This window comes from Oncorhynchus mykiss, chromosome 8 (genome assembly GCF_057628025.1).
Source record: "Oncorhynchus mykiss isolate SJ-2025 chromosome 8, ASM5762802v1, whole genome shotgun sequence".
NCBI classification, from domain to species: domain Eukaryota; kingdom Metazoa; phylum Chordata; class Actinopteri; order Salmoniformes; family Salmonidae; genus Oncorhynchus; species Oncorhynchus mykiss.
The window spans coordinates 57,403,615-57,547,500 of record NC_143029.1 but is presented as its reverse complement, the minus strand read 5'-3'; the positions used below and the strand labels follow the sequence as shown (position 1 = coordinate 57,547,500).

General features: G+C 43.2%; 6 protein-coding genes and 1 non-coding gene across 24 annotated transcripts in view; 5 read left to right on the top strand and 2 right to left on the bottom strand.

The window, feature by feature from the left end:
* Nucleotides 1–22,805: 22,805 nt before the first annotated feature.
* On the top strand, nt 22,806–48,209 carry LOC110530178 (palmdelphin). 8 transcript variants are annotated; one of them, XM_021613046.3, is made up of 9 exons: nt 22,806–23,012; nt 28,018–28,069; nt 28,176–28,256; nt 28,533–28,651; nt 29,627–29,741; nt 29,908–29,932; nt 43,149–43,253; nt 43,394–44,704; nt 47,677–48,209. In XM_021613046.3, the coding sequence occupies exons 2-9, from the start codon at nt 28,025–28,027 to the stop codon at nt 47,715–47,717; spliced, it is 1,842 nt and encodes a 613-aa protein (XP_021468721.3). In that variant the 5' UTR covers nt 22,806–23,012; nt 28,018–28,024; the 3' UTR covers nt 47,718–48,209. The 8 variants fall into 8 exon arrangements, 7 of the variants coding, with proteins under 7 accessions (XP_021468721.3, XP_090038190.1, XP_090038187.1 ...); XM_090182064.1 differs by lacking the exon at nt 22,806–23,012 and adding an exon at nt 23,793–24,119; XM_090182061.1 differs by lacking the exon at nt 22,806–23,012 and adding an exon at nt 24,725–24,854.
* A 317-nt stretch (nt 48,210–48,526) lies between these two features.
* On the top strand, nt 48,527–62,800 carry LOC110530176 (uncharacterized). Of its 4 annotated transcripts, none has more exons than XM_036985739.2 (4): nt 48,527–48,866; nt 59,086–61,084; nt 61,569–61,654; nt 62,000–62,800. In XM_036985739.2, the coding sequence occupies exons 2-4, from the start codon at nt 59,203–59,205 to the stop codon at nt 62,090–62,092; spliced, it is 2,061 nt and encodes a 686-aa protein (XP_036841634.2). In that variant the 5' UTR covers nt 48,527–48,866; nt 59,086–59,202; the 3' UTR covers nt 62,093–62,800. The 4 variants fall into 4 exon arrangements, with proteins under 4 accessions (XP_036841634.2, XP_090038185.1, XP_021468716.2 ...); XM_090182059.1 differs by having other exon boundaries at nt 61,973–62,800; XM_021613041.3 differs by lacking the exon at nt 48,527–48,866 and adding an exon at nt 50,183–50,720.
* Nucleotides 62,801–62,907: 107 nt separating this feature from the next.
* frrs1a (ferric chelate reductase 1a) lies at nt 62,908–76,967 on the bottom strand. The gene is made up of 16 exons (XM_090182066.1): nt 76,779–76,967; nt 75,604–75,802; nt 75,133–75,272; nt 74,889–74,983; nt 74,603–74,750; nt 72,806–72,988; nt 72,613–72,711; nt 71,663–71,810; nt 70,283–70,396; nt 69,936–70,051; nt 69,768–69,854; nt 69,165–69,262; nt 68,763–68,821; nt 67,965–68,108; nt 65,028–65,107; nt 62,908–64,629 (listed from the first exon to the last, which is right to left on the bottom strand). The coding sequence occupies exons 1-16, from the start codon at nt 76,785–76,787 to the stop codon at nt 64,537–64,539; spliced, it is 1,812 nt and encodes a 603-aa protein (XP_090038192.1). The 5' UTR covers nt 76,788–76,967; the 3' UTR covers nt 62,908–64,536.
* A 7,393-nt stretch (nt 76,968–84,360) lies between these two features.
* LOC110530175 (uncharacterized) lies at nt 84,361–87,753 on the top strand. Its single transcript, XR_016482482.1, has 7 exons — nt 84,361–85,011; nt 85,349–85,493; nt 85,775–85,870; nt 86,300–86,444; nt 86,812–86,966; nt 87,165–87,304; nt 87,430–87,753. It is a non-coding gene; the product is annotated as an uncharacterized LOC110530175 (transcript).
* Nucleotides 87,754–88,836: 1,083 nt separating this feature from the next.
* On the top strand, nt 88,837–90,574 carry LOC149982035 (uncharacterized). The gene has a single exon (XM_090183057.1). The coding sequence runs from the start codon at nt 88,837–88,839 to the stop codon at nt 89,821–89,823; it is 987 nt and encodes a 328-aa protein (XP_090039183.1). The 3' UTR covers nt 89,824–90,574.
* A 3,620-nt stretch (nt 90,575–94,194) lies between these two features.
* Nucleotides 94,195–128,046, top strand: LOC110530174 (glycogen debranching enzyme). 2 transcript variants are annotated; one of them, XM_021613037.3, is made up of 34 exons: nt 94,195–94,446; nt 97,204–97,362; nt 103,578–103,788; nt 103,912–104,081; nt 104,687–104,890; nt 106,721–106,902; nt 107,193–107,304; nt 107,877–108,003; nt 108,570–108,672; nt 108,972–109,069; nt 109,495–109,634; nt 110,375–110,562; nt 111,657–111,780; nt 112,063–112,226; nt 112,648–112,749; nt 114,942–115,097; nt 116,487–116,637; nt 116,894–117,018; nt 118,036–118,148; nt 118,577–118,711; nt 119,307–119,437; nt 119,798–119,934; nt 120,224–120,357; nt 120,595–120,770; nt 121,119–121,221; nt 121,321–121,546; nt 122,245–122,365; nt 122,577–122,712; nt 122,899–123,011; nt 123,150–123,361; nt 126,494–126,591; nt 126,760–126,847; nt 126,989–127,122; nt 127,201–128,046. In XM_021613037.3, the coding sequence occupies exons 2-34, from the start codon at nt 97,278–97,280 to the stop codon at nt 127,316–127,318; spliced, it is 4,617 nt and encodes a 1,538-aa protein (XP_021468712.3). In that variant the 5' UTR covers nt 94,195–94,446; nt 97,204–97,277; the 3' UTR covers nt 127,319–128,046. The 2 variants fall into 2 exon arrangements, with proteins under 2 accessions (XP_021468712.3, XP_021468711.3); XM_021613036.3 differs by lacking the exon at nt 111,657–111,780 and adding an exon at nt 110,772–110,895.
* A 5,790-nt stretch (nt 128,047–133,836) lies between these two features.
* Nucleotides 133,837–143,886, bottom strand: part of si:ch211-267e7.3 (ADAMTS-like protein 2) — a 14,551-nt gene continuing 4,501 nt past the window's right edge. For 2 of the 7 annotated variants that reach the window (XM_090182058.1, XM_036985735.2), the window contains exons 3-18: nt 143,195–143,270; nt 142,454–142,556; nt 141,640–141,785; nt 141,214–141,337; nt 140,966–141,046; nt 140,519–140,694; nt 139,925–140,390; nt 139,298–139,655; nt 138,912–139,018; nt 138,465–138,591; nt 137,924–138,137; nt 136,882–137,037; nt 136,312–136,482; nt 135,699–135,875; nt 135,262–135,406; nt 133,837–135,178 (exon numbers count right to left, since the gene is read on the bottom strand). In XM_090182058.1, coding sequence (XP_090038184.1) covers nt 135,057–135,178; nt 135,262–135,406; nt 135,699–135,875; nt 136,312–136,482; nt 136,882–137,037; nt 137,924–138,137; nt 138,465–138,591; nt 138,912–139,018; nt 139,298–139,655; nt 139,925–140,390; nt 140,519–140,521 — 2,046 coding nt within the window. In that variant the 5' untranslated portion in view covers nt 140,522–140,694; nt 140,966–141,046; nt 141,214–141,337; ... (1 more) ...; nt 142,454–142,556; nt 143,195–143,270 and the 3' untranslated portion in view covers nt 133,837–135,056. The remainder of the gene's footprint in view (nt 135,179–135,261; nt 135,407–135,698; nt 135,876–136,311; nt 136,483–136,881; nt 137,038–137,923; nt 138,138–138,464; nt 138,592–138,911; nt 139,019–139,297; nt 139,656–139,924; nt 140,391–140,518; nt 140,695–140,965; nt 141,047–141,213; nt 141,338–141,639; nt 141,786–142,453; nt 142,557–143,194; nt 143,271–143,886) is intronic. The other 5 variants (XR_016482478.1, XR_016482480.1, XR_016482481.1 and 2 more) reach the window with 5 other exon arrangements.

Here is a 143,886-nt window from a genome sequence, read left to right as displayed (position 1 = left end):
GCCTCCCGAGTACTGCATCGCAGTGCTATACTGCCCTACAAAGCAAAAAGGCAGTAATTCTTCATTTGGTAAAATGTCATTTTTTGCTACATTAAATACATGCTTAATCATGTGGACAAGTATCCTTCCTCTGTTGTATTGTGTTTTGGAGAAAATGAGGGTCATGTTAGCAGTAACTGCATAAAGTTACTGTGAAACCAAGGTAAATTAAAGTACTTTTTCTCAGTTCCACGCTATGTTACCCATGTGTCGTCCGGGTTAGGGGAGGTTTTGGCCGGCCAGGATGTCCTTGTCCCATCGCGCTCGGGACGGTCCGGGCACATGCACGCTGACACGGTCGCCAGTTGTTTCTTCAGACGCATTGCTGCGGCTGGCATCCGGGTTAAGCGAGCAGTGTGTTAAGAAGCAGTGCGACTTGGCAGGGCCGTGTTTCGGAGGACGCATTGCTCTCAACCTTCGCCTCTCTCGAGTCTGCACAGGAGTTGCAGCGTTGGACAAGGCTGTAACTACCAATTGGGGAGAAAAGGGGTAAAAAAAAAAATTATATAAAAAAAAAAAAAACATTTAACTAAAAGTGACATTCTGTACTGTGACCTCATGTTTATTTATTTGTATTTATTTGATTTAACCTTTATTATATCAGGGAGTCATACTGAGACCAAGGTCTCCTTTACAGATTACATACATTACCAGTCAAAAGTTTGGACACATCTACTCATTCAAGGGTTTTTCTTTATTTTTACTATTTTCTACATTATAGATCCGGCTCTCATGAGGACCGCTACTGGAAAGGATGGCCCAGAGTTACCTCTGCTGCAGAGGATAAGTTAATTGGAGTTACCAAATACAAATGAGTTCAAGCAACAGACACATTTCAACATCAACTGTTCAGAGGAGACTGCGTGAATCAGGCCTTCATGGTCAAATTGCTGCAAAGAAACCACTACTAAAGGACACCAATAATAAGAAGAGACTTGCTTGGGTCAAGAAACATGAGCAACGGACATAAGACCGGTGGACATCTGTAATTTGGTCTGATGACTCCAAATTTGAGATTTTTGGTTCCAATCGCCGTGTCTTTGTGAGACGCAGAGTAGGTGAATGGATGATCTCCGCATGTGTGGTTCCCACTGTGAAGCATGGAGGAGGTGTGATGGCATGGTGCTGCTTTGCTGGTGACACTGTCTGTGATTTATTTAGAATTCAAGGCACACTTAACCAACATGGCTACCACAGCATTCTTCAGCGATACGCCATCCCATCTGGTTTGCCCTTAGTGGGACTATCATAGGTTTTTCAACAGGACAATGACCCAACACATTTCCAGGCTGTGTTAGGGCTATTTGACCAAGAAGGAGAGTGATGGAGTGCTGCATCAGATGACCTGGCCTCCACAATCACCCGACCTCAAACAATTGAGATGGTTTGGGATGACTTGGACCGCAGAGTGAAGTAAAAGAAACCAACAAGTGTTCATCATATGTGGGAACTCCTTCAAGACTGTTGGAAAAGCATTCCAGGTGAAGCTGGTTGAGAGAATGCATTGAGTGTGCAAAGCTGTCATCAAGGCAAAGGGTGGCTACTTTGAAGAATCTAAAACATAAAATCTATTTTGATTTGTTTAACACTTTTTTTGTTACTCCATGATTCCATATGTGTTTTTTCATAGTTTTGATGTCTTCACTATTATTCTACAATGAAGAAAATAGTAAAAAATAAAGATAAACCGTTGAATGATGTAGGTGTGTCCAAACATTTGACTGGTACTGTAAATTACAGAAGATACACGCAGCAATAAAATTCAAAATCCAAGCCTTCTGAACTGCTCTAGAGGCACCAAAACATAACATTTAAGAACATTTTGAAGATTCTTGCGCCTTATTTGTGAAACAAAGGTAAATCCTGCGTTTAGTTAACGCAGTAGAGACCAAAGGAATTTCCAGAGTTAACCATCCCTGAGACCAAGTGTGGTAACTCAAATGTCTAAAGTTTTGTAAAGATGTTCGATTCAGTGGGACTTTTTACAAAAGGGCTTTATAAATGAAAACATTTTAAAAATATATCTATATATTTCACCTTTATTTAATCAGGTAAGCTAGTTGAGAACAAGTTCTCATTTACAACTGCGACCTGGCCAAGATAAAGCAAAGCAGTGCGACACAAACAACAACACAGAGTTACACATGGAATAAACAAGGGTACAGTCAATAACACAATGGGAAATAAAAAAAAGTCTATATACAATGTGTGCAAATGGCGTGAGGAGATGAGGCACATCACCATCTGCTCATCTATCACTCCAGTGTTAATTTGCTAAATTGTAATTACTTCACTACTATGGCCTATAATAATATAATAATATAATAAATAGGCCATAGTAGCGAAGTAATTACAATTTAGCAAATTAACACTGGAGTGATAGATGAGTAGATAGATGGTGATGTGCCAGTAGAAATACTGGTGTGCAAAAGAGCATAAAAGTAAATTAAAACAATATGGGGATGAGGTAGGTAGATTGGGTGGGCTATTTACAGATGGATTATGTACAGCTGCAGCGATCAGATAGCTGATGTTTGAAGTTAGTGAGGGAATTATTAATCTTCAACTTCAGCGACTTTTGCAATTCGTTTCAGTCATTGGCAGCAGAGAACTGGAAGGAAAAGTTGCCGAATGAGGTGTTGGCTTTGGGTATGACCAGTGAGATATACCTGCTGGAGAGCGTGCAGTCAGTCAGGTGGGTGTTGTTATCGTGACCAGTGAGCTGAGATAAGGCGGAGCTTTACCTAGCATAGATTTACAGATAACCTGGAGCCAGTGGGTCTGGCGACGAATATGTAGCGTGGGCCAGCCGACTAAAGCATACAGTTTGCAGTGGTGGGTTGTATAAGGGTTTTGGTGACAAAACGGATGGCACTGTGATAGACTCCATCCAGTTTGCTGATAAGAGTATTGGAAGCTATTTTGTAAATGACATCGCTGAAGTCGAGGATCGGTAGGATAGTCCGTTTTACGAGGGTATGTTTGGCGGTGTGAGTGAAGAAGGCTTTGTTGTGAAATAGGAAGCCGATTCTAGATGTAATTTTGGATTGGAGATGTTTAATATGAGTCTGAATATGGAAGGAAAGTTTACAGTCTAGCCAGACACCTAGCTATTTGTAGTTGTCCACATATTCTACGTCAGAACCGTCCAGAGTAGTGATGCTAGTCGGGCAGGCAGGTGTGGGCAGCAAACGGTTGAAAAGCATGCATTTGGTTTTACTAGCATTTAAGAGCAATTGGAGGCCACGGAAGGAGTGTTGCATGGCATTGAAGCTCGTAGCAATACATCAACCTGTACATGACATCAAAGAGGGAAAACCAACTTTCTGGTAGAGAATGGAGTGATGAGTAACTAAAACTGTTGCCTGTAATAAAGCGCAGTGCGCTACGACAATCTGCATCTAACGGCTTTAATGAAGTGGCTGCTGTGTTCATGATGACGTCGCCATAGTCTAGGACCAATAGGAACGTCGACTGAATAATATGCATTCTAGTTTTTAGCCGAGAGGCAGGAGCTATTTCTATAGATGAAGCCCATTTTTATTCTCAGCTTCTTACCCAACTCCTCTTTATTATTTTCAAAGGACAGCTTTTCATCTATCCAGATGCCCAGATATTTGTAAGCAGTGACCAGATCAATATGGACACCATCCAAAGTACATATGCTTATTAAATCATCAGTTATTTTTATGCACTCTAGAGAACAACATACTCTATACTTAGTTTTACCTGCATCCAAAACGAATTTCTGGTCAATAAAGTTTTTTTCTGTAGTACAATGAAGGCAGACTGTAGTTCCGATAGAGCCTTATCAATCGTGGGGGCAGTAGCATATACAACAGGATCATCGGCATACAAGTACAGGTGCATTTATTTTACAGACAAGTCAATATTTCTAATGTAAACAGTAAAAAGTGCAGGACATTTAATAATATCCAGGAAACCTGGATTTAACACCAACCTGGATTTAACACATTGCGTTCTATGTATCAAGTCATTTTTAAACCAGTTACATGCAGCCTGGTCTTGGCCAATAGAGGAAAGCCGCTGAATTAGCAGTGAGTGATCAACAGTGTCAAAAGCCTTTGACAGGTCAATGAAGACAGCAGCACAATGTTGCCTTTGATCCATACAGTTACCCACATCATTTATAACCTAGGGATGCAGCAGGGTTAGTGCTATGACCTGGTCTAAAACCCGACTGATGTACAAGAATACATTTCGAAGATAAGAAAGATCTTAGCTGATAATTATTCAAGGATTCTAATATATATATATAAAAAAAATGTATTTAAAAAAAAAAAAAATGTACCCCTTTTTCTCCCCAATTTCGTAGTATCCAATTGTTGTAGTAGCTACTATCTTGTCTCATCGCTACAACTCCCGTACGGGCTCGGGAGAGACGAAGGTTGAAAGTCATGCACCACAGTTTGATTCATGTGATTATAAATGTTGGCTGTTGGTGTTTTCCCCTTGACCTCTGTGATAGCCCTGTGGAATTTTCACCATGTTGGTCAAACAAGTCACACCTATGAAATCATTTGAGATCACAAGTGCCGATGGGGCTAGAGGTTGTTTCTTGGCTCGGCTGATATAGCATCAGTGTGGCAGCGAACCCTAGTCAAAGTGCAATGTGCCGAATTCCATGACTTTGCTCAATCATTAACTACCACACACTATAGTCCTTTGCTTGTGCAGTATTACACCGACGTTGGAAATGGTGGAGTTTCCACTCTTATTAAAACCCCAGCGTGCAAACTCTGTAACTGTCAATGAAGTATGCAGTGCTTGAAGTGAAATAGGTGCAGTGCCAGCACTTATTTTGGGTGCCAGTAGTCTTTATATTTATGTGCCGCAAATTGCAATATTTTCATGCCAATATTCTATAACAGGTGCTGGAACTCAAGCAGTGAGTGTTCAGGAACGGCCTAATGTCAACTATTTGTTTCATTCATACCACCAGAGAGTTTCGACGATGGACCTTGGTGATGGACCAAATTATTTCTCTGAGTCTTAACAAAAAGGAGAAACACACACGTTTCCTTTTGGCCCCCATTCCCAACAAGAAACAAGAAGGAGCCAGCATTTACCTTTATGAGGGAGGATTAAAAAATGATGAACATTTCAATATTCCACCTAAACCTGAGAAGTCCACAGCATGTGACAGAACTGACAACAGTGATTGTGGGGAAGCTGGAATCAGCAAGTGGAAAAGACGTGGTTGTCACTCACCCAAAGACCAAACGATTGGCTGAAGTTGTAAAAGAGTGAACTGAAGCACTCTGGGGCTCCATCAGTTTATGAGATGCCCATGGAAACAATAGAGCTGGTGAAGAAAGTAGCCAGCCACAGGTTTGGAGAGCAGATCTCGAAGCCCAAGCAGACGATCCTTCTAGCGGGTGACGAAGAAGAGGTGATGCCCGTCATCAGCACCATGATCAACTACTTCCTGGGAGGATGACTTCTGTTTCAAGCTGCCCCTAAAATGACACGGCTGTTGTTCTATAGGAAATCAGTTACCACGAGGGATTTCAGATCCCCTTCTCTTTCAAGGTACCTGCCAAGAGTTAGAGCTATGGGCGCGGTGTGTGAAGCATCTATGTCAACGGATCTAATCTTTAAAGGGAGTAAGAGAGGATCTGAGGATCTTCCGGTATATTTCAAATCCAATCTATCAGCATTGTTTAGAGACAATGCAGCAGCTACTGTCGGAAGTAGTCATGATGATAATCACCAGTTTCAGAAGTTCTGGGATGCAGATTTGTATGAAGGTGTTTTTCCAGACCTTTGTTCAAAATGGAGAGTTTAACTCTGTTCAAAGAAGGATGAAAGTTGTCTTAAAATAAGTTTGATGACTGATTTTGGAAGGGAATATTGAGATATGTAAATAAAGTCAGTTAGTCACCCTTTAGGCCCCTGCCATTGCTTTGTTTAAGAATTATATTTAAGTGTGCTTGCTGAAAGCAAGAGCAACTTTAGAAATCCAACATACTTCTTGTTATTCTCTTTCCACTGCCACCTGTAGCGCCCAAAATGTAAAAGCTACCTACAACAAAACAACTTTCAAATGTGCAGGCAGACTGTCTTCAGGTTGCTTATCAAAACATGTTTGATGCTACAGGTGGCAGTGGAAAGAGAATAATAAGAAGTATGTCGGATTTCTAAAGTTGCTCTTGCTTTCACACTCCCACCATACTTGCATGATTCCCAATCCCATTTCAATGGCCATAGCTAAACATAGTAAAAGTTTGGACCGTAACTAGTCTTCAACTGTTTATGTCTCACCCTGATCTGTTTCACCTGTCTTTGTGCTTGTCTCCACCCCCCTCCAGGTGTCGCCCATCTTCCCCATTATCCCCTGTGTGTTTATACCTGTGTTATCTGTTTGTCTGTTGCCAGTTCGTTTTGTTTGTGAAACCTACCAGTGTTTGTTCCCCTGCTCCTACCGGTTTCTTGCACCTGTTTTCTAGTCCTTTCCGGTTTTGACCGTTCTGCTGCCCTGAACATGACCCTGAACCTGAGCCTGACCCTGCCTGCCGTTCTGTACCTTGCCCCACCTAACTGGATTATTGACCCCTGCCTGTCCTGACCCTGAGACTGCCTGCTGTTCTGGACTCTTTGCACCCTCTCTAGATTATTTACCCCTGCCTGCCTTTGACCTGTCGTTTGCCTGCCCCTGTATGAGAAATAAACTTTTGTTTCTTCAACACTGTCTGCATCTGGGTCATACCTGGAATGTGATAGTTTAAGCTTGAAAAGCCATTCATACTTCAAAATATGCAGATCAATCTGGAATAGTGTGCTTTTATACAGCTTTTTGATACCATTATACTGTTTAACTATAACACTTTTAAATATGCATAAACACTTCATAGGTTATAATGGGAGATTTGGGGATTTGCCACAACTCTTGAGTAGAGGTTGACCGATTATGATTTTTCAACGCCGATACCGATACCGATTATTGGAGGACAAAAAAAGCTGATACCGATTAATCGGCCGATTTTTTAAAATGTATTTGTAATAATGACAATTACAACAATACTGAATGAACACTTATTGTAACTTAATATAATACATCAATAAAATCAATTTAATCTCAAATAAATAATGAAACATGTTCAATTTAGTTTAAATAATGCAAAAACAAAGTGTTGGAGAAGAAAGTAAAAGTGTAATATGTTTGAATGAATGCTTATGAGTCTGCTGGTGCCTACCATCGCTCAGTCAGACTGCTCTATCAAATCATAGACTTAATTATGACATAATAACACACAGAAATGCGAGCCTTAGCTCATTAATATGGTCGAATCCGGAAACTATCATCTCGAAAACAAGATGTTTATTCTTTCACTAAAGTACGGAACCGTTCCATATTTTATCTAACGGGTGGCATCCATCAGTCTAAATATTCCTGTTACATTGCACAACCTTCAATGTTATGTCATAATTACGTAACATTCTGGCAAATTAGTTTGAAATGAGCCAGGCGGCCCAAACTGTTGCATATACCCTGACTCTGCGTGCAATGAACGCAAGAGAAGTGACACAATTTCACCTGGTTAATATTGCCTGCTAACCTGGATTTCTTTTAGCTAAATATGCAGGTTTAAAAATATATACTTCTGTGTATTGATTTTAAGAAAGGCATTGGTGTTTATGGTTTGGTACACGTTGGAGCAACGACAGTCCTTTTTCGCGAATGCGCACTGCATCGATTATATGAAACGCAGGACACGCTAGATAAACTAGTATTATCAACCATGTGTAGTTATAACTAGTGATTATGATTGATTAAGTTTAATGCTAGCTAGCAACTTACCTTGGCTTCTTACTGCATTCGCGTAACAGGCGGGCTCCTCGTGAGGCAGGTGGTTAGAGCGTTGGACTAGTTAACCGTAAGGTTGCAAGATTGAATCCCTGAGCTGACAAGGTAAAAATCTGTCATTATGCCCCTGAACAAGACAGTTAAGGCCGTCATTGAAAATAAGAATGTGTTCTTAACTGACTTGCCTAGTGAAATAAAGATTTTTAAAAATATATTTAAAAAATGTACAATTTCCGATTGTTATGAAAACTTGAAATCGGCCCGAATTAATCGGCCATTCCGATTAATCGGTTGACCTCTACTCTTGAGAGCTATCATCACCAAACCAAAGTTGTACAGACTGACTCAACTTAAATTGAGTGTCAACAGATTGTTTATACTACTTGTACTTTTTAAACTATTATCATTTTACATATGCATAAATGCTCAATAAACTTCAATGTTAAAATTGGATCCGCCACTGCCCTTGAAACGTACTACAAACACCAACCCAATGTTGAAATGTGCAGACTGATTCAACATACAGTAGATTGCTTGAACACATGCTTTTGCTACCAATCATACTTTATAAACTACAGATGTTGGATCTTAATTTGATCAATCTTTTCTTGCTGAGAATTTTCCTGCAAAGCATGAAATTAAAACGTATAGTATATTTGTGTTTAAAAAGGCTTCTAAAGTTTGTAATTTTAACCCCTACAAAAATGTATATTAATGGCCTCCCGTGTCACAGCGGTCTAAGGCACTGCATCGCAGTGCTAGAGGCGTTACTACAGACCCAGGTTCATTCCCGGGCTGTGCCACAACTGGCATTGGCCAGGAGTCCCATAAGACGGTGCACAATTGTCCGGGTTAGGGGAGGGTTTGGCCGGGGGGATTTACTTGGCTGGTTGGCTCGTTGCGCTCTAGCGACTCCTTGTGGTAGGCCGGGTGCCTGCAGGCTGACCCAGGTCATCAGTTGAATAGTGTTTCCTCCGACACATTGGTGTGGCTGGCTTCTCAATTTTGCTGGCGAGTGTCAAGGAGCGCGGTTAGGAGGGTCATGTTTCGGAGGACGTATGACTCCACCTTTGCCTCTCCTGAGCCCATTGGGGAGTTGCAACCATGAGACAAGATTGAAAAAGGGGGTTACATTTTTTGGGATTAATTATAGTCCACATTTCTTGTTGCGGCAGGATTATTTTCCTGTTTTAGCAAATTTGCACCAATTAAGATCTGACATCTGTATAAACTTGTTGTATCCCTATTAATTTAAACTCAGGCTTCAACATTAAAAACTGAAATCACTTCACAGAATGTTCAAACGTAAACATTTTGAGAGCTTAAAACACATTACATGGTTTATAATGCTATAGTACTGCCTTTAGCCTACTATACTAGCCCATAATAACACACTATAATAACTCCTCACTTACAAACCACTGCAAAATCAAATCAAATCAAATGTATTTATACATTTGTATTTAGTTGCACCCCTAAAAACGAAAAACATTTCTCATAAGAAACTAGCTCCCTGGTACATTGAAAATACCCGAGCTCTGAAGCAAGCTTCCAGAAAATTGGAATGGAAATGGCGCCACCCCAAACTGGAAGTTTTCCGACTAGCTTGGAAAGACAGTGCCGTGCAGTACCGAAGAGCCCTTACTGCTGCTCGATCATCCTATTTTTCTAACTTAATTGAGGAAAATAAGAACAATCCGAAATTCCTTTTTGATACTGTCGCAAAGCTAACTAAAAAGCAGCATTCCCCAAGAGAGGATGGCTTTCACTTCAGCAGTGATAAATTCATGAACTTCTTTGAGGAAAAGATCATGATTAATAGAAAGTAAATTACGGACTCCTCTTTAAATCTGCGTATTCCTTCAAAGCTCAGTTGTCCTGAGTCTGCACAACTCTGCCAGGAACTAGGATCAAGAGAGACGCTCAAGTGTTTTAGTACTATATCTCTTGACACAATGATGAAAATAATCATGGCCTCTAAACCTTCAAGCTGCATACTGGACCCTACTCCAACTAAACTACTGAAAGAGCTGCTTCCTGTGCTTGGCCCTCCTATGTTAAACATAATAAACGGCTCTCTATCCACCGGATGTGTACCAAACTCACTAAAAGTGGCAGTAATAAAGCCTCTCTTGAAAAAGCCAAACCTTGACCCAGAAAATATAAAAAACGAATCGGCCTATATCGAATCTTCCATTCCTCTCAAAAATTTTAGAAAAGGCTGTTGCGCAACAACTCACTGCCTTCCTAAAGACAAACAATGTATACAAAATGCTTCAGTCTGGTTTTAGACCCCATCATAGCACTGAGACTGCACTTGTGAAGGTGGTAAATTACCTTTTAATGGCATCGGACCGAGGCTCTGCATCTGTCCTCGTGCTCCTAGACCTTAGTGCTGCTTTTGATACCATCAATTACCAAATTATTTTGGAGAGATTGGAAACCCAAAGTGGTCTACACGGATAAGTTCTGGCCTGCCTTATCTGTCGGAAAGATATCAGTGTGTATCTGTGAATGGTTTGTCCTCTGACAAATCAACTGTAAATTTCGGTGTTCCTCAAGGTTCCGTTTTAGGACCACTATTGTTTTCACTATATATTTTACCTCTTGGGGATGTCATTCGAAAACATAATGTTAACTTTCACTGCTATGCGGATGACACACAGCTGTACATTTCAATGAAACATGGTGAAGCCCCAAAATTGCCCTCGCTAGAAGCATGTGTTTCAGACATAAGGAAGTGGATGGCTGAAAACTTTCTACTTTTAAACTCGGACAAAACAGAGTTGCTTGTTCTAGGTCCCAAGAAACAAAGAGATCTTCTGTTGAAACTGACAATTAATCTTAATGGTTGTACAGTCGTCTCAAATAAAACTGTGAAGGACCTCGGCTTTAATCTGGACCCTGATCTCTCTTTTGAAGAACATATCAAGACCATTTCAAGGACAGCTTTTTTCCATCTACGTAACATTCCAAAAATCTGAAACTTTCGGTCCAAAAATGATGCAGAAAAATTAATCCATGCTTTTGTCACTTCTAGGTTAGACTACTGCAATGCTCTACTTTCCGGCTACCCGATAAAGCACTAAATAAACTTCAGTTAGTGCTAAATACGGCTGCTAGAATCCTGACTAGAACCAAAAAAATGGATTATATTACTCCAGTGCTAGCCTCCCTATACTGGCTTCCTGTCAAGGCAAGGGCTGATTTCAAGGTTTTACTGCTAACCTACAAAGCATTACATGGGCTTGCTCCTACCTATCTCTCTGATTTGGTCCTGCCGTACATACCTACACGTCACAAGACGCAGGCCTCCTAATTGTCCCTAGAATGTCTAAGCAAACAAATGGAGGCAGGGCTTTCTCCTATAGAGCTCCATTTTTATGGAATGGTCTGCCTACCCATGTAAGAGACACAAACTCGGTCTCAACCTTTAAGTCTTTACTGAAGACTCATCTCTTCAGTGGGTCATATGATTGAGTGTTGTCTGGCCCAGGAGTGGGAAGGTGAACGGAAAGGCTCTGGAGCAACGAACCGCCCTTGCCGTCTCTGCCTGGCCGGTTCCCCTCTTTCCACTGGGATTCTCTGCCTCTAACCCTATTACAGGGGCTGAGTCACTGGCTTACTGGGGCTCTTTCATACCGTCTCTAGGAGGGGTGCGTCACTTGAGTGGGTTGAGTCACTGATGAGTCACCCCTTGGGTTGTGCCGTGGCGGAGATCTTTGTGGGCTATACTCGGCCTTGTCTCAGGATGGTAAGTTGGTGGTTGAAGATATCCCTCTAGTGGTGTGGGGGCTGTGCTTTGGCAAAGTGGGTTGGGTTATATCCTTCCTGTTTGGCCCTGTCCGGGGGTGTCCTCGGATGGGGCCACAGTGTCTCCTGACCCCTCCTGTCTCAGCCTCCAGTATTTATGCTGCAGTAGTTTATGTGTCGGGGGGCTAGGAGATATCAGCTGATGTACGAAGGGCTATATAAATTGATTTGACTTATATAGCCCTTCGTACATCAGCTGATATCTCAAAGTGCTGTACAGAAACCCAGCCTTAAAACCCCAAACAGCAAGCAATGCAGGTGTAGAAGCACGGTGGCTAGGAAAAACTCCCTAGAAAGGCCAAAACCTAGGAAGAAACCTAGTGAGGAACCAGGCTATGAGGGGTGGCCAGTCCTCTTCTGGCTGTGCCGGGTGGAGATTATAACAGAACATGGCCAAGATGTTCAAATGTTCATAAATGACCAGCATGGTCAAATAATAATCAACTGTTGGTAATGATAAAATTATACAGGCGACATTATGGACATGTCCAGACTTGTAAACTAATATATGTCAGCGTAGGCGACACAAACAACAATGGTTTAATGTCACTATTTGGACATATTGTAACATGTTGGTGTCCAACGAGTCAGAAAGCTGACAATCAGGCTGTGGTGTCACAGTTGGATGTTTCTAATAACACTGCATCTGTAGGGAAGAGGCTGACTGCTGTTTTTTTAACATTTTTAATAAAGGCCTCTCCTGATTTTCTCTTCCTGTGGGTCTCTCCACAGTAAGCTGCTTGACACAGTGGAGGGCACTGCAGAACATGCAATCCTTGATTGCCCGTGTAGAAATTCACCATGGCAACCATGGCATGTAGACAGTGTGAGCTCAGCAAGCTGGAGCAGTCAACTCAAAGAGCTCACACACACTTACAAACACACGCACTGACACACAGTACATATGAACACACACACACACACACAAGTGTGTGCATGGATGCGCGGGCACAAGCTAGCACATGCACACACACAAACACCCACATCTGGACCAATCAGAAACTCATGAAATATCAAGGCTGAAATGCATGCATGTGTGTGTGGGGGTGTGTGTTTGCATGTGTGTGTGCGCGTGTGTGTGCGTGTTTGCGTGGATAAGCATGTACGTGCGTGCTTGCCTTTCTGCATATGTCTGTGTGCGAGTGTGCAGAGACCAAGACATTTGAGAGAGTGAGAGTGCATGACTATTCAATACAGTACAGTATGCATATATATGCGTGAGTAAGTAGTTCTAAGTTGATTAGATGTCAGATTAAGGTTCTCCACTGCAGAGAACACAGTATAAACCCGATCTCTGTATCGAGTCTGTGGTTGCCTAGTGGTTAATATTCAACCTCCAGGCAATCCCAAATGAACCCCGCTCCCCCCTGTAGCCAGAGGCTGTAATCCACAGGAGGTTGGTGGCACCTTAATTGGGGAGGACGGGCTTGCGGTAATGGCTGGAGCGGAATAAGTGGAATGGTATCAAATACATCAAATACATCTATTTGTTTGAGCCATCCTCCCCTCAGCAGCCTCCACTGCTCTAATCCCAGGGGTTAATCCCATTTGATATCAGCTCGGCTGAACCCAGAACAGTCAACAACAAGGGTGAGACATTCTCATCAGAAGGTGTCAGAATTGACAGGCTGATCCACAGACAGAGAGGGAGGATGTAGCTGTAGCTACCAGGCTGCCAACAACCTGTCTCCCCTGATAGATTATGTGTTCCCATTTCAAATCAGTGTCACAAAATTAGAGTGTTATGCTGTACACCTTTACAAAAAAAAAGTTATTTGTTTGTTCCCATAGGAGAACTCTTTTTGGTTCCAGGTAGAAGCGTTGGTGGTGAAAAAGGTTCTACATAGAACATTTTAGTGGTGAAAGGGTTCCACTATTTTGCAGAGGGTTCTCCTATGGACACAATTGAAGAACCCTATATGGTTTAGGTAGAACCTTCTTTTCTAGTCCAGGCTTTTGATTTGATTTTCTTTTTTTCTTTCATGTCACTGATTGGCCACCGAGTTTTCTTGCCTAGTGTCCCAGGTCTGAATCAGCTCCTTATTAGAAACAGAGAAATAAACAGGATTGTTTCGGCCCTCTGCAGAACGGGAGTTGACTATCCCTGCTCTATTCATTCACCCATACTGAGTGGATTGGTGACAAAAAAATGTAAGAGGTCTTATGCCTCTGTTTCGCCTCTTCCTCTCTGGTGTCACTTAAAAGAAAGACTGGTTGTGATTTGCCATCCATACTCATTGGATCAGTGTTCATTTCCAGTGTTAGATGAGATGTATCATACTGCCACCTGCTGGTCAATATGATAATATAGCACCTAAAGTATCACAAGTATCGGATCAGCTGTGTTTATAGTCATAAGGGTATAACATAAGCAATTTGATAGAACTGGACAAATGAATTGAAATGGGGACCACCGTATTCATCGACATTTTTAAATATACATTTCTGGTATTTTACTTCCTAAGGATTCCAGGTCGTCTGTCTTTACCCTGCTGTTAACCACTTGGCATTCTACATCATTAGATTAGATTCAACTTCATTGTCATTGAACAAGTACAAGTACTGTACAACAAAATGCAGTTAGCATCTGACCAGAAGTGCAAATAAAAGAGTACAAAAAATGTACAAGTAAAACAATTAAGTACAATGTATGTTATTAAGTGGGATGTATAAATATGCAATGAAGGCAAATGGCAAGTACAAATGTGCATTGAAGGCAAATTGAAAGTGCAAGGAGACATGCAACTGAAATGCAGGGATAGGAGCAATGAGGTTACCGAGGTAGACATGTACATGTACAACTGAATAATGTCCTTAATCAGACTTTGCAAGCAATGTCAGAGTCCAGTAGGACAGTGAAGAGTGTGCAACAAGGTCCCTGAGAGGCCGCACTAAGCGGTGGGCGGGTGGATAGGGCTAGTGCCGTGTCACAGAGTTCAGCAGGGTTACAGTAGCTGGAAGAAACTGTTATTGAACCTGCTAGTGCGGGAACGTAGAGATCTGTACCGCCTGCCTGATGGTAGGAGGGCAAACAGTTTATGGCATGGATGTGAAGGGTCCCTGAAGATGCCGCGCGCCCACCGCTTTCCCTGGAGGTCTACAATGGCAGGGAGCTGGGCACCAGTGATGTGCTGGGCAGTTTTCGCCACCCATTGCAGGGCCTTCCGGTCGGCCACGGAGCATCCGCCAAACCACACTGTGGCGCAGTTAGTCAGAATGCTCTCGACCGTGCAGCAGTAAAAGTTCACCAGGATCTTGGGAGATGGGCAAGCCTTCTTCAGCCTCCTCAAAAGGTACAGGCTCTGCTGCACCTTTTTCACCAGGGTTGAGGTTAAGGGTCCACTAGAGGTCATCGGAGATCATCAGCAATTTGAAGCTGGGCACACGCTCCACCTCAGTGCCATCAATGAGAACTGGGGCGTGGCTGCAGCTTTTAGACTTCCTGTAATCCACAATGACCTCCTTGATTTTCTTTGCATTGAGGGCCAGGTTGTTGTTAGAGCACCATGCAGCCAGGTGTTTGACCTTCTCCCTGTAGGCATTGTCACTGATCGGGCCTAACACATGGTGTCGTCTGCTAACTTGTCGATGGTGTTTGAACCGTGTACAGGAACGCAGTCGTAGGTGAAGAGGGAATACAGGAGGGGGCTCGGCATACAGCCCTGTGGCACACCGTTGTTCAGGTTCAGGGTTGAGGAAGTGAAGTTGTCTAACCTGACAGACTGGGGTCTGTTGGTTAGGAAGTCCAAAGTCCAGTTACAGAGAGAGGGGCTGATCCCTAGGTCATGGAGTTTGGTGACCAGCCTAGGGGGAATGATCGTATTGAATGCTGAGCTGAAGTCTACGAACCACATTGGTTTTGGTTTTGGTTTTGTCCCGGTGGTTCAGGGCAGAGTGTAAAGCTGTGGAGATGGCGTCCTCTGTAGACCTGTTCGGTTGGTAGGCAAACTGGTGGGGATCCAGTGTTGGAGGGAAGCAGTTAAGATAAGCCAAAACCAGTCTTTCGAAGCACTTCATGATCGTGGGCGTGAGTGCAACAGGTCGAAAGTCATTCAGGCTTGATGCGGTCGACTGCTTCGGCACTGGGACAATGCTTGTAGTCTTGAAGCATGTGGGGACAACCGCCTGGGCCAGTTATAGGTTGAAAATGTCAGTGAAGACCTCGGCCAGCTGCCCAGCACATGCTCTGAGCACATGAGCGGGGACGCCATCAGGACCACCAGCCACTCACGTGGCGTGAGTAGCAAACAATCTCCAGTCTGTGCGTTGAAACTTGTGCTGTAGTAATGAGTCTGACCCCTCTGGACACACTTTGACTGTCCTCACTGATGGTTTCACGCGTTTAATGAGGGGTAAATACTTGGGGAGTAGGAACAGTGAAAGGTGATCAGATTGTCCCAGATGGGGGAGGGGAATGGCTTTGTAAGCCTCCGGAATGTTTGTATACATGTGGTCTAGTGTATTCTCTCCTCTAGTGGGCTAGGAAACATTCTGGTGGAATTTGGGAAAAACAGTTTTCAGATTTGAGTGGTTAAAATCACCTGCAAGTTTGCTGTTTGCTAATAGCAACTTGCAGTTCCTTCATTGCTAGTTTAGCATTAGCATCCGGAGGTATATAGGCTGCAGTAACAACAATGGATGTAAGCTCCCGAGGCAAGTAGAAAGGCCTGCACCTAATCACTCCAGATTGGTTGAGCAGTGACACCCCGTTATGTTACGGTCTGTACACCCTGCTTTGTTTACATAAATGCACAAGCCACCTCCTCTGGTCTTACCAGAGTCCTCTGCCGTACGATCAGCCCTGAAGACGTCGCGCCCCTCTAGCCCAATAGCGTTGTCGGGTATGCTGTTGTTTAGCCACGTTTCCGTGAAAATCATGACGTTGCAATCCATAATCCTTTTTTGTGAGATGATTCTTAGTCGTATTTTGTCCATTTTGTTCACCAGAGACCGGACGTTAGCGAGGAAAAGGCTAGGTAATGAAAGCCGATATGGGGTTAGCTTTTGCCTAGCCCGGAGGCCACCCCGCTTCCCTCGCCTTTGTTTACGATCTCGACGCCGCCTCCGGGCACTTCCTCTCCCATCTTCTCGATCTCCAGTGGAAGATGTAAGTTGTCAAAAACTCTCTTTGTGCATTGTGTTCCAATATCCAGGAGTTATTGTTGGCTATATAAAGTGTACATCAGGCTGTACTGAGTGAATAAACTAAGAACGATTAGGTAAATTACTGCTAATTCGCAAAATCTGGGTAGACGCAGAGCCTCGCATTGTACACGTGCCGCCATCTATATAGGCATCATGGACATATTCTCATGAATAATTCTCCAGTCTGCACTTTCACATAAACGTCAACGCAGCAGAGCATTCTCATCTGTCTATCCCGTAAACATATCATTGATGCTCTGAGTGTTGAGGTATACTGAGCTCATGTCAAAATATAACTTGAAAAATATCTCAATGTTTTGACAGTGTTGAAAGCCAGGTAGGTGAGAAGTTTGTTTTTGCTGACTGCAGCCAAAACTTGTAATAGGTACAAGGTGCTAGGTCATAGGCTATACAGAGTTGTAATGAAACAACTCTCAGAAGTCACAAAGACCTGTGTCTGTAATGTGGTTTCAGGGCAATTTGTATTATTCTGTATGTAAATATGACACTCCGTTTTATATAGTTTGTTACGTTAGGTTACATTATGAATGGAATAGCGGCTGTACAATATCATACGAATTATAGAATATATCATACGTCTTACCCAGACGTCCAATAGCATACAAATTGGATGATTTACATTATAACATGATTTGGGGACGTTTAGTATTATACGTCTTCCGCTGAGACCAAATTGCTTGTTGCGCTGTGACAACAAAGGAGAATTATGAGGAGAATTTACATTGGTGATTATGGGAACTAACGACAAAGGTTAGGATAATTTACGTAGCAGGTTAGGTGAAATGGGTTAAGTTTAGAACAAGGGTTATGTCACGAACCGCGCCGAAGATGGTGCCTCTTCCTGTTCGGGCGGTGCTCGGCGGTCGTCGTCGCCGGCCTATTAGCTGCCATCGATTCCCTTTCCGTTTGTTTTGGGTTATTAGGTAATTGGGTACACCTGTTTAGTATTATGTTTTGTTTGTAGGGTATTTAAGGGCACTAGGCCCGCTGGGTATTTGTGCGGGCTTGTCTTTGTTACTCTGGGTTTGATGGTGTGATTTATTTTCGTGTATTTATTCTCCGGACTAGTTTGTCCTGTTTTTGGACTGGCAACATATATACGCCCTGTGTGTCGGCGTGACTGTTTTGTTGTGCTGTGGAATACATTTGAAGAAACGACTGAACCTTGCTCTCTGCGCCTGATTCCACCCACCACACCTAGTTGACCGTAACAGGTTAAGGGAAGAGTTAGCTGATATAAAACAGTTGTTCCCGACGCGACTTGAACATGCAACCTTTGGATTGCTAGAAGGTTGTGTATTAACCCCACCCATCCTCTGGGACACTCATCTGCAAACACTCAATTAATGACAAGTTTGCCTTGGCTGCGTCTACCCAGTTAATGGCAAGTCGCTAGAATTCAGTATCTATGACAACAGCCACAACAGCGCCTGCACTTGACCTTGAGGTCGAAAGACAGCAATAGACCGCATATAAAATGATCTGATCTATACAGTAGACAGCCTACACTCTTAGAAAAAAAGGGGCTATCTAGAACTTAAAACAGTTCTTCGGCTGTCCCCATAAGAAAACCCTTTGAAGAACCCTTTTGGTTCCAGGTAGAACCCTTTTTGGATCCATGTAAAACTTTTTCTACAGAGGGTTTTACATGGAACCCAAAATAGTTCTACTTGGAACCAAAAGGGGTTCTACCCGGAACCAAAAAGGATTCTCCTATGGGGACCCCCAAATTTTACTCTTGCATTTTCATATGATGTGCGATTTCATAATGTTCCCATTTGGATTTACTTCTGCTCCTAGCCATGTAATCGCATCATACTTTTGATTGCGGAATGACCTGATTTTGCATGTAAACAGGGAGTCTACAAATCATATTTTTCTGGTTCGACGTAATATTCCCAAGTGTTTTTGTCAGACAACTCTTTCTTTGAGTCCAAAATGTTGCTGCATTTTCATCAACAGTACAGTGGGTGGGTGTCACAGTTCTTATGCAACCGTCCTTGACTGCAAAGTTAGTAACAGTCTAGAAAAATTGCAGCTCCTTGATGCTTGATGTTTTTATGGGAATGACCACGCCATGTGGTTGTTTCCCACTGACCTGACACATACCTCTCTCGTATGGTCAGTATGACACAAGAATGTATGGTCAGAGTTCTAAGATATCATTGAGACATAAAAGCTAGAAGAGCCACGCATCTAGAAATTGTGGTTCTCAATGTTCAGCCAATTGTGACTGCTTTGAACAGGTCAACCTATGAATAAAATCATTTTTCTAAATATCTCAAAAACTCTTCCAGCAGATATTCAAGACAAATGAAAACATATTAGCGTCAGTGGATCAGTGGATCCATAATTCACAATGGCTACAGTTCAAAAACCTCATTAGCTTTTCTTCTATGGCAGACCTCTGTAGATTGACGAAGAGGAGAAGTGATCAAACCACAAAGGGCCGTCTGGACAGGAGAAGGGTCAGAGGAGACAAACAAGGTAACAGAGGCAATAAGAGGATGGATAGGCAGACACACAGAGATAGTTAGAGAGGAGGTTGAGAGAGGGAGAGAAATGGAAGAGAACTGGAAAAGCAGAAGAGACCGTGAAGAGTAGCAGAAACAGAGGAGACGGTGTAGGAAAACGTTGATTGAGAGAAAGCGATTGACTGGAAGAGGATGAGAGGAGAGCAGCAGGGTCAAGGAGAAAGAGGGCGAGGGTCTTGGAAGAGGTCGGACTCCCTGAGGGCACTCTTGAATAGTGTCTGAGAACTATGGCTTATGGTATTTCTACGGGATCAATACTGCTTCCCATTGGAGAGAGAGGAGAGAGAGGTCCTGATTGAATTAGGGCTGTAAGTAAGTTAAGTGGCCACACGTCTGAATGCAACCATACAAACATGATGGCTCTACCCGTAGCACAGGACTGCAACTTCCATTGTATCTCCCACTGTACTAAAGCACAAGAGAGAGAGAGACCAATTGCAGGACGCTAATGAGACAAAATGAACTCGGAATCCACTGAGCGAATTAACTGCTTTGGAACTGAGAGAGCACTTACCAATTTATAAACAGGCTGGAGAGAGAGAGAGAGAGAGAGTGAGCGAGAGAAAAATAGCAGGGGAAGAGGATGTACTGTGTAATGTGATGTTGTGTTGCATGCCCTGTCCATGACAATAGCCAACCCCACTGGCCACCACCACTTAGCAAAAAAGCAGAATGGGCGTTGTTGACACATACGTATAATCCCCAGACATTGAGTTTTAGACAGGGTGCGACAGTCTGATAGTTCTTATGGTCAGCGTCGCTGTCCACCAACACCAGAACAAGGCAGTCGAACAAGCACACACACCACACTCCCTTGCGGTCTATATAGTTTCTCTCTACGAGGCCTGAACTTGCGAACTGTGTAATCCTAGCCATGACCTCCTTGCCCTGGGTTGTAATTCTATAGCGGAACCTTCATGATGGTCAGGGGAATGTCCACTCCATGTAATCTATAGCTATACCATACGTAGGCAAAGGAGTTTTATCCTGACTATTTTCTCTATACAGACTATACTGTAAGGCCTGGAGTTTTTCCTGGTCAGATCACATGGACAGGAAAACTCCTGGCCCTAGCTATGTGTCCCTTCCTTGTGCCATCGCCTCACTGATGAGACAGGACAGGGTAGGGTGGGTGACAGATGCTCTCTCTAGGTGGGCTGACTGCAGCCGTCATTGAAGGGGACAATACACCTGCTGCCCATCAAAAACATTTAGATGTCACTGGAGTATATTTACAGAACGCTGTAAAGCAGGGGTGTCAAACTCCTTCCATGGAGTGGCCTAGTGTCTGTTTTTTTTCCTTTCAATGAAGAACCTAGACAACCAGGTGTGGGGAGCTCCATACTTCTTGGGGACCTTAATTCATCACTCAAGTACAATGGAGGAGCGAAAACCTGCAGACACTCAACCCTCTGTGGAATGACTGACACCTGTGCTGTACTGTGCTGACGGCTGTACTTGGATGACCTCTGTTAAGAGCGGTACCTTTAGAAAATTCAGAATAAACTGTTGTGTGTCTTTATGAAGCATAGACCTGTATGACTACATGCAATTTGCCCTTTCTGTATAACAATCATCAAGATATTTGATTGTTTTGAAGAACAGGAACACTGTTATATGAATCCAAGAGAACCAAGGGATCTTCATTAGAGTCTGCACTGAGAATGCCCCATGCCCCCGAGGTTGACATCTTCTTCTTTTTTTTTATGGGAGTGCAAACAAACGCAACACCACGTGGGAATGTCTCCCACCTAGGTGTGCTCTGTGAGCTGTCCCACGCTGAGGTGATTGGTGGACGTGTTATTGTTTGACCAGCAGGGATATTCTGTACCTATGAGCTCACTGTTGAACGTTCCACTGACATGAGAGAAAGACGAGCACATAGACATGGATATTGCATCGACTACTGTACAACACCATTGAACATCTATGGGTGGGGTCTAGAGTGGCTAGGAAGACGTTCCACACCGCCCATACAAGTGAATGCATTCGATGTATAATTATTTTTATTTTTTTAAACATCAATGATCGAAGATTTATTGAGCAGTTAATCTGACCAAATAGACCACCAACCCAAAGCAAGGTATCACACAATTCAAACAATTTGGCGACATAGCTCAAAATGGCATTCCTGGAAATGGGCAGACAGAAATGAATACACTGAGCACCGAGGAGAAAACAGGCAGAGAGAGAGAAGCCGCAAGTGAAAAAGTGAAAAGACAAGGGTTAGATATTGCTGCACTGTCAGAACTAGAAGCACAAGCATTTGGCCACACTCGCAGTAACATCTGCTAAACACGTGTACTGTACGTGACCAATAAAATAGAAATATAGAAATATCATGACTCTCTGTCACGTTATGCCTTGGATTCCATTCAATCAGAAACAGATTTTCATGCCAATATTCGAGAATCCGCATTAAGAAAACATGTGTATTTTCAGACTAGCAGTGGTGTTTCAACCAAACCACGGAGATAGATAGAGGACTCATCTTTATATCTGTGCCATTATAGCGCCCATGGCAGCGCCATTGAGGCTGCAACCCATAGGAATCCCGACCCAGTTCACTACTTTGACTACTTTAAAATGTCAGAAACATCGTGGAAGCCCTCTATGGTGCTGCCCACACTAAAATGGCCTTTTGGACACAAGAGGTGTCCATCATTCCCTATACCCCAAAAAGGACTCGTTGCTGATAAAAATCGGTGTGTGATGACGTAGTGCACACAATAAATGTACTTTTTCGCTTAACTTTTAAAGCACCGAATAAAAATCTAAATGTGTTTTCCATCGCATTTTCAAGTCCACTGTAGTTTTGTCACACAAACTGTTGCATTAAATAGCAAACGTGCCTACTCTCTTGCCAGTGCCAGTACACTGTGAGTAGGCTGTGCGGGTAGGCTAGTCTTCACCAATTAGATTACTATGGATAAGAGCGAGGATATTTGCATTTATCAAATGAGAGTCAAGCATTGATCATCATGTCACCAGAATAAGAGCCCCGATATTTATTGGAAAGAAGCATCAAGATCACCGTGCACTTTCACCACCCTGTGAAGTTCATCATCATTAATTTCATCTGTAACCTAATAAACTGCATAGTTTCCTGAGTCACAGTGGGAGGAATTCACATCATATCATCGCGTGACTGGCAAGTTTACTTCTTCCGTATGATGGTTATTATATTAATATTACATAAATATTTGCGCATAATGGCATTACCACACCATTTCTCACATAATTAATTTTCTCTGTGTCTGTTCACTTCTGTCAAGGTCAAGGAAGAGCAAAGCAAAGATTGTTTTCTTTGTAAAGTAAAAAAAAAAATCTAAGAGAAGCTTTGTTTCAGTGAGATGAAGAGAGAGAGAGAGCATATGGCTTTCTCGACGTTTCAATTAAGCCCACCAGTCATTGAGAAGTGTTACTTATGACACTTGCACTGTTGCTATTGGTGTAAAGGCAAGCTGCCAATCATGCGTAACCCTGGCTCCGGTCAATCCCCACACACTGTACCTGACTGCCGCGTTGTGCGGGACAGAGCACTGTCCACTTGAGAAGTATAGTGAATTTGAGAATTTGAGCCACCAAGGCATTTATAATCCATATCCTGCCTTTGTTCACTTATATAACTGGTGAGTGTTATTGCTATTTTCTCAAACCGTTACTTTTTGTTTGGCAATGTTGTAGAATTTGGCCATGAGCGCACTGATACCTGACATGGAGAATAGTTTAACTTATACGTTATATTAACTATGCAATACGGTATACCTTTGTATAGGTTTTAACCTATGTACGGTGTACTTTTGAATGGTTGCAACATCATTTCACTGCTATGTTCAATTACTCTTTTTTTATGCGTGACGATATAAAACAATTGGACAGGGTGACTGCGGGGTCTCCATTAATCCCTTAAAGCTTTGCTTAAACCTTTTCAGTTTTCACCATCTGTTGGGTGCATTCAGAACCTGTCATGGCATGCGACGGCATGGGGATTCAATGTCATTTTATAGGTACTTTTACTTGGGACACATTTTTTGCATGCATGCGACAACTGCACACTCACAAGCTATTCTAATGTAGGACTTTGGGAAAAAAAATACCATAATAGGTGTGGAATACACAGTACTTCTGTTTCATTCTTTGTCCATGATTTGTGCATTCAGGCTATATTATTGACAAACGCTTTGCTTGAGCCCTTATCAGTCCTCTTTGCTCCTGGAAAGAAATATACACCCATCAAATAACAGCATGAAGGAAGAGTGCACATTTAATTGTTTGCTACATTTTGAATACTGCTCGACTATCGTCCATGTGCCATTTTGAAAGCCATGTGTCCACACAATTATTGTTGTGCAAGCAGATGCCCTAGCAGATTTGCTGCCTGGATAAGTCACCAATGATCAGCTTAAGGCAGGCAGCTTAGAAGGAACTGACCATCACAGTTTGGAGCTTCCACTCTTCACTATGTGGAGAGATTGAAACACAGCCGATTGTTCTGCGCGGGTGCTGGGGATCCGAGTATAAAGAAAAGCAATTAAGAGTCTGCATATTGCTGTATAGTGTACTTAGCTACCAAGTGTGATCGGGGCCCGACTCTAGCCTTCTGGGGGCCTTGCACGAGATTTGGTTGGGGTGCTGACATGGTTAATTGAGTGACGGTCAGTGACTGACAACAACAGAAAAATCGCCCTGGGGCCCTAGGTGACCGCTTATGCCTGGAGTGTGAGGTATCAGGCCAGGTAAAAAAAAATGCATTGTTGCTTAGGTCTTTCATTAGGTCTCACATTTTCTTAGACTTCTCAGAAGTGATAACCTAAGGGTCAAAAGGGTGTCCAGCCTAATTAGTCACACGTATATCACACACTTCACAATGCTGACCAGGGTTGGGGTCAGTGAGTACCATTTTAATTTTCCAATTCTTGAATGTAATTGTTTATGCTGCAAGCTGATGCACAGAGTTGTGTGATGATGATACGTGTTGTAATCAGCATTGGCATAACTGGCCCTATGCCACATGACATTATTGAGTCACAAAGGCTTCAGGTCAATAACCTGTAGCACTGTAGCTACAACGACCATAACAGCAGCCCAAATGTTTATACATTTGTAAATGAAGGACAATAACTGTACTTCAGTTCTAAATATCACCTGTTTGCTTAGCTCTGTTTTCGAAGAGACAGACACACATTATTTGCAGCAGAATGCAGCACTCGCTATTTCGACCTGCTATTTTTAGACAGCGCTTCACTATACAAGCATGCAATGCAAGAGGCGTGGTTCGGCCAGCTCATTCCTCTATGTACAGTATGTAGATGCCTCACCCCATTTTTCCCCCATGGGAAGCATTGAGTGTTGTGTGGTGAAAGGTGGCAACTGGTGCTCCTCTGGCATATTGTGTTGGTGAGGACATAATGATGGGAGCATCTTTCTCATGTTCTACCACAGTGCTTCCCACCCCTTGGCTTGATGTCAAGGTATTGTCTGAGTAGCACCGTACCTCACCCAGCCTCAGTAATGTTGGGTGGAGACCGGAGACATTGGATGTGATTATACATACAAGATATAGCTCCTCATTGCAATCATTCTCTGATCTGACAGAATGCCATTCCATTTGGACTTCATACAGTTGAGGCTCCTCAGAGGAGGAAGGGTAGAACCATGTGAATTTCATTTTTTTTTTAAATAGTGATTTATTAAAAACGTTATCCTTTTTAGATAAAACTATACTAAATATATTGGGGCAGCAGGTAGCCTAGTGGTTAGATCGTTGGACTTATAAGCGAAAGGTTGCAAGATCGAATTCCCGAGCTGACAAGGTAAAAATCTGTTGTTCTGCCCCTGAAGAAGGCAGTTAACCCACTGTTCTTAGGCTGTCATTGAAAATAAGAATTTGTTCTGAACTGACTTGCCTAGTTAATTAAAAAAATATTCACGTCACCAAATAATTTATTAATGCAATGAAGGTTTACAGTGGCCTCAGCAGCACTTTGTATGATAGCACCATGGTGTAGTCGGAGGACAGCTAGCTTCCGTCCTCCTCTGGGTACATTGACTTACAAAACCTAGGAGGCTCATGGTTCTCACCCCCTTCCATAGACTTTCACAGTAATTACGTCCTCCAACCTATCAGAGCTCTTGCAGCATGAACTGAAATGTTGTTCACCCAATCAAAGGATCAGAGAAGGATTCTAGTACTAAAAGCATAAGCTACAGCTAGCGCTGCAGTGTATAAAATGTGGTGAGTAGTTGACTCAAAGAGAGAGAAAGACAATAGTTGATGAGTTTTTAACAAATTAATTTCTTCAAAATTAAGTAGAAGCAAGAGAAAGAGATAGCTATATTTGGTCGTATTTTTTAAACTTTCACTTAGCTAGCGAATGCAGCTAGCTTGTTTAGCCTACACAAACACTCAGCTCAAACAGAGAGGGATGCTATGTTAGCTAGCTGGCTATGGCTATCCAACACTGGAAATCTTCCAAGTCAAGGTAAGCTTTTGGTTTTATTAATTTATTGCCACCGGGGCCTACCGGTGTAACTGCTAAACTGCTTTCTGACTGTGCACTGTACTGCATGATTGTAGTGGGTTTACTAATGCATTAGTTCTAGCAGCTATGTTGACTATGGCGTGACAAGGATGTAGGCTGTGTGTAGCAGTTAGCGATCATGATATGAAGGTTTGGCTTGGAAGGTTTCTTTTTGCCTGGTCACAGACAGCTGATGAGTTGTGTGCTGAAGTCAACGAGTGAAGGGAAACGGTGACAGGGACGAAGGGAAAAGGTGAGAGGAGGAGAGCACGTAGATAGTAGCTAGAAGGAATTATACATACAATAGGCAAAGTGATCATGGTGTTTTTATATGGCCACTATGAAAGTGAAATGTGTTTGCATGTGATCAGGGCTGTATTCATTCTGCCGATTGTATTGAGAAACATTTCTTAAATGGAAGCAAACGGAATTGAAACAGGGATAAGTTTGTCCAATAGAAACTCACATCTGCAACTGTTGGACTAATCATTACACTTAGATCAGCTAGATGCAGGCAAGTGTGTGCAAAGCGGAATTGAATGTGTCGATGTCATTCACCTTAATTACAAAACATCCTCTCAACCTGTGCAGCTACGTTGTGAACGTTCATTCATAGGCTAGGTTATAAAACCTCATAATGGCTACAGGGAAAATTCAAGTATTGTTTAGTAGCCTAAACCTATCGATGCTACATTGACCAGGGTGAATGGAATACGAATGACAGTCATCCAATATGCTGTAATAGAAATAAGGCCATGCTCATTAAAAATATAATTCTCCCTCATCTTAAACGGCACCGACCGCCAGACTTTGGTCTGACTCTCATTCTAGTTTACTAGAATTAGATCGTAGCGGGTTTACCAAATACTGTTCTATCCTCATCTGGCCCTAGACTGAGAAGTATGATGTGGTGCATCTGGGTCTGCTCGGATCAAAACATATTGACAATGCCTGGACACAATGCCTGGACACAATTCCTATACACAATTCCTGGACACAATGCCTGGACACAATGCCTGGACACACCTACTACGGGGGTTCAAAGGCACTTCAATCTTTTGTCTTTCCCATTCACCCTCTATTTCTCAATTGTCTCAAGGCTTCAAAATCCTTCTTTAAATCTGTTTCCTCCCCGTTATCTACACTGATTTTCAGAATTCCCTGTTAGAGGACTAGCAGAATCAGAAAGGAATAAGCAGTTATGTACAGATTTTTTTTGGACAGTATCTGGAAGACATCTGTTTTATGTTCGTACCTCTATGTGAATAGCAGATGTGGAGGCTGCTGCTGTGTCATCCCATTAAGGGGGCTATCTGTCTGAGGACATAGCCTGGCTGGAATATCTGTGGGGCATGGTGAGAGACGGGGGGAAAAAGTGTCAGGAGATCAGGGAGGTGCTGGCATGCCTTTTCAGGCCCATAGGTCATCCCTGTCACTATCACCACACATAAGCACAACAGAAGCACCCCTGACAGAATGTGACAGAGTCCATAAAGTCCATGCATTTTTGCACCTTGTGATGTTTGTAAGTATGCGTATCATCACACCAGTTGACTTGCTTTACTATATCTATACCACTCCCAATTGATATGGCGAGTTTGGAGACTCTTGCCTTGTAGGCCAGAACATTTCTGGAGTAAGATCTGAGGGGTTTGAATGCCTTGCTCTCTCAGACCAGAAATACAGTTGAGTGTTTTAGTGGCTAGACCAGACTCTTGTTTCAGGTCTGATCAGGTAGGCTAAAACCCAGACCTGGGTTCAAATACTATTTGGGGTATTTAAATAAGTATTTATATATTTTATATTTAAATACAACCTCCTGTGTCTGTGACATTGTGGAAGTCAAACCCTTTTGTTCCGGGTCAAATTTGTCAAGTCACTCTTTCAATCACCACTTGCGCTTATCCTGTTTTTAACAGTTGAAGGGATAGTTCACTTTGAAGACAAGTCGAAAATAATCTGAATCCCTTTAACTTTCCCTCTCAACCCATAGTGAAGCTCTATACAGTGTATACAGGATTGTATGTGCCAAATGATCACTTTTTAGATACTGTTTTTATTCTAGTTTCTCTATTAAATTTCCTCCCCTCACTTTTCAATTTCTTTGGTCCAGGGTCAGTATGGAAGAGGCAGAACTGGTAAAGGACCGACTCCAAGCAATAACGGTAAACTGACCTGGAATCAGTCTGGTCCTCTTACAGCAAATCAACTTCTGAACAATACCTGTTTTTCAGTACTGTAGCAAGATTCATAACTATATTGTATCTGCAGGATAAGAGAAAAGTCCAAGAAGACATTGTTCATAAAAAGCTGGAAATAGACCAGGAGAGGTTAAAGCTTCAGCACTTAAAGGTACAGTAAGATAATGTGATGACGTGATCAAATTATAGTTACTTACTGTCATATAGTCAGACCACATAATTTCAACAACATTGGATGAATTCGTAAGTCAACATTTAATGACAGTGAGAATTCCAAGCACCAAGGCTTTCTGACAGTTTGATATTTTATGGTCACTGCAGTTGAGCAGTCCATTAAAATACATATCAGCGTGTAAAAAAATAATGAATGTCTCAGGACACTTAGGCCGACACTTAAGCCGTTCCTTTCCTCTTCTGCTTTGAACAGAAAAAGTCTCTGAGGGAACAGTGGCTCATGGATGGAACGAGCAACCAAAGCCCACAGCAGAGAGAGACTTTGAGGGGAGATCAACAACAAACTAAACTCCTCCAGACCAGCATCCACAGGTACAGTAAGCCGAGACAACTCATACTCCATTTGAGCATGTATAAACTGATCTATGTTTACATTGCTGGTTTAACATGGCTGCCTGATCGAACATAGGCCGTATTATGTTGAGAAATGCTTTTAGCAACAGTTGGTTAAGTGTTATGTGAAAGTGCTGGTTAGTGTTATAAATCTTACTCATTTAAAACATCTGTTCCGCTTACAGTCAAGTGTTGCTTTTACATGGGGATGCCTGTTCTATTTATTTGATTTCTATGCTCAAGAGACAGTCACTGCATCAACACACTGAAGACAACATGTATTGGACAGTCTGTGGTGAAGGGCAGTCCATCCATTGTCCAGTTAGACCTAAATCCCTTAGATGTGTACCAATTTGACCAAGTGGCAGTCAGTGCATTCCCCGAAAACCCTAAGGTGCTGGTAATAAGACAACAGCAGAGTGATCTTTAGGTCCACCAACTCCAGTAACTGAGACTTTTTTAACCTAATGAAGACCACCTAGGATTGAAACAATTGTCATTATTAAAAGGTGGCATAAGGAGTGATATAGTGTTCAGGTCTTTTTTGTTTCTTTAGTAAGAGAGAAGGACATCTCCAAATAGTCTCATTCTGCACTCCTCCCTCCACTCAATGGACACTTGTTAATATTTCACAGAGTAGGTGCCATTCTGTTAGGGTGGTACCACTTTGGGATAGTGTCATTTGGACTGTAGGTGTCAAAGTGTCACGCTTGTGCCAGTTGGCTGGGACGGCACAGCGTTGATGGGGTTGGCAGAGGAGGGATGCCGGGGCCGTTGACCTCAGGTCTGTCTGATGCCAGCCATGATCAGTTTGCCAATTTACACCTTTGACGAGACTCCAGTCAGAGCAGAAAGTCTTCAGAAGATGAGAAAACAGTCAGCTCACCAATCCTTTTCCTTTTCCTTCTCCGCGAGGTGATATGACCTTTGAACCCTCTTCGTCTGGGCTTGCAGGATGGAGAAAGAGATTGAGGCTCTGGAGAGGGAAGAGACAATGATTTCGAAAAATGAGGGCTTCATACTGAAGAGGCTGAAAGCTATCGAGAAAACACCTGAGGAGATAATAAAGGTACTTGGACGGTACGGTACTTATTGACATTGAGCTATTTCTGTCTTAGATGTTTTCGCTTTGGCCACAATGAGAGTACTGTAGATGTATATCTAACACGGTTGTATCTGAATGTTTTATTTGAGGTTGCTGACTTTTAGTCTCTTTGTTTTATGTGATCTTATAGGACGCAAAGGAGAATTTCCAAGAAGGTAAGTCCTTTTCCTAGCTTGCTGATTACGTTTTTGTGATCGTAATTATTGGCACCGTTGACAAAGATGAGGAAAAAAGACTGTACAAAACAGATAATACAAATCGTAACCTTGGGACTATAAGGTTATATCTGTACAAAGCATAGTTCTGAGATATAAGGCATTAACGTTTTCACATCCCAGATCTCAGAACTGTTTTGTAGTGAATTCTTCTTTCATAACCCATATCCACACCTTAAAGGTACCTAAAGTGCAGAGTATCGAAATCCTGAGACAATTGTAAATTAGTTTTTTGGGGGGTGGGTGCAATCGCAGATAGAATCTTATGGCTCTGAAATGTCAATCTGGTTTCAGCCATTATACCTTTATTTCAACAAGGAACACAGACTGAGACCAAGGTCTCTTTTACAGCTGGGCCCTGCGTATACATGTTTACACATACAGTTTCGGTACAATGATTAAGAAATTACACAAGACAAACAAAACGATCACAGATAACACAAAAAAAATACTACAGCAGACTGTTACATTTACACATACTTTATAGGTTATTCCCCTAATAGCACAATAACTTGTATTACCCAAAGCAGTTACAAGCAATACAAAAATCCTCCAATAAATGTTTAAAATGGGCAAGGGGGACAAGAGTCAAGTTTAAGTTTGGACTGCAGGCGATTCCATATGCAAGGAGCGTAAACACAAAAAGGCAGCCATACCCAACTCTGTGAAGATTGCCGGGGCCTCAAGTGTGATCCACGCTTGAGACCTGGTTTTATAAATTATAATTATAATGTTGATGAGTGATGATAAATAAGATGGTAGTTTATTCAGAAGTGCTTTATAGACAAACAAGAGAGCATGTTGTTCTCGTCTCACGGACAGCGAAGTCCAACCCACATTTTGATATAAAACACAGCGGTGAGTTCTGTAGCTAGCACCCGTAATAATGATGATTATTGATTATTATGATTATTATGTGCAATGATAAGTAGCATCCAGCGGTTTAAGTGTGGATGCCGTAGCATGCATGTAAATAATATCCCCATAATCTATAACAGACATAAAAGTAGCTTGCACAATTTGTCTTCTATTTGTGGAGGACAAACATATCCCTGTTTCTATAGAGGAAGCCTAGCTTGATTTTTTTGCCGTTTACAAAGTTCATCAATATGCATTTTAAAAGGCTGTTTATCATCCAGCCAAATCCCTAAGTATTTATATGCAGAAATCTGATTTATTTGAGAGCCATCTAAACTCGTAAGTGCAAGTGTATTTTCAACCAACTTGTTGGACCTATTAAAAATCATAAAATGTGTTTTCTTAGCATTTAAAACAAGTTTCAACTGTAAAAATCGGTGTCCAGCTGCGATAATGCTTGGTCAGCCATTGAAGCAATAGAGTACATGATAGTGTCATCAGCATATAAATTAATTTTACACTTTCTTACCTCATCACCGATATTGTTTAAGTAGAGAGTGAACAGTAATGGACCAAGTATAGAACCTTGTGGGACCCCTTTAACCAACTCCACTGGCTCCGATTGGATGCCGTCGACTCTAACAGCCTGGCTTCTATCCGTTAGATAGTCATGAAACCAATGACAGGTATCCCATCCCAGTCCTATTGACGACAGCTTACCCAAAATTATTGCATGGTCTACAGTGTCAAAAGACAAATCTATGAACAAGGTGGCACAGACAAATCTATGAACAAGGCGGCACAGTATCTAGGGCATTAGCAATATCATTTACAACATGTACAGTGGCCGTAGTGGTACTGTGTTTATGTCTGAAGCCAGATTGATTGCTAGAACAAGTATTGTTAACAGTTCAAAGGATTGTAGTTGCCTATTCACCAATGACTCTATAATTTTAGCCAAACAGGAGAGCTTAGAGATGGGCCGATAATTATCCAATTCACTACCATCACCTCCCTTGAGGAGCGGTAAAACAGAAGCTGTTTTCCTACGACTAATGTTTGATTGAAGATGTGCGTCACTGCACTAGCAATGATAGGTGCCACACACTTGAGTAAATATCGATCCAGATTGTCAGCACCTAACGATTTCTTTGAATCTATAGCAGATAAGACCTCATCTTCTGTGACTTTTTGAAAATTAAAAACCGGCTTACTGTTATCCACTTCAGGTGTGGGCTGAGGGGCTGAAACAATAGACTGGTCAGGATCATATTGGCAATTTTTTCTTTAAAAAAGAACACCAGCAGAAATAAAGTGCAAATTTTAGTTGGGTCACTGACGATCCCAGATTCCGATGTAATTTGCTGTGGCAGGGACGTCGAGGTGTTTCCTCGTTTAAGTGAGTTAACGGTTTTCCAGAATTTAGTAGGGATCACCAGCAGACTCTGTCATAACACCTAGATCTTGCCTTTTTTATTCCTCCCGTCCAATTATTTCTCAATTGCCTAAAAAGCAGCCAATCAACTGTTTCGCCAGTTTTCCTCGCCAAGGCCCATGCTTGATTCTTTTGCTGGAAAAGGATTTTCAAATCAGAGGAGAACCAAGGATTAGTTACATTTTTTACCCTAAGTCGCTTTAACAGGGCGTGTTTAACAGCCATGGAGGTAAAAATTTATGAAAAGAAAGAGAACACTAAAACTGGGTCCATTATGTAGTTTGTGGATAAAAGCTCTGAATAATAAAGGTCATGGATAAAGGCTTGCTCTGAGAAGTGTTTATAGTTTATCTTTAGAATTATACGGGGGTCAGGTTTTTTTTAGCCTGATACATGCAATAGGGCAGTGGTCACTGATGTCATTTGCAAATAACCCACAAGCTATATATTAGTGAGGTGTATTTGTTAAGATAAGGTCTATTAATGTAGATGTTTCCGGGTCTTTTGGATTAGGATGGATAGGTATAGGTATTAGTTGAGTAAGATTTAGTTCGTTACAAATGTCTATTTAATTTAAGCGATGCTAGCATCAGCCAGTCCAGATTGAGATCTCCGATAATCCATCATTCAGAGATTGCATAATTAGACATTAACTCAAACAATTTGCATAGAGCAGATACCGTAGCTGAGGGTGGGCGATAAACTCCCGCTAGCGTTAGCGTTAATAGTGCATTATGAACAAGGACCCCATTTAGAACTAAGCATTCATACTGTTTCAGGAACAGAATTAGAAATTGACACAGTGACATCTAGGTTGCATTTAACATATATAGAAATACCTTCACCTCTGTAGACATTGTACCCAGCTAACAGAACATCTGAGTTTGGAACAGAGAAACAGAGCCAGGATTCAGATGTAATCAATATGTCAGCATGTGATTGTCAGACCAGTATTTCAATTAAATCTAACTTTTGGATCAAGCTTCCAGCATTCAAATGAATAATTCTAGGCCACTATTTTGAGAGCTCATATCAGATGGAGCATTCAAGGTAATATTAGATGAGCGATGCTTCCTCGTGTAACTACTGACGGGCCTGAGTTGGATGGAGACGAGATTACATCTAACAATACCCCTCTGCCTGGGCGAGGAAGTGGCAACACGGTACCTTGACAATAGTGTAACAATAACATAAAGTCCATCAAACGTTTAATCCATGTTATCAGCACCTGTAGTGCTATTTAAAGCTGGGAGGGGAACAATGAATATAGTCTGATGTGGAATCGACCAATTCCGAGTATCAACCCCCATGGCTGTATATTCTCACATGCTCTGTATGAGACTATAGTGAGAGCCAGGTTTGAGGAGAGAATGCTTGTACCATACCTATTCAGATGTAATCCATCCCGGAGAAATACATTTGGTCGAATAAAATTGTCCATAAATTGTATGCTTATTGAACAACAATAACCTTTAAGCCAGATGTGTAGCTGGCGTATACGACTGAAATTATTATCCTTAGAGCGTGGAGATGGGAGTCGACCTGAAATAATGCATTGTTAACCTGATTGGAGTAGAGTATGAATCAGTGATTTAGTCCCTTTTAAGTTGCTCCGATTGATGTAGTTTAATATCATTTGACCCTACATGGACTGTGATAGCTGTAGCAGCCGGGTGTTCACTAATGAGTAGCGGTAACATACCCGGATCCAGGCACCCGGGTAACAGATGGTCTCTGTTTTCCTAATAGAAACATTTTGGATCATGGATGAGCCCACAATAAGGACAGTGGGACTGCTGCTTGGTAATTTTCTTAAGTTGCGTCTCTCTTGAGTTATCTTCCTCCTAGAAAGTTGTTTGGGCCTAGTTGTAGAGCTGTGTCGTTGTAAATTGTTTAGATGGCGTGGGTTCACTTGCTTCCGGGCAGAGTTGTTTGTTCCTTTGGGGCCAGCGGCAGAGACCTCCGACTCTTCCAATACCCGGTATCTGTTTCCCAGTTCCAAGGCATCACTTTGCCTTGGCGTTTTCCTGCCAGGATTTTTTGGTTCTGTATAATGATCCATGGCTCCTGAGGCAGAGCAGAAGGAAATGGAGCAGACCGGATGCTTGAGTATAGCTCCCTGTCATGGCCAGGGCTCTTCTAACGGGATCAAAGTTTGTCTCACAGCTGCAGGCTCTTCCCGAGGCCGCGGTGACAAGCCATGGGCAAGTGGCTTCGTTTACCACGTTTTTGGCAGACTCAAGCAAAGAGTCAATCAGCTGTTCATCTTCTTTAATCTGATGAAGAATAGACACTCTACCCTCCAATTCAGCAATTTTCTGGGATAGTTGCTGGGAATTGGCACATCCAGGGGTGAGTATGGTCATTATTCCGAGTTGTTAGCTAGCAACGCTAACTAGCTTTGGTGTGGGGGTAGGCCCAAATCGAGCTAATACGCTAGCCAGCATTACGGAGCTACTGCAAGTCCAATACTGAGTCATCTAGCTATTTCCTTAGTCTGGATAAGTCGATGAGGAAGGTTCTAGGTTCTACAAGGTTCTATAAGGTTCTGACACTTAGACATGTTCAGTTTTTAAGAAAACTGTAGCTATTTGAATACATAAATGATCGAATAACAATATTGGACCAAGATTGAACACATAATCAAATACATAAAATGTATTATGATCATCAGGCTTGTGATTGGATGGAAGATAGAGCCTTGTTAAATGGGTTTATGCAGATAGAACTTTCTAGTTTTAAAATGTTTTCACTTAAAGGGATTCTTCGGGATTTTGGCAATGAGCCCTTTATCTACTTCCCCAGAGTCAGATGAACTCGTGGATACCATTTGTATGTCTACACGTCCAGTTTGAAGGAAGTTGCTAACTAGCGCTAGAAGTCTAGTCATTGGGCTAACAATGGCTCGCAAAACTAGCTCTAACTTCCTTCATACTGGACACAGAGGTATAAAAATGGTATCCACGAGTTCATTTGACTCTGGGGATATCGATAAAGGAAATAAACTATTCTTTTAATTTAAAAAATCTAACTTATGAAGAACCATCTAAAGATCAATTATATGTGACTAAGTCATTTTTGACAAAAATGCCAGATGGAACCTTAGGCCTCGAAATACTGAGCTATATTGTATGCTCCACATTTGAACATTTATTTAATATTTATATATTCATACAATTGCTCAGAGAAAGAGATTTTGTTTGAAAAGTATATATTTTTTTCTTTAAAGATGGGAATCCAAATTATGGCACCACTGTTCCCTTTTACACAGTCGTACTCTCACGACTTCGATTGAAGAACTAGAATCACGCCTGACAAGGCCAATGAAATCCGCGCCTGGCTGGAAGCCTCTCCTTCCACAGGTGATAACCCTGTGGCTTGGATTCATTTTTTACGCACTTCCCCTCAATGTGAGCAGGAATGATTCACGCAAAAAAAAAGTTTGCGGCAAAGCGTGGTAGAGCGTGCTCACCTCCTGGATTTTGTGTGCTGGAGTTTGTATTTGTTCTCCTAGTTTCCTAACCACAAACCAATTATGTATTCTTCGGATTGCATGGCCTGGCTGTAGCAATGAGTAAAATGGTTCATGCAAACAATGAAGGCAAACGAGCCGAGTTCGTGACCATGCCCAAATGACTAAAAAGATTTGTTTGTTGTCTTGCATGTCTCCCATACCTCAGGTGAGTTTGAGTTGCGGGACACGGAGATGGATTGGTTCTTTGGTCAGAGCAAATGTCTTGTCTGCCTGGGCGTGCAGTAGTTTCCTGCGCTCAACCAGGATCCTGTGCACACTGTCGCCGGTTACGGGAGGCTACTTGAAGATGGGAGGCTACCCCCACCGCCTGTGTCTGACTTGGTCGAGCCTATGTAGACTTTCAAGCTAGCTAAACTGAAAACAACAGCGCTCTATTTTGAAAAAAAAATAATAATAATCTTTGGAAGAGCGGGCTCTTTCGGCATGGAGCGGGTAAAGCATGCCTCTGTTTAATGCAGCGTGCCAGAATAGTTATTCCACTGTCAAGAGAAATGTCATGCATGTTAATATATGTTAATTGCATGCAAATAAAGATGTCTTCTCTACCACATCCACAACGAAAGCACAATCATGGCCTCTGAGTCCCAAGTGCAGGACTTCTGTGAGAGGTCACTGTTATGACTAAATTCAACACAAAACTAACGAGGAAGTCTGCTGCGGTGTGGAGAGCGTGTCACGACTTCCGCCGAAGTCGGTCCCTCTCCTTGTTCAACGGCGTTCGGCAGTCGACGTCACAAGCCTTCTAGCCATCACCGATCCACTTTTAATTTTCCATTTGTTTTGTCTTTGTTTTCTACACACCTGGTTTCAATTCCCCCCATTACATGTTCATGATTTAACCCTCTGGTTTCCCCCATGTTTGTGTGCGTGTTTGTTTTATTGTAATGCTGTATCTGACGGCTGGTATTATTGTTGCCGGGTTTTGTTGTTAAGTCTGTTGATTTCGTGGTTCTGGTATTTTTCCAGCACCATAGTATTGTGTTTGTACTGGTGTTTTCTTGAATGAAATACCTTGTCCGGGCATCACAGCTCTCCTGCGCCTGACTCCTTTCATCAGTTACCCACAGCCTTGGCAGAGCGGTTGTATGAAACCAAGTACCTCAAGCAAAGCTCTTAACCGTGCCAGCCCGCTCTTAATTTCTACACAGTTCGACTGGCCAAAAAATGTGGCATCTGAACTGTGCGTCACTCGCAGAAGCGAGCTAGCTACTATTTGCTATTTCTGCCTCCCCACTGTGGAGTTGCTTGGGTAGCTCTCTTGTTTAGTATATGTAGCGTTAAGTCACTATTCTAAATGGACTGTGCTGCGGTCAAAGAGGCTAGCCTGCCTAGCTTAGAATAAAAAGCCTCCCTGCTAACGTCAGCTAGCATGCATAACTTCCAGCTAATGAAACGTATTAGCTTCCCCCGGCATAATGGCAGCTCCTATTTCCAATTCCTGGAGTTGGAGGGAGTGGAGGAAGCAGGGCAAGTCCGAGGAGGAAGCAGCCCCCGAGCACTTGGTTCAGGTAAACCCCCGGAGGGAGGGTTTGAGCTACCAGTGTGCCCTTCCACAAAAACATTGCTATGACAACAGTGCCCCCACATTTGGTTGCAGCCAAACAGGATAATACGTCAGCCATTGCCGGAGCCCCCTGTGCCCGTAAGGGGGCCAGGCTTAATGCAGGCTATACAGTCTCACAAGAGCACAAAGTATATGTTGGAAGCTTGTCCATGTTTAATGCCCCCTCTGTTACCCCGTGTTCTATGGTGTTCACAGGGTTCAAGGGGCATATTAATCTCCCCAGGGTAAGAGTAATAAGTTGGGCGATTCACTCTCTGCTCACAAGGGGGCACCCCTCCCCCATATGTGTCTCATTACTTGGCTTCAATTCTGATTCCTGCCTGTAGCTCACTAGACCCTATGAGGTATCTAGTGATACAGGTTATAGTCTCTATAGGCGATTGGTTCTTGATAGCGGAGTTGATGGAACGAGCAGGGTTGAACACAACCATGCTATTATCCCACAAACATTCTCTGTGGATCATATGAACCCCTAAATGAGCTGTCTGTCTCCAACTCAACACTTTTCATTCCTGGGAATTAGATTAAATGACAAATCACCCCTGTCTGTTACCACAGAATGGGTCAGTTTTTCAGTGCTGTCTGTCCCATCCCCGGCTAGGTTACAAGACGCTTAGTCGCCAGTACCTATGACTGGTTAGTAGGGTAACCTCCATGATAACAGATTCTCCCCTGGGTCTATTTTTAATGCGTGTGGTCCAGCACTGGGTGCCAGCCGGTTACTGGAACTCAGTTTACGTTCTAAACCGAGTGAAGCTTGTTGTGACAACAGTACCCCCAAGTGACACTGCCAATTGGGGTACGTCACTGATAGCCAGAGCCCTTGTACCCAGAGTGGGCTGTGCTTTAAGCAAACTGTGGCACAGAAAACACAATTTTTTTCAACCCTAGCCTCCACAGGGTTCATGGGTGTTGAAAGTGTTGTGTCTCCCTCATGTAAGTTCAATTAAGTGTCTCTTCTCCGTGTTCAGACACACGGTTGTCAAGAGTGGCGGAAATGGAAAAATAACCATTGTCTCCCAGTCCACCAGGTGGCGTCTCGCCCCTTCAGATGGCACTTCACGGGAGGCGCACTGACTGATCTGACCATTGGCATGTGATGTTGGGGTACGAGCTAAAATTTGTTGTGTGTGTCCTGCGCTTCTACAGTATTATCAAGTCGACTGTTCCCGAGATCTCAGTGCCCGCTTTGAGGGATAAAATATCCTACCTTCTCCAGAAGCAAGCTTCAAAATGGTATATCGTATACTGTAGTTGGAGGAAACATGGGAAAGTTATGCTGCTTTAAAAGTTTAAAAACCCATTATCCCACTAAAAGACAAGTAGGACCAAATGTCCTGTAAAAGATTTTGATGAGATTTTCACACTAAGAGAGTTCTTCCTTGTTACCCCCATTCAGCACCATTCACAACCTCTTAAGCCTTAGCCCCACACCACATGCTTGTAAATGTGAGTCAGCATGGAATTGTCCTCCAGAAAAAGGTTTATCTACTTAAACCCAGCTAAATTCAGGGCAGCAATGCTTTTGAGAGCTACAGCTACACTTTTGCAGTTGTCCATAGCTACAGTGCCTTGCGAAAGTATTCGGCCCCCTTGAACTTTGCGACCTTTTGCCACATTTCAGGCTTCAAACATAAAGATATAAAACTGTATTTTTTTGTGAAGAATCAACAAGTGGGACACAATCATGAAGTTGAACGACATTTATTGGATATTTCAAACTTTTTTAACAAATCAAAAACTGAAAAATTGGGCGTGCAAAATTATTCAGCCCCCTTAAGTTAATACTTTGTAGCGCCACCTTTTGCTGCGATTACAGCTGTAAGTCGCTTGGGGAATGTCTCTATCAGTTTTGCACATCGAGAGACTGAAATTTTTTCCCATTCCTCCTTGCAAAACAGCTCAAGCTCAGTGAGGTTGGATGGAGAGCATTTGTGAACAGCAGTTTTCAGTTCTTTCCACAGATTCTCGATTGGATTCAGGTCTGGACTTTGACTTGGCCATTCTAACACCTGGATATGTTTATGTTAGGAAATTATGATTAATATGACTGAACAAATCATTTTAAATGGAACTGTAAGTAGACTTATACTCTGTATGTTTAATAGACAATAGGAGTTCATAAGAAGAAATTGTGTGACAGGAGAAAGGAGTAATAAAATGTTAAAGAACACCATTCCAACTGGGCAGGAACAAAGGGGTTGTGGACTGTAAACACATAAGGTCGTTAGCCTATGGTTGACCCAACCTGAAACTTAGCTCTGGGGTTTTTAGATAAGGCAGTGAGTGCATTCCTAGGGTTTCTGTTAGTTAAAACTGTCAGTTCAGTGGTGATCGATAATGTTGAGGGGTCAAAAGTTATCTGGGAGTGTGTTAGTAAGTTAGAATGAACTTTTCACCTTACTTTGTCCTGTCGAGAGGAGGGGGTTCGGTTAAGGCAGTGAAATGACGTCATGATCTGTATTTAAACTGATGCATGTGTTTGAGTGGCAGCGCGCTCCGAGAATAAATTCTATTACCTATTATTTAAAGACTGGCCTGCGTCTATTTTATGCAAACAAGAAATCTTACAAACAATCATAAAATAGATGAAGGGCTTTCAATTGATGAAAGCACATTGGCTTAATTAAATTATACTAACAGTTTATTTTTGAACCATTCCATTGTAGATTTTGCTTTATGTTTTGGATCATTGTCTTGTTGGAAGACAAATCTCCGTCCCAGTCTCAGGTCTTTTGCAGACTCCATCAGGTTTTCTTCCAGAATGGTCCTGTATTTGGCTCCATCCATCTTCCCATCAATTTTAACCATCTTCCCTCTCCCTGCTGAAGAGAAGCAGGCCCAAACCATGATGCTGCCACCACCATGTTTGACAGTGGGGATGGTGTGTTCAGTTGTGTTGCTTTTACGCCAAACATAACGTTTTGCATTGTTGCCAAAAAGTTCAATTTTGGTTTCATCTGACCAGAGCACCTTCTTCCACATGTTTGGTGTGTCTCCCAGGTGGCTTGTGGCAAACTTTAAACGACACTTTTTATGGATATCTTTAAGAAATGGCTTTCTTCTTGCCACTCTTCCATAAAGGCCAGATTTGTGCAATATACGACTGATTGTTGTCCTATGGACAGAGTCTCCCACCTCAGCTGTAGATCTCTGCAGTTCATCCAGAGTGATCATGGGCCTCTTGGCTGCATCTCTGATCAGTCTTCTCCTTGTATGAGGTGAACGTTTAGAGGGACGGCCAGGTCTTGGTAGATTTGCAGTGGTCTGATACTCCTTCCATTTCAATATTATCGCTTGCACAGTGCTCCTTGGGATGTTTAAAGCTTGGGAAATCTTTTTGTATCCAAAACCGGCTTTAAACTTCTTCACAACAGTATCTCGGACCTGCCTGGTGTGTTCCTTGTTCTTCATGATGCTCTCTGCGCTTTTAACGGACCTCTGAGACTATCACTATGCATTTATACAAAGACTTGATTACACACAGGTGGATTGTATTTATCATCATTAGTCATTTAGGTCAACATTGGATCATTCAGAGATCCTCACTGAACTTCTGGAGAGAGTTTGCTGCACTGAAAGTAAAGGGGCTGAATAATTTTGCACGCCCAATTTTTCAGTTTTTGATTTGTTAAAAAAGTTTGAAATATCCAATAAATGTCGTTCCACTTCATGATTGTGTCCCACTTGTTGTTGATTCTTCACAAAAAAATACAGTTTTATATCTTTATGTTTGAAGCCTGAAATGTGGCAAAAGGTCGCAAAGCTTAAGGGGGCCGAATACTTTCGCAAGGCACTGTATACTGTATCTTTCAAAAAATCGGCGATAGCAAATATTAGCTATAAACTGACCACGGAAGAGCCCATTCTGTTATAGACAGAAGCCTGTGACAAGACAGACCAATCAGGGCTCATCTCTCGGCATGTCCAACCACTCCATTATCTCAGCCAATCGTGAATAGCCAGGAAGGATCCTGTCTTTCTCCCTGTATAGCTCAGTGCTTTCTCTTTGGCTCAACTAGGCTGATCATTTAAAATTTGTATTAATATTTACAGGTCCCATACAAGTTTGTAATTAAGGCACATGACAGTTCACATGTTCAAAAATATATTTTTTTAATGGCCCTACTTTGAAATAGGAACCAGTTTCAAACACCTCAGATTCTGTAACGGGTCACATATAGGAAATGCTCGGCAGGGCCAACATAGATCTTTGCTCATTGCGAGACTGCTAATTGTCATCTGTTTTTCTCGATGAGGCCTCGGACCCTCCTTTATGCATCCCCCCCCCATGGAGATGATTTGGCCCACGTTGGAGAGGGTGCACCTGGAGGGCTTGTCATATATTTTTGAGGCTCCCCTTTGGCCCAAGCATCCTTGGTTTGCAGAGATTGTCCGTATATTGGGCGAGGTCCCATGGCAACTCCCGTTGCGCAGGGATCAATTATCTCAGGTGCACAGGTAGGTTTGGGTCCCCCGGCCAGAGATTTGGGGTCTGTGGCTTGTGCCCTGGTGGTGTGGTTCCGTCTCAGGCAGGTTTCTTAACCTATTGTGCCCACTTGGGATTTAGCTTTGGTTTGGGATGTTCTGTGTTATGCCCCCTTTTGAGCCACTGGAGTCTGTGAATCTGAAGATCCTCTCCAACAGAACCTCCTTGCTCGTGGCTTTGGCCTCGGCTAAACACGTTGGGAATCTCCATGCCTTCTCCGTACACCGTTCCTGCACTCCGATCGCTGCTGGCGACTAAGGTGACATTGCGTCCTAATATGACCTTCACCCCTAAGGTCATGACTATGTCCTACAGGTTCCCAATGGTGTGCATGGCCAAAGAGCTCTATTTTCATGTCATCTAAAAAAAAATTCAATGTCTGAAGTTTTTTAAACGGCATTGGCACTAGGATTGGAACTGGTGCTATGGTCAGATGACATGAAAATAGAGCTCTTTGGCCACGCACACCAGTGATGGGTTTGGCATCGAAAGAAGGATGTGATAAGCAGAAAATAACCCCATACCTAGTGTAAAATATGGTGGTGGATCTTTGATGTTATGGGGCTATTTTGCTTTCACTGGTCCTGCGACTCTTGTTAAGGTCAACGGCATCATGAACTTTACCCAGTACCTGGATACTTTAGTCAAAAACATAGTTGCCTCTGGCAGTAGGCTGAAACTTGGACGCAAGTGGATCTTCCAGCAAGACAATAACCCCAAGCACACATCAAATTCCACAAATAAATGGTTAATTGACCACATAATCAACATTTTGCAATGGCCATCTCAGTATCCGGACTTGAACCCCATTGAAAGCTTTTGGTTTGGATTAAAGAAGGCAGTCCATAAGAGCACACAAAGGATATCAAGGATCTGGAAAGATTCTGTAAGGACTGTTCTAAGCTCCATCCCAATCTGTTCTGCAATCTAAAATATTCCAGAAAAATGCTCAATGCCATTATTCTTGCAAGGAGAGGGTGCCAGAATATTGAAAACAGGGGTGCCAATAATTTTGACCCCTATCTTTTTGAGAATAAAAATACATTTATTTCTCTGATTAATTGTACCAGTATAGCATAATATGATTTTCCCATTTTTGTTGAGCATACAATATAGCTCAGTATTTGTATTATTTATTTTATAGAGTATTTTTTGTTCATCTTTATCAAGGGTGCCAATAATTTCGGGTCATGACTGTATTTGATAAAACATATTACATTATACACATTATCATTGGCAATACAAAAATAAACATTGCTCCTTTTCTTTTTCCAGAGCCAATCCATATCAACCCAGCTACTCCAGATGCCCCAAAGTCCTGCAAACCTCCAATCTCAAAGAAGCAGTCCTTTGAATCTAATAAGGACACACCCAAACAAAGTAAGAAACTTCCTAGTAACATTTATTACAATAATAGCATGTACTGTAGATCTGACAACCCTAATTTTATATAACTTCAACCCATCTCTCTCTCTCCCTTCCTCTTCCACTCTGTCTCTCCTCCCTCTCTCCTCCTCCAGCCATGTTTGCCATGGAGATCAACGTCCAGAAGGATCTCCGTACCGGGGAGACCCGGGTCCTGTCCACATCCACTGTCACCCCCCAGGTGCTCCAGCAGAGAGGGGTCAAAGTCTATGACGACGGCCGCAAGTCTGTCTATGCCCTGCGGTCTGCCGAGTCTCAGCTGGGGGATGGTTCTAACAGAGTGGACGAGCTCAGCGCTATGGAGGTGGAGGTTCTGCTCAGAGCAGCTACAGAGCAGAAGAAGTCTCAAAGCGGCCCACTGGGCCACCAAGGCCATCAGGAATCAGTGTCTGCATTCTCCACCAACTGTGGCCCACAGAGCCACCAGAAGCCAACATTACCTGCATTCTCCACCCCCCGTGGCTCTCGAGGCCACCATGAGCTCAGCCCTATGGAGGTGGCGGAGCAGCTCAGAAAGGGTATAGTGCAGAAGATGCCTCAAAGCGGTGCTTTCCCAAAAGACCACCGGGGCCACCAGGAATCAGTGCCTGCATTCTCCAACACCTGCAGCTGGAGGGCCTCAGTCCCCAACAGACCCCAACAGAGTAATGCTAAAGTCATCCACGAAACCAATGGGAATGGGTATCAGCAAGAGTCGTATAAGCGTGATGTCCTCTCCAGGAAGGAGCTCCACTATATTGATGGAGTCCACAACTCAGGGCTGGAGATTCTTTCCTCCTCCCCTCACATTCCAGTCCATTATTTCATTGGCAGGCAGGATGAGGAGTACTACCAGCCAAACAACGGGTATAACCAGAATCCTTTCTCTTATGGTGTGGAGAAAGGGTTCCCCACCGACGACTTTTACCATAGCCCTAGAGAGAACCCGCGAGGAGGGATGTTTTACGACTCATCAGTTGAAATGGACCTGAGGCCGTCTCCGATCTACCAGGAAGACTCACACTTCAGTATCCTGAACACCATGGACACGTCCGAGCCTGTCACCGCCATCTTTATGGGCTACCAGACCGCAGAGGATGGCAGTGGACGTGGCCTTGGATATGAAGGATCCATCCGGGCCGAGCTTGTCGTCATTGGCGACGAGGATGGGGTGGACGAGAGTAACCCTCAGTTTAACACCTACACCGCGGATGGCTATAACAACCGGGGCTACCATCACTGTCAACCTCAACAGAACTTAATCAAATACATGGCAGAGCCCACAGCTAATTTTAACTCAAACAATGCATCACCGTACACAGCATCAAGGAATGTGGTCTATCCTGGTCAACAGGCCAAAGAGTCACACTACCTGTATTCAGACGGACAGTCCGACGAGGACGGGACAGAGAAGCACTCTGCCCCAGGTATCAGAAAGATGAAAAAGATTAAAAAGAGAACAAAGCCCTGCTGCATGCTCATGTAACCAACCTGCAACTGCTGACGCTACTGTAACTAACAAAGTTCACTTTATATGCTTTGACTGACAGCACTTTTGAGGTCTTTCATTGGCTGGCTAGTGTGTTGAACTGTGTGCTGGTTACTTGGCTTCTTCACTGCATCAGTTTCTCTTTGTCGTAGCCATTGCAACACAGAGTGACCTGAAACTCTCATTCTAATCACAATTTATCACTGTATAAATACATAGTGATGTTGTGTATCCATACGAGAGCTTGTGTTGATGATTGAAGTCAAACTCTGCCTCTCTCTAGTGGCTGATAGGCATTCTGCCTCCCTCTAATGTCTGAGAGGCAATTGTACTGTATCTTTGGTTCTCTTTTAATTATTTGTTTCAATATCTCACATGAGGGATTCACCAGAATCTCATAAACTCGAAGAACCATTTATAAACGTCTGTCTGAGACAGAAAGGTCGAGTGGCAAATGAGGTGAGCCCCTCCCCTCATACTAAAGACCTACTTGCCTGCCCTCTGGTAATTCTCACCTCTCTTCCTCATGTAGAGTACTACTCTAAGCTCTCCTTAGCACAACTTTGTTTTCCTGTTCGACTGTTCTGTTAGGTTACGCCCCCAAGCACAGCTTTTGTCTGTGTTGGGTGACTCTTTTGGATAGGAATGAGCTTTTCTGCTTTTTCTTCCCCTTGTCTCCTGTGGTGGCTACTGAGATTTGGCTAGCTTAGCTGCAAGGCTTAGCTTCCCTGGCTAGCTCGCTGCAAGGCTAGCTATTCTACCGACTGGTTTTTCTACCTGGAAGGGAACAATTACTAGCTCGCTTTCTCATTTAGCTCAAACCACTATCGTGCCGCGTTGACTAGACCAGCCATCCTAGCTTTCACTGCTTATCGGTCGAGAGCCACACTTTTGTTCATTGCAAGACCAACATAGCGCTAGCTTCCTTCGACTAACATTGTGCTAACTAGCTAGGCTAATAACCCACAAGGAAAATGCTAGCTACGTTCACATTGTTAAAGGATTTGTTTCTCAGGTTAGCACTGCGCTAACTAGCTAGGCTATTAGCCCACGTGGTGAACGCTAGTAATGTTTCACTTTGTTCTCAGATTAGCTATTTTTGTGGAGCCATGGAGCCAAGCAACGGTCAACGATCCCCAATCATGTGCCCTTGCAGATTAGAAGGTTTATTAGTCGCATGCACAGGACTAGCAAGCAGCGCACGGGGGGGAGGGGGCGGGGAGGGGGCCTGCCTAATGGCTATTCAGCAGCCTGATAGTCTTGGGGTAGAAGCTATTAGCCAATCTGACAGTTTTTGCCTTCTACACGCTCACTGTATAGAAACAAGATAAGATCCTCTTGTGCTTTATCAGCTCCAGTTAATAAAGTAGCTTAAAAAATGACTTTTTCTGCTGCTTCCCCCACTTGAACCGGGTCTGAATCCGACCATGTCTATATGGAACAGGTCTAGTTTTCCTCGCGTCCCTTTGGAATGGGTCTCTATATTTTTTAAATGCATTTATGCATAGTGGGTCTGGGTAGGAAAGCCCTAGGTCCATTTCGGAATGGGTTCAACTTTTTGGAGCCGTGAAGACCTTTAACCACAGGTATGGCTACTTTTTGGGCGCTGTTCAAGGGCATCTCCTTACAGGAGATATGCGATGCAGCTCGTTAGGCATACCTTTGACCTGTCTCTCTCCGACAGACATGTTTGATTGGTTCTTAGAGCTAATGAGTTTCCGGGGAATCCCTCGTGATGTATCTCAGTCATAATATCAGAGACCCGGGGTTACGCAAGTAGCCTTAAGATTCCTACGTGATGCCAAAGGGATCTTGACTGTTTGTATAATCTGTAAAATATAATTTGATATTTTTTATGCTTTTGGGGAACAAAAATAAAATTGACTTTTTTACTGACATATTGTAAATCACTAGTGTGAATGTATATTGCAAATCAAATTACGCTCTGACTAAATAATATTTTTGTACTAATTTAATATTAATTATTTGTATGTGTGTTTTCTAGAATCTCTTTTCTACATTACAATGCTGGTATGCCATGACTGTCCTCTGTATACTTACAGTAGTATGCATGATTGCTTGCCCTGTAACTTAAACAATAATTTGTTCATTATTAGCTGGCTTACTTCTCTTGTGTAACAATGAACTGTTTGATTGTGTGTGTATGTGTGTGTGTGCTGCTGAACTCTTTTTGTGTATTTGTTCAATGTTTGCTTTATTTATCATTAATGCATGTCATCACACCAACACTACACACACACACATACACGCACACAACCATGTGTCTAACAACACTCTCACCCCATGTGACAGACAGTGCTAACAACCTCTCTGTCACCTCTCATAATTTTTCTGAGCACACAGACAGTGGACGGTCTGGACCTTAATGATCTTAACGGTCCAGACATCAATCAGATCATTAGACACGGATGTCTCCCGAACTAATATGCTTTTGACACAACTGAGGACATACACCAATCTTAGCTCACCAGTCGTGTGGTTGGTTCAGCCAGTCTTTTTCCTAACAACTGTGTCTGCTTGGTGAGTAGGCTATGGGAAGGTGGGTATTACCAAACTTCACGGAAAGAGCTGGGGTGCGTTCGGTTCTCTTCAACGTTTACTACATTGCGTGACCGTGTGGTCAATATGCCCCACCATATGGTAACTGCCCTCTGGGCCACCATAATCACAACCTGTTTTTAACTGGGCTCTTCTACCATTTCCATTGAATTCAATGTTGCACACCGTTCTGTCATACTGAACACAACCCTGTCCCATACTTTTGTCATGAGGTTATTTTCAGGAGTCACATTAATATAAACATAGCACAACTAATCTGAAGTAGTCCTAACTGAGGTGATATGAGGTGATATGGTAAATGTGTTTCATTTTCTTTTACATTCCCCACAGCTTCAAGTACAAGTATGGAGAAACCTGAACAGTTTGTGTAAAAATACACCATGCAAGACTTCCATGACAAGAGAAGAAGAAAACCAACTTTGCACAAAACATTCAACTAACAGTAAAATGCTTCTGAGATGCTAAAACCAGAGCCTTGTATTTGGATAATCCTCAATATATTCTCAATGTAAGGATGTGGCTAATACTGTAAAACATATGTTTGCTCATAACGTTTCCTTACACAGCTGAATATATACTAATGATGTCATTTAGAGAGAAAGAAACCAGCCGAAAAGTAGACTTTTGAATTGAATCTCTGATCTTAAATGTTAAATGTTCCTGAAGATACAAGTGCCTCTGATGTTTACTGTACTCTCTAGCCTTTTATGCTGCTGTCGGCTACTAGTCAGCACTTTTGATATAATAATAAAACCTTTATGGGAGTGCCTCAATGTAATATGCTGTTGAAACTGTAACCTGGGAGCATATTTGTAAAAGCTAATCATGCTAACAAAACAATTAAAAAGCAAATTGTCAGACAACTGGGTGTTTTACTGTTGTTATACTACAAAGGCAATGAATCTGAGCTTTTCTTAAGTCCCTTGATGTAGGCTTTGATTTAAATAAGATGTGATTATGTGACAGTAACTTTTAAGCATAAGGGATGACGCTACTAGGTATATGTCGATATCCATTTTAAAATACTGTGCAGAAATCTATAATTACTTTTAGTACCCCACTGTCTCTTACTGAGAAATAGATTTCTCTTCACTGACCTTTTATAGGAAAGATAAAGTGTGACACTAGAGAAAATCCATATTCATGAAATGTTGTGACAATTCTACCATTCAAAATCCTTGACAGGAGTAGCTCAGCTAGCTGTGTAGGAGGCTGTGTGGAGGAGTAGCTAACAACTAGCTGTGTAGGAGGCTGTGAGGGGAAGTTTTTGTATTTATCCCAGCTGTTGGTGACATGCCTGTAACACCACATCAAATAGTATGTGTGTGTAACAACTGTCACCAAAACTGCTGTTTTGTGATTGGTTGATTCCCACGTACCCGATTTGTGTCGCTGCCTGCCGCTGTGGCGTATTGTGTTGTGTGTTTGTGTGTCAGACATATACAGACAAGCACACTCCACTTCATCACTCCACCACTGGACCGGCCCAAACCCGGATCACCTTGGAAACTCCCGGAGAGGTAAGAGAGCAGCAACACAACACTCACTTTGTATCTATGACGTTTGGTCATGACCTACTTTTTCAGCATCAGGCTGAGAATCATTACAGGCACTTTAGAGACAGTGACCAAAGTAGGAAGTTCATTAAATTACTTTACAGTTTTTTAGAAATTATTAACCGTTCAGAGTATTGAGAAAATACTGCTGCGGCAGTGTTCTGAAAGGCAAAAAGAGTGAGAAAGATTGATAGAGACAAAGAAAAACAGGGAAAGAGAGAGAAAAAAATGAAAGATACAAAGAGACAAAATGGTAGAGAGGGAGAGAGCTATGCTTAAACATAAATAACTTGTGTTATTGATATTTGGTCGATTCTGATCTTGTTGTTGCTTCATTCAGTGTGTGGGTGAAGTGGATAGAAACGAATCTCTGCTCCAGTGAGCCAGCTGAGTTTAGGAGAAAACACAAGAGGGTGGATTCAACTGTAGAAACACTCACAGCAGCACTGCACTTTCCTGCACACACTGGAGAGGTTGTCAAGTGTACCACTGGTTTAAGACTGAGGGGAGTTTATTTTTGAATGATTACTTATTCGTTTTATAGGTTTTTTATTTCTGGGTGGAGGGCTGTGCCAAGTTGTTGTGAATTGAGGAAGAGCTTTTGAAAGCTACTCTGACATACAGTTGCAGGTATTTTGCACAGATGGAATGTCACCTGGAACCCAAAAGGTTCCAGTTTACGGGCATTCACATGACAAAAGATAGGGATAGATAAGGGGTATATCATTTTAACCAATTTGGGCAAATATAACTAACTGTGTGTTGTATAGATTTTCTGTATTTGTATGTATGTGATAGATACGGTGGTTTTGGGGGGTTCTCTTCTGTATGTATGTAGATATGGTGGTTCTGGGGGTTATCTTCTGATTTTAATTAACTAACACCTTTAATGCCTCGTTTATGACAAAGTGTCCAAAGTGAACAATTGATCCCAAATATTGGGCACAGAAGAGAATCCACCTTGCTTAAAAATCCATAATTTATCCAGATTTGAATGGCTTTTGAATGGCAGTGAGTCAACTGTGTCTTAAATACATGTCATCACCCAAGGCTTCACTGGTGCCCCTCAGCTCTGGTTTATCTTTGAAACCAGGATTTCTCCTGGAAAGGTTTACAGATGTTCTAATTCTCCACCTGTAGCTACATCATATTAATACCACAACCCCGACAGCCCGAGACATGGTCATAGGAACGAAATGTATGGACAAAACCAGACAGAGATGGTTCACTCACATGTCAGAGAAAGAGTGTATATAATGTATAACATGTTGTCCGCTAAAGGTAGAAGACGAAGGACCACAATAAATAATCAATCAGTTAACTAATGATTCGGAGAGCAACAGTGACCTTGGTCATGAAAATCGACTAGTGTTTCAAAAAGTGCGTGGGCAAAATCAAACGCTCAATAGCTGGTCCCTGAAAGAGATGGAGCCTGAGGGCGATAGCTAGACGCTGCAGAAGTCGATGCATGCGCACCCAACGTATCTATGTGAATGGGGACTAGGGAGGATGCTATGAGAGAAGAGCCGGGGTCGCGTGTGATTCAATGCATTTCAGTGGCATTTATGCCAATACTTATCGCGTCTGCTCTAGTTAACTTCAGACAAGTTTGCCATGCAGATCGATGATTCCAACCGAGACCCACCACACACACCCACAGAAACGCAAATATGTTCACTCTCCAAATCAAACCTGAATTACTCGCGACGGGTGGCCGCATGGTTGAGTTCTCCACTTGTCAGTGTAGTTCAAATAATATGTAGGCGCCTGGGTAAATTGGAGATGATATCCTTCTGGTTGCTCTGTTGGAGACTGCTGGTAGGTACCAGATATTTAATACATCCGTATGCTGCATATTTTCGCCATGGACAGATTTTTTTTATTGGCAGCATGCGCAAGGGCTGGATGAGTACATCAACCGCATGGATTTTGCTCGGCTAGGGTATGCTACGTGAGATTATCTGTCACGATTCTGGGCATTTGCCTGCATGTACTATCTATCTACATTCCCGTTGCAGAATGGTTGAAACGTCTGTAATTTGCGCAGTGTGACTTTTGGAGCTGACATCCTAACTATTATTGGTACTCAGGTGGTTTGCCTATATGAAGAAGAAAATAGTAACTTTACATTAAGATATTTTACACATTTGTTATCAGAAAAGCATTCATTCGGATAAAGATATTTTCTTTCACATCCTATCACTGCAAATTATGGTTATTTTTCCCCTTGGTTGGGTATCCTAGGAAAATATGGCTTAAAGGAGAGGATGTTGGGGGGGGGGGGGGGGTCTCCTTATTCTTAACAATCAAGTAATATTTTAGTTGTATTTTCAATTCCCCCCCCCCCACACACACACACACACACACATAACAGGATAACGGGTAGGTCATCTTGCTGTAACCTGTTGATGTCATCTTTGTTGTGTCTGCAGATAATCAAAGGCTGTGCAGAGAGAAGACTCCATTTTCCTATCAGTTGTGATGTGTAGCCTACAGGTTCATACCATGGGCCTTGTGGTCATGATATAACAGTACACATGACATGGACACACAAAGATACATGACGGTGAAGGTGAAATGGGTTGCCGGCCCTAGGCCTGTTGTAATTTGACCGACTGCGAAACACCAAAAGAACCATGATTTCCTCCTCGTTGCATTTTTTTCTACCATACTGTACAACATTCACAATCATTAACGGCTATTCAGTAATATGTACATTTATTGATGGTGTGTGTATAGTTTAGGCTACGCTACTTTTCAACACCCATCCTTGCTATATCTTTCCAGATAAATCTGGACCATCTGATAAATCAAGGTGTCACAGTTATGGCAGAGAGCTGAACATTTAACACTGCCATATGTACATGTAATTTGACCCAGAGGATGAAAGATACGAAAAAGCATCTCTTACACTGTACAAGCTGTCCCCAGGAGGGCTTGGATTTTCATATCAGCAAGTTTCTAGGCAACCGTTCCAAAGCTATATTTATATACAGTATGTTGGCTCATGAATATGAGATTCACATCCAGTGGACTTGATCTCCAACCATAAAGCAGTCAAGAGACATCAGTAGATGTGCTTGACAGCAATTAGGGAGGAACAGCATGTACTGTATGGTGGTGCACTGGAGATTGGAGAAGCAGAACTGTGGCAAGTTAAGAGCTTCCCACTGGAAACTGTACAGGCAAAGTAACCACTCCAACGATCGGCTATAAGATTGATACCGCATTATGGATGAATTACTGTTACAGGTTGAATCCAGGTCTTAGCACAGGGTTGTGGATGGAGGCTGGGCTGGATGCCCTGAGGGCTCGAATGTACTGATTCCCTGTTCTGCAGTACCAGGACCCGATGTTCAAACGCTATGGGGAGCAACCCGAAATGGTGGGGGCGAGGTATTTAGACCATACATAATGCATCCAATTTGTTCTTTCAGATAGGTTTATTCTGTTCTCTGCCAAACACCATTACAGTCACAGTACACAGGTCCACATGTGCACAAACAAACACACAACGCCTTAATTGTATGTATTTTTTTTCTCTCCAGATAAAGCAACAGTTGATTCTTAGCATATACAGTGGGGAGAACAAGTATTTGACACACTGCCGATTTTGCAGGTTTTCCTACTTACAAAGCATGTAGAGGTCTGTAATTTTTATCATAGGTTTACTTCAACTGTGAGAGACGGAATCTAAAACAAAAATCCAGAAAATAACATTGTATGATTTTTAAGTAATTCATTTGCATTTTATTGCATGACATAAGTATTTGATACATCAGAAAAGCAGAATTTAATATTTGGTACAGAAAACTTTGTTTGCAATTACAGAGATTATACGTTTCCTGTAGTTCTTGACCAGGTTTGCACACACTGCAGCAGGGATTTTGGCCCACTCCTCCATACAGACCTTCTCCAGATCCTTCAGGTTTCGGGGCTGTCGCTGGGCAATACGGACTTTCAGCTCCCTCCAAAGATTTTCTATTGGGTTCAAGTCTGGAGACTGGCTAGGCCACTCCAGGACCTTGAGATACTTCTTACGGAGCCACTCCTTAGTTGCCCTGGCTGTGTGTTTCGGGTCGTTGTCATGCTGGAAGACCCAGCTACGACCCATCTTCAATGCTCTTACTGACGGAAGGAGGTTGTTGGCCAAGATCTCGCGATACATGGCCCCATCCATCCTCCCCTCAATACGGTGCAGTCGTCCTGTCCCCTTTGCAGAAAAGCATCCCCAAAGAATGATGTTTCCACCTCCATGCTTCACAGTTGGGATGGTGTTCTTGGGGTTGTACTCATCCTTCTTCTTCCTCCAAACACGGCGAGTGGAGTTTAGACCAAAAAGCTCTATTTTTGTCTCATCAGACCACATGACCTTCTCCCATTCCTCCTCTGGATCATCCAGATGGTCATTGGCAAACTTCAGACGGGCCTGGACATGCGCTGGCTTGAGCAGGGGGACCTTGCGTGCGCTGCAGGATTTTAATCCATGACTGCGTAGTGTGTTACTAATGGTTTTCTTTGAGACTGTGGTCCCAGCTCTCTTCAGGTCATTGACCAGGTCCTGCCATGTAGTTTTGGGCTGATTCCTCACCTTCCTCATGATCATTGATGCCCCACGAAGTGATATCTTGCATGGAGCCCCAGACCGAGGGTGATTGACCATCATCTTGAACTTCTTCCATTTTCTAATAATTGCGCCAACAGTTGTTGCCTTCTCACCAAGCTGCTTGCCTATTGTCCTGTAGCCCATCCCAGCCTTGTGCAGGTCTACATTTTTACCCTGAGCTCTCTGGTCTTGGTCATTGTGGAGAAGTTGGAGTCTGTTTGATTGAGTGTGTGGACAGGTGTCTTTTATACAGGTAACGAGTTCAAACAGGTGCAGTTAATACAGGTAATGAGTGGAGAACAGGAGGGCTTCTTAAAGAAAAACTAACAGGTCTGTGAGAGCTGGAATACTTACTGGTTGGTAGGTGATCAAATACTTATGTCATGCAATAAAATGCAAATTAATTACTTAAAAATCATACAATGTGATTTTCTGGATTTTTGTTTTAGATTCCGTCTCTCACAGTTGATGTGTACGTATGATACAAATTACAGACCTCTACATGCTTTGTAAGTAGGAAAACCTGCAAAATGGTCAGTGTATCAAATACTTGTTCTCCCCACTGTATGTGGTCTCCAAGCTTTCACATATCTTAGGCAATATACACGCTACGCAGCTTGACTTGAAAAATAATTGCCGTCAACTGGTGGACGGTAGCCCATGCCAAATTCAATGGTGCGAATTGGCAGTATTGGTGTGTGGGTGTATTCACTGTGCAATACATGTTGTCTTGGCGATATGTACTGTATGTTGGTTAGGACTATCGTGTGTGTGTGTTTGGGGGGGGGGGGGGGGGGGGGGTTCTGTGTAGGCTGAATTGTGTGTATTTGCTTTTCATCCCCTCATCAAGAAGTCCGTTTCAATCACATGTAAACTGAAATTAAGGGTCACAGAAAATGGTCCGGTTACCATATTTCATAGCATGCATGTTTTGCATGAAAACCTCGTCCAAGTGTCAATCTAAAGACACCTTAAAAAAAAAGAATTGTCAGCAGCATATTCTTTGACATCCACGTGGTATCCCTGGCAGAATCACATGCTTGGCTGGGAAACTAAGGAAATCATGCTAATTCTAACCCACTTAGAGCGATGCCATGCTCAGTTTGCAGCACTTCTCATCGTGACTTATGCTATCAAAAGATGTCCTCCCACCCTCGGTGAGCACCAGCGTGAAGACAATGCTTTGATGAAATGAAAGTGGCATGGTGAAACTCTGGTGTCCTATCACAGAGAACCAAAGTCTTAACCTGTTAACCAATTGTGGGTGTTATACTACCTATAAGGAGATATGGTCTTTGAAGAGTTTACATCCAAAACGCTCTATCCACCAATAAGAAGTGTATGTTTATAGGTACCTTTATGTGTGTGTAAAATATTACTACCCACTGGGCACACACTGGTTGAATCAATGTTGTTTCCAGTTGGAATAGACATTGAATTGACATTTGTGCCCAGTGGGTGTCCCCAGTTTTTTGATGTGCATTACAATTGGTTTTGTAGCAAAACACTATATATACACATTGTTTAGCTGGAATGGAATATTCATATACTGTATTTTTAACATATAAATTCAACACATCATAAATCTAGCCTCATGTTTGGTTAGAAGTTAGGGATCCTCCCAAATGGCACCCTATTCCAAATATAGTGCACTACGTTTGATCAGAATCCAGATCTCATATTATTTGTCTCAAATGTATCAGTTGTACAGTTAAAAAAACAAAACAAAAAAACATTATTTGTCACATTTGTGACCGACCGCCTTGAGTCGGTCTTATGTGGCAAAATATGATTTTTTTTCATATTGGATAAAAGCAGAGACACAGAGCTACAAAATGGTATATTATACATTGCATTTGAGGAACAATGGGAAAGTAATTCTGCTTTGAAAGTTGCTAAACTTGTAACCCCACTTTTGAGAAAATGGCTCTTGAATGTTTTGGTACACCTACTGGAGAGCTCTTTGTCTACACCCATTCAGCATTGTTCACACCCTCTTAAACCAGCCCACCCATCTCTTTAAGGATTCACATGTGAGGTCATGTGGTAAACAGTGAGTAGTGTAGTAAAGATTAAGACTAAAAGTGGTAAAAGTAGTAGCCCACAATAAGTACAAATTCCAGGTAAACAGAAAGTGTCCAGATAAAAATATTTTATAAATATTAGATGACGTTTACCCAGACACACTTGTCTAAATTCATGGGTCAAAGAAATTCTATAACCCAGAGCCAGATCTTGCAAAGTGGATAGGTCTCTACAGAAGATGTAAACGGTGCAGCGAAATGTTGACTTGCATATTAGCAATATCAAAATTAGATAGTGTCAATATAAATAAAAAATAGCAAGTGTCAATGCCTGTAGAGAAAGAACAAAATAATATACAGAATGTACAAGAACAATATCAATAACGATATCAGTGATACTGGTAATAGACGAGGTAGTTATATGCATACAATCAGGGGTAAAGTGGCTGAGCAGCAGGATAACAAAATAAATAGTAGGAGTAGCGTATGGCGTGTGTGTTAGGAGAGAGTAATGTGAATAGAGGCACTGCAGATAGTGTTGATGACTGGGAACTCGCCCCCGGTGATGAACTGGTCTGTCCAAACCACACATGAACAAGATAATCTATATTTGGAGAGCCCGTTTCATAAATATATGTTTGTCAAGCTGTGTCCAGTCCAGGTGGTGCTTGTACAGGCAGACCATCTATGGGAGGAAGGATGTCAGCATTGCACAGCAGCTAAAACCTGGTCTCGACTGAGTCTGAAAGCTCCTTGGCGACAACACCAGGCTCCAGAGCATCAAAGCTGGAAAACAGGAAATAACAAATTGAGAAGACATTACAACCTTGCATAACATCAGTTCAAGTTTAGATAACAAGAATTACCTCATATGATATTCACCTGAAGTGCTGCTACGGCTTGATCTGTGGCAGCGGCCTGAAGTGCAGAGTCAGCTGTTGTTGCCAGCCGTAGCTTTCTACCAGCACCGTACCATCCTCCAGTCCAACCAACTGTGGGATGTTTACCCCTGTCACAGTACTGCCCTTCACAATCCCTGTCCTGGGATTAGTGCTTGAGATGTGGAGCAGCAATTTTCGCCACAGATTCCTGAAGGAAGACAGCCCGAGTATGCGTACCTCTGGAAAATGCACAAATAATGTGAGATCAATAAAAGTAGTGCCAATCATGTTGGAGGTACATTAAATAATCAAGTGTGTTGTTTATGCTTTTACATACCAAGTGTTGTCATCGATTCCTTGTAGAGACGCCACACCACTGCTTTTGTCATGACATGGCAGCAGCTTTCCACCAAAGTGTTTGTCCTGGGTGGCGCCCTGGTAATACTATTGCATTATCCTTTGCGTAGTTGTTGAAGTTCACAACTTGCTGCAAGTCCTCATGTTTCAAGTGTAAGCTCTCTTTTTGATGGGAGGCATTAGACCATTCTCCTTGTATGACTGGTGGAGTCAGATGTGCTCTACTGAAAGACAAATTCCAGATACAAATATTTTAGCATTATTATACAATAGATGGCCGTAATTACCGTCAGACATTCCTGGATAACTTGATGGGTCATGCAATCATCTGGCGAAGTGGAGTCTTTTGGTTAGACATGTAGCTAGCTAGCTAAACAATGAACTATAAACCCAACCCATAGAGTACTAGCAATACAAACCGAATGTTATAGCTAGCTAATAGGTTAAATGTTAGCTGGTTCATTAGCTAACATTAGGCTATAAGTAGTAATGTAATTGGCTTTCTGAGATAATATTACTACACAGATACACATAATGTTAGCTAGATAGCCAGCCACCTAACGTTACCTAGCTAGCTAATAGTGAGCTTTAACTTGCAATGAAAACAACTTTGACAAAATTAGAAACGTATAATATCTGAAACTGTAGCTAGACTCTTACCCGTATACATGGATGAACGCTTCACGACAGACTGCAACCACTTTCATTAAATAAGAGGTCCTGTGTCCTTTCTGATTTGTTTATACAGCTTGCTTGGCTCATTGTGTCAAGTCACTCTTTTTCACACTGACCGTGTGCAATGCCATAAGAATCGTCCTCATGAAAGTAGTCCAACTTTTCCCCACTGACCTTTGTCGATAGCGCCTGATAAATTCAGGGCAGCAATGTTATTGAGCGCACATTTGCAGTTTTCCATGGCTAATGTTATAAAAAAAAAACTGGAAAAAAACTGCAGTAGAAAGGATTACACATAACGAGCAGCTCATTTTATAGACAGAAGATGCTACACGGTAGACCAATCCGAAACTCATCTCTCAGCATGTCCAGCCCATTCATTATCTCCGCCAATCATGGCTAGCGGGAAGGTCCCTGTCTTTTTTTGTGGCTAAACCAACTAGGCTCGTAATTTAACAACTTTATTCGTATTTACAGATGACATACAACTTTGTAATTAAGGCACATGAAAGTTCAAATGTTCCAGAAGGCATTTCTGCCAAAAGAAATGCATTTTGACAAAAAAAAAAAAAACATTCAAATGCCTCCTGTGAAGTCGTGACTTACGACATATGCTTAGTTTCCTGAAATGAGTCACATTTCACAGTTATGGTAGAAATTACAAGATTATGTGATACGGCTGTTATTGCATCAAATGGCTGTTTTATGCAACAGAATAAGGGGTTGTTAGAACGCTCATCTGTGGGTGTTCTACTGAGGATGGGCCTCTAGAAGATTTACGATGTCTTTGGGTGATACTGCATTCCAGAGCATGAGTTAATGTTTCTGTACTGGGGTACCAGGGGGAGATGGCTGCAGTATGGAGGTGGGGGACCAGACCCTGGTCTCTACACAATGAGAACTGTTTTTACAGCAGATACTGTCTGCTGTGACTTATCATACAAATCTTAACCTTGTGACCCATTCCATACATCTGTTTGTCATGTAGACTTAAGGATTGTGGACTTTGCTATAAAATGATGTGGCTCGAAGAAGCTCGTTGAGTTCGCAGTGATCACCTCCAGGGGTGATTACCGACCAGCTCCATTACTGCAGTAATTAAATAATAAAGTTGATTGTTTTGAAGAAATCTAAAAGTTTATCCTTTTGATTACAATGATTCCACCAGTGTAAAACCTTGCAGTGACACTTCTCTGTGAGAGTGAGGTGGATACATCTCGTTTTCCAACAAAATGTGATCATTTGTCTCTCTGAAATGAAACCATCTAGTCATAGGTTTCAAACAAATTCATGTCTGTCATTTAACAACCCCATGTCATCATTAGATGGGGAAAAACACAATCTATTTAATAAGTTCTTTAAACAAAAAAGGTTAATTGACCAACATTCCAGAAAATTGATATATAGCGTTTTGGAATTAAATTCTTACACCGAACCGAGGGTACTGGCTGGTATAGGGGTTCTTATTCTCTTGTTAAATAAAGGTAAAATAAAAACATTTCTTAAATTTGAGATGTAATATGTAAAGAATTCCACTCACCACCACATTTCAAAAAGAGCCATTGAAGGAAGAAAACTGATAGAAATACCTCATACCAAGACAGGTTCTCCTCTGATAATGTTTTATTTGGCTTCCATAGAGAGCCACAGCTGGAGTGAAGACGATAAAGGGGAATGAAGTGATTGAGGGCTGTAGTGCTATCGACACTCCACAAGAGAAAGAAAAAGAACAAGAATCCCACTCTGGGGCCATAGCCATGGAGACCAGCCAGCTTTCAGAGATGGCGAACCTAACAGACTATAAAATGGATTCTGGGGAAACAGAGGACCAGAGACGCCTGCTTAGCGAAAGCGAGGAAGAATGTGATCGAGAACCTTTCGCAGAATACAGAGGAACAAAAGATAACTTAAAAACATCAGTGGATGAACCGGACGAAGATGATGAAAGTGGTGAGGTGAACAGAGAGGAGGAGACTCACAACTTTGAGACTGGACGAAATGATTTCAGTCTAACACAGTTACTCAACTCCTCAAGTATATTTGGTAGTGAACCCGTTTGCATGGTGGAAGACCTGCTTGCACAAGGTCACCTGGGCAACTCTTCTCCATCAGAAGTGACGATGACACAAGAGTCCATCTTGGAGCAGCGCATCCGAGAGGAGGTCTCCTCAGATGTCTCAACAGGGTCCTGTCACGACCCTGACCGAGACGACCTGAGTGACTGTCTCCAGGTAGAAATGGCCATCGTGTCATCAGACAGCGAGGCCGACGACCAGTGGAGGTCCACTTTTGCCTCTACAGTCAACAAGGAGGAAGGTTGTGATGGAAATGCTCAAGAGGCCCTCGAGAAGGACAGAGCCGCAGGGGAGGCAGAGAATGGGACCAAGGGTGAAACTGGAGATAGTCCTCGCGTTCTTGAACAACCCGATTGCCCGACAGAATGCGAGATCCAAGACATGCCCTCTGGCAAGTTCCAGGGCTTATCCAAAATTCCAGAGGATGAAGAAGAGGTCAGCCAAGGCAGGACTCGCAAAGTGAGTCGTTCTACATCTGCAAGCTCTTCTGCAAGCTCTGACCCCGACAAGAAGGTTCCTAAAGACTACTGTGTGATACAAGAAATGAAGAGCAAGAACATTAGTACAGAGCATGTGGACTTCCAGGGGGCTCGGAAGCAGTGGCGTCAAATGGAGGAGCAGACCCAAGGAGAGGTCCAGGTCCACCAGCCCACTGTCAGACAGCAGGGGATGTGCCAGGGAGGTCACAGCGCCATGTACACACCCGTCAGGAACATTGACCGACCCAGGAGGGACCCCGAAATTGACAGCCTTGCCCTTGGTGACTTTCAACACACTCAGTTCAGCCCATGTTCAGAAGACTCGGGTATGGATGACTTCAGCTACAGGTCCCTTTACGAGGACTCAGACAACCCTGTCGAAAGGGAGATACGACAGACCATAGAGCGTGAGGAGAACTTCAGGCGTGAGAGAGAGATTGCCAAACAGGGTCAAGCTGGAGAATCATCTGCACATTCGAAAACCCGACCAACTACTCTCTACCCCGGCAAGTACGGCAAAGGCCTTTGCCATGAGGTGGAAGAGAAACGGAAGATGTTTGAGTCTAGTGATCCCGGATGCAGGCCTTTGAGGTCTCCCAACGCAAAGAACCCAACCGTCTCCATATCCACCTCCCCATCGCCCACACCAAGGGGTGCAACCTACCATGAGATGACCGCCCAAAATGTTATCATCCTGGAGCCGGACTCCTACCCCACCAGCCCGAGGCACCGCACCCGGGGATCCTTGCTATCTCCGGGGCCCAGCAGGTACAGTGAGTGGCCCTTGGAGACGTCAGCCAATGTCATCATTTTGGAGACGTCCAATCTGATCATCCGGAGTGCCTCTGAGTTCTGCCTGAGCTCGGCCTCCTGCCAGGAGACCCAGGAGAGCACATTTGTCAACAACCCCTTCTTCAAGCTGCGCTCGCGGAGCTCCATGTCCCTGGTGGACCAGGAGATTAAGATGGTGAAGCAGAGGGAGGAGGAGTGGAGGAGGCAGAAGAGCCAGATGCAGACCAGGGAGAAGTACGACACCGTCCTGGTGTCCCCAAACCTCCTTGATAACCTGAGCTTTGATAAAGCAGGTATGTGCTGATTAATGATGTGCATGTGTAACCGTTGTGAAATGGCTAACTAGTTATCGGAGTGCACGCTAATATCGTTTAATTCGGTGACAGATCTCACTCTGAGACCTTGAAGTAGTTGTTTCCCTTGCCCTGCAAGGGCCGCAGCTTTTGTGGAGCGATGGGTAACGGTGATCCGAGGTTGACTTGTCGATGTGTGCAGAGGGTCCCTGGTTCGAGCCCAGGTAGGGGTGAGGAGAGGGATGGAAGGAACACGTTCACGTGGTCATTATGGAAAAGAGTTTGTGGTTTGTAGCGGTGTTGTGTTTTCATTGCATCATTAGTGGTATTTTTCTGACTCAACAGCTGATCTTTTCATCTTACCTGCCTTAGACTTATAGCATACTTAGGATATCCTGAGCGTCTCATTCCCAATCAGTCCAAATTCATGATAGGTCTCTACGCATATGAATGTATGAGTATTAATTGTTTCTCTCTTTTTCAGAAGTGCCACTGAAATGTGTGTCTTCCCCTTCATCACCATCAAGGACTCGAAAGCTGGACCGCTCCGCCCTGTCATGTGACCATAGGGTATGTCTCCTATCTCCAATAATAATTCAAGATGAACAGAATGTGTAAAACAGATGCTAGCCTAGTCACCTGAAGACGTGCGTGGTCGGTCAATTCCCCTGTGCTGTTCGTTGTCATGTCAAAATGCCAAACATGAGCAGGCTAGGAAAAAAAGCTTTTGTCATCCGATTGCCTCACAAAATGTAAATCGGAATGACTCATTTAAATAACATTGCATGTGCTCATGTTTAAGTCTGCTCATTACATTTCCCAGAAAATATTTTTCCATTAACCATTTTAATAAATCGCCATCCATTTTCACCTTGAAACTGCATGCAGTTTTACAGGTGAAACTCTTTCCTCCAGTTCCCAGAATCACTCTCCCCAGGACCGAGGAAAAAGAATGCCATGGCTCAGAGATGGGAGGCAGGACTATTTGTCAACCATGAAAAAGAGTAACATCAAACCAGAATAATACCGCACCATACTACAGATGCCAACTTCCTGAACTTTAGATGTTTTCCAGTTCTGCTATTGATACAGCTTGAATATTTACCGGTACTGTAGCTTTAAAGTTATTGTGAAACAAATGTAAATTAAATTGTAAGAGATGAGAATTTGAAGATAGATGGACTGCCAGATGCTTTTTGAATGTGACAAGTACATGATTATATTGTCTGGTTAAGATTTTTACATTTTTAAGGACTGTCTTGGTTATACAAAATATATTGCATTTTTGTATTGTATTCTAAACACTTTAAATTAAAAGGCTATGAGAAATGTGGTAGACTTACACCAGCGACCGATTTGTTTTTTTTTGTCAAATGTGTATTATGAAATGTATATATTACCTGCATAATTACCTTCATGCAAAGTGTTTAATATGATAGCCACTTATAGTATATTCAAAGCTTGACCTGACATTGCCATTTTGAGATGCCTTTTCAATTATGCCTTTTTTTTTTTTAAACCTTCAAATGTGATATTTTTTGGGTTGCAGTTGGTTTAGTATTACTTGCTAGACTAGCGCAAAACTCCAAGCGGAATACTTTAACGTTTAAACAACATTCATCATTTTTAAGTGTTGTTGTTTCATGGAGAACGTGTTTGTTAATTCTCAATTGAAAATGCTACACCAAAATAAAGTTGGATTGACATTAAGGACAATAATTGGCTGTGTCCTTCTGTTACCTAGAAATGCATGTGCCTGTCAGTGTGTATTGATTGGGAAGCTAGCTGTAAATCCAATAAAATGTACAGCCACAGGAAGGGAGTTACATTTGGAAAGTTATTTATTTAACAATATTATACTACAGGATAATTTCTGTTTTGGAAACATAAAATGAACAAAGTGAATGTAATTATTCATTAACATTGTGGGAATGAATTGTGCATTCTCCCTTACATATATTCAGCAACACTTTGCAGATAAAATGTAATGTAATAAACATGAACTCATGGGACAAGGCTGTATCGAGTATTGAAATGCATTACACACTCAGTGGACAGTTTAGGTACACCCATCTAGTACCGAGTCAGACCCCCCTTTGCATCCAGAACGCCTGAATTCTACAAGGTGTCAAACGTTCCACAGGGATGTTGGTCCATGCTGACATGAAGGCATCAGAGTTAATGTAGATTGGATGGCGGTACATTCATGCTGCGAACAGCCCGTGCCATCTCATCCCAAAGATGCTCTATTGAGTTTGTTCCTGACCAATGTTCAGATACCAATTGAGCAACAACTGCCACAGCGTATCAAGGGACCTAACACATGGCAGGAAAACATTCCCTACACCAGCCTGTACCGATGACACCTAGGCAGGATGGGTCCATGGACTCTGCTACTTATGCCAAATCCTGTCTGCCATTAGCATGACACAACAGGAACCGGGATTCTTCAGACCAGGCAATATTTTTTCCACTCGTCAATTGTCCAGTGTTGGTGATCACGTGCCCAATGAAGAGTTGTTTATAGCTGAAAGGAGTGGTGGTCTGCAGCAATAGCCCATCCGTGACAAGGATAGCCGAGTTTTGCGTTCCGAGATTCCATTCTGCACACCACTGTTGTACTGCGCCATGGTTTGTCTCCCACCTGTTAGCTTGCACAATTCTTGCCATTCTCCTTAGACCTTACATCAACGAGCTGTTTCCGCCTACAGGACTGCCACTGACTGGATGTTTGTTTGTCGCCCCCATCGCGGCAAACCCTAGACACGTGTGTGTGTGTGTACAGCCCAGGAGGGCAGCCATTTCTGAGATACTGGTTCCAGTGCGCCGGGCACTGACAATCATACCACGCTCAGGTCACTCGTTTCGCCTATTCGAATGTTCAGGCGAACAGTAACTGAATGCCTCGATGCCACAGGAGGTTGGTGGGACCTTAATTGGGGAGGACAGGTTCGTGGTAATGGCTGGAGGCATTAGTGGAACGGTATCAAATGCGTCAAACATGGCTTCCATGTGTTTGATACCATTCCAGTCGCTCGGTTCAGGCCATTATTATTACGAGCCGTCCTCCCCACAGCAGCCTCCTGTGCTCGATGCCTGTCTGCTTGCTTTACAGTATATACACACTAAGCCACGGCCACGTGAACGGGACGGTATACCTAATAAACTGGCTGCTGAGTGTACAACTGCATTTCCTGAGAAGTTGGGATAAGAACATTCGTGCAAAATCAATAGTGCAGAAATACTTTTGATGTGCGTGTGAAATGGATAATCTATCCAGTATTTTTTTGTATATATATATATTCCCTATCATTCCATTTATAGCTTTAGATCTGGTTCAGTGGTTTGATCTGCCTGTGGCCTGGATCTGAATAAGAATCAGGATCCTCCATCTTTCCTCCACCAGACAGTGAGTTGTCATGTACCATGGAATGGCCCTTCTCACAGATTCATCACAATCCACTGATGGTGTGAATGAAGCTGATCAGGAACCCACTATTCCCAATAACAAAGGCAAGAAGGGCAACAATTTTGAACCATGCATCCTGTGGGGGGGGAAGAAGAGAGAAAAAACCCCATTATATTAAGTTGTCAAAAGTGCACAATATTATAGACAAATACAAACTGGCATTTTGCACCAATCTGTCATGACAGCCTTAATAGCAAATGAGTAGCTAAAAAACCAGCAGTTGATTTGGTTCTGGGTGCCAAGATTACTTTGGACCAGCAGTTGCTAGTAAATCCCATACATTTACTCCTGAACAATCAAATAGCTTCTACAGGGTCTAAATCAGACAAAGCTGACTTCATAAAAACATGTTCAAGAAAAGTGTTCATCTTAAAACTACATCTGGCTTCAAAGTTGAATTCTTACTGGCCTTCACACTTCAAATTACTTTAAAGCGTCAGAGATAAACCCTTAAATCTGTGCTTATGGCCTTACCCAAGTGCTGTCCTCTGAGTCATCAGCAAGAATCCGTTGCTGATCAGTGTCACTCGCTTTGGAAACAAAGTCACAAAATCCTAAAAACAGGAAAGAAATATTTACCTTGAAGGAATATAGCATATGGGCTATTCACACACACTTTCCGACTGCAATGTATTTAGACTCCTTGACTTTCCACATGTTATATTACAACCTTATAAAATAGTTCTCCCCCTCAAATCTACACACAAAACCCCATAATGGACAAAGCAAAAACACGTTTATACATTCCAAATGTATACAGTATAAAAAAACTGAAACATAATTACAGTACATACGTTCTCAGACCCTTTACTCAGTACTTTGTTGAAGCACCTTTGGCAGCGACTACAGTCTCAAGTCTGCTTTCTTCTGGAAAATGTGAAGTCCAAGATGGACAAAGGGGGTGTTGTTGGGGCTTTTGATACTGTTAACCAAGAGATTCTTATCAAAACTTGTCCAACTTCAACGAAAGCCTAGAATCTTGTTAATCCAACTGCGGTCAGATTTAAAAGGATTTACTGCGAAAGAATACGATGCATTTATCTGAGAACAAAGCCCCATAAAAAGAAAAACTATTTCAACCAGCACAGGCATAACAAAAGCACAAATTACAATGAAATAAATTGTTTACATTTAACAATCTTCCTGTTTGCAATCCCAATGCTCATTGTTACACAATGAATGGTCTTTTGTTTGATAAAATCCATTTTTAATAGCCTAACATGAAACATTGTGAACCACTTGTCGTGAATTCCGTCTCATTCCATTTGACGACACATTCGATGTACATACACACCAAACGTGACTTTATCCAGTCATGTTTGGTTTCATTGCAATCAACTGGTTTGTAACACAACCAAACGTGATGGGTCATTTCTCGGGACGTATCGACTGAAAGAAACCGATTTGAAGACAAGTAATGACATCATTGTGCACCAATGATATGACCGCTGTTTCGTTGATTGACTGTATTTTAACCCAGTGACCACTGATAGTCTTGAAATCTAGCTGGGTAGATCGCCAATGAGCTGAGGTAAACGGCAATATGTAATGTTTGTGTTGGAAGACCAACCCATGTAGTAAACTCCGGCGTAAAGAGGGTCATTCGCCATTGAAGAGTCACACCAGAAGGGAGCCACGCATGTTAAGCACAGCATTATTTTGGTAAAGCGCATCTTCAGCTGTTTATACAGTATATCAAATCAGTATGGTGACTAAGTCAGGGAAAGCTAAATCTAAGTCTAGATACAGATGTACACTATTTTAGAAGAAATTGATTGGGAAAGTGAGACAGATTGGAGGACGATTCATTTAGCGATTCCCAAATGGAGGAATATTTTTTGAACCGAGAGGACATCGTTTTGGACTGGTAAGTTCTCATGCTAATGCCGTTGTTTGAAATGAATATAAAATATGTGATTTCATTTTAGTAGCAATATATAAAAATGTAATGAAATGTGTACAGTACACTTTAGCAGGAGACCTGTCGACAACATCCGGTGATGCTCAGGTACCCTAAAATGCAAATAAACTATAATATCTCATACAAAAAGTAATATGTTCAATAGGAAAGTAAAATGAGTAGTTAGCCGAAAGACTGATATTGTTCCGGTGCCCTCTTCACTAAAACTCAATTCTTGCTCATTTTAAGAAACAAGCCTGAAATCTCGTGGAAGCCATAGAAATTGCAAACTGTGAGCTGGCATTACATAGGAACAATAGCTTTCCATAAGAGCCTGGGGCCTCAAATTCTGGTTGTTTTTCACCTGCCATATCAATTCTGTTACAGTCTCAGACATTATTTTAACAGTTGTAGAAACATAAGTGTTTCCTACATGAATATCCTGGCTTCTGGGCCTGAGTAACAGGAAGTTTACTTTGGGCACGTCAAGAAACTAGACCCTATCCTTTTTGCAAATGCCAAGCGGGCTGTCATGTGCCTTTTACTGAGGAGTGGGTTCTGTCTGGCACTTTATCATAAAGGCTTGATTGGTGGAGTGTTGCAGAGATGGTTGTCCTTCTGGAAGGTTCTCCCATCTCCACAGAAGAAATCTGAAGCTCTGTCAGTGACGATTGGGTTCTTGGTCACCTCCATGACCAAGGCCCTTCCCCCCTGATTGCTCAGTTTGCCAGCTCTAGGAAGAGTCTTGGTGGTTCCAAACTTCTTCCATTTAAGAAGGAGGCCACTGTGTTCTTGGGGACCTTCAATGCTGCAGAAATTGTTTGGTACCCTTCCCCTGATACGTGCCTTGACACAATCCTCTTGGAGCTCTATGGACAATTCCGTCGACCTCATGGCTTGGTTTTTGCTCTGACATACACTGTCAACTGTGGGACCTTATATAGACAGGTCTGCACCTTTCCAAATCATGTCCAATCAATTGAATATACCACAGTTGGACTCCAATCAAGTTGTAGAAACATCAAGGATGATCAATGGAAACAGGATGCACCGGAGCGCAATTTCGCATCTCATAGCAAAGGGTCTCAAGACTACATACATACAGACACAGACATAGACATACAGACAATTTGCCCCATAAAATGTTTTATCCATTTTTGCTTTGTCATTATGGGGTATTGCGTGTAGATTGAGAGGAAAAAACTATGGAATCCATTTTAGAATAAGGCTGTAACGTAAAAAAATATGGAAAAAGTCAAGGGGTCTGAATACTTTCCGAATGCATTGTATAACCTGTTATGAAGTAAATGGGAGGATGTGCATCGTCTTAACTAGATACACACACACTAATCATGTGTGAATAACTGCTCATTTCAAGAACTCAAAAAGTTGACATATAGCAAGGAAGTAATGCATTTGCACATCAAAGTTGGATGAAAGAGTCAACTTGTCACCTATAAAAAGAAAACTTCACTGATGTCACAACTAATGGAGATAAACCGATTCCTTACGTGTTTTAATGTAGCCTTTTTTATGGAGCCCAAGAAGCACCCTCAAGAGAACGACCCATGCCAGGAACCCAGCCAGAACCACCAGGCGCCAGGAGTGAGGCAGGAGCACAGATTGCTGGCCCATCCCCAAAAACATGGCCACCACTGCATCACAACAGGAAGAGTGTATCACATGTTAAAGGATAAGGGTTTTCCCTGACCATGTGACCGGACCAGGAAAACTCAGGGCCCAATGCTGCATTCACATGCTCGTCGGAAGTGGGAAACCTCCCAAAAAGGAAGTTGTAAGTCCGATATGATTGTGTTCAAGTGCTTTAGAAGTCGGAACAATTAGCTAAAAAGTTAGCTAACATTGCTAATAATACAGTAAGCTAGTGTGACAATACTGTCAAACTATCTTAATTATCCACATGGATAAGCTTGTGAAACTGATTGGTCGTCATGTTTTGGTTGAAAAGGTGAGATGTCAGTGGTGAAATGAAACTCAGCCACTCAAGTAAAAACTAATCTTGACATGACTTGAGGGTTGTTCAAGTAAAACGTTATATTTCTGTTAACTCCGACAGCCCGTGAATGCACCACTAGTTATAGATAGGACCCTGAGCTTTTCCTGGTAAAGTCACATGGTCAGGAAAAATTCCTGGCCCAAAACAGGATTTACTCAATGGGAAGTGATCCTCAGCTAGCTACTCAGTAACATTCAATAAGACAAAATTAGGACTTTGTATGTGTTAGGTTATTTAGCGTGACTATCAAATAATGTACTAAAAGAAAAGAATTTCCAGAAGGTTGACTAACCAGCCATAATCTCAGCAACAGTGCCAGCTCCCCAATGCAGCCAATTAAACACCCACCTCCTGCAAAGAAAGAACAGCTCAGTGGTAGGAATACAGGCTAATAATAGAATAACACTTATGTCACAGCCATGGAATGGATAGAGAAAACAAGGGCATCAGAGTCAATATAAATCCAGCCATTACTTGTATGGGTAATGGTGGCACTTCATTTGTTTTTAACCTATGCCATGATCAAAATAATTTGTTAATGTACATATTTTTCAATATCACCAAATGTGTGTATTATAAATTGTTTAGCATGAGGTCTACGTAATAATGTTTACGAGCAGTTTAGCAAAGCATTTCCAGCATTAGAATCTTCCATTGCGGTATGGAGTACAGTTGGTAGTCAATTGGGCTTTACCTGGAGGAGTCAGGGGGAGGTCTGAGAGTGGCCATGATAGGCTGAAGGAGAGCCAGGGCTAGTACAGTACATCCCAGGTAGGGATGGGCCCCAGCATGCTGGAGACAGACACCAGAAAGACAAAACGCTCTGTATTAAACACTAAAGCCCTCAATGCAAGCAAACAACTTTTTTACCCAGACTACCTAAATTGACCTAACTGCTTTCCTTCACTTGAACTCTGCATCCAGCAAATTAGTAGATAAAGCATGTCTGGTTGGAGGGGTGTATGCTGGGCAAAGAACATTCAGAAATCTCTTCCAATACACATTGCCTGTGAGCAGCAGAGGTGAAGCAGTTGCATTCACAGCTCGAGCAAGACATGCATCAGGATTTCTGACTACGTTCCTCCATCGAGTCAGTTTTTTTTTTATATATTTTTTTTAAATAGATTTGGTTGAATCAGTCCATGACAGTTACATTATAGTCAGGCACTCAAAATCTCCTCATCCGACAACAAGATGCAATGCCCTCTGCTGGCTAAACAAGGTTAAGGCAGTGTATAATGTCACAGGTATGAGGCAGAATAAGAGGGATTTTGTGTGCTAATGCTTACTAGCTTACCTTACTCCAACCACCTCTGTAGATGAAGGGAAGAGTGAAGGCCACACAGGTAAGCAGCACTGTTAATATCATCAACCCTCGATGCACCTGGACAAACACAGGACACGTTGATGCTTATCACCTTTAAGCAGTGACATATGTACAGACGACCTTCAGTTTGTCACATACCTGGAACCAAATTCTCTGACCAAACAGTGTTCTCTCTGGCCAATCAGGCTTGAAGTAGCTGGCTAGGAAAGTACCCGTGCTTCCAGCCAACATCCAGGCAATTAACATCAGAACGCCTGATATTACAAAAGAGATAGCAGGTATTACAGATGGGAATCAGACCAACACTTTTAGAGGAGCCATAAGCATTCATAAATCAAGTCGTGAAATGCTGCATGTATCAAATTGTGGACACGTCCGACATGACATATTGAGTTAGTATTGCGCATAGAGCTGAATGTCGGTTTTATGTAGTTACAGAACTCTACATTTGTTTGCCTATAATTTTCAGTCTCCAGTCCACTCACTGTGAAATTTCATGAGAAGTGGTGATCGAGAGCCATTGAGAATCTCTGCTGGGCCGTTGATGACCGACTGCTGTGAGGATATGAGGGGTTGGCGGCCATGCCTGTGCACCTCGCCTCAAAACCATGGTTTGAGAGAGAGACGAGTTAGCAGCAAGTAATTTACAGTAGCTACAGGCTTCTCAAATAGGTAATGTGTCCCCATGAGTGACATACAGAGATCAGTGAAGGCGACATCCCACTGGGAACACTAAGGTTGAATCAATATTGTTTCCATGTCATGTCAATGAAATTAAGTTAAACCAACGTGGAAAAGACATTGAATTGACATCTGTGCTCAGTGGGATATAACGGGGGAGACTCCATCTACATAAATACTGCCTACAATTAAAAGGCTGCACGCTATTGTGTGACAGCATAATTTGAAGTCATTTCAGAGCCAGTGTTAAACTCGTTGCCTCGACCCTCAACCTTATCTATATTGTCACTTATCATTTGTCATAAACAGGTCATTAAGGTGAAAAGTATTTTATTTTTCTTCACAATGCACCTAAAATGATTGAGACATTCTATATACACACAGACTTGATTTGACATTTACTGTCATGGTAGTCAGTTGCGGAAGCGTGGGTGTCATTAAAAATGTGAAAGAAATATTTGTTATGAGACTTTGCCGAGGGCAATAACACCAGCCAACCTCATAAACCACAAAATCCTTGACCTGAGTCGACAGAAAACACTGACATGACATTTTTGTGAGCTAGGCGATAACTAGAGTAAAGTCAGGGAGCTTAGAGCCTAAAGAACCGGATCTGAAGTTGCATTTATATTGTATGATGTAGTGTAAAAGATATGTAGATGTATGCAAAAGACAATCTGCTAATGGATGTAATAAAGGAAACAATTTGCAATACAGCCCTTCCTTGTACAGTAATTAGAGAGCTATTAAAATGTGTGGAAGACCTTTCTAGTACCCCAACACACTACTACAATAAAAACTATCACTGGTCCAATTGAAAGTTTTTTTTTTTTTACTGACATACTTTGTGTCAGCATTCAGCAGTGATCAGCTGGTGGTTGCATAGTAAAGGTGTCACTAGCTCAAATTCTAATTGAGCTGGCACCAGTTGTGAAAATGGGCTGTGCTGGCCCAGGTTTCCCCCGAACCAGCGCGAATTTGAGAATTCCATTTGAACAGCTCGAATTTGGCCCCAATGGAAACAGGGCTTAAGAGGTTTACAATAAAACTATATCACAGGTCCAATCTACACCTGTATGCTCAAATCTGATCAACAAAGGGCAGAATGCAAAAATCATATTGTTGGTAGCCATATTGGACAGGTACAAAACCATACCATGATTGTATATCATATTGCAACTCACCGTTTTCAGCTTCACCGTATGCCATGAACAGGTAGTACTGTGCGTCCAGACTAAACCGGGTCGGGTCCTGTGGGACAAGAACTTGTCGACGAAACCGACACTGAATGACTCCATCCGCCAATCTCCAGGCCACATCTGTAAGAACATTCTATAGGAAAAGGAAATAATGGCATGTCTATAGCCATCTGCCTCTCCTTAACGTTGAGTCCCATGCAGGAAAAGCTTGACTAGAATAGCTTGCTGAACTTGTGTTTGTTGCATTTATGCTAATAAACTACAAAAGAGGGACGCAACATCTTGTTTGCTGAATGTTAACAGCAGCCAATAGAAGTCACCGGTAATTTGAAAGAAGAGCGAACGCACGATGGCGTTAAGCTATAGCAGTCATCTAGTCAAACCCATAACCATTCAATCTTCGTGAAGAGAAGTGAACGCCTTCTGCATCAAACTCGTCCTATATCATTCAAGGATGTCATTAGAATATTGAAGAGAAGGAAATCAAAAAGGTATGTCATTTAACTATTGAAAGCAAGTAAGGAATGAAGCAACAATAGAGAAAGAGGGTAGGATAATATCAGGGGAATGATTATGAAAAGTATATATGCATCAGCCTACTAAACATACAAATAGGCCCCATTATATTTCACATACATATTGGACAATCATTTGGTCTTTTTTGGGCTTGGTCTCATGAAATGTTTTTAATGTAGGGCTCATCAATGTATCGCTCAGGTAGCGTCAGGCTTGAAAGTTCAATCAAAGCGCTAATCAAATCCAGACATAGGCCTATTTATAATGCTTCTGAATGGCGCTTCCGGTTTTGGCGGGAAATACCGGGTTACCTGGGACAAAGGGGATTTATTCTCTGGATGGAACATTTGTAAAATATTGAACCCTAACAGGTAGGTCTATAGGAGAGACAATTCAAGTCATATACTGTGGGGTTTCACCTCAGAGGCCTCCTGTGGGTAGGACCTTCCTTTGACATAAGCTGCGCTCACATCCACCAAGCTGTCATCCCTCACACATAGGTACATGTCATCATCCCCCTATCAACAGAATAAGGAAGGAAGGAAAAGCACACTGTTACAGCCAAATGCTACAGTACCTTATCTAGCAAGTTATCAACCAATGCTAACTTACCATCCATGTGTCATGGGAGAGGGCGAAGGCAATGTAGCCATCTGAGGGCCCACTGAGCTCAAACACCACAGTCTGACCCTTGGGGGCAAACGACAGGAAGAAGCACGATGGATCTTTTTCCGGGTCACATCCCACTGGGTCCAACAGGCAGGACTTCTGTTGGCCACAGCCCACTGAGCTGAACTGAGACAGGAGGAGGATTCAATAAAGGAGACAGTGAGAAACCGACAGTAACGTACACTGTTTATATTTATAATAGAACTGTTATTTGAAGTGTCAAATTAAAGGCTTATTTAATGCATCAAAGTGTTATTTGACGTGCATGTTTTTTGACACGAAAAGACCCAAACAGGGTTCCATAGTATTTCGTGAAGCTAGTAGCAGTGACGCAATTACTGTGTCACTCCGGTAGGCAACCTTAGTGTGTACCGGTGTGCGACTAGTTACGAAAGAGAACGGTTGATTGTGAAGGGCAATGAATTCCATTATCTTGGTGTTAATGGAGTTCGCATTTGAGTTGTCTCGCTGAAATTGTCTTAGTCTTCCAAATGACTGCTCAACTTGACTGCTGCTTGATCCACACAGCAGACACTGGTTTAGGTTAGGAATGCTGTGTTGCACGTGTAGGGCAACATTTTACGTGGCGTCATTACGTCATGTAGGTATACACATCAGCTTTGACATCGTTTTCTTCCACATCGGCATGAAACTAGATATTGGGTCGATACCGATGTTGGCATTTTTGGCTAATATCGGCCGATTCCAATATGTTCCATGATATCGTGCATCCCTAGTTTCTATTGGAGTCCAACTGTGGACAATGTAATTGATTGGACATGATTTGGAAAGGCACACACACACCTGTCTATATAATGTCCCACATATTGACAGTGCAAACCAAGCAATGAAATCTAAGGAATTAGCCATAGCGCTCCAAGACAGGATTTTGTCATGGCACAGATCTGAAGGGTACCAAAACATTTGACAGCCCGCTTGGAGTTTGCCAAATGGCACCTAAAGGACTAAGACCATAAGAAACAAGATTTTGGTCTGATGAGAAGCCAAGATTGAACTCTTTGGCCTGAATGCCAAGCGTCACATCTGGAGGAAACCTGGCACCACCCCTAAGGTGAAGCATGGTGGTGGCAGCATCATGGTGTGGGAATGTTTCAGTGTCAGGGACTGGGAGACTAGTCAGGTTAAGGGAAAAATCAAGGGACCAAAGCAGAGAAATCCTTGATGAAAACCTGCTTCAGAGCGCTCAGAACCCCAGACTGAGGAAAAGGGTCGCCTTCCAACAGGACAATGACCCTAAGCACACAACCAAGACAACGCAGGAGTGGCTTCGGGGACAGGTCTCTGAATGTCCTTGAGTGGCTCAGCCAGAGCCTGGACTTGCGCCTGATCTAAAATCTCTGGAGGGACCTGGAAATAGCCGTGAAGTGATGCTCCCCATCCAACCTGACAGAGCTGGAGGGGGAAACTCCCCAAATACAGATGTGCCAAGCTTGTAGCATCATACCCAAGAAGACTTGAGGCTGTAATCACTGGTGCTTTAACAAGTTACTGGGTAAAGCATCTGAACACTTATGTAAATATGACATTCAGGTGTTTTTTTTTTTAAATACATTTTCTAAAATGTCTAAACCTAAATTTGCTTTGTCATTATGGGGTACTGTATGTACAGTGATGAGGAAAAAAAACAATTTAATACATTTTAGAATAAGGTTGTAACGTAACAAAATGTAGATAGTCTCAAGGGGTATGAATACGTTCCAGATGCACTGTATGACTTACTGGTCTGGGCAACACAGAGGGAGTTGACGTCTTTATGGTAGTGGAAGGTGTGGTGGGTTTAGGTGGGATGGGAGTTACCCCACTCTGAGACACAACAGGACCGGGGATTTTCACCCAGAAAGTCTTGTAATGAGCCACTACGGTCACACTTAATTCAGAAACACAAATGCATTGTTAACTGTACACTCAGGATATATTTTTTTTTGCTGTAGATTGTAAATGACCATAGCATGTCATGGAAATGCGTGTATGAGACAGGGAATGCAGATGGACTCTAAACACTCACAGAAATTTGACAGCGGCGGGTGAGTTTTGGGGAGCTTTCCAGATTACCACGATTTGTGTCTGTCTGGCATCACTTGTGTGACTGACAGCTGAATCCTAAATAGCAAAAAAATTAATAAAAATAACTATAATAAATTGCAAGAAATGGAGAGTATTGAGGCCATGTGTAACCTGAGGTCATTGTAAAGGACTCATTCCGAGTCACATGAAAATAAAGGCATTGGCATAAAGGTAAGTAGGCCTACCGGAGTGTGGCCACATTGCAACAGTTGTGTGGTTTTAGGATTGGTCAGGATGAAGGAGCCGACAGCGGCAGAGTCCGGATTGGATGCATTCCGAGCCTCGAGCAGGAATCCCTCAAAGTATGTTGTTCCAGATATGGTAACTAGGGACATTACAAGACAGTGTAGGAGTGTGCTTCTGTTGGACCCAGAACAAAACTGAATAAAATGCTGATAAAGGGGCAGATGTCTAGTCCTCTGGATTATTCACATCCTCTTTTGATCCTAGCATGTTTCTGTTCAGATTATTGTGCACAGGAGCTTTTGAAAAAAAATCAGACGATGTGAAATGTATTGACAAACCTCTACTTCTGTTTGGAAACACCCTGAAATACCCTGATTACATTGGAGTTAACAATTTAAGAAGCTTTCTATTCCCATCGTCTGAGAATTTCTGAATATATTCCTCTTGTATTAACAAACTGTTATCATTACCTTGGATGTAATCTCCAGAACTGAATTCAGTGACATTGACAGCCAGAGTGTAGGGAGAGTGGGTGGTATTGGGGGCATGGCCATGTTTTGGCATCATACTCCCACAGGCTTCAGTCACTTTTCCATTGGAGAAGGCATCAACTGATGTCAAACAAAGAGTCTGAACTAACAGCTGGATGGTCCATAGCCTCCCACCCATCTAAAAAAAGACCAAATAAAACACTAATAAACACCCTTGAAGGCAAGCACATGTTCAATGGCTATATCAATAACCATTATTACCACCTACAAATGTACCACTTGCAGATACACTACATTACCAAAAGTATGTGGACACCTGCTCGTCAAACATCTTATTCCAAAATCATGGGGGTTAATATGGAGTTGGTCCCCCCTTGGCTGCTATAACAGCCTCCATTCTTCTGTGAAGGCTTGCCACTAGATTTTAGAACATTGCTGTGGGGACTTGTGTCCATTCAACAACAGCACTTGTGAGGTCTGGCACTGATGTTGGGAGATTAGGCCCGCTCACAGTCGATGTTCCAATTCATCCCAAAGGTGTTTGACGGGTTTGAGGTCAGGGCTCTGTGCAAGCCAGTCAAGTTATCCCACACCGATCTCAACAAAACATTTCTGTATGGACCTCGCTTTGTGCACAGGGGCATTGTCATGCTGAAACAGGAAATGGCCTTCCCCAAACTGTTGCAACAAAGTTGGAAGCACAGAAACGTCTAGAATGTCATTGTAGGCTGTTGCGTTAAGATTTCCCTTCAATGGAACTAAAGGGCCTAGACCGAAAAATGAAAAACAGCCCCAGACCATTATTACTCCTCCACCAAACCTTACAGTTGGCACTATGCATTGGGGTAGGTACCGTTCCTGTCAGCAATGGGTGTGGCTAAAATAGCCGAATCCACTAATTTGAAGGGGTGTCCGTATACTTTTGCATATATAGTGTATTTCTCAGTTAGGCTCTTGAACGTGCCACATGCTAAGACAGTGAAAGTTAACAGACATAGCATTGAGCAAACCAATGAAAAATACTATTCGAGCAGTAAGCTTTAAGTAATCCAAATAAAGCATGTGGTCATTTCAAACCAATGGAAAACAGTATGGGAACTGACGAACTAGGACAAAAGACAGTTTAAAGGACATATCTCGGCCCATGTACTCACCTCCAGCATACTTTACTGCTTGCGAAAAGGATAGTATGCGTTTTATTGCCTGAGCAAGGCTTTTTAAAGTTTATGCCCTGGGCGGTTCTTCCTCCAATGTGGGCTTGCCTTGTATGGGAAGAGGCATGGCTTACATAGTGTGAGTACCGGTCTCTTTAACTAACATTCCACTTGCCACTCCTTGTCATTGCCAAAGAGAAGGGCTTTTCTGCAATCTCAATGTTCAAGTTATGTGCTGGATTTAGAGCAGAGTTGCTCATTGGTTGTTGGAAATTGTGACGACCCTCCCACTCTGTCTGCCGAATTCTTTCTCTTTGCTCTTGTTTTCCTTAATAGGATGTCGGTGGGTGGAGCCGGGAGGGTCGTCAGTGAAATGGGACACACCTGGGCCCGGGTGTGTCCCAGGATAAATACACCTCTTCCCCATTCATTGAGGGTAACAGCTTCACCACAGCAGATGAATCGGCTACAGATAGTCCAAAACATGACAATAAAAATGGCTTACAGACTACTAAGATACATCAGCAATCACTACGTTAACAGCATATCTGGGCTGACATCAATCAACAATAGAGAGTCAATCATTGGCCAGAAGTTCATCAACAGAGCCACTCACAACCCATCACTGAAAGGGAGCCGTGGGACAGACCAAATGGACCACAGATACACATGTCCATAATGCTAAAACTGACCTAGAAGGGAGGAAAGGGGAGAAAGGAGAAAAAAATATATATCTAAAAAAATTCAGGAAAAATAATAATTTTTTTTAAAGGAAAAAGTAAACTTTTTTATTTTTTTAAATGCAATCAATTGTGTGTATATGAAAGTGTGTAGATATATGTGAATGCACTCCTTAGCTCCCCCACCCCTCTCCTCCTGCACAGTTGTGAGCTATAATTTTAATGATGTTTTTTATTTTTTTTATTATTATTATTTAAAAACAATAAATATTTTTTAAAGTAAACACCACAAACTCATGTCGGGAAAAGAAAAAGGTGAAACTAATCTACGCCCGTTCTGATAAAAACCTTAGGGCATCTAGCCTCGGGGGATGCCTTGCTTGACCACACCCTCCTTCCTTGCTCCTGGCCTGCCCTGCCTCTTCCACCAATCCATTTGTTTCTTATGGACAGAAAAGAGCAGAAGCTCTGAGCTGTCTGATCAGGTCCGTTGTTTACTGAGCATTGAGGAGACTCTCTCCATGCAGACAGATTTTGGTTGTGGAATTTTTGTGGCGTTTTTGTGGCTGTTTTTGGTTATTTGTGGTTGTTTGCGTTGGCACCTTTCAACACCCCTCATTATCACATTTATGCACGCAACCACTCACTTACACTACTGATTACTGAATACACACACACCATTGTTAATTATATTTAGTTTACTTTAGTTAAATAAATATATTTTGTTATTCCCTATCTCCATGTTGTCTCCTTGTTTGTTACGTGCTTTGAGCCGGTTCGTGACAGAAATAATATTAACATTTGTTGAGCCTCAAATAGAATTAGAATGTATAACAAAGTTTTAAAAAACTCATATTTAGATGTTAGCTAGGCCCGTTTTGTGGTTGGAATTATTGTTTGAGAATTTAGGCATGAGCTATCAACTTTTGACAGACTGGTTTCACAGAGTTTCTAAACTCATTACTAAACAACTGTACTATCTTCACTGGTTTCTTCTGGACGAACAAAAAACTTCTTTTTTTTTAGCAAAAAAAGTTTCCAAATGTGCATAATTGTGATTGGAGGATAGCTGTGAGGGTGATCAAATCCGGAACTAATCCTCTGTTCTCTTCGAGTTTATTAATGATAGAATGTTCATAACTGAAGATTGGCAGTAAAGCCAGTCTCTTAAGCACATGACATGGAGTACAGGGAGTGGATTAGCTAAAGCCTTTACTGCATAGAACGTATTTGCATCATCAATAATCAGATTTAAAATCATGGCTATACCTATGCGATTAAATATTTGGTTGTTGATTGACTAACTGCAGTATAATCATGGTTTTGGAAGACCTCATCTGATGCAGTAATGTGATGCAGTACTGTATCAACCAGGTTCTTGGGTAGGGCAGAGTCAATGGAGACCTGAACTAGGTAATGGATATGGAACACAACACATACAGGATTATCACACAAAATATATGTTATTGACTAATCTAACAAGGATGTATGCTGTCGGGCTTGGATTGCCATTTACCACAAAACGCAGATCTCAAAATAAAATTACACTTACAATTTGAAGAAATGTTGACTTGACATACACTCCCTGGTGCATTTATTTGGACAGTGAAGCGAAAACATTTAATTTGGCTCTATACGCCAGCGTTTTGGATTTGAGATCAATTGTTGTATGCGAGGCAACAGTACAGAAAGTCACCTTTTATTTTAGGTTTAGAAATGAAAGCACTTTATGCATCTAGTCCCCCAATTTAAATGAGTTACAGATGCACAAAGACCATGCCCTCAAAACATGCTAACCTCTCACCGTTACCAATAACAGGGGAGGTTACCATTTTTTTCATGGTAGCACCCACATTCATTTAGAAGTCTTCAGAAACATATGCTATTCTTATTTACAATAAAAGTCACTCCAAATTGACACGATCCATTATTGAACATTCCTTTCTACTGGGCACAATTTAATCTGAAACACAACCAAAACAATGTAGTCATTGTGTGCTAGGAATATGGGATCAAATACTAAGCTTTTTACTAAACGTAATACACTATAAGTGAATTTGTCCAAATACTTACGACACCTTAAAATCAGGGGATTAGATCATGTACATAAAGTGCTTTCATTTCTAAACGGTAAAAATATATATGAAATACCCTGAAATTTGAAGGTGACAGTTGATCTCAAATCCCAAATGCTGGAATATACAGTGCATTCGGAAAGTATTCAGACCTCTTGACTTTTTCCACATTTTGTTACGTTACAGCATTACTCTAAAATATATTAAATTATATATTTTTCCTCATCAATCTACACACAACACTCCATAATGACAAACCAAAAACAGATTTTTTGGAAATGTTTGCAAATGTCTTAAATATAAAAAACAGGAATACCTTATTTACGTAAGTATTCAGACCCTTTGGGATGACACTCGAAATTGAGCTCAGGTGCATCCTGTTTCCATTGATCATCCTTGAGATGTTTCTACAACTTGATTGGAGTTCACCTATTGTCAGACATCAGGATAAGACCCAGATACAGACAGTTCAAAATAACAAAATTCGGGGGCCGGCAGATGTCAGTAATCCAGGACAGAGTCTGTAAACTACAGAATGGCAGGCAGGCTCCGGGCAGGCAGAGGTCAGTAATCCAGGGCAGGGTATGTAAGGTACAGAACGGCAGGCAGGCTCAGGGCAGGCAGGGGTCAGTAATCCAGGGCAGTGTCAAGAGGTACAGAACGGCAGAGGGAAAGAGGAGACAGGACTGTGAGACAGAGGTTTAATCCTTGATACATGAATGTGGGATGTATACGGAGGGTGTGGGGCAACAGAAGATGAACAGCAGAGGGGCTAAGGATCTTGAGTATGGGGAAAGGGCCGATAAAACTGGGGGAAAGTTTGCAGTACTCTACCTGGAGGGGCAGATCCCGAGTAGACAGACATACCCTCTGCCCAAGACGATAGCGGGGAGCCGTGGTCCGGTGGCAGTCTTCCGGTTGACGATACCTGGAGGTTTTCTTGAGAAGAGTGGATCGAGCTCTCTTCCAGGGATGCCGATATCGGCGGACGAACATCTGGCCCGAGGGTATGTTGACCTCTTCCTCCGGGAAGAGCGGGGGTTGATAACCCACGGAGCACTCGAAAGGTGAGAGCCCCCCGGGGCCTCCCGGGTGGCGCAGTGGTTAAGGGTGCTGTACTGTAGCGCCAGCTGTGCCACCAGAGACTCTGGGGTCGCACCCAGGCTCTGTCGCAACTGGCCACGACCGGGAGGTCCGTGGGGCGACGCACAATTGGCCTAGCGTCGCCCGGGTTAGGGAGGGTTTGGCCGGTAGGGAAATCCTTGTCTCATCGCGCACCAGCGACTCCTGTGGCGGGCTGGGCGCAGTGCACGCTAAACAAAGTTGCCAGGTGCACGGTGTTTCCTCCGACACATTGGTGCGGCTGGCTTCCGGGTTGGATGGTGCTGTGTTAAGAAGCAGTGCGGCTTGGTTGGGTTGTGTATTGGAGGACGCATGACTTTCAACCTTCGTCTCTCCCGAGCCCGTACGGGAGTTGTAGCGATGAGACAAGATAGTAGCAACTAAACAATTGGATACCACGAAATTGGGGAGAAAAAGGGGTAAAAATTCAACAAAAAAAGAAAGGTGAGAGCCCAGTGGCCGAGCAGGGAAGGGTGTGCTGGGCGTACTTCACCCACATGAGTTGCTGGCTCCAGGTGTTGGGGTTGGCCAAGACGAGGCACCAAAGAGTCGAGGCACCAGGTCCTTATTGGCACGCTCCGACTGGCCATTGGATTGAGGATGAAACCTGGGGGACAGGCTGGCCGAAGACCCTATGAGGGTGCAGAATGCCTTCAAGAACTGAGACGAGAACTGAGGACCACGGTCAGAGACCGTGTCCACCGTAAGTCCATGGATCCTGAAGACGTGCTACACCATGAGCTGGGCTGTTTCCTTGGCAGAAGGTAGCTTGGGGAGGAAAATGAAATGGGCGGCTTTGGAAAACCTGTCCACCACAGTGACGATAGTGGTGTTGCCATCAGACAAAGGGAGACCAGTGACAAAGTCCAGGGATATATGTGACCAGGGAAGGTGAGGGACAGGAAAAGGTTGAAGGAGGCCAACCAGAGCTTGCCGAGGAGTCTTGTTCTGAGGATAGACAGTGCAGGCGGCAAACGCAGAGACGTCAGGGACTATGGTGGGCCACCAAACTCGCTGCCGCACAAAGGCCAGGGTCCGATGGGAGCCAGGGTGGCAGGGAAGCATGGAGGAATGAGCCCATTCCAGCGCCTCACGGACCTGGTTCTCTATTACCCAGTCGAGGGTTGCCGCCAGGCATGAGGAGGATAGGATTGTCTCTGGGTACGAGGGTGTAGATACGGGGCTATAGTGGCGTGAAAGCTTGTCCGGCTTAACATTCTTAGACCCCGGGTGGTAGAAGATGGTGAAGTTGAACTGGGTGAACAACAGGGCCCATCGAGCTTGCCTGGAGTTGAGACACTTGGCGGTGCGGAGATATACCAGGTTCTTGTGGTCCGTCCACACTATGAATGGAAGTTCCGCCCCCTCTAACCAGTGTCTCTACTACACCAATGCCTTCTTCACCGCAAGACAATTAGCGATTCCCCACATCATAATTTCTCTCAGTGGCGTTAAGACAATCGGAGAAGAAGGCACAGAGATGCAGCTTAATAAGGTCCAGGGCAGAATGCTGGGACAGGACAGCCCCCACTCCGACATCCGACGCATCTACCTCCACCACAAACTGACTGGACAGGTCCAGATGGATCAATATGGAAGCTGTGGTGAAGCGGTGCTTAAGGTCCAGGAAAGCCCGGGCAGCAGCTGGGGGCCACGCGAACGGAACCTTGGGAGAGGTGAGTGCTGAGGGGGGAAGCCAGGGTGCTGTAACCTCGGATAAAACGGTGATAGAAATGGGCAAATCCTAGGTAGCGTTGCAGCTGCACTCTGGACTGGGTTGGGGCCAATCCACCACCGCTCTTACCTTTCTGGGATCCATCTCCATATTCCCAGCAGCGAGGATGTATCCAAGGAAGGAGATGGTGGAGAGATGGAATTCGCATTTTAAAGCTGGTTCTCCAGGAGACGCTGGTGGACCTGTCGGACGTGGAGCACGTGTTCTTGAGCCGAGCGGGGAAAGATAAGGATGTCGTCAAGGTAGACAAGCACGAACCGGTTCAACATGTTCAGGAGAACGTCATTAACCAGGGCCTGGACACAGCAGGAGCATTGGTCAGACCGAATGGCATCACCAGGTATTCATAGTGTCCGCTAGCAGTGTTGAATGCTGTCTTCCACTTGTCACTTTCCCGTATACATGGCAGGTGATAGGCATTTCGCAGGTCCAACTTAGAGAAGATAGTGGCCCCTGGAGCGGCTCGAAAGCCGAGGCAAAGAGTGGTAGTAGGTGCACGGGTGCCTCAATGTCATTGAGGCCCCGGTAGTCGATGCACGCGTGCAGGGTTTTGTCCTTCTCCACAAAGAAGAACCCTGCGCTGGCAGGGGAGGCAGAAGGACGTATACCCACTGCAGCCAAGGAGTCCTCGATGTCTCCATAGCCTTGGTCTCCAGACCCAACAGTGAATACAGCCCTCCCCGGGGTGGTGTAGTGCCCGGGAGAAGGTCGATCCCATAATCATACGGTCGATGCGGAGGGAGTGAAGTGGCCTGTGCCTGCACTGCAAACCTCCCGGAGGTCCTGGTATTCCGCGGTAACGGCGGAGAGCTCTAAGGCTTCTTCCGAGCCAACAGGAAGACGTCCCGGGGCAGGCTGCGCTGACTTCAGGCAATGGCCATGGCAGAACGGGCTCCAGCCCATGATAGTACCAGCAGTCCAGTTGATAAGGGGATTGTGGCGCTGGAGCCAAGAAGATCCCAATAACCCCGATTGGACCAGAATAGACCAGAATAGACCTCCTCTCCTTCTTATGTTCCCGTAGTCGAGATCAGTAGGCAGTTCCCGTCCTTAACCACCTCCGATAATCCATGAAGGAATGTGTCAAACAGGGATTCCGTGTTCCAAGCACTCCCGTCAGCCACCGAAACCTTTTTTTTTTTTACCTCAGTCACAAACTCCTCCAGGCTGAAACACACAGCAGATTGTTGTTCCCACACTGCCATAGCCCAGGCGAGAACCCTCCTGGACGTTAGCGCTATGAGATATGCTATCTTCGAGGGGTCCGAGGGGAAGGACGAGGGCTGCATCTCGAAGATGAGGGAGCACTGGGAGAGAAACGCCCGACAGGTTCCTGACCCTCCAACGAAGCATTTTGGAGGATGTAAGCAGGGTTCTCGGGAAGCCGAGGTGGCGGGGCTTCTGACTTTGCAACTCGGCCAGATAGTGATGAACACGCACCCACCTGTTCCCGTTACAATACCATAACATACATTTGTAGTTTGATTTGCTAACTCACATTTCTACCAAAACATATTTTCCTCTATTACAAATAGTTTTTAGATGTATCATTAGACTGTGAGAATAACTGATAACCATTTTAGTTTAAATATTTTGCATTGTATAGACTACTCTTGCACAGCAGGTGGTGCTAGTAATGCCGATGATAACGCTGACTAGCATTTTTCCACTCATTAGATTTGTTACAGAACACTCTGAGGACTTTCAAAGTGATTTAGAAATTATATAAGTTAAGGGCTAAAAGTTAAAACAACCACTCAATGTAGTGTGACAACTGTGAAACTAATAACAGGAAGGAGGTCTCCCCACCCAGGGAGGGGTGAAACCCTTAGGCTTGTAGTAGATTAGGAAACATGTTGCAGAATATGATAAGCAATGACCATTTGGAGAAGACTTGTACATAGCATTTGTTTATTGAGTTAATGCCAAATAATAGAAGGGGACATTTAACATGTGTGTGTGTGTGTTTCAAAGTAGATTAGAGAAATATTGACAATTATAGAATGGAACATGTCTGTGTGGATTTGCAGGAAACAATTTGGTCTATTACTCCGACATTATAGACTAGACTGTGCTCTGAGAAGGAAAGTAAGTCAGGCACTGGGAAACCACAGAGGTGTGCTGTTTTGAGCTCGACTTGTCAGTTGCAGACATGTAGATAGAGGAACCTGGTTAGAAAGAAGGAGCTATCGAAGTTGAACATTGTGACAGAGTTAGATGAGAGGAGGGGCATTTATAAAGTGTATGTCATAAACAAATGTGTCAGGTATAAAAGGCTATGTGCATTGTATGATACTCAGAGCTCTCGTGAATAAAGAATCTGACTCTTGAAAGCTTGGTCTCCGTCTGCTTCATTTAAACCAGAACCTTACAAACTCTGGGTTGCAGACTGAGTAGATTAATTAAAGTTCCGTTTAAGAACATTGAGAACATAATTCTCTTAACACATAGTCAGCTATCGACTGGACAGCCAGTTATCTAGACAGGCCTACATTTGAGCTGTTGAAGTGAGATAGGTACAATGGAGGACAGAAGCCTTCCTCGTGTTGTGGTCATTACACTGTCTGTGCTGATCTACATTTCTGCTTTGGCAATAAATGTCATGGCAGGAGCTGGAAAGGGTGAGTGAGTTTATCATGTAACTTTGAACTCAGTGTGTAATAAAGTGCTATCATATGCTGCAACTATCTATGTGATGGCTTCTTCTAGTAAATGTTTGGGCAAGAAACCAAAAATGTTGGGCAATGATACCAATGTCATTATTCTGTTAATATGGTAATATTAAGTTATTACTTTGGAAGTAGAGGCACAAATGTAAAAGCAGAAGTCCCCCCAGCATGACATAAACTTAGGGAGGAAGTCCTGTGCTTCAGAAAACATAACTTACTGACACAGAAACATCTACTGTAGTTTCGCATCTGTTACAATGCACTTGTTTTGCTACACTTTCTCTCGTAGGACCATTCCATTGGAGTACAGGGAACATCTCCAGAAAGTATGAGACTGACATAACTCCGTCTGGATGGACCTTCTCCATCTGGGGGCTTATCTACACCTGGCTGGCCCTCATGGTCATGTATATCATCTCCTTGATCTACAGAGGGTATGGACACACAACTATTGGCCTGCCTATATCAGATAATCCAACCATGCAGCCATCCATCTGCCTACTATTCTATTGTATTGTACTGTCATCTATTCTATTACATATTTTAGGCCACCATCCTACTGTAGCGTCAACATGTAGACAATGAAGTGCAGTAATTCATTTATTAGAAATGAACATTGTATTATTATGTAGGTATTGAAACAGTTTTGATGTTGGTAGCTACAGTAGAATGTGTGTTCTTCTGACACCAACGTTTTTCTTCTTCTATTCCTCAGGAGCTGGACCCTCTCTGTGCTACTGTGCGGTTTCTACCTGTCCTGGATAGTTAACATGGCCCTCAACATGACCTGGCTGCTCCTATGGGATCCAGAGTGCATAACAGTCTTTTAACACCTTAAACCAATGAGATCCAATGTCGTTATCAGCCATGGGTGAATCGTGTGCTGTTCCTGTTTCCTGACTAGCCTGATTTAAATGGATGGGTGGTTGCAAAATGGCAGCATCTCTCCACTTACTGTAACCGTACAACACCGCCCACACTGTGGGCCTCTGCCAGTCCGTATAGAACATTGAGACAAGTTGAACCACATAGGCCTAGCATTTCCCCCAACTCCTTTGCTTTTCAATGTTGTTACCACATAAGGTACAACATAATACCCATTGATATTCATCATATTGCTCTGGGTCTCTATCATGCTATGACAAATACCAGGCATGTAGATTGGCAGCTCAAACCACAGAGGTAACTTGTTGATCAAATAGAGTGGTCTTTTTTTTATTTTTTTTACTGTTCCTGACAGGCAGGTGACTGCTGCATTGATTGTAATGGCGACCATTGCTGTCACCTACTACTCCGTGGGCTTCTTCTCCTGCTATGGGCTGAGTGTTTACGGAGCCTGGCTCAGCCAGAACCACCCCAGGGACCTCTGGTGCATTCGTTTGCTGGTGAGTTTAATTTGAGGGTTAATCGAGTTAGTTGTTCGATAATCTCACGCCAGCATCATGATTGTAGCCTGGTCCCAGATCTGCTTAAGCCAACTCCAGTCAGCGTATTGTTTTTCATAGGATTCGTGCACGCCATTTAATTGAATGGCAAAATGTACTGTATATTGAGAGGAGTTGGCTAAAGCACATTCAGATCTGAGGCCTGGCCATCCTAGTGCTTTTTACTTTACTGTAATTATATTGTGCTGTGGTTTCCCTAGTTATTTTAGGTAATCCACTTTCAGTTCCTCTATCCTTCATTTGTCCTCTCATGAGGAATCCCACAATTCTACAGTCATACTACAGGTATCATTTTCTTAACTCTTAGGTGCAAAATAGCATTGCGCTGTACAGCACGTGGACAACTATCGCCACTTTGATCAACTTCACTCTGGTGTTGGACCTCTCTGGAGTGGCAAGGAGCACTGCAGCCACCGTGTCTCTCTGCATCCTACTGGTGGAGGTGATCGGATGGTGAGCTCAGTTTAACAAAGTCTGTCGTATGAGAATCAGGCTCATCACTTTTTATATTACAGTTTTGGGCATATGATCCAATCTCACTTACTTTAGGCATATCTTTCATTTGTTCATTATCTAGATGTTACTAAAATTGGACTTCTCAGCACATTTGTGCACACAGCCACATACTCTCAATGTAATTGTAATGTGTTTTCATTGTAGATTTGGTATTGAGAACTTCCTGCTGGATCAGCATGTGAGGTACATCCTGACTATTTACCCTGTGGTGATCATTGCTCTGGTTGGAAACGTGACCAAGCACTACGGCCCTGCAGCACCAAGCGCTAACGCTATCTTCATGGGTGAGTAGTCGTCATCTCTCAGACTAGAGATCTATTACCAAGTGCAAAGTCAACGACACCTGGTATACTCAGTGTAAATGTAAATTATGTCTAATAATTCACTCTGTGTCTTCTGTCACTTCCAGTTGTGCTCTTGGTGATTTCCTGTGTGCTCCTCCTGGTGGTGCAAGTCTCCCTGGTGATCAGGAGAACCAGGAACCAGACCCTTCACCCGGAGGCTCTGACCTCACCCAGCAGCCTGTCCAAGAAGCAGAGGAAGATTCTCATGTAGACAACTGGTACACACTTACTTACTTACTTACTTACTGACTTTATTGTCCCCATGGGGACATTTTGTTGTAGTGTCATATACACGTTTAAAGTGGCATTTAAATACAAAACAAAATTGACAATACAACTTTCATAACAGTTACATACCAATAAAACATTAAAAAAATATAAATAATAAAGACAAGCCTGCTGGCCTTACTGAGTCGATAGGAACATTAGCCCGAGCTATTTAGGAGGGATATCACACCTGGCACAAATGATTGTCTGGTTCTGTTTTTCCTGCTGAGGGGTGCCCTATACCTACAGGGGGTGGCTTGTGTCTAAAATGATTTTGTGAGCCTTGCGGAGGGCCCTGACCTTAAAGATCTCATCCATGCCTGTCTGTTTGACTCCAAGTACCTTGCTTGCTGTGGTGATAATCCTTCTCAGCATATTTCTCTGGCTGACAGTGGCATTGCCAAACCAACAAACAATACAAAAAGTTCAAATACTCTCAATGAAAGATTGGTAAAACAGAGTCAGTATAGTACAGTCTACACCCCACTGTGATCTGTCTTATCACTGAAATGCCAAAGCCCAATTGCCTATAACATACAGTACATAGCACATATCTGCCTATTTTACACCATACACATTCATAATTCAGTTTGGACAAGAAGCAGTGGAAGATATTCATGTAAAAGAATGGTAGCCTGTTTCACACATGATGTCTACCAAAGTGTCAAAGCCTATACTGCCTTTAAAATGTTTTCCCCTTTACACTTTACATTCAGTATTCAAATATCTGTATTTATCCAATCACAACACTTCGCTCAGCTGATATAATACATATAACCCATCTCTGTATGCTAATCAATGCACTGAATCATGATCATGATCATACGATTCCAGTGTAAATAACACTATATATTTTAACATGATTAATTCTTACTATTATGCATAGATCTTATAAATAAAAACACATATTTTGCCTATAGTTGTCACTCCCTGACCTTAGAGATCCTTCATTCTCTATTTTGGTTAGGTCAGGGTGTGACTAGGGTGGGTAGTCTAGTTTTTTAAATTTCTATGTTGGCCTGGTATGGTTCCCAATCAGAGACAGCTGTCTATCGTTGTCTCTGATTGGGGATCATACTTAGGCAGCCTTTTCCCACTGTTTTTTTGTAGGATCTTGTTTTTTGTGTAGCTGCCTGTGAGCAGCCCAGAACGTCACATTTAATTTTCTTCTATATTGTTTGTGGTGAGTTTCATATTTATTAAACATGTGGAACTCTAAGTACGCTGCACCTTGGTCCATTCATTCAGACGATTGTGACAGAAGATCCCACCACCCACAGACCAAGCAGCGTACCCAGGAGGAGCAGGGAGTCAATAGAACAGTGCGAGGAGGGATACCGGAGAATGGAGTTGGCGAGGAGTATGCGGCAACGCAGGCATTTGGAAGAGCGTGTCACCAGTCCGGTGCAAACTGTGCCGGTCCCACGCATCAGGCCTCCAGGGTTCACAGTCCAGAGCCTCCGCCGAGGGTTCCCAGTCCAGAGCCTCCGGCGAAGGTTCCCAGTCCAGAGCCTCCAGCGAGGGTTCCCAGTCCAGAGCCTCCAGCAAGGGTTCGCAGTCCAGAGCCTCTGGCGACGGTTCGCAGTCCAGAGCCTCCGGTGACGGTTCCCAGTCCAGAGCCTCTGGCAAAGGTCCGCAGCCCGGAACCTCCAGCAACGGTTCGCAGTCCGGAGCCTCCAATGAGGATCCATGGCCAGGAGCCTCCAATGAGGATCCATGGCCCGGAGCCTCCAGTGATGATCCATGGCCCGGAGCCTCCAGTGATGATCCATGGCCCGGAGCCTCCAGTGACAATCCAGGGCCCAGAGCCTCCAGTGACGATCCACATTCCGGTTCCTCCGGCGACAATCTACGGTCCGAAGTCCCCGACGACGATCCACGGTCCGGAGCTTTCGGTGACGATATACGGTCCGGAGTCCCCGGCGATGATCTACGGTCCGGAGTTCCCGGTGACAATCCACGGTCCGGTTCCTCCGGCGACGGTTCCTCCGGCGACGATCCACGGTCCGGAGCTTCCGACGACGATCCACGGTCCGGAGCTTCCGACGACGATCCACGGTCCAGAGCTTCCGACGACGATCCCCGCACCAGAGTCGCCACCTAAGCTGGCGGATCCGCAAGCGGAGCGGGGTTTACGTCCCGCACCGGAGCCGCCACCGAGGCTAGATGTCCACCCGGACCCTCCCCTATAGAGTCAGGTTTTGCAGCTGGAGTCCGCACCTTTGGGGGGAGTACTGACCTTAGAGAGCCTTTTATTCTCTATTTTGGTTAGGTTAGGGTATGACTAAGGTGGGTAGTCTAGTTTTTTCATTTCTATGTTGGCCTGGTATGGTTCCCAATCAGAGACAGCTGTCTATCGTTGTCTCTGATTGGGGATCATATTTAGACAGCCTTTTTTATTAATCATGTGGAACTCTAAGTACGCTGCGTCTTGGTCCATTAATTCAGACGATTGTGACAACAGTCTACTGTGCTGTATTTATAATGACATGTTCACTTATGAAAATCTATTAGTCTAGACACTGATGATGTTATTTTATTTATTCAACCTGGTAAATTGACTGAGAACACATTCTAATTTACAGCAATGACCCTGGGAATAGTTACCAGAGAGAAGAATGAACTAATTGAAAGCTGGGGATGATTAAGTGTCCATCGGGGTATGAGGGTGTCACGTGTGATCCCTCTCCAGCCTCTAGGTCACCAGGCTGCTCATTATGGTGCACACCTGTCACCATCATAATGCGCACCTGAGTGTCATCAAACTCACCTGGACTCCATCACTTCCCTGATTACCTTCCCTATATATGTCACTCCCTTTGGTTCCTTCCCCAAGCGTTATTGTTTCTGTTTCTGTGTCATGTCTGTGCGTTGTTCGTGTGTTCTTGGTTTGTATTATGTTACGTTACGTTTATTTATTAAAACACTCACTCCTTGAACTTGCTTCCCGACTCTCAGCGCACATCGTTGCAGAATGATGCCTCACCCAAGGGAATCATCAGGGAGTGTTTTTATTTAAGTATTAATTAAATAAATATAATATATTAATATGTGTGTGTATTTATTTATTTTTTATTTTTTTGGTGGGAATGACGTCAGATCCGTGAGCCCCTACAGCCTCTCATGCCTCAGACAGTTCGCCAGGCTCCCCTGCCTCCGCCGGCTCGTCGGGCTTTCATGCCTTCGCCAGATAGCTAGGCTCCCCTGCTTCCACCAGCTCATCAGGCTCTCATGCGTCAGCCGGATCGACAGGCTCCCCTGCCTCAGCTGGTCAGGATCCCACGCATCAGCAGGGGTGACCGGTTCGCTCCTGATCCTCAGGATCGTCCCTTTGGTTGGCGTCCTGCGGCTGGAGCCAACCGCGTCGGGGAGGGGGTACTGTCTCGTGTGCTCCTCTCTGGCCTCTAGGTCACCAGGCTGCTGATTATGGCGCACACCTGTCACCAACGTTACGCAGACCTTGGTTCATTCCTCTCCCTGGTAAAACTCACCTGGACTCCATCACTTCCCTGATTACCTTCCCTATACAGCTTAAGTCGGAAGTTTTCATACAGCTTAGCCAAATACATTTAAACTCAGTTTTTCACAATTCCTGACATTTAATCCGATTATAAATTCCCTGTCTTAGGTCAGTTAGGATCACCACTTTATTTTAAGAATGTGAAACGTCTGAATAATAGTAGAGTGATTTATTTCAGCTTTTATTTCTTTCATCACATTCTCAGTGGGTCAGAAGTTTACATACATTCAATTAGTATTTGGTAGCATTGCCTTTAAATTGTTTAACTTGGGTCAAACGTTTCGGTTAGCCTTGCACAAGTTTCCCACAATAAGTTGGGTGAATTTTGGCCCATTCCTCCTGACAGAGCTGGTGTATCTCAGTCAGGTTTGTAGGCTTCCTTGCTCACACACGCTTTTTCAGTTCTGCCCACACATTTTCTATAGGATTGAGGTCAGGCATTTGTGATGGCCAGTCCAATACCTTGACTTTGCTGTCCTTAAGCCATTTTGCCACAACTTTGGAAGTATGGTTGGGGCCATTGTCTATTTGGAAGACCCATTTGCGACCAAGCTTTAACTTCGTGACTGATGTCTTGAGATGTTGCTTCAATATATCCACATCATTTTCCTACATCATGATGCCATCTATTTTGTGAATTGCACCAGTCCCTCCTGCAGTAAAGCACCCCCACAACATGATGCTGCCACCCCCGTGCTTCACGGTTAGGATGGTGTTCTTCGGCTTGCAAGCCTCCCCCTTTTACCTCCAAACATAATTATGTTTGGTCAATATGGCCAAACAGTTCTATTTCTGTTTCATCAGGCCAGAGGACATTACTCCAAAAAGTATGATCTTTGTCCCCATGTGCAGTTGCAAACCATAGTCTGGCTTTTTAATGGCTGTTTTGGAGCAGTGGCTTCTTCTTTGCTGAGCGGCCTTTCAGGTTATGTCGATGTTTTACTGTGGATATAGATACTTTTGTACCTGTTTCCTCCAGCATCTTCACAAGGTCCGCTGTGTTCTGTTATTGATTTGCACTTTTCGCACAAAAGTATGTTCATCTTTAGGGGACAGAACACATCTTCTTCCTGGGCGGTGTGACGGCTGCGTGGTCCCATGGTGTTTATACTTGCGTACTATTGTTTGTACAGATGAGCGTGGTACCTCCAGGCGTTTTGAAATTGCTCCCAAGGATGAACCAGACTTATGGAGGTTACAATTTTTTTTTCTGAGGTCTTGGCTGATTTCTTTTGATTTTTCCCATGATGTCAAGCAAAGAGGCACTGAGTTTAAAGGTAGGCCTTGAAAGACATCGACAGGTACACCTCCAATTGATTTGTGTATGAAAACTTCTGACCCACTGGAATTGTGATATAGTGAATTATAAGTGAAATAATCTGTCTGTAAACAATTGTTGGCAAAATGACTTGTGTCATGCACAAAGTAGATGTCCTAACCGACTTGCCAAAACTATAGTTTGTTTACAAGAAATTTGTGGAGTGGTTGAAAACGAGTTTTACTGACTACAACCTAAGTGTATGTAAACTTCCGACTTCAACTATATATGTCACTCCCTTTGCTTCCTTCCCCAGGCGTTATTGTTTCTGTGTCTTGTCTGTGCGTTCGTATTTTATTTTTTTATATTATGTTACGTTTATTTATTAAAACACTCACTCCCTGAACTTTCTTCCCAACTCTCAGTGCACATCGTTACAGAGGGCCAAATGTAGAATTTAGCCAGGATACCGGGGTTAACACCCCTACTCTTACAATAAGTGCCATGGGATCTTTAGTGACCACAGAGAGTCAGGACACCTGTTTAACATGCCATCTGAAAGACATGCCCTAAACAGGGCAATGTCCCCAGTCACTGCCCTGGGTGTTTGGGATTTTTCCTTTTCTTTTGACCAGAGGAAAGAGAGCCTCCTACTGGCCTTCCAACACCACTTCCATCAGCTTCAGGTCTCCCATATAGAGACTGACCTGGACCAACCCTGCATAACTTCAGGGATAAGTCAGAAGTGGGATGCAGGGTGGCATGCTGCTGGGATGGGTATGAGTGGAAATGTGGAATGCTTGTATAGACTTCTCCTGCACTGACGGTGGCGCTAATGCCTATGATTGACAGTGAACATGCAGACAAGCATGCCCTGAAGAAGATTATATTTACACTCATTACATTGTTTACCAAGCAAACCACACCATACTGTGGGGCCTTTTATCAACTATCGACTGGGTTAGCCAGTTATCTGGATACATTGTAGCAGATGTAGTTAGATATAATGCACGTGAGAAGCCTTCCTCGTGTTGTGGTCATTGTACTGTGTGCTGATCTACAGGTAACTGACAAAATAATGGAAACACCAACATAAAGTGTCTTAATAGGGCGTTGGGCCACCACGAGCTGCCAGAACAGCTTCAATGCACTTTAACATAGATTCTACAAGTGTCTGGAACCCTATTGGAGAGATGGGACACCATTCTTCCATGAAAAATTCCATGTTTATGGTGGTGGAAAATGAGAAATTCCAAATATCTGTATTTATCCAATCCTAACACTCAGCTCAGCTGATATACATAACACTATCAGTGTTTATAATACATATAATATATTATTTATATTTATGCACTGAATCAGATCATAATCATACAATCCCAGTGTAAATATTACAAATTTACAAAAAACAAAAAAACACTATAATTTACGTGATTGCAATGATTTTTTAAATAAAAAAACACATTTTGCATATAGCCTCATGTTAATTCAGTTGCTGAAAATATATTAGTCTACCCCCGAGTACTGATTAGTTTTAGTAGAAAGGTGGAACGCTACAATAACATGGGATGTTAGTGTTTTATTGTATGGCTTACGTGGGGCAAAAACATTTTGTCCTATGATTACATACATCTTTATCAGTCTGTCAGGCAAAGTCAGCTCTAAGTCAAAATGGAAATGATCTTGTAGTATGAAAAGAGCTGCGGAAAATAGTACATATTTACTACATGATTAAATAGACCGCACTATTGCGTAACACATGTCCCGTTCATGTAAAAGCAGCGCAGCTTTGTTTACGATTTTATCGTGTATCACTTCTTAGTTAGTGTTTTGCATTGCAAAATTTGGTGATTAAGACGAATTGTGCTATGTAGTAACCCCAGATAAAGTTGCCAAACGGATAGAACTCGCACTGCATCTGTCTACAATAAATTATAATAATACAATCTTATATTCGTAAATGTACGGTAGTCGGGGTAAAGGTTCATGCAACATTGATACGTCCCCCTCAGATGCGAAGCCTCTTCTTCAAACTAGGTACAATTAAGCCTGTAAACTCTTATCTTTACAAGTGACACACAAGCGACTCTTCACGATGGTTTGAGTATTTGAAGTTGAATGTAACAGATGCATAACGTTTGCTTTTTTGACAGTTTGTAAGCTAACCATAATGCTTCAACACTACTTGGTGTACTGTGTGCGCATCTTGCAGAGCCAGCTTTTTTTCGTCCCAGAACGACACATTGTTTACAAACGAAGCAAGTTGCCTGTTTGGTCCTTACATAGGGACAGACAGACTGCACACGGTAGACCGAGCATTTAAAATAGTTCTGTTGGCCTTTTTAACCGACTAAATTCTCGACCTATGAGTTATGAGTTAAAGGGCAAGTCCACCACTTGTCAACCTCGTTTTCATCATCCCCACCACAATACCAGTGTCAGTATACGTGACAAAGGCGCATCTAACTTTTTGAGAAACAAATGAAAAGTTAAAAAGTTATACCTGATGACATGGTAGTTAATCTTTTTTTTTTTTAAACAGTGACTTTTATACACTGAGATTCACAGTGACATAGGGAGCAAGAAAATACCGTTTGAAAATCAGTGTGTTACTTCTAATCCTACCCTGCAATGTCACAGAAAATATGTATTTTTACACAGATCATAGAAACGTGCTGGTTTCACATATGTAAACACTGGTTTGGTGCTGGACGTTATAAATATGATGTTGAAAAATGGCGGAATCTTAAATATGGACACATGCGCTGTGCAACGTCAAGTAGGGAGGGGTATGTTGACAGTGTGTGTTGTATGCGAGAGAAGCCGTTGGATACTTGCAGTGAACTAATATAACTTAACTTAATTCTTCCGAATTTAGTTGATATGGACCAAATTTAAACTGGATGTGGAAATACAGTACCAGTCAAATGTTTGGACACACCTACGTATTCAAGGGTTTTTCTTAGATTTTACTCTATTCTACATTGTAGAATAATAGTGAAAACATCAAAACTATGAAATAATACATATGGAATCATGTAGTAACCAAAAAAGTGTTAAACAAATCAAAACATATTTTATATTCTTCAAAGTAGCCACCCTTTGCCTTGATGAGAGCTTTGCACACTCTTGGCATTCTCTCAACCAGCTTCACCTGGAATTCCTACAGTCTTGAAGGAGACTGAGATATGCTGAGCACTTGTTGGCTGATTTTCTTTCACTCTGCAATCCAACTCATCCCAAACTCTCAATTGGGTTGAGGTCGGGTGATTGTGGAGGCCAGGTCATCTGATGCAGCACTCCATCACTCTCCTTCTTGGTCAAATCGCTCTTACACAGACTGGAGGTGTGAATCGCTGCAGAATGCTGTGATAGCCATGTTGGTTAAGTGTGCCAGCCATCTTGTCTCACGGTGGGAACTACATATGCAGAGATCCTTTCACCTGCTCTGTGCCTCACAAAAACACAGTGGTTGGAACCAAAAATCTCAAATTTGGACTCATCAGACCAAAGGACAGATTTCCGTCTAATGTCCATTGCTCGTGTTTTTTGGCCCAAGCAAGTCTCTTCTTATTATTGGCATCCTTTAGTATTGGTTTCTTTGCAGCAATTCAACCATGAAGGCCTGATTCACGCAGTTTCCTCTGAAAAGTTCATGTTGAGATGTGTTTGTTACTTGGAACTCTGTGAAGCATTTATTTGGGCTGCAATTTCTGAGGCTGGTAACTCTAATGAACTTATCCTCTGCAGCAGAGGTAACTCTGGGTCTTCTTTTCCTGTGGCGGTCCTCATGAGAGACAGTTTCATCATAGCACTTGGTTTTTGCAACTGCACTTTTTCCAGATTGACTGACCTTCATGTCTTAAAGTAATGATGGACTGTAATTTATCTTAGCTTATTTGAGCTGTTCTTGCCATATAACAGAATTGGTCTTTTACCAAATAGAGCTATCTTCTGTATACCAAGCCTGCCTTGTCACAACACAACTGATTGGCTCAAACACATTTAGAAGGAAAGAAATTCCACAAATAAACTTTTAACAAGACACAGCTGCTAATTAAAATGCATTACAGGTGACTACCTCATGAGGCTGGTTGAGAGAATGCCAAGAGCTGTCATCAAGGCAAAGGGTGGCTACTTTGAAGAATCTCAAATATAAAATATATTTTGATTTGTTGAACACTTATTTTGGTTACTACATGATTCCATATGTGTTATTTCATAGGTTTGATGTATTTGCTATTATTCTACAATATAGAAAATAGTAAAACAATTTAAGAAACCCTTGAATGAGTAGATATGTCCAAACTTTTGACTGGTACTGTATGTTGTGATTTAGTTTGCACATGTTTTCCACTTTTGGATAAGGCTGACAGCTCCACTTCTAAGCACTTCACCTTTGTAGTGACTTTTTCAAATTACAAATGCATTGATCTTTAAGAACTTCATCCACTAGTCTAATTTGAACCACACCATGTGAGCTGTCACAATGTGTCAACAATATTGTGTTACAAACTGTAATGGGCTGCTGCTAAAATGTAACTATTTTTAGACAGCTGGAATAGAATTTATGATAATTGGTTCAATTTTCAACTGGTTGTGATGTAGTCATGCATATTCTGGGGAATAAGACTGGCCTCAAGACTGTACAACAGAAATTGAAAATGTTGAATGTTCAGAAATATATGTAGCTTATGTGGAGAGAGAAAGATGTGAGTCAAATGTCAATATGAATGTATTTGGAAACATGGGCTGATGGCTGGTGACACATGACTCTCTTTTTTTCCCCACAAGGGGGTCTCGAGAACTAAAATTCCAAAGCATCATCCCCTGTACAGTAAAGGGCGTCCTATATAGGGAAAGTCAAAATGTCCCTCCAGGCGAAACAAGTCAGAGTCCTGGTCCTCAGAGATATGGAACAGCTGGGAAGGACACTCTTCCGCCTGGACCAAGGTACCTGGACATTTTTCCCGTTTATGCATGGCTTAGGCTACCATGATATTGACTTATTGAGAATAAGAATAACGTGATATTTTAAGTGGTATTTAAATATGATACTGGTAGAAATATTTGCCAGTGTGCTATTTCTGTAGGTAGCCCATGGGGATTGGGGAGTGGTGTGGGTGCAGGCGGATATGTACACATGTCCTAGTCTTGTTGCGTTGCAGTTTTTTTTCTACGTTTTGTTGTTTTTGTGATGTGGGAGTTGTCTTTTAGTTTATTATAGTCCAAATTATGGCATGGATTCAGACACGTTTTAATCCTGTGTGATATCTGGTAACGTGAGACTATATTATGAGATATATCCAACATAGTTTGCTTCTTTAAGACAAGATTCTGATTTAGAGGATTTGAATAACCGCTTTCATTGTCGATTCTTTTCATAAACCACAGCTACAGATGCACAGCGAAAACTGGATTGAACAAGTAGAGATCCAGTATCACTCAGAATCTTCCAGTTGAGCAACTGTGCAGGCGCAACCACACTTGATAAGGCAGCTGCTGCTGAGCTTATTAGCAGTACCTATTTTCAGAGATCAGAAAGAATTTGTTTAGTTACATGCACACTATAATATGATTATTGTGAATAGTCAGATTAACATACAGTGAATTTCTGAAAGTATTCAGACCCCTTGACTTTTTCTACATTTTTGTTACATTACAACCATGTTCTAAAATGGATTACATTGTTTTTTTCCCTCATCAATCTACACACAATACACCCATAATGACAAAGCAAAAAATAACTTTTAGAAGTTTTTGCAAATGTATTAAAAACTGAAATATCACATTTACATAAGTATTCAGACCCTTTACTCAGTACTTTGTTGAAGCATATTTGGCAGAGATTACAGCCTCGAGTCTTCTTGGGTGTGACCCTACAAACTTGGCACATCTGTATTTGGGGAGTTTCCCCAGTCCTCTCTGCAGATACTCTCAAGCTCTGTCAGGTTGGATGGGGAGCGTCGCTGCACAGCTATTTTCCGGTCGTTCCAGAGATGTTCGATTGGGTTCAAGTCCGGGCTCTGGCTGGGCCGCTCAAGGACATTCAGAGACTTGTTCCAAAGCCACTCATGCATTGTCTTGTCTGTGTGCTTAGGGTTGTTGTCCTGTTGGAAGGTGAACCTTTGCCCCAGTCTGATGTCCTGAGCGCTCTGGAGCAGGTTTTCATCAAGGATCTCTCTGTTCTTTGCTCCGTAAAGGCCGGATTGGTAGAGTGCTGCAGAGATGGTTGGCCTTCTGGAAGGTTCTCCTATCTCCATAGAGGAACTCTGGAGCTCTGTCAGAGTGACAATTGGGTTCTTTGTCACCTCCCTGACCAAGGCCCTTCTCCCCCAATATCTCAGTTTGGCCGGGCGGCCAGCTCTAGGATGAGTAATAGTTTGATTTAAATGTTTACATGCTTTGCAGAAATAACTATTTTCGTAATCATCCTTTTTTCATGGACACATCTGAAACCAGTCTACCTGTTTTGTTTCTTTAAACTTTTGGGGGAGGTAGATCAGCTTTAATATTGTAGATTGTGGCTTCCATCAATGTAATTGTCTGCATAATTTCCATTTTCCCATATTCTTTTAGTAAATATATACAGTACCAGTCAAAAGTTTAGACACACCTACTCATTCAAGGTTTTTCTTTATTTTTTTACTCTTTTCTACATTGTAAAATAATAGTGAAGACATCAAAACTATGAAATAACATATGGAATCATGTAGTAAACAAAGTGTTGAACACGTTTTTATATTTGAGATTCTTCAAAGTAGCCACCCTTTGCCTTGACAGCTTTGCACACTCTTGGCATTCTCTCAACCAACTTCACCTGGAATGTTTTTCCAATGTTTTTCCAAGTTTTTTTTTTCTTATTTAGTTTTTTTTCCCATCACACTGTGGTCCTTCCCATCCCAAACCATCTCAATTGGTTTCGGTCGGGTTGTTGTGGAGGCCAGGTTATCTGATGCAGCACTCCATCACTCTCCTTCTTGGTCAAATAGCCCTTGCACAGACTGGAGGTGTGTTGAGTCATTGTCCTGTTGAAAAATGAAAGATAGTCCCACGAAGGGCAAACCAGATGGGATGGTGTATCGCTGCAGAATGCTGTGGTAGCCATGCTGGGTAAGTGTGCCTTGAATTCTAAATAAATCTCCGAGAGTATCACCAGCAAAGCACCCCCATACATTACACCTCCTCCTCCATGCTTCACGGTGGGAGCCACACACGCGACTGCACTTGAAGAAACTTTCAAAGTTCTTGAAATGTTCTGGATTGACTGACCTTCATGTCTTAAATGAATGATGGAATGTGGTTTCTCTTTGCTTATTTGAGCTGTTCTTGCCATAATATGGACTTGGTCTTTTACCAAATAGGGATATCTTCTGTATTCTACCCCTACCTTGTCCCAACACATCTGATTGGCTCAAACGCATAAAGAAGGAAAGAAATTCCACAAATTAACTTTAACAAGGCACAGCTGTTAATTGAAATGCATGCCAGGTGACTCTCTCAACCAGATTCATGAGGTAATGCCAAGAGTGTGCAAAGCTGTCATTAAGGCAAAGGGTGGCTACTTTGAAGAATCTCAAAAATAAAATATATTTTGATTTGTTGAACACTTTTTTGTTACTGCATGATTCCATATGGGTTATTTCATAGTTTTGATGTCTTCACTATTATTCTACAATGTAGAATGGAGTCAAAATTATTTAAAAAACCTTGAATGAGTAGGTGTGTCCAAACTTTTGACTGGTATTGTATATAACATTCTATTGGTTGCAAGAATTTTATATAATAATTTAAATGGAAAAACTCTTAAGTTTTGAATCCAGAGCTGTTGTGTGTATCAGTTCATAAGCCATGTGCCATGGAATCGAAAATCTCTTCCCAACTGCAATCTAAGCTCAGCAATAAAAGAAACGTCCATTTTTCAGGACCCTGTCTCTCGAAGATAATTATTAAAAATCCAAATAACTTCACAGATCTTCATTGTAAAGGGTTTCAACACTGTTTCCCATGCTTGTTCAATGAACCATAAACAGTGAATGAACAAGCACCTGTGGAATGGTCGTTAAGACACTAACAGCTTACAGACGGTAGGCAATTAAGGTCACAGCTATGAAATCTTAGGACACTAAAGAGGCCTTTCTACTGACTCTGAAAAACACCAAAAGAATGATGCCCAAGGTCCCTGCTCATCTCCGTGAACGTGCCTTAGGCATGCTGCAAGGAGGTATGAGGACTACAGATGTGGACAGGGTAATAAATTGCAGTGTCCGTACTATGAGACGCCTAAGACAGCGCTACAGGGAGACAGGACAGACAGCTGATTGTCCTCGCAGTGGCAGACCACGTGTAACAACACCTGCAGGATCGGTACATCCGAACATCACACCTGCGGGACAGGTATAGGATGGCAACAACAACTGCCTGAGTTACACCAGGAATGTACAATTTCTCCATCAGTGCTCAGACTGTCTGCAATAGGCTGAGAGAGGCTGGACTGAGGGCTTGTAGGCCTGTTGTAAGGTAGGTCCTCACCAGACATCACCGACAACAACGTCGCCTATGGGCACAAACCCACCTTCGCTGGACCAGAGAGGACTGGCAAAAAGTGCTCTTCACTGACGAGTTTCGGTTTTGTCTCACCAGGGATGATGGTCGTATTCACGTTTATCGTCGAAGGAATGAGCGTTACACCGAGGCCTGTACTCTGGAGCGGGAATGATTTGGAGGTGGAAGGTCCGTCATGGTCTGGGGCGGTGTGTTACAGCATCATCAGACTGAGCTTGTTGTCATTGCAGGCAATCTCAACGCTGTGTGTTACAGGGAAGACATCCTCCTCCTTCATGTGGTACACTCCGTGCAGGTTCATCCTGACATGACCTTCCAGCATGACAATGCCACCAGCCATACTGCTCGTTTTGTGTGTGATTTCCTGCAAGACAGGAATGTCAGTGTTCTGCCATGGCCAGCAAAGAGCCCGGATCCCAATCCCTTTGAGCACGTCTGGGACCTGTTGGATCGGAGGGTGAGGACAAGGGCCATTCCCCCCAGAAATGTCCGGGAACTTGCAGGTGCCTTGGTGGAAGAGTGGGGTAACATCTCACAGCAAGAACTGACAAATCTGGTGCAGTCCACGAGGAGGAGATGCACTGCAGTACTTAATGCAGCTGGTGGCACACCAGATACTGACTGTTTATTTTGATTTTGACCCCCCTTTGTTAATGGACACATTATTCCAGTTCTGTTAGTCACATGTCTGTGGAACTTGTTCAGTTGATGTCTCAGTTGACGATCTTGTTATGTTCATACAAATATTTACACATGTTAAGTTTGAAAAATAAATGCAGTTGACAGTGAGAGGACATTTTTTTGCTGAGTTTATATGGCACAGCTGTCAATTTTTGGTCCTTAAATGAAACGTATATACTTTTTTATTAATCACAATTTTCTTTAGCCAGTTTTGGTCTTTAATGCAGGTCGGACAGACAAGTTCCTTACTTTCTCACCCTTCCACTTGCCTCTTCTATTTTTGTGGTATTGCTGCAATTAGTTGGTTCTAATTCTGAGTAAAGCATTTCCATATATTTGTATTAGCTGCATGTGTGATATCACTCCACCAGTCCTATTTTATGATATAATTTACAAAGATCATACCTTTTTTATTTTTTATTCCCAAAATATAGTTTTTTTTTCATCAATTCGTATATTTGAGTTTAATCATAATATTTGTTGTAATATGTGTTCTGTCTTTTCTGATGGATTAAACTGAAATTGCAACCAACTTTATATGGCTTATTTTAAAAATAGCGATATTTTGGAGATTGTTTCCTTTTCAAATAACTGAAAGTGAGAGGTTGTAATCTGAATAAAGGGAAAAAGGCCAAGTATAACTTTTTGTATGACTGTGAGATGTTAAATGCTTTAATATTTAATAATATCTGCCCTCCAAAGTCGTGTTCATTATATAAATAGGCCCGTTTTATTTTATCTGGCTTGCCCTTCCAAATAAAATGACATATATTTTGCTCATAGAATTTACAAAACAAGCCATTTAGGTGTAAGCAAGCCCATAAGCATATAGGTAAACTGGGATATTGACTAAAGACTTAATGTAGTACGTAATATAGTAAGTAAACTTCTCATCATTTGGTTGTAATCCAGATAAGTTAGAAAAGTATCTAGATCCTCTATGAGGCTGTGGATGGATCCAAATTGTGGATTTAAAAGAAAACAGGAATCATCCGTGTACAATGACACCTTTTGTTTTTAAGCCACGGATTTCCAGGCCCTTGATATTGTTGTTGGATCTGATTTTAATGTAATCTGATTTAAGGTGTTGACGTGGCCTAATAATTTGAAAGTTTGCTCAGAAAACCATGTGTTTTAATCAACGTCTGTTTACTTCCGTTATGCCCGTACACACCGATTTAAGCTCAGCAGAGTAAGGTGTTTACATGACTAATGCCGTACTCGGCCTACTGCCACAATCAGTTTAATATAAAATGACTAGTGTGCATGTAAACGCACTAATTTGTTATCCCTATATCTAGCTGTTAGCTAATAACTAATAGTCTACATGGTATTTAGAAACCCTTTCTAACCCGTTCATAAAGAGTAGCAACATGGCAGGCTACCGTTGAATTCTCGCTAGCGGGCATCGTGTGACTACTAAAGACATTCTTCTATCCCCTTAACAGTGGCAACAGGGTTGGAGTGCTACGGTCTGGGTCAGGCATGGTGGCAACTAGACTTTAAGGGGTGGTGTCCACAGATTAGGCTAAATACGGGACTAAAAAGTCATCTCATTAGAGAGTCTCCATTGAAGATTCTTTTTTTTGTCCGGGACTAGGCTAAATATGTCTGGGGAAATTGGTCCCAAATTTGTTAGCTGGTTCATTAATAGCGATGTGCAAAATGTCCTGAATTAGTAAATAATTGTAAATTGGAAGGGATTGTATCAGTTAGTGGTGCATTCGAAAGCATGGGGGAAGGGGCGGCGTAACTCGATCCATGTGCCTTGTGCCATGCTTTTAGCTAGATCTGCCATTACAATCTGGGGATGTTACCTGAGTAATACCTGAGGACATATCTGTCGAGTTGTGTACTTGTATCATATGCTATGGAATGTATTGTATCCTCAGGCCTTGTTTGTACCATGTGTTTCTTCTAAGGCTTTGAGCTCCAGTTCCGTCTGGGCCCTACTCTCCAGGGGAAACATGTGCGCGTGCAGACTAACTACCCCGCCCCAGGGGAACACTTTGACCGTCACACCTTCCGGGCCCTGGACTGGCACAACCCCACGGGAAGAGAGGACGACTCTGACAAGTTCTGCTCCCTAGACCTACAGATCGCTGGATCGTACCAATACAACTTTGGTCACGGGTGAGACGCTATTGTGATACAGACGACATGTAGCATTCATATTCCATTTCTCTATGAGACACGGCATCACTAGGCAACTCATTGGAGCTTCATGTTTTAACTAAATATTCAACCCCCCCCTAGCCACGAGGAGAAGTCAGGCGGTGGCTACGTGGTGGTGGACCCAGTGCTGCGTGCCGGAGCTGACAACCACCACGTCCATCTGGATTGTATCACCATCCAGACCTACCTGTCCAAATGCCTCGGGCACCTGGATGACTGGCCAGACAGACTGAGGGTGGCTAAGGAGTCTGGTGAGAGAGCAGGGGACAGGGGACAATCCTTATGCAAGCCTGCCTTTACCTGTTGTGTCCTTTTGAAGGCTGTCTAGTCTGTGTAGTGCTTTAATTGATCAACTAGTCGTCAACTAAATTAGGTGGGTCAGGTGTGTAATGCCTGCACACACGGCGGTCTTCCAGGATCATGAGCGAAGAATACTATTTTAGTGCATTGTCTCACCTGGAATTTTGAATCCCATGTAATCACAATGAACAGGGTTAGTCTAATTTCTTAGGTCACTTATGGACAACAGTGTAGTTCAAGGTCCCAAGCCAATGTTTACACTACATTTCACCTTGTCATTCTGCAATATCCCATTCTTGAAAGAGGGCTAGGTCAATCATTAACATGCTGACGGGTTACAAAATGCCTACATCTAGTAAGTGACAGAAGTAACATAAATGATGTCGTATGGTTGACAGTGTTCCCTGTGTCATTTGTATGGATCCAAACATGTATGTGAATAAAGAACATTCAGCTAATGTCTTCGAATATGTCTCAAAATATCTTGTAACATGTTATTTCTTATAGTACTCATTTATTACATTGTTGATTTTAAGATATTTTGTTTGTTTCCCAGGCTACAACATGATCCACTTTACGCCTCTGCAGACGCTCGGTAAATCCAGGTCCTGCTATTCTCTAGCTGACCAACTAAGCCTGAACCCAGAGTTTTCGCCACCGGGAAAGAACTACACCTGGACAGATGTGGGAGAGTTGGTGCAGAAACTGAAGAAAGAGTGGAACATGATCTGTATCACTGATGTGGTCTACAATCACACAGGTGTGTGTTTGCGGGAGAGCATGGACGTGTGTGTGTGTGTGGTGGTGGGATGGGGCGTGAACGTGGGTGTGCGTCTCCCTCTCCTTGGTTGAACGACTAGCTGCCCAGTAGATTACAGCAGTCTGTTACAATGAGGCCATAAGTAAAGAGCAGTTAGTTCAGGGGAAAAATAACCAGGGTTTGTCAGCGAGTCTCACAATTCACAGTTTAGTAGTCACCCCTAAGAGTCCTCTACATGTGTGGGGGGGGGGGTTGTTATCTGTGTAGTGTCGTGTGTTGACTAAGTTGCCATAGCAGAACTCCTAATATCATAATATCACAATGCATACTGCATGCCTCTGACTGAATATAGACTAGGGAAAGGCCACTATTGAAAGGCCACAGTCGCAAAAAAAATGGTCCTAGGATCTAGTGCAAGCTTTAAGATGAGTGCCATGTTATAAATACCCTCCCTCGATAATTCTGCCATAACTTAGTTATGGGTGAACTTCAACCTAGCCACTGTGTGCAGCTCTGTAGTCAAGCTGTTTGCATAGCAGTTCAGGCAGACACTATGTGGAGTCTTTGTGACCAGCATGCTCAACTAAAAAGGGAGAATGAAATCATTGACTTATGCTCGAATTGATTAGATGTGTTTTGAATAGAACCTGCGTCAAAGGGACTCGTTGCCATTGGTTCAGAATTGGTTTCTTTTGTCCTAGTAGTTGAGTTGTTTTTCTATTGTCTACTTGTTCCTGTTTAGTGCAGTTACCCTTTTTGGTTTGCAAGTTTATCTAACGAGGGTCATTTATTATAGTGCAGTGTAGTTAGCCTGCTTCAAAAAAAACGAGATAAGGCTTAGAGAGTATAAAGGCTTGAAAACAGAATTCTCTGGCCCAGGCCCAGTATTGTAAAAGGTTGGATGGTCAGAGAAACCTTATCTCCATGGCAGCTTAAAGGCCATGTGCTAGCTGACACCCAACCTGGGCTGGCTACTGGTCTGCTCTGTGATCAGTGCAGCTCATGGTGAACCAATGGGTGTGCTCTGCTGTTCCCAGATGTAACATTACGAAATAGTTACCGTAGTTAGATTTCCCCTTTTCTGTCATATGTGCTCATATCATAAGCAGGCACACACTATGGTTAGAATGCTTTTCGTACTCACAACCCTGGCTCAAATCTTATCCAATGGTATTAACAGCTGTAATGGCTTCCAAAGGTGCTTCGAACAAGTATTAACTCTGGGGTGTGAAGACATACGCAATCAAGACAACTTTTACATTTTTAAAATTAATTTGGAAACATATCTATACTTTTTAACACTTTGGAAATGTGGAGTAGGTTGTGTACATTTGTAGAAAAAAAATGAAATGAATCCCCTTTTTTGAGGCTCCCGAGTGCCGCAGCGGTCTAAGGCATTGTATCTCAGTGCAAGATGCGCCACTACAGTTCCTGGTTCGAATCCAGGCTTGGGAGTCCCATAGGGTGGCGCACATTTGGCCCAGCGTCATCCGGGTTTGGCCGCGGTTGGCCGTCATTGTAAATAAGAATTTGTTCTTAACTGACTTGCCTAGTTTAATAAAGGTTAAATAATAAAAAAATATTTAATTTTAAGGCAGCAAAATGTGAAGACTGCATTTTAGTCATATGCCCAACGATTATCCTACCACTGACAGAAGGTTAGCTTTTACATCATCAGGGAGTGTCTGCGTAGGGAGAGTCCATTAACCTTCATTAACCTCTATATTAACCTCTTTAATATTCCTTGGCAAAAGGCCTCAATGTCCTCCATAACATTTAGGATGTCTGTGTGGTAACTCTTGCATTGTCCCCTTCCCCTTCCATGTGCAGCCACCAACAGCCCATGGATCAAGGAGCACCCTGAGTGTGGCTACAACCTGGTCAACTCCCCCCACCTGAGGCCAGCCTGGGTCCTGGACCGGGCCATATGGCACATGACCTGCAACATGGCTGATGCCAAGTACGCTGCTAACGGCCTTCCCGCCCAGGTCCAGAATGAGGGGCACCTCAATGTGAGTGTCTGAAGGTCACTTTCACAGCTAGGGTTGCAACATTCCCAGAAACTTCCTAAAATTCATTTTTTTTCTCCTGAAAATCCTCAAACCGGGAACTTAAGGAAAGTTTATTGAGTTTTGTAACCCTCTGGGTCCAGAGTTTTTCCTGGTCATGCCATGATGTGGTCAGGAAAAACTCAAGGCCTTACACATATCACCTTATTGGCTTTGTCTCGATGAAATTGTGAGCTTCGTTTGTGAAGAGCTGAACCTTGAACCGTTTATATGTATATATTTCTCTCTCTCAGGCAATCCGCGATGTTCTGTGGGGGCAGGTCTTCCCCAAGATCAAGCTGTGGGAGTTCTTCCAGGTCAGAATCGAAAGCGCTGTGGAGGAGTTCAGGGACCTGCTTGCAGATGGTGAGAGCATTCAACTGAGCGCTGTATGTACTGTTCTGTCTTTCTGTTCATGACATCTGCTGTTCATTATAATAACTGGGATGTATTCAGAAAGAACCAAACAGATGCAAAGAGGCTGAAACAGGGAGGGACTTGTCCAATAAGAAACTCTCGCTTTCGTTGCAAAAAGTATTCCGCCGTGCACTAATGAATACACCTCTGTGTTATAAACCCCTAACGCCAGAGGGTTGTGCAAAAGAGTAACCGTCTCCCCTTCTCGTGAGCTCCACCTGTCCAAACAGTGACCGTGTATGGATTCACACGAGAAGTAGATCCAAGTCACAGTCAAACAGGCACCTTACCTCAATGAAAGTTTGTCCATGTCTGATGTGAAACAAAAGGAGTCAATAAAAAAGAAAAAACACATAAATGTTGTTGTTGAATTTATCGTTATCCAATTTTTATTTTAAGATGAATTTTGGCAGCTACAGTACATGCAACCTAATCCACCACCCTTGTCAATCAGAGAAATGATGTGTGTTGGTATTGATTCATTCATTGAATGGGTTGTGGTATTATGTGGTTGTAATCAGGAGAGAAACCAGACCAGAAGAAGACTGGGGGTAAACAGGGACTGAAGATCATTCAAGACCCCAAGTTCCGACGCTTCGGAAACGAAGTGGATATGGACTCTGCCCTGGAGACCTTTGTGCCTCACAGGTAAGTACATTGACATTCTAATTTCCTCAATGCTTTAGTTTGCAATTGACCCCAAACCTGGTGTGTGTTTGGTACTTTATAAAGCAGTGTCAAACCTATTTTACCACCTTGCCCCATGGGACCTCGTCTTCCACGAGGTAAGGAGTGACGGGCCGCACAATGTTTTTAAAACATTTCCTTGCCGGCAAAATGTGCAGAAAACAGTCCTCTACCTACAGTTTTGGGAATTTTCAATGCTCCCTGACTGTCTAGCTTTTGTTAGGGTGATTGTTAACAAGCTGGACAGAGTGAAGAGACTGTATAAATGTAGGTACGTTATCATGTCTACTCAGTTTCCATTTGATTTTAGTCATTTCAATTGAAAGAAGAAAAACAACAAAAATGGTTTTACTCAAACCACCGTGTTGATTAGGCTCGCAGGCCTTATGTTTGACACTTCAGACTGTAGTTACTTGGATTGACAACGTTGATGATCCTAACTTTACATCAGTTGATTGAGTGGATTCTGAATCAACCCCCAAATCTGAAGTCTCATTCTGCACCTGTCAATCCTTTTCCCTGTCCAGCCACAGTACACAAGCCATTCTGGAGGCCTGTAACAGGCTGTGGGGGAGACTTGAGGAGATCAATAAAGAGCAGTACCAACAGATGATACAGCACCAGGAGAAGGTAGGTACCAACCTTAGCCTAGTGGTTAGAGCATTGGACTAGTAACCGGAAGGTTGCAAGTTCAAACCCCCTAGCTGACAAGGTACAAATCTGTCGTTCTGCCCCTGAACAGGCAGTTAACCCACTAGGCCGTCATTGAAAATAAGAATTTGTTCTTAACTGACTTGCCTAGTTATATAAAGGTAAAATATATATATATTTTTTTTTATCAGTAGCTTTGGTATGCTCCATATGCATGTTTGGATAATGTAGTCCATCCATTTGACAATTCTCTGTTCTGCTTATTTCTTTCTACCCAGGCCTCTAACTGCATTGTGGGAAATGTAGTTTATGAGCGCCTTGCTGACCATGGACCCAAACTGGGCCCCGTCACCAGGAAAGACCCTATTGTTCCCAGGTAGGCCAGTGGTCGGGTCGGGGGAACTGCAGTGGGGTCGTAAAAAAAAAAATATATATATATATATATAGCCAAATTCTGGCTGAAAATATGGGGTCCTCGCTGAAAAAGTTTGAATACCACTGAGGTAGGCTGTGTGCTGACTGTATGTAGATGTTAAAATGCTTCATGACCTAGTTTATTTCACTCACATTAATATAAACAACTGCTTTAGAAACAAGGTCGACAGTATTTTGACTGTAATGTTAGATTAACTTTATTGAAATCTCTGCAGTGAATAAAAACAGTTCCATCCTTGACATAAGAGATTGTATCATGCTAAACTTCTTTCTACAGGAGTTCCCTCCTCAGGGCCGAAGCAGTAATGCACATGCAAATCACGTTTCATTATGGTTCCAAGTCAATAAATGTGTGTGCGTTGACAGATACTTCACCTTTCCGTTCGAGGAGACGAGCCTGGAGGATGACCTGAAGATGACGGACCAGCCAGACAAGGCCTGTCACTTCCTGGCTCACAATGGCTGGGTGATGGGAGACGACCCTCTTAGAAACTTTGCCGAGCCTGGTTTGCACATTTTATTTGACTTTCATTCACTTCTCCCAAATTGTGCGCGGCTGGCACATAGGGCAGCAACAAAAGTCTTCTCAACTGTGCCCCAGCTCTGCGGATGTTGGTGCTTAGTAAAATGTTCTAAACATTATAATCATTTCAAAAGATGCTCTTATCCAGATCAACGTACAATATGTGCTTTCCGCTAAGGAAGATGATAATACCTTACACTCACTTATTTCATCAGGCCAAAGATCAGTGTCTCTCTATTGGGTCATTGGCACCCAAACAGTCTGGAGATGCATGATCCAGTCACTCTCAACTGCTATCTTACCATGTGTAGCCTAAGTGATATAGAATGCTTAGCTTAGACTTCAGAGAGTCACTCGGGGAGGCGCAGCGGTCTAAGGCACTGCATCTCAGTTCCTAGAGGCGTCACTACAGACCCTGGTTCGATCCTGGGCTGTATCACAACCGGCCGTGATTGGGTGTCCCATAATTGCTCACAATTGGCCCAGCGTGTTTAGGGTTTGGCCTGGGTAGGCCATTATTGTAAATAAGAATTTGTTATTAACTGACTTGCCTAGTTTAATAAAGTTTTTTTTAAATTATAATTTAAAGCTGGAAATAGCAATGCCATTCCAGTGGTAAGCTGATTATTCCACAAGGGGGAGCCAGTGTGATGTAAATATAATTCCCAGTGTTACTAAAGACCCAGTCCCTGAGAACGTCAAGAAACTAATGCCTCTTTCCAGGCTCCAACGTGTACATCAGGAGAGAGCTGATCTGCTGGGGCGACAGCGTCAAGCTTCGCTATGGCGACAAGCCCGACGACTGCCCCTACCTGTGGACCCACATGCAGAAGTACACAGAGATCACAGCCAAGCACTTCGCGGGAGTCCGCCTGGACAACTGTCACTCCACCCCCCTGCACGTGGCTGAGGTACATTCCATTTAGTCTGAGTCCTTTTAGTTTGTTATTACAATCCGTGTAGCCCATGCCATACCCCTCTCTATGAAATGCATAGCGTTACTGCGTCTAAGTATCTTCCAAGGTAACAATTGATACACTTGACGTATGAATAAAGTTAGGGATCATTTGCTGTAAAGGGACAAAACAATGTCATTACTGAAACCACTCTCCTTCCGTAGCACATGCTGTCAGCAGCCAGGGCGGTCAGGCCCAACCTGTATGTGATCGCGGAGCTCTTTACAGGCAGCGAGCTCATTGATAATGTGTTTGTTAACCGCCTGGGGATAACCAGTCTTGTCAGAGGTACCCGGATGTTAACATGTAGTAGACAAAGCACTGGAGTGGTGGGGGTGAAACCCTAGGTTACACTTTATTTGACATATCTGGTGTTTACTTACTAACATTGAAAATGTGTATTTAAAACCACGTCATAATTACATTTTGTATAATCTGTTACCTGTTTCTTCAATGTAAGTACCAGAAAGTATCGATGGTTACCACATCATTTTCGAGTAAACGCCAAGTACCATATTAGGAGTGTAAAATAAAGTGTTACCGAAAAATGTTTTGTTATGGCATGACACTAAATCTCTGTTTTTGTCTCTTTCTGCATGTCTCTCTCACTACATCTCTTACTCCCACTGATACTTCACATACTATTGCTCTGTCTGATTAACATTTTTGCATTAAACATATCACCTGTTGTTTACTTCCTGGTCTAAACACCTCATTGACCTTTTGACCTTTATAATTGGTTGTTTTCCTCACCCCTTTGTCGGTTCTCTTCTCATTTTCTGTCTCTTTGTTTGGTCTCTTTTTTGGGTTTTGGCATGTTTTCTTTTGCACTTTGACCCCCCCCCCCCCATCCATCACTCCTCCATACTAACCTCCTCTCCTGCTTAGCTTTGCCGCCTCCCTGCATTTCTACTTCGTCTTCCCTATCCCTCACCCATCCATTCTCTCTCTCCCTCCCTCCCTAAACCTATACCCCCTCCTTCCCCTCTTTCCACCCTCTCTCTGTGATTTAACCCCTTGTTGACTGGCCTGTGGATGTGGACATGTAGTACATGTTGGACGTGGCTCGTGTGGCGATGCCCAGTCTGTACGTGGTGGCTGAGCTGTTCACGGGCAGCGAGGACCTGGACAATGTCTTTGTAAATAAGCTAGGCATTACCTCACTCATCAGAGGTAGGACTACACACCACTAGTCTGGTTCCAGATCTGGTTTGGTCAGCCTTGCCAACTCCTTTGGTCGTTGTCATGAATGACCATAGGAGTTGGTGAGACACCACAAACAGATCTGAGACCAGGTTAGTGCATCACTGCATCTTTGAAGGAAAAATGGCATCAACGGGCATTCTCGAGTCCTGCATGTTGGCTTCGTATGTGATTGAAACGACGACAAAGTAATACAGTAGTATAACTGTACATCCCTTCTTCCCTCTCTTTCCCTCTACCTGGTCCCTCCAGAGGCAATGAGTGCAGGGGACAGTCATGAGGAGGGCAGGCTGGTGTACAGGTACGGAGGGGAGCCCGTCGGAGCCTTTGTCCAGCCCAGCCTCCGGCCCTTGGTGCCCAGCATCGCCCACGCCATGTTCCTGGATGTCACCCACGACAACGAGTGCCCCATCCAGGTACCTTTATTCTTAAGTGCCCTATTTAGGTAGCCTATACTTGAGTTTCACTATTCGGGTACAGCACAGCATTATAGTGGCCATTGCTAGTTCATTGCTCTAAAACATATATAGGCAATGTTTCAATATGCAGACTAGCTAGCATACTACTTAGAATGAAGCAAATACACTGGCCATGTATTCTAAGTGATATGCTAGTATGTACATTGAAACATATTGTTAAACGATATAAGGGCTTCACACTGTTCAGAACCTGGTTGATTTCAGTATGAACTTTGGGTTTAAATCCAGTGCTATATGAAACTCCAGTGAGTCTGTTCACTAAAATGGGAACATTGCCCCCCCAGTAAAAAAAAGTAAAAAAAGGAGAGCTCCACAAATCTGGTTGTGTCAATTCCTTTCGTTGTTGTCTGTGTTCCAGCTCCGCTCTGCGTACGACTCGCTCCCCAGCTCTGCCATCGTCTCAATGGCCTGCTGTTGCTCTGGCAGCACCAGGGGATACGATGAGATGGTGCCTCACCAGGTAACACAAAGACACACGCAAACACACATACACACTCACACCGTTTCTCTGTCATAACAGTATAATGACTTTTGTCTTGATATTTGCATATGTTAATTGCATATACACCACTATAGCATCACTATATATACAGTGCCTTGCGAAAGTATTCGTCCCCCTTGAACTTTGCGACCTTTTGCCACATTTCAGGCTTCAAACATAAAGATATAAAACTGTATTCTTTTGTGAAGAATCAACAACAAGTGGGACACAATCATGAAGTGGAACGACATTTATTGGATATTTCAAACTTTTTTAACAAATCAAAAACTGAAAAATTGGGCGTGCAAAATTATTCAGCCCCTTCAGTGTGGATCTCTGAATGATCCAATGTTGACCTAAATTACTAATAATGATAAATACAATCCACCTGTGTGTAATCAAGTCTCCGTATAAATGCACCTGCACTGTGATAGTCTCAGAGGTCCGTTAAAAGCTCAGAGAGCATCATGAAAAACAAGGAACACACCAGGCAGGTCCGAGATACTGTTGTGAAGTTTAAAGCCGGATTTGGATACAAAAAGATTTCCCAAGCTTTAAACATCCCAAGGAGCACTATGCAAGCGATAATATTGAAATGGAAGGAGTATCAGACCACTGCAAATCTACCAAGACCTGGCCGTCCCTCTAAACTTTCAGCTCATACAAGGAGAAGACTGATCAGAGATGCAGCCAAGAGGCCCATGATCACTCTGGATGAACTGCAGAGATCTACAGCTGAGGTGGGAGACTCTGTCCATAGGACAACAATCAGTCGTATATTGCACAAATCTGGCCTTTATGGAAGAGTGGCAAGAAGAAAGCCATTTCTTAAAGATATCCATAAAAAGTGTTGTTTAAAGTTTGCCACAAGCCACCTGGGAGACACACCAAACATGTGGAAGAAGGTGCTCTGGTCAGATGAAACCAAAATTGAACTTTTTGGCAACAATGCAAAACGTTATGTTTGGCGTGAAAGCAACACCCTGAACACACCATCCCCACTGTCAAACATGGTGGTGGTAGCATCATGGTTTGGGCCTGCTTTTCTTCAGCAGGGACAGGGAAGATGGTTAAAATTGATGGGAAGATGGATGGAGCCAAATACAGGACCATTCTGGAAGAAAACCTGATGGAGTCTGCAAAAGACCTGAGACTGGGACGGAGATTTGTCTTCCAACAAGACAATGATCCAAAACATAAAGCAAAATCTACAATGGAATGGTTCAAAAATAAACATATCCAGGTGTTAGAATGGCCAAGTCAAAGTCCAGACCTGAATCCAATCGAGAATCTGTGGAAAGAACTGAAAACTGCTGTTCACAAATGCTCTCCATCCAACCTCACTGAGCTCGAGCTGTTTTGGAAGGAGAAATGGGAAAAAATGTCAGTCTCTCGATGTGCAAAACTGATAGAGACATACCCCAAGCGACTTGCAGCTGTAATCGCAGCAAAAGGTGGCGCTACAAAGTATTAACTTAAGGGGGCTGAATAATTTTGCACGCCCAATTTTTCAGTTTTTGATTTGTTAAAAAAGTTTGAAATATCCAATAAATGTTGTTCCACTTCATGATTGTGTCCCACTTGTTGTTGATTCTTCACAAAAAAATACAGTTTTATATCTTTATGTTTGAAGCCTGAAATGTGGCAAAAGGTCGCAAAGTTCAAGGGGGCCGAATACTTTCGCAAGGCACTGTGTGTATATATATATATATATATATATATATAAATAAAATCTCAAATCACTTTAAAGGGTCATTTAGAAAAATGTCATCTTCATATTCATCATCTCCAGTATGTGAAAATGGGGTGTTTCTATATTTTGTATGTATTTTGTGTTTCCAATGACATCGTCAACCAATTTTTAGACAATTATTAAGCAATACCTACTCACAATTTGTCGAAATCACACAATGCACACCGATGATGTCATTGGAAACACTTACCTTCCTCTATCTTTTTTACTACAAAACATAGAAACGCGCCATTTTCACATAATGTTGATGTTGGGGTGGTGCCGGAGATGAAAAATTGTGAAGTTTCCCTTTAAGTATAAAGCCAAAGGAATGTTTAGAATCATATTAGGTACTATAGTAGTATTGTACAGTAAATAGCCATGGAGAATGAATGACTAAGCTCTTCAGTAACCATATATTCTGTGTGTCTGCCTGTAGATCTCAGTGGTGAAGGAGGAGCGTTTCTACCCCAAGTGGAACCCCGACGCCAAGGCCTCGTCCCCCGGCGAGGTCAACCTGAAGACGGGTATTATCGCCGGCAAGCTGGCCCTCAACAAAATGCACCAGGATCTGGCCTCCAAGGGCTTTAACCAGGTGGGTGTGTGGAGGAGTAAACAAAAACTGAAATGAAAACTAATCATGAAATAACGAGTTAGTAAACTGAAATTAAATCGAATGGGGTTTTCAAGCTTTTTTCCCCCTCTCTAATTGGGTTGTCAGGCTTCTGAATCTAGTGTGGTGACTCAGCGAGATGACATTGTCATGAACGGCACCGCAGATGCTGGTTGGTCGCGTTCCCCTGCTTAGACGCATGCGTCAATAAATGGTTTCGTGCCACGTCATCGACTGTGCAGTCGGGCACCAGATTGCTGTAACATGTCAGTCGTGTTCCTCTGCTCAGACATTTGTAACGCATGCCAGATCTTACAACTCCTGGATAAGTATTTTACGTATCAGTTAACCACTTTATGTTATAGCAGTCTGGTATCCGACTGCACAGTCGATGACGTGGCCCGCAACCATTGGTTGATGCATGCAATGTCTGAGCAGGGTAACGTGACCATGATGTGGTTAAAAGGTATGTAAAAACACCCATCTAGGTGTTGTAAGATCTGGCAGGCGTCAGCAACGTCTGAGCAGAGAAACGCACCCAGAGATGAGATGAGCGCGATGCAAGACTTTGCCTCTATGGCTACACTCGCAATGGCCACCAGTCCACCCATTATGCCTTCATTGACTTGAATGTATCAGGCTCCCGACTGGCACAGCGGTCTAAGGCACTGCATCTCAGTGCTAGAGGCGTCACAACAGACCCTTGTTCGATTCCATGCTATATCACAACCGGCCGTGATTGGTAGTCCCATAGGGCGGTGCACAATTGGCCCAGCGTCGTTAGGGTTTGGCCCGGGGTAGGCCGTCATTATAAATAAGAATTTGTTCTTAAACTGACTTGCCTAGTTAAATAACATCAAAATGGGGATGCTCGTTCTATTCATTATATTTCTATGGCAGCACATGCAGTCAGGAGTGAAGGAGAGGATAAAATGTGTGTCTTTTTTGCTTTTCGAACGGTTATTATATTGAGCTCGGCCATTTGGCTGGCCAATTACCATCATCCAAAATGCCATGACCGTCACAGCCCTACTTTAAACCTAACCTAACCAATCACATAACTCATCACCTTATGTATTAATGCCCCACAGTAGCTTGAAGTGACATCCCCAAAAACAGAAACTATACAACACATGTTAGCCTCCCACGCACAGGTTACTTTTTGTCCCCAACACTGAAACTAAATAATATAAAAACAAAAGAGAAATGCCTCCCAAAAAGCACCTTATTTTATTTCCGTTTACTAAATAGTTTTTTCATGATTATTTTTAGTTTCCGTTTTCTATAATAACCTTGGTGAATGTATACATGTATTTGTATGATAAGAGTTATGTGTAACAGTGCTTGTTATTTCCTCTGTTCCCTTCCTAGGTGTACGTGGACCAGGTGGACGAGGACGTTGTGGCGGTGACGCGTCACTGTCCCAGCACACACCAGTCTGTGGTCGCCGTGTGTCGCACTGCCTTCCACAACCCCAAACACCACCAGTATAGGAAGGAGGTTCCCCCCATGTTCATCCCTGGTATGATGCTTCACTGTTACCACAAACAGGACACTGCCCTCAGAATGGACCATCCATAGAAATACAATAATACTAGAGTGGCCTATGTCATTCATCTTCATAACTTTAGAATGTGCTGATAATGGCAGACATCTTGGTCAGGGATTAGTTCCAAACCAGTATTGTTGGAACAAATGGCAATAGAGGCACAGGAGATGACTTGGATGCAGGACCTACCATTTTAACACAATCAACTTAATCTCTCTCTGTCTTCCAGGTAAAATTGACGAGGTGGTTCTCGAGGCGCGTGTCATCGACAGGCAAGCCGGCACCTACAAGAAATGTGAGAAGTACATTAACGGCATGCCGGAGTACACTGTGGAGATTAAGGAGCACATCCAGGTAACGTGATGCCGGGGAACGTGGGTAATTACAGTTGTTTAGGCCCCCTGTCACAATGGGCTTGAGATATAAAGTCTTTCCTCTCAAACAAATCCATTGTCAGACTGGGTCTTGAAGAACAAGCTGCTTTAGAGGCATCCGGTTACATTTCACAAGCTGCTATTGTGTCTGTATTCTGTCTGGCTTGTTTGTGAGTTTCTATTGAATTCCATTTCGTTTACATAGCTATTTACTCAGTGTTATCTGCTTCGCTAAATGTACTTTTTGCATTTTAGTTAAAGTAAAACATTTGGTAATGATTAACGCCATGTTTTTGCAATGATTTACGCTAGATGACTAACAGGAGCCGCTTTTTTGAAGACACCCCACCATCTTGGTACTACTCCTCCATTGTAAAAAAATATATATATATATTGGAAGCTATAGAAATTGATTTTTTTACATTTTAACTAGACAAGCGAGTTAAGAACAAATTCTTATTTACAATGACAGCCTACTGGGGAACAGTGGGTTAACAGCCTTGTTCAGGGGTACATTTAGTTTTTGCCATGTTTATTCTATTACAGACACCTTAATGCATATTTTTGTATTAAATTATGTTAGCTAAACATTAACATGTCAAATGACAAGATATATACAAAAATGTACCTTAAAGCATCATTTTTTTGTATAAAAAAAGGACAAGTTATAATTTTACTGTCCCCACTACTACAACATCAAAATACTTAAATGCATGGAATTTTGTCCTTAAAACATTTGATTTCAATGCTGTAGAATTCCATTCACTCCTATGGAGTTCTGCATCTTCTGGAGAGTGGCAATATCGCCAACCGGTGGCTTCAAAGCGTCTCACTGGTCAATACTTAGCAATCCAGTGTTTATATACATAATTGATATAGACCAGCAAAAGCCAATTCAGAATTGTCTTCAACTCTCCTCTCAATAACCCATTGTGGACCTTGATACTGTTTTGTGTGGCAGTGAAACTGTATTCACCCATGGTCTTATTCACCCCAGCTGAAGGACAGTGGCGTTGTGAAACATGCAGGGGTGACATCCAAGGGCAGCAGTGAGTTTGTCCAGGAGATCGTCTTCGAGCGCCTCACCCCCGGTAGCGTCATCGCCTTCAGGTTAGAGGTCATGATGAGTAGCCCAATATACCCAGACATTGAATAGAATTTAAAGGTCTACTGTAAAACGCACACATATGTTAGTGAGGGGTGGGGGTGTTCTTTGGCCAGTTTGGCCTCATATTGTCTACTCACAGCTCACAGGTAATACTGTTAACTCTTCAGCCCTTCGATAGCTCAGTTGGTAGAGCGTTGGACTGTAAAATAGCAGTGGTCTGTAGGTCGCTGGTTCAAATCCGTCTTGAAGGAAGAAACCTTTTGGCCGAGAAATCTCTTCAGCATTGCAGACTGTATGTCTCCTAGCCTGGTCCAATATCTGTTTATGCTGTCTTGACAACTTCTATGTTCATGTCAGGCCAATGGCACAAACAGATCTGGGACCAGGCGATATGTTTCCCTCTGAGATGTATCTGTGTTTCCCTCATCAGGGTGAGTCTGGACCCCAGGGCCCAAGAGCTGGTGGGAGTCATCAGACATCACCTGATCCAGTTCAGCCCAAAGTACAAGCTTGGCAGTCTGCCCGACCAGCACACACCAACCATACTGGAGACACCCCTGGCACAGTGAGTATACATCGCACAAAGACACACTTGCACACACACACACACACATACATACATACATACATGCACACAAATGTACCGCTACACACACACACACACGCTGCTTTGCAAACACACCATTTTGCAAGCACACCATGTCTTTTGGAAAAGTGCTGAAAAGGTATAGTACAGATGTCGCATCTTAATTTGATCATCCTGTTGCAGGATAACTTTCCTACAATGCAGGGGATTAAAAACGTGTATTGAATTTGAAGTTTAAAAGGCCTTTTGAAGTTTGTAATTTCCACTTTCCACTTGATTTTCCCTCACGAAAAATGTATCAAACCGTACAAAAAATGTCCGTTAATTATAATCTGCGTAATAATTGACATGTCCTGTTGCTGCTGGATTATTTTCCTGCTGTAGCAAACTTGCTCAAATTAAAATCCTACATCTGTATGTTTTTTTTAATGATGGTCATATATTTGTATAGTGAGGAATTGATCAACACACTGATCAACATACTGATCAGTGGAACTCTGTAGTCTCCAGTTGTGCCCAGTAAGGTGAGTGTGTGTTGTAATGTTACGTGACACTATCCTCTATCCCCATGCAGGATCATGTCTAAGCTGACCCTGGCCGACATGAACATGCTGCTGTTCCGCTGTGACTCTGAGGAGCAGGAGGAAGGAGGAGGCTGCTACAACATCCCCTCCTGGACTAGCTTCAAGTACGGTGGCCTGCAAGGTACAGTACAGTTCACACAGAGGAGGGGTCCAGTCAGCACCATGGTTGGGGTCAATTTCCCATTTTAACTCAGTCTATTCAGTGGAAATTGAAATAGAAAGGGGAATTTTGCAGTTTACTTCCTGAATTGACTGATTTTGGAAGTGAATTGATCCCAACCCTGGTCAGCGCACATTGTGTTTGTTGCCCCTAACCACTGACACTTTGTCAGATATTTTTCCACCTCTCCATGGTTAAGGTTAGGATTTGGGTTGGTAAGCTGGTCCTAGATCTGTGCCTACGAACATCTGTACACATGAGAATATTGTTGAATGAAACTGGACATAGACATTAAAAATCTGATTCATTGTTTTGATACAGGTTTGATGTCAGTGATGGCAGACATTCGTCCCAAGAACGACCTGGGCCACCCGGTGTGTGACAACCTGAGACAGGGTGACTGGATGATTGACTACGTCAGCAACAGGCTGGTATCCCGTGGTGGCGCTCTAGGAGAGGTGAGCACGGTTTGAGTGACAGTAATTCAAACCGAATGAATCCCTCTTGATTTTCTATAAGGCCTTATGACAAAGTAGACTGCCAAGACGGTCTGATGAACTTGACAATAATGATGCTAAATAGAAGGGAATCCATCCTACAACTCAGCCCATCTAAGACCTGAGTTTTAAATCTACCAGTGTGGCAGCAGTAAGATGAGGATTCACTCGCTGTCACCATTTTCCACAGTCGTCATTTCCAAGGTTGGTGTTTTCCATATAGCATGTTTGTTGTCCGAAACGTTTCCAGGTGGGGAAGTGGCTGGAAGGGATGTTCCACTATCTGAAGCACATCCCTCGCTACCTCATCCCCTGCTACTTTGACGCCATCCTCGTGGGAGCCTACACCACAGCTCTGGACATCACCTTCAACAAGATGTCCTGGTATGTCCCCACAGAAACAGCCCTGTAAATGTTTCTCACACACTCAACATACAGTCAGAAAATGATGCAATAGAACAATTGAAGAGACTTCAATTAGATTTTGTATTTGGTGTTAAAAAGGCCCTGCACCTTTAACTTTAAGGGTGTGCCGAAAATCTTATTTACATTTGATGTGTTTTTCTGCACAGCAGTTTTCATGTAAAACCATGTTTTTCTCTGTGTTTCTCTCTTGTTCAGTTTTGTCCAGAACGGCTCCACCTTCGTCAAACTGCTGGCTCTGGGCTCGGTCCAGATGTGTGGTGTTGGCAGTTTCCCGGCTCTGCCCCCCTTGTCCCTGGCGCTACCCGACGTCCCCTACCGCCTCGACAAGGACACCGGCAAGAAGGAGCAATGCTGCGTCTCCCTGGCTGCAGGTCTGCCTAGCAACAACTCATGTCTATTCTACTACTGTAAACAGTGGTGGGACGTCATCATACTTTTTCTGTTGATATTCTGGAAACGAATGATAATAATCCTCATGCTGGACGACATTGAGTAGCCAAATAACTGGTGTTTTAGAAGTCTCCTGGTAGTCATCAAAACAACCTATCATTGTCGCTTGGTATTTTACTGAAACGATGCCGTAAGCTTCAGTTCATGACCAGTTCGGTAGCTGATAAAGTCCTATTTGTATCTCGATACCACTTGAGAATTGGTGTTTGAATTTCAGCTGTGTTCGAACATCTGCTTCCTTTATTCATCTCTACCTTCCTGTTTCACAGGTCTGCCTCACTTCTCCTCTGGAATCTTCCGCTGCTGGGGCCGAGACACCTTTATCGCTCTGCGTGGACTCATGCTGGTCACTGGTCGTCACCTGGAGGCTAGGTGACTGTTCCCTGCACTGCACTAGTATCCAAATGGGACTTCTTAGGTATCATTTGATACAATTGTATATGTTAATTCAATGTTTATTTTCATGAACAGAAACATCATCCTGGCGTTTGCAGGCACCCTGAGACACGGTCTTATCCCCAACCTGTTGGGCGAGGGCATCAGTGCACGCTATAACTGCCGTGACGCAGTGTGGTGGTGGCTGCAGTGCATCCAAGACTACTGTACCCTGGTGCCCGAGGGCACTGCCGTCCTCCACTGCCCTGTGGTCAGGATGTATCCCCATGACGACTCCGAGCCCCACGCCCCTGGCACTCCGGTAGGTCACAGCAATGCACATACCGTACACACACATTTTCTTAATCTCTCTCTCTCTCTCTCTCTCTCTCTCTCTCTCTCTCACTCACTCACTCACTCACTCACTCACTCACTCACTCACTCACTCACTCACTCACTCACTCACTCACTCACTCACTCACTCACTCACTCACTCACTCACTCACTCACTCACTCTCTCACACACACACACACATGTAGACACCCACAATCAAACACATAAATGCACACACAGACACACACTCTTAATCTTTCTCTCTCTCTCACACACACACACTCCCACATGTACACACATACAGTATATACACCCACACACATATGGAAAAGCACAATCTACACACACACGTACATTGTAATATTTTTGTATGCTGGTATTGTACGTTCTGTATTGTAGATATGTAGTGGTGTAATAATGTTATATGATGTACTGTTTTATCTTTTGTTTTATGTGTAATGTAAGTACCTTAATGTGTTTGGACCCCAGGAAGAGGGAGAGCTAATGGGGATCCCTAATAAATACATTCACTCACACACTCTCCCATCGCTCTCTCTCTCACACACACACTCTCACATGCGCACATATTACCCGCACACATTGTGCATAAATCCACACATGTCCACACAAACACGTACTGGACCTCAAGCAGGGGTACAGTCTAACGTCATCCTCGTGTGTTTCAGTTCTCGTTCACACAGCCCCTTTGTGATGTCATCCATGAGGCCATGACTCGTCACATGCAGGGCATCGACTTCAGAGAGCGCAACGCCGGGCCAAATATCGACATGCACATGAAGGACGAGGGTGAGTCTGCCACGGTCACCTCCGGTCACGGTCACCTCCGGTCACGGTCACACTTTGAGATAATAAGTAGGACCAGTAGTTTTTCCTGGTTACGTTACCTTCTGGGCCCCGGTTATTCCCTAAATGGTTATTATGTTTGTTCTTATGGTGAACATTGTCATGGGGTCTTGCTTCAGCAAACAAGGTGTATTGTTGTTCTCCTTGCTCCCAGGCTTCAATGTTGTGGCCAAAGTGAATCGTTATACTGGTTTTGTGTACGGCGGCAACCGTTTCAACTGCGGAACGTGGATGGACAAAATGGGAGAGAGTGACAAAGCTCGCAACAAGGGCATGCCCGCCACACCCAGGTAAGACCTTTGTCATCATAGACCACCAATATAATAGAATACAAAACCATACATTACAACACAATGTTAACCAAACTGTGAGGCAATCGTATTATTCTTCAAATATTAAGCTGTTGTAAATGCACAATGAATTCACGTTTCGTTTGATCTGATTTGTCTCATGTCCCTGGTGGTGTGTGTCTCCAGAGATGGGTCAGCGGTGGAGATGGTGGGTCTCTGTAAGTCTGCGGTGCGCTGGCTGGTGGAGCTCCATAAGAAGGGTCTTTTCCCCCACAGCTCCATGAAAATACACCGGGACGGTGAGTGCTGCCTGGGCACAAGCACACACACACATACATTCTATTGTATGCAAACACACACACACACGTACCCGACTTCCCTTTCTTTAATAAGACATAATGAAAACATTGTTATTCTATGATTGTTTTCCCTGGCAGGTAAGGAGTTGAAGGTGTCCTATGAGGATTGGAACCATAAGATCCAAGTCAACTTTGAGAAGAACTTCTATGTGTCCCATGACGAGAAGGACCCCGACGAGAAGCACCCCGACCTGGTCCACAAGAGAGGCATTTACAAGGACAGCCAAGGAGCCTCCAGCCCCTGGTGTGACTACCAGCTCAGGCCCAACTTTTGCATCGCCATGGTGGTGGTGAGTTGCTATCAGTGGCGTCAGCTCATGCCCGGTTTCCTGTTTTTTTTTCTCATTGTAATTTTAGTTTACTTGCATGATCGACTGATTGAAATGGAATTGACCCCAAGACTGGTCCTTAGCCCTTTTCTTGCAATGATCTACAGCAGTGGTTCCCAAACTTTTTATAGTCCCGTACGCCTTCGAACATTCAACCTCCAGCTGTGAACCCCCTCTAGCACCAGGGTCAGGGTGAGTTTTTGTCACAATCCGGCTCGTGGGAAGTGACAAAGAGCTCTTATAGGACCAGGGCACAAATAATAATATAATAATAATCAATCATTTTGCTCTTTATTTAACCATCTTACATATAAAAACGTATTTGTTCGTCGAACATTATTAATAACTCACCACAGATTAATGAGAAGGGTGTGCTTGAAAGGATGCACATAACTCTGCAATGTTGGGTTTCATTGGAGAGACTCTGTCTTTAATCATTTTCCACACACAGTCTGTGCCTGTATTTAGTTTTCAAGCTAGTGAGGGCCAATAATCCGCTCTCACATAAGTAAGTGGTTGCAAAGGGCATCAGTGTTTTAACAGCGCGATTTGCCAAGGCAGGATACTCTGAAATCCAGAAATATGATTAAATAAATTGTTCACAGAACCGCTTGTTTCAATTTCGATGAGGCTCTCTTGTTCAGATATCGGTAAGTGGACTGGAGGCAGGGCATGAAAGCCATAACGAATCCAGTTGTTTGTGTCATCCTTTTGTATCAACTCTTCAACTGCTTCGCTGTATCACATTGGAAAGACCTGTTTGTTGTCCTTTAAAATTGCAGATAGAGAAGAGCTCCAATTTCTTAATCATAGCCTCAATTGTTTCACACACATTGAATATAGTTGTGGAGGCTCCCTGTAATCCTAGATCCAGATCATTCAGGCGAGAAAAAACATCATCCAGATAACCAGCGCACGTCTGTATATTGTAAAAGCATTACATGGTCGCTGCCCATATCTTTACAGAGTGCAGAAAATACACGAGTTCAGGGGCCTTGCTTTAACAAAGTTAACTATTTTCACTGTACTGTCCAAAACGTCTTTCAACCTGTCAGGCATTCCCTTGGCAGCTAGAGCCTCTCTGTGGATGCTGCAGTGTACCCAAGTGGCATCGGGAGCAACTGCTTGCATGTGCATTACCACTCCACTATGTCTCCCTGTCATGGCTTTTGCGCCATCAGTACAGATACCAACACATCTTGACCACCAAAGTCCATTTGATGAAGCTGTCCAGTACTTTAAAAAAATTCTCTCCTGTTGTCCTGGTTTCCAGTGGTTTGCAGAAGATGATGTCTTCCTTAAGTGACCCCCCATAATAAATGTAACAGATATATACCAGGAGCTGTGCCAGTCTGTTGACTCATCCAGCTGTAGCGCATAGAATTCACTAGCTTGGATGCGAAGCAGTAAATGTTTCAAAACATCTGACATGTCACTGATCCGTCGTGAAACAGTGTTGTTTGATGAAGACATTGTCTGTATAGTTTTTTGGGGCCTTTCCCCCCAGAATTGTTCCAGCCATATCTGCGGCAGCAGGAAGAATTAAGTCCTCCACAATAGTATGAGACTTGCCTGTCCTAGCCACTCGGTAGCTCACCATATAAGACGCTTCTAGCCCCTTCTTATTAATGGTATCTGTTACTTTTATACATGTCTTACTACTCGAAAGTCATCTTAATTCTCGCTCAAAAAACTCCTGTGGCTTATTTTTCAAATTGGCATTTTTTGTTTCTAAATGTCTGAATGTTTCATTGAGTTGTGAGAAAGTACTTTTGCACATATAACACACTGTGGCTGAGGAAAGGCACTACTCCCAATATAAGTGAATCCCAAATCAATGTAGTTCTCATCATATTTGCGCCTCTTTGATGGTCCAACATCCCTGTCTGTTGTTCGGTGCTTTCCCGGGAAAAAGGGCAGTAGCTCTTTCGGCTGCATCAGATTCACAACTGTCAGTGTCCATGCTAGCTGGGCTAACAACAAGTGTATAATTAATTACTGATGCTAGCATTGGATGTGCTCGTGGCAGCAGAACAACTTGTGTCGTCAACAGGTACAGGTGTAGTACTGCTGGTAGTAGCAGTACTACCAGTAGAGCTGGTATGTGTCTCTATGGATACGGGCCTTCATTTTTGGCTACATTCGGACCATTAATGGAATTCCCGCGAGAGAGTAACAGTTAATATGATTGGATGTTAATTATTTGACTAGGCTACCTGTATTTGACATTGTGTTGTTATTTTACTGAACAGTAGATGGTTTAATTTTATTTTTGCCAGTAAAATGAGGCTACTCAGGCAAGAAAAAAACCTTACCCAAATGTGTAGCCCCGTTGGAAAATATAAATGGACTGTTTGAAAATTATACATATATATTTTTTAAAATGTGGATCACATTTTTATTTGGCGTACCCCCGACGACATTGTACCACAGTTTGGGAATACCTGGTTTAGACCGTTTGTAAGTTTTGACAGACTAGGAGTGAGGTTCTCTTCTTCTCCCACTTTGACCATGCAGTGCGGGAATCTTAGCTCTATTCCGTTTAGTTTTATCCTAAACAAAACTCCCTAGTCCTTGCCAATGTCAAGCATGCCAATAACATGATGCTGCCATCACCATGCTTGAAAATATGAAGTGGTACTCAAAAATGATTTAATATTTTTATTTAATTTTTAGTTTATGTGAATCACATTTTTATTTGGCCTACCCCCGACAGCATTGCTTACCCCTGGGGTTAAAACTTATTTTTTAAATCATATTTTAATGGAAATGTTTTTATATATCTTATATATCTTTAGCTCACATAATATAATTTAAAAGTATTCATTAAGGTGTCTGTAATAGAATATATGTGTCAAAACAAATGTAGACATGAATAAATGCATTTCTATAGCTTCCAATATGTTTTTTACAATGGTGGGGGAGTGCCAAGATGGCGCGGTGGCTTCAATACAGCGCCCCCTGTAATTTATCTAGTGTATATATAAATCATTGTTTTCTTGACTACCCCTTGGGTGTAAATATATCTAAAGAACTGGGGTGGAGTTTGTGAGGTATTAATGAGTTTAATATTTTCTCTATTTTGTCCCTGAGGCTCCTGAGTTGTTCACGGTGGAGAGAGCCTGGAAGGCCCTGGAGGTCGCTGAGAAGAAGCTGCTAGGACCTCTGGGAATGAAGACCTTGGATCCAGAGTAAGATACCTACAGCTATTAGTCATTATTATTAGTAGGTCCAAGTTTTTCCTATTCAGGTCATATTGTTAGGAAAAGCTCCTGGAGCCCTCTTCATTTACTGATTCATTTTCTATATATATTTTCTTGGCTTGTATACTACTGACATCACGTTTATTTCTCCCCCAGTGATATGGTGTACTGTGGTGTCTATGACAACGCCCTGGATAACGACAACTACAACGTGGCCAGAGGCTTCAACTACCACCAAGGACCGGTGAGTGTGCTTCACTCAGGATTGGAGTTGTAACACACCTTAAATGAGGAGTTATTGTTCACCTTCTTATGGCAATGCTCCTGGATAAATAAAGTTGTATTGAGTTGATCTGTTGGGTTTAATGACTTGTTTTTTTTTTAGGAGTGGCTGTGGCCAATTGGGTACTTCCTTCGAGCAAAGCTCTATTTTGCCAAGAAGCTTGGGAAGGAGACCTATGACCAGACAGTGTACCTGGTGAAGAGCATACTCTCTCAGCATTATGTCCACCTGGAGAGGTAAATGCACACAGACGCACACACACACATTTACGCACACTATTTGAACACCCATCCATGTCTCTTCTAACCCCCCAGGTCTAGTTGGAAGGGTTTGCCAGAGCTGACCAATGAAAACGGACAGAATTGCCCCTTCAGCTGCGAATCCCAGGCCTGGTCCATCTCCACGGTGCTGGAAGTCCTCCACGACATGTGACAACACCTCAATTCCTGTGGGAGGAGACCCGCCCTATGATCTCACTTCCTGTGGGTGGAGACTCGTCCCCTCTTGTAGTCCGGCATTGTTTAATTTCACCTTCGTAGTGTGGTCTTTGTTGTCTTGTTTTGGACCTCATGTACACCCCATGGACTAACCATACTGGGATCTCAAGTATACAGCAGGCTAATGCCTAGTGAACATGTGAACACCAGCACTTGCAGTTTGTTGTGGAGGGCATTGGGAAATTGTAGTTCACAGCCTCATTTAACACCTGACTTAGTGTTGTCAAGGTATCTGTTACAGTAGATATGAGCTAATGTTATCGCACTTAAAGATGAGGTGATGTATTCTAAGGTTTAAAACCAGATTACCTCCTAGGTAGATAAACTTTCATCTTGTCGCCTTAGCTGCTAACCTGTCTCTTTTAAAGACTGTATCAAAGTGTACTGTACTATGAAATTTGTCAATTGGTGATCCATTGTCGTGTGCTACCATGCCTTTTACTGGAGTTTAGATCCCTAAATAGAAACCTCTGTGGAAACGTGTCACTGTGACTGAAACCTTGTAGAGTTGCTCTTCTATCTATGACCCTCTAAATGTGATGCATCTCTCCTTGTGAATCTGATGCCTCATTTTATTGGTCAACATGCATCTAGCTTATAGTGTGTTTAGTGTGTCTAGTCTACATAGTGTTGTCATGGTATATAAACAGTCTGCAACCTGAACTATTCTGTGTCTTTGTCTTCATGTCTGTGTTGAGGTGAAGAAAAACAATAGTTTGACTGACTGAGTAGCCTGTACACTAGCTCCCAGTTAGCTCTCTGGGTTGTGTTAGACACAGCATACAGTAAAACCTTTATTTATTGAAACTGAATCTAGTTATTTTTTTAAAATACAATTTTCAAGAGAAACCTGGTCAAAGACCACAGTAGATTTGACAATATCTACAATTATAAACCTATGTCATGAAGAACGTTTTTTTTTACAGTATAATAACTGTCTCTAGTCCTGTTCTTTAGGATCAATTGAAGACAGAGGGATATCATGGGGATCCCGAACACTGACAAGACACAGGCAGAGAGCACCTGAAAAGAGAAAAAGAAACACTAAAAATAACATATCTACACAACGCACTCCACATTTTCAAAGTGAAGTCATTTTGGGGGGAGTTGTTGAATATCTCTTAAGGACTGACACTGGACCATTCAGGATCAATTAACACCTATTGCCATTATAGTGTCTTTGGCATTAAAACGTGTGTAATTGTACTGCTGAAAAATAAAACTGTATCCCAGGGTTGGGTATTCAGAAGACTGAGGCAGGGTTTAATCTAACTTTTTAGCTGGGCTTTGCTCTTTTCATATTTATTTTGATCCTGACAAACTTCCCAGTCGCTCCCAGTGACAAGCATACCCATACAATTATGCTGCCACCACAATATTTGAAAATACAGAGGATCAACAACATTGCATTCACTAATTACTGGCCTGTTTGACAAAGTCGTTTAAAAAAATCCACTTCAAATCATCCATTCTGTTTGCAACAAGGCTGGTAAGTAATACTGCAAGATAACATGACAAAGAAATACATTTTTCAGCATAAATGTACAACTACAGTGCATTTGGACAGTATTTGGACCACTTCCCAGTTTCCATATTTTGTTACATTACAGCCTTATTTTAAAATGGATTTAAAAAAATGTATCCTAAACAATCTACAAACAATATCCCATAATGACAAAATGAAAAGGTCCCCAAGAGCTTCTCTGTGGAGATGGGAGAACCTTCCAGAACCATCTCTGCAGCAATCTACCAATCAGGCCTTTATACTAGAGTGACCAGACAGAAGCCACTCCTCAGTAAAAGGCACATGACAGCACGCTTGGAGTTTGCCAAAAGGCACCTAATGACTCTCAGGCCATGAGAAACAAGATTCTGTTGTCTTATGAAACCAAGATTGAACTCTTTAGCCTGAATGCCAAGCGTCACGTCTGGAGGCACCATCCTACGGTGAAGCATGGTGGTGGCAGCATCATTATGTGGGGATGTTTTTCAGCAGCAGGGACTGGGAGACTAGCCAGGATAGAGGGAAAGATGAACGGAGCAAAGTACAGAGAGATCCTTGATGAAAACCTGCTCCAGAGCTCTCAGGACCTCAGACTGGGGCAAAGGTTCTCCTTCCAATAGGACAGTGACATTAAGCACACAGCCAAGACAACGCAGGAATGGCTTCGGGACAAGTCTCTGAATGTCCTTGAGTGGCCCAGCGAGAGCCCGGACTTGAACCTGATCGAACATCTCTGAAGAGACGGGAAAATAGCTGTCCAACCTGACAGAGTTTGAGAGGATCTGCAGAGAAGAATGTGAGAAACTCCCCAAATACAGGTGAACCAAGCTTGTAGCGTCATACCCAAGAAGACTCTAGGCTGTAATTGCTGCCAAACGTGCTTCAACAAAGTACTGAGTAAAGGGTCTGAATACTTATGTAAATGTGATATTTCCGTTTGTTTTTTTATGTTTGCAAACATTTCTAAAAAACTGTTTTTGATTTGTAATTATGGGGTATTGTGTGTAGATTGATGAGGGGGGAAAACAATTTAATACATTTTAGTATAAGGCTGTAGAGTTACAAAATGTGGAAAAAGTTAAGGGGTCTGAATACTTTGAATGCACTGTATATAGGGCAGGGTTGAGTTGGTAGCAGGCTAGTGATGGCCTTGAGACGGAAGCTGTTTTTCAGTCTCCTGGTCCCAGGTTTGATGCACCTGTACTGACCTCGGCTCCTGGATGATAGCGGGGTGAACAGGCCGTGGCTCGGTTGGTTGATGTCCTTGATAATCTTTTAGTTCTTCCTGTGACATTGGGTGCTGTAGGTGTCCTGGAGGGCAGGCAGTGTGCCCCCGGTGTTTTGTTGGGCAGACCGCACCACCCTCTGGAAAGCCCTGCGGTTGCGGGCTTGTGCAGTTGCCGTACCAGGCAGTAGTAAATACATCCCTGATCACCCGCACACAGTTCACTTTCATAGCAGCTACATACAGCATCAACTCTTTGTTCATTCTCGTATAATTCCATCTACGCGCTCTCAACTGTTGAATTGTCTTTCTTTCTGAGTGAACAACTCACCACACTTTATGCACTGCAGTGCAAGCTATCTATCTGTAGCTTATGCTTTCAGTACTAGATTCATTCTCTAATCCTTTGATTGGATGGACAAGATGTTAGTTCGTACTCCAAGAGCTCTGATTGGAGGACGTCCTTCGGAAGTCATAAATAAATACTGTGTAAGTATATGGACGGGGGTGAGAACCATGAGACCCCTAGGTTTTGTATTGAAGTCAAGAAGAGAATGGAAAATAGCTGTCCTCCGGCTACACCATGGTGCTCAAGTGGTGGCTCCACAGGGGAGGAAGGGGAGGTCCATCCTCCTCAGTGAATTTCATAAAAATTAAAATGGTAAAACATAATAAAATGTATCCTTAAAAGATAAAACGATACTAAATATAATCACATCACCAAATATCTGATTAAAACACACTATTTTGCAAAGAAGGTCAGTACAGTAGCCTCAACAGCACTCTGTAGGGTAGCACCATGGTGTAACCTGAGGACAGCTAGCTTTCGTCCTCCTCTGGATACATTGACTTTAATACAAAACCTAGAAGGCTCATGGTTTTTACGAAAGCATAAGCTACAGCTAGCTAACACTGCAGTGTATAATTTGTGGTGAGTAAATTATGGTGAGTAGTTTTTAACAAACGTATTTCTTCAAAAATGAAGGAGAAGCAAGAGACAAATGGAGAGAGAGTGTCATTTTTTTCACTTTCAGTTTCCCTTTCTTAACTAGCAAATGCAGCTAACTAGTTTAGCCTACTGAAACACCCTGCTCAGAGAGAGCGATGCTATGTTAGCTAGCTGGCTGTGACTTTCCAACACAACACTGGAACTCTTCCAAGTCAAGGTAAGATTTTGGTGTCACTCAATTATTGCCCCCGGGGCCCACCGGTGTAACTGCTTACATACACTGTAACGTTACTGCATGATGGTAGCGGGTTTACTAACATGTTAGTTCTATTAGCTATGCTGACTATGACGTTACTTTAGGTTTAGCTAATATGATGACAACGATGTAGGCTGTGTGTAGCGGTTTGGCTTGGAACTATTTTTTGCCTGGTCACATACAGCTGATGTGTTGTGCATTAAAGTTCACAAGCTAAGGGAAGAGGTGAGAGGAGGAGAGCGCATGGATGCGAGAAGGAATACAACGTGGCTTCTATGAAATTGAACTGTGTTTACGTGTGATCAGGGGTGTATTCATTCTGCCGATTTCGTTGAAAAACGATTCTTAAACGGAAGCAAAAGGAACAAAACCGGGATAAACCTACCTGAATTTGTCCAATAGAAACTCTAGTTTACAACAATTGGACTAATGATTACACCTTATATCAGCTAGTTGCAGGCAAGAGTGTGCAAGGCGGCATTGAGTGTCACTGTCTGTCCATGTGTCACCTCAAATTTGTCTCTCAACCTGTGTGCACCTACGTTATAAACTTGTATTCATAGGCTAGGTTGTAGCAACCTCATGATGGGTATAGGAAAAATGTTGTATCGTGTAGTAGTCTAAATTTATCGCTATTACATTGAACTGGGTGAATGGAAAATTAATGAGTCATCCAATATGCTGTAGTAGAAATAAGGCCATGCTCGTTAAAAATAAATCGTCCTCCCTCATCTGGATGCTACCCTAGAGGGTGCTGTTTTAATCAGTTATTTGGTGACATGAATAAATTCATTATAGTTTTATCTAAAAATTATAACTTTGTTCATTTTTCACTATTTTTATTTGTATGAAATTCACTGAGTAGGATGGTCCTCACCGTCCTCCTCTGAGGAGCCTCCACTGGTTGACGTTGTTGCGCCCCAATGTGACTAGTCCTCCCATCTCCCAGGCCTGTAAACAGGAAACCCTGGAATTCCCAACAGTCTCCATAGTAACTGTGGGGAAAAGGTGAGGAGTGGAGCGGTGAACTGGGCAGTCTCAAACGGCAGTCACGCCCAATCCTAAACACTTGGCCTTTGACCATAGAGAATGGCGAGAGTACGAGTGAGAGAAAGACAAAGCATGCAAATTGAAATCGACTCTTTCAACCAAGATGAACAAGCTATCAACATGATGTACTTTTTCTAAGACAAATCTTCCATGACCAGTAACACAATAGTAATTGCTATGTAACTATCAACTGCACACGGCCAACTCCGAGGTTGAACTATATTTTCCAAACTGATGATAGGCTGCATATGATAACCCAAGCGTTATGAGGACTAGAGTCACCTTTCTCCTCCGTCCATTGACGGTAAAATAATAACCCAATTTTCCATCCCCTCTGACCAGGCCCTTGGGCTGTAGGAGGCGCTGCTGGTTAAAACTGTACAGGGGGGGACCACAGAGCCATTTGGGGAATGACAGGGCTCCCTCCATGAAGGCAGATGTCAAGATAATGGGTAGAACGTGTGGATGCATCTAAAAAAAACTGCTATCAAAAGGAGACTGTATCACGGAAATACAACAGACAATTGGCAGTATTTCTCATGTACAAAATACAGTGAAAATTGTTGATTTACCATACATAAAGCAAATAAGGTGTAACCAAACCATTACGAAATGCGAAACAAGACTACTGCAAATGACATACCGCTGACATACGATAAAATGCAATTCAGAATGAACTGTTCTGTAATTGGCCCTAATTTATCATTATGTCAATATTCTTCGGAGTTTTGGCTATAGCCAAATTCACTCTCAGTAACCTGCCAAGATAATTCCAGACAATTTAAATAGACTAATTGAACAGAAAAAGAACCGACAGAAACCCCCAGTCATACAGCGGGTGCTGTATCCAAGTGCTATACCGAAACTGTTGAGTGAGTTTCAATGACGATGGTAGTAAAAGAGCGAGGGGGGAGACTTTAGCCATCCGAGTATTACCTCTTACCTCTTTTCAAGTCAAATGATGAAATTCAGGTGGCGGCATTAAGAAAAAGGAAGTGAAGGGGTTAACTTCACACTGAATGTACAAAAACAGGCCATTGCTAAACTCTTGCCCCCCACTTGCTAACAACGTCAAAATGGGGTTGAAATGCGCTCAGATTACGCATGACATCATGAAACACTAATCCCGTCTATTTGCCAAAGCGAGTGGTCACCCTTGTTTTATTTTTTTTTATGTTTCCCGTCATCTCCAACTCAACCGTCAAGAAAAAAAGGACAGGGTTGTCTAAATTGTAAAGCCTAACATTTCAGTCTGTGCTTGAAAGCCTGAACGATGCAATCATCTGAAGCCATTATTTCATGAACGTCTTTCCAGATACCATAGTTCTTCTGTGGCCACCAACGTTTATTGTATTACCTCTAACCATTATGTTCTCTTACTATGCTCTATAAGTGTTGTGGAAAAGTCCAAGGGAATGTACTATAGTAGCCTGGTAAAGCGGTGTAAACTCAAAAAAACAACAACCGTGGAACTTCCAAAACAGCTTGGCTTTTATTTTCGATCTTCCTAAAACAGCTGGAGACATACAGTACACATTTAGAACAATTACAGCAGAAGAGGTGGAGAGACCGTGCACTGAGTGGTCGAGCCACGGTTGGACGGTCGGACCGGTTGGTCTCTCCTGACCGTGGAGCTGTGGATCCAGCTCGATATACAGTCACGTAACAGGAGCTGCCTTTGGGGGAGTTGTAGTGTTACTGAGCGGTTACTGAGCGGTTTGCGCCCGACGCCCAGGGTATTATAGCACCTTTGGTGGGAGTTGGTCTGGCTCCCAGGGTTTTGGGCTTGGGGCAAAAGGGGGTAGAGAGGTGGAGGGGGTGGAAGGTCTTGGGTTAGGGGAGAAGATAGGCATGAGGTTCTGGAGGTGGTTAGGGAGGAAGGAGAGATTGGGGGACAATTCTAGCCTGGTCTCATCTGTATGTGCTTTAGGGAACCCCTCTCTGCAACGTTAGTTTCTTATCATTCCAAACGTGTACAGGTAACTGCCAAAATAACGGAAACACTTGAGTAAATGAGGGTTCTGGTGGCTCCGTTGTGGTGTGGGGTACATTTTCCTGGCATGGTTTATGTCCACTCAACCCCTTAGAGGGCAAGGTAAACGCCCACCTATGGTGATAACCTTCAACCTATGGTGAATAATTTCTACCCAGATGGGAGTGGATGACAATGCCCCCATCCACAGGGCACAAGTGGTCACTGAATGGTTTGATGAGCATGAAAACGATGTAAAAACATACGCCATGGCCGTCTCAGTCACCAGATCTCAACCCATTTGAACACTTATGGGAGATTCTTGAGCGCCGCCTGAGACAGCGTTTCCCACCACCATCAACAAAACACCAAGTGATGGAATTTCTCATGGAAGAATGGTGTCACATCCCTCTAATAGAGTTCCAGACACTTGTATAATCTATGCTAAGGTGCATTGAAGCTGTTCTGGCAGCTCGTGGTGGCCCAACGCCCTATTAAGACACTTTATGTTGGCGTTTCCATTATTTTGGCAGTTACCCGTAGCTTTGGCATGAAAACAAGTCCGAGTTGGCTACAGGCCATATAACTTCTGGAACCAGGCTATAGGACAAGTCTACAATCTAAAGGAAAAGAGTCCAGGGCACAGTGCAAGGTGTCCTGTATGGGGACTGTCTTCACATTCTGTGGGGGGCCATTGTGAGTGCGGGCCCCTGGCCCTTACGGGGCCTTGCCCTTACAGGACTGGCAGCAGGCCTTCCTGTAGTACCAGTGTGTACACAGCTTCACCTTCAGCACCAGGGCACAGTTGGCCGTAGCCTTGTCCTGACACACCTCTTCAACTGGGGGGAGAAGAGGGGGGACAATATTACAGTGGCCATTTTGACAGACAGACAGTTAGGCAGACAGACAGCGTTCTTCCTACCTGGGGCCTCTGTGGGACAGGCTTGCACCTCACACGTCTGCCCGGCCTCAGGTTTGAGGGCAGAATCACAGCTGTGGCCTAGCTCCTCCCCCTGGTAACACTTCACCTCCCGAACGTGCACCCCGCTGCCACACGTCTTACTGCACTGTGATGGGAGGAGAAGAAAGGCAATGACATTACTCATACACAGGAACAAAAAGAGACAAGCGTCCACATTTTGTGTTGTGCTTGAGAAGGGAGAGAGTGAGAGAATCACACAAACCCTACAGTGATTCTTTCACATCCACTACTAAACTATACTGATAGAATTATCTAAATAACAGTGGAATGAGCTAGAGGAGACTGCCCTAGACAGAGTGCGATGGAGAGGAGTCATTGATGGTCCTAAAGTAAGTGAGTAACAGTGACAGTGGTTGGATTGCTCTAATGACATGTACCTGAGACCAGGAAGTGGTGAACCACTTGGAGCAGGGCCTCTCGAAGCAGGCGGAGCTCTCCTCGGGTTTGAGGGCGGAGTCACACGTCTGTCCGTGGAACTCCTTGAACACGCCCTCCTCCAGGCCGGAACACACCACCTGCCGCGTTTTCACCCCCCGCCCACAGGTGGTGTTACACTGGTGGTACAGAGGGAGAGAGGAGAAGAAGATTGTCACAGCCACAGCTTCTCTGTCATCTTTACATGTAGTTCCTTTGTGGATCACGCATTTCAGACAGTGGTACATGCAGGTAAGAAAGGAAGACTGTTACGCCCAAAACCAGTCATCCGTAGTCCCGCATGCATTTTTTTCATGTCTTTTTTTTTACATTAAGTTTTGTCCTTGCTTGTAAGGCCTGGACTTGTTTGTTGCGTTATTACCATGACAATGTTTGTTTAACGCGGCTACGACAATGTTCGTCAAGCGTATTGAATGAAACGGAATGGAAATAGAAGCGGCTGAAGCTGAACTCGCGGTGAACTCTCAAATGAAAGATCTGACTTGTACTGGGAGGCTGTTGTGACCGCCCTGTTAGGCAAGTCTTCCTTCCCATAAAGCTACAGCACACACTTGCCTGTTCCCACTCCTGTTCTACCCAGTGCGCGGGGCAGTTCTTGTCCCCACAGGGGTACACGGCCAGGGGCTTGAGGTCCAGGTCGCACTGGCCGTCAGATATCACGTTGCCGTTGCTGTTCTTGCACGCCACGTAGCGCGTCATCCTGCCCTCGCCACAGGCCCCTGAACACTTAGAGAGTACACAGACAGCCAGGGGGGGGGGGGAAGAGTGTGAGGGAGGGAGGGACAGTAAGGAAGAGTAAGAAGACGTATGAGAGAGACAATACGTGATGACAGGGAAATAGAGGGAGGGATACAAAGGGACAAGGAGGGAGAGCGTATTCAAGATCAAGAGGAGCTGTGTTGATTTCCTATCAATGATATATCATCAAAGTACAATATCAAGATTCTTTATCGGCCCATATTGTTGCTGCCAAGGCGCAAGAACATGACGATCTGAGAGTAGTTGATGAACCTGTACAGGTAAAGGAGTTTCTTCCTGACCACGTGAATATCCCTGGGGGAAAACCCCTGGGTGTTAGCTGTGCCTAGGCTAAGACCTTCGTGCAGCTGAGGGTGTTTAACTCACAGGGCCCCAGTCCGAAACGGTCCACCTGCGGTCACAGGGCGGTCCCTCGCACTCCTTCTCACTGAGTGGCCGCGAGGATTCGTTACACAGGCGCGTCTCCATGGAGCAGCGCACCTCCCGACTCCTCAAACCACGTCCCCCACAACGAGCGGAACACTGGAAAAGAGGAAACGACCACACCGCCCTCCATCAATGCTCAGAGAACACTCACTATTATGATCCTTCACTCCGGAGTGATTTTTATATAACTAGGGCAAGTCAGTTAAAAACTAATTCTTACTTACAATGACAGCCTAGGAACAGTGGGTTAACTGCCTTGTTCAGGGGCAGAACGACAGATTTTCACCTCGTCAGCTTGGGGATTTGATCTTGCAACCTTTCGGTTACTGGCCCAACGCGCTAACCGCTAGGCTAACTGCCGCCCCTCTAACCACTAGGCTAACTGCCGCCCCTCTAACCACTAAGCTACCTGCCGCCCCTCTAACCACTAAGCTACCTGCCGCCCATCTAACCACTAGGTTACCTGCCGCCCCTCTAACCACTAGGCTACCTGCCGCCCCTCTAACCACTAGGCTACCTGCCGCCCCTCTAACCACTAGGCTACCTGCAGCCCCTCTAACCACTAGGCTACCTGCCGCCCCTCTAACCACTAGGCTACCTGCCGCCCCTCTAACCACTAGGCTACCTGCCGCCCCTCTAACCACTAGGCTACCTGCCGCCCCTCTAACCACTAGGCTACCTGCCGCCCCTCTAACCACTAGGCTACCTGCCGCCCCTCTAACCACTAGGCTACCTGCCGCCCCTCTAACCACTAGGCTACCTGCCGCCCCTCTAACCACTAGGCTACCTGCCGCCCCTCTAACCACTAGGCTACCTGCCGCCCCTCTAACCACCCGTGATCCAGCGCTGAAGTATGATAGCTAACATTATACAACTTCATATAGTTCCTACTGTTACCCAGAACACATATTTGAAGATATATTTCTATCTTAAAGATTCCTTGTCAGATACACAATAAAAATAAAAAAACACACACACACACCTCAGACCAGTCAGAGACTTCCCACTGTGGGCCACAGCCTTTGCTCTTGCAGGCCTTGCGTGCCATTGGTTTCTGCAGCTCTGCAGCCACACACAGCTCGTCATACACGGAGCTGTCGAAGCCTGGCGCCATCATCTTCCAGCAGCGCACCGTACGGAACTGGTAACCCTCGCCGCACGTCCTCGAACACTCACTCCACCGACTGGTCTCCCACCTAGGGTGAAGACCCAGTCAGCCCAAGAACAAACCGTTAGTATAAGGCTTTAGCTCCGCCGGCTAACGCAATCTTATGGCCTGCAGGGCAACCAGGTTCGAACTCCAGTCGGTCGCAATTGTACTGGAGAAAAGTTTCTTATTTGTGTGAAGGGAATGGCAGACTGAATGCCAACAGGCACAGTGATTCAAAGGAGCTGCAAAACCCAGTCATTATTCTGAAACCATCAGGTCCTAGCCAACGGAAGACCATGCAGAATGCTATTTCCTGGTCCACGAGGACCCCAACCTGATGTGGCAGTGGAACTGATCATATGGGATATCTAACCTTGGTGGACACTCCTTCCCGGTGCAGAACTCGTGTGTGGGTTCAGGTCTGGTCACAGCGTCACAGTAAGTCTCGTCCACCTCAGAGCCGTCATACCGGACACACAGGGCGTAGGACGTACTGATACCTGGGCAAGGAAACGTAGACTACCATGACCAATATAATACCGACACTCACACCGCTGTTGAACAGTCAGGGTTAAACAAAACATCCCAGTGAACATGTATCCTTTACGTTAAGTTGGTTAATGAGACTAAAGTATATTTAGTGAGAGGTATGATCAACGTGGAGAGAAGAGACACTAAGTGATTTGCCAGTACCGGTGCGTGTCTATGTTTGTGTAACATGTGTGAGAATATGTGTATACAGTGTGTGTACAATGTGGGAGGTGTATGTATGTGTGTGTGTCTGTGTACACTGTGTGTGTGGTGTGGCTGGTAGCTGCACCTGTGGTACATGTTGAACTGCAGGGTGCATACGCAGATACCTTCCATCTGTACATGTCAGCAAGGCTGATGTCACGGTCAAGCAATCCCACCTCAAACTCATTGCTGCTGGAACGCATTGGGAGAGAGGGAGGAAGAAGGACAAAACCCGGAGAACGGGAGGAAGAGATCGAGGGAGAGGGAGAAAGGTGATTGAATGTCTGAATTGAACCAAATTGAACCTAGCAATGTATCTACTTAATATAAAGGCAGGTACCATCGAGGGGAAAGCATGTCATGGTTATTCAATATGACAAAGGCAAAGGGTCAACACATAACATCAAACTAAAGTGCATATAATGCGGCAGACCCTCCTCACCCCCCCACCCCTCCACTAAGGCAGCTCACCTCTCTGTGTCGGGGGCCTGTACCGGCTCTACCTGGTGGAGGTTGACGAGGTTGGAACTCTCTGTCCCGTTGGGCTCTGGTTCGAAAAGGAGTCCATAGGGGGCGTTGTCCTCAGCTGTGGCCTCGTGGAGTTTGAGGCTGCCTGGGTAGATCTCCAGCTGGGCCAGGCTGTTGTCCAGGGAGGAGCTGGTGTTGAGTTCCAGGAGAGGGCAGATGTTGGAGCCATCCTGGCAGGGTTGTCTGAGGCCTCCTGGCTCAGAGACCAGGTCCAGGAACAGGCCCCTGTGGAGGAGCTTGGATGGTCGGTGGGTGCCGTTGGGACCAGGAGAGTCGCCATCGATCAAGTTTGAGTCTGTCCCTTGTAAAATATAGTAAAATACATAGAAATTATTTCAAATCTCATTAAAAATTCTACAGAACATTCCCATCACAAAAGGGCATCAAAACTGTTTGCTGATATCCCGCAATTATATACTTTATATACTAAAAGTGACAGATTACTGGCCAATGTCGTTACAGTTGTTCATTACAGATACAACAATGTATGTACATTTGGAAGTCAAAACTCTCTGTAAAATAGTCAAGTGGATACACAGCCCAGATATCAACTTCATACTCAACACTCACTGTAGTTAGCAGGTGCAGGATGTCCCTGGTCTCCTAGCTTATTCTCCAGGTTGTTGTGGTGGATCTCACTGGCCGGTCTGAACACCAGCATGGCTGGTGGTTGACTGAGGTTGAGAGGAGCCTGTAGTTCCCACACAAGACCTTCATGGTCATGATCCAGGTCATGGTCGACCTCCGGGGGGTTGTCCGGGACCCGAACACCACTGTGGTTTCCCAGCTTCCCATAGTCCTCGCTGGCCTCAATTTCATTGTCATTCAAGGAGAGTTTAGTGGCAGTGGCGTTGGCCATTGTTTCTTGGGCCACCGGGGCCCATGATTCTGGGACCGCTGGTTCGACAACGGACAGTGCTCGTATCTGGACCTCCTCTGGAGGCGAGGCTACTGGGGTTGTTGCGCGGGCTTCTGGGGTGCGAGGTACGGTGTACTCGTATGTGATGTGGGGCATCTTTCCGTTCAGGTTGTAGTACTTGTATAAAAAATGTAAGAGGCCTTTCAATCACACTACAATAAAGCCAACATGTCAATTGTCTATTTGAGGAATCACTGGAAAACATGCCCTAGTTACCTACAGACAGTACATACCTAAATACCTACCATGACGTTTAGCCCCTGGTCAGTGGGTCCTTGGGCGATGATGTACTCAAATCCATCTGATAAGAGGTTAGCGGGTCTCCTGTACTTGAAGACTGTGCCAGCAACACGGAAGTTACGGGGATTGTCGATAATTGTGTTCCCATTGAAAAAGAAGTGTCCTGCTTCATCGGATAGGGCTGGAGGAAAGCAATATGATCTTATGGACAACAGCTGTAACAACTTTCTCGCTAAATTAATTTTGTTTTAGATTTATTCCACGAACCCAGACACAAGTTTTGATTGGATAGGGCCTATGGTAATCACACGGAAATCAACAACAGCTCATATTTCTTAATTCTAGTAACTATGAAGGTTGTTCTGCTCCAAAACATGTTCCGCTTGTTAAGTTTCACAATTTCTAGTTACTGTATCCCAATAAAATTCAATACAACATGATCTGAATCTTACCCAGTATATTTTCGGTTTTCCGTCTCTCAATGATCTGGATGTCGGTGGCACCAACAGGAATGTTGGTGATAAACACATAACCTGATTCAAAGGGGGGAAAAAACCAAGATCACCCACTTTAGTTGTGCCTTTATTTCCAGGCACACAGTGACATGGAGGTTAAGGCTCTTTGATTTTATAGATGTTTAGAAGGGCACTTAAAAAGGTAGGATATGCTGTATAACCTCTTGGCACTACTTAAGATATACCTAACTGTGTGCTCCCTTTCCGGTGAGATCCAGACACTCTGTAGCAGGAGCTGCCATTCCCGCCACACACACCGCACGTATCTACCGTTTTACTGGAGTAAAGCTTCCCGTCACAACCCACCGTCTGTAGTACAGGGCAGCCAGGGGAGAGGAGAGAAGAAAGTCCTTATGAGTTTGGGATCCTTTTCCTAACTCTGTGACCTGACCAGGAAAAACTAGGTATATTGTTTGGCAGATGCTTTGAACCAAACGAGACTCAAGTGGCTAATCAGGTTAAAAAAAATATCCTGGCAACAACTCATTACAGACCTAGGTCCAAAGGGCATTGATTGGCATTGCTTGGCAGATGCTTTGAACCAAAAGAGACTCAAGAGATTGATCAAGGGAAAAAAGTGTACGGTCCTAATAGCGATCCCTGTGGCGCACCTGACACTGTCCCTCGATGCAGACGCCCTGGTAGATGCCGTCCCGGCAGTAGGTTCCGTCGTGGGCCGGGACCAGCAGCTGCCTCTCCCCTGTGGTGCTGGTGCACTGTAGGTCACACGGCTTGTTGGAGATACTGATGTAGTCATCTGAGACAGGAAGTGACCGAGAACAACTTAAAGAAATGTTCAGATACTCTTAAGTTCGTTAAGGCTGTTTTGACGCTAGCTACAAAAGCCAGTCCCCGAGGTTATCGTCTAGAACGGAGGTTTGATTAGAAAGGGATTGAGAAATTCACTCAAATGCGATTAGATATGAGTGAGAATGTTTTTAATTTGTCATGTCTATATGTCATTTACCTAGAAACCGAGACATAATAGTCTGAGTTTAAAGATGACATAAGCCTTGGACTGGGGCCTTAAAGCATGATGCAAGACGTTCTATGGAAAGGTACTCGTTTCCTGATTCTGGCAGGCAACCGCCAAGTGAGGCAGACAAAAGAATGAAAGACAAAGAGACAAATGAAGGAATAAATAGAAGGAGAGCGAGAGGGGGAGAAATAGAAGGTGCATCCCAGTAACAGCTTTTATCTCCTGAAGTATGCACATGTTCATTACTTCCCACAAATCTAAAAGCATAGGATTGGTGGAGGCATGGGCTAGTGGGAGTCTTCACCATATTTCTTATACCAGTCATTTCCTTTTCAAATCAGTGAAGGTGAACAACTGCACACTTCTATAGGAAGGAGAGATAATTGGGACTGAGCAAAATAGCGTTTTAGAGAACGAAAACCACCTATGACTAATTCATTGCTTACCTGGATAGAGGGGCACCCACTCGTAGTGTCTCCTGCCGAAGGCTTTGGCGTTGAACTGGGAGCACTGCTGCTGCTTGAAGCTAACACTGGTACTGACACAGGGCTGGGGAGAAAGACGAGAACAGCAGGATGAGACAAGAGTAAACCAAGTCTCAGAAACGAATGGAAGTAGAGTAGGCAAGGCATGTTTTTTGGACCGTGACACTGAAACATCTTTAGTCTAAAGGGTCATATTCCCCATTAACAGGGCAGTCCGCAGTTGAAAACAATTACAACGGGTCACCCTGCCTCTGTTTAGGTAAAAAGCTGAGGGATGGGCCTGGAGAAATGTAAACAATCTTAAATGCATACAGTAGACTGAGCTATTGATGCAAGGACTGACCATCCAAGATATCAAAATGACAGTTTTGAGCATATTTGGAGGCTATAGAGAGTTTGTTTACATGTATAATGTTTCCAAACATTGGAGTAAAACAAGCACATATTTTGGGTTCCGATAGGTTACGACAGTTAAACTTAGCTCATCTGGAAGTTATAAGCTACCTGTATATTCTTCAGGAATCTATTAGTATATATCCTTCATTTATAAGTCCAAAAGGTTTGTAGCAACTGCAGATTGCCCCTTTCAAAAGGGTGCTGAATCAATGTAAACGTAATCCATTAGAAATTGGTTCGGGCAATGGTGCATAAGCTAATAGATGCCTAGCAAAAACTGTTGTTGGTTTTGGTGTAAAAGCATACCTGAAATGGACATAGCTGATACTGCTTCGGAGAGCCGACACAGAAGGAGCTGTTGATGTTCTGTGTGGCAGTGAGTCTGGAGAGAAAGGGTTTTAAACATACTTATCTGGCATGAGCAGACACAATGTGATATTACAATAAAGATACCTTAGTTTGAACCTTGTTATTAAAGGTCTTACAGTGTACTCCTTAAGATTTGTAAAGTGGAAGTGGCCTCAAAGGTTCACGATAAGCTCAGGTTATACATTAGGTACTTGGAAGAAAAAGGTGAGTTACTCTAGTATCTCCACTGTGGTAATCTCTTTAAGGAGTCAGCCCTTCATGTTTAGCCTACTTTTCTAACATGAGATAGACACATCTAGCTCTCACAGTCTGAGCCCCACCTAGACTCCAGATGTTGAACGTTCCCAAGCTTTTTCAGAGCTTTCCCCAACACTCCTTCCACTCCTCCCCTCCAGATGTGGGTCTCCTCTTCTCTCTCTCTCTCTCATTCTCTCTCTCTAACACACCCTTTCCATCTCCCCTCTTTCGTTCCCTTGTTCTCTTTCCCTCTCTCCCTGTCTCTCTCTTTGTCTTCATTCACCCACCCACCCCCCACCCTCTCTCTCTCTCTTTACTCACATCTCCCTCTTTCTCTCTCTCTCCCCACCCCCCTTCACCCTCCCCAAACCCCCACACCACACAGGGGGAGT

What these genes read in the sequence shown, in the direction of transcription:
- LOC149982035 (XM_090183057.1), top strand. Translation starts at nt 88,837, where the DNA reads ATGTGGAACTCTAAGTACGCTGCACCTTGGTCCATTCATTCAGACGAT.
- LOC110530178 (XM_090182060.1), top strand. Translation starts at nt 25,831, where the DNA reads ATGGCTATCCAACACTGGAAATCTTCCAAGTCAAG. An exon ending in TAAGGACACACCCAAACAAA is followed by an intron (nt 43,254 to 43,393) that starts GTAAGAAACTTC and finishes CTCCTCCTCCAG; the next exon opens with CCATGTTTGCCATGGAGATC. An exon ending in AGAGAAGCACTCTGCCCCAG is followed by an intron (nt 44,705 to 47,676) that starts GTATCAGAAAGA and finishes CATTCCCCACAG; the next exon opens with CTTCAAGTACAAGTATGGAG.
- frrs1a (XM_090182066.1), bottom strand. An exon ending in CCCGCCGCTGTCAAATTTCT is followed by an intron (nt 74,751 to 74,888) that starts GTGAGTGTTTAG and finishes TTCTGAATTAAG; the next exon opens with TGTGACCGTAGTGGCTCATT. An exon ending in CCTCTGTGTTGCCCAGACCA is followed by an intron (nt 72,989 to 74,602) that starts GTAAGTCATACA and finishes CTCCTGTCTCAG; the next exon opens with TTCAGCTCAGTGGGCTGTGG.
- LOC110530176 (XM_021613041.3), top strand. Translation starts at nt 50,517, where the DNA reads ATGCAGATCGATGATTCCAACCGAGACCCACCACACACACCCACAGAA. An exon ending in TGCTCTGTTGGAGACTGCTG is followed by an intron (nt 50,721 to 59,085) that starts GTAGGTACCAGA and finishes TGGCTTCCATAG; the next exon opens with AGAGCCACAGCTGGAGTGAA. An exon ending in CCCTGTCATGTGACCATAGG is followed by an intron (nt 61,655 to 61,999) that starts GTATGTCTCCTA and finishes TCTTTCCTCCAG; the next exon opens with TTCCCAGAATCACTCTCCCC.
- LOC110530174 (XM_021613037.3), top strand. Translation starts at nt 97,278, where the DNA reads ATGTCCCTCCAGGCGAAACAAGTCAGAGTCCTGGTCCTCAGAGATATG. An exon ending in ACTCTTCCGCCTGGACCAAG is followed by an intron (nt 97,363 to 103,577) that starts GTACCTGGACAT and finishes GTTTCTTCTAAG; the next exon opens with GCTTTGAGCTCCAGTTCCGT. An exon ending in ACCTTCAACAAGATGTCCTG is followed by an intron (nt 120,358 to 120,594) that starts GTATGTCCCCAC and finishes TCTCTTGTTCAG; the next exon opens with TTTTGTCCAGAACGGCTCCA.